The sequence below is a fragment of the Chaetodon trifascialis genome, chromosome 2 (assembly GCF_039877785.1).
Source record: "Chaetodon trifascialis isolate fChaTrf1 chromosome 2, fChaTrf1.hap1, whole genome shotgun sequence".
Lineage (NCBI taxonomy): Eukaryota > Metazoa > Chordata > Actinopteri > Chaetodontiformes > Chaetodontidae > Chaetodon > Chaetodon trifascialis.
The window spans coordinates 7,551,955-7,692,730 of NC_092057.1; the positions used below are offsets into that span (position 1 = coordinate 7,551,955).

The window sequence follows — 140,776 nt, forward strand, 5'->3', positions numbered from 1 at the left end:
CGGCGAACACAGCACAGGGAATATGGCTGAACGCACAGTCTAATGCCAACAATCATTGCAGCTGGTGTCATTAAATTTCTCAGCTTTTTTATTTTCACCACGACTGGTGGAGGGTAATAGCGTCACTCTGAGTGGAATATATTTCTCCTTCACAGATGTCAAACCGCCGTTGCTACAACAGCCGTGATGTGTGGCAACGATCGCCCCACGGGTACATCACACAAACACGGAAACAGCCACGCATGCCCACACACACGCAAACACACCTGTAAACATATACCGCACGCCGGCGTGTCAGCAACTGTCTCCTCCTCTCATCACATCCATATACACATCTCCTCCTCCTCCTCCTCCTCCTCCTCCTCCTCTCGCAGCCCACCCTCCCATCCTCACGCACAGCCTCCCCGACGCCGTGGCCTGCCCGTGACAGTAATTGAGGGAAGCTGGCCGGAACAGTGTGAAGATGGAGGTAGGAAAAAGGGAAGGAAGGGAGGAGAGAGAGATGAGAAGAGGAAGGGAGGGGGAAAGCATTCATCTGAGACCCATGGATGTGGAATGGCATATTACAGGTCTAATGTGTAATTAGATAGATAGGGAATAAGGTCAGTGTGCTCTGAGGGGGAGATGGCTGTCAGCACAGTGCCATCTAGTGGCTCTCAGGTGTATCTGGAGGCCTCGTCAGCAGGTGGACAGTTGTGGAACGAGCAGGGATCAAATTAGACGTTAACAGTGATTTATGACATATTCTTCACCGTCTGCGAGTGGAATTCATCACGTGTGACTGTTTGCCTCTCGCACCGTCACGTGCACGGCCAGACAATGTGGCGTTTGTTCGGTTTGGTCATGTGACTGCCGCGCTGTGGGCTTACAGTAAATGACCGCAGAAGGCTGAAAGTTTTAATTTGAACTAAAAGAAAGAAAGAAAGTGGCGCACGCTCATTTTTCGGACAGTTTCTGAGGCAGACACATACAGACAGCAGACAGACAGGTGGACGGTGTCTCTGTACCGTCTGCCTGCCTGCGCTCGTGCTTGTGTTCACATGTTCGCTGTGTAATGCTCCAGTCCCTAATGAGAGATCCAGGCCTCCCCTTCATGCTTCCTGACAACAGGTGTTTGGTCCAGACCTCTTGGAGTCAGTCACATCACATGACAGGAAGCTGCTAAAGCCTCTGGGCCAGAAGTAAACAAGAGAAATTACCATCCTGAGGGCAGAGAAATACTCTGTGCCTGCGTTTACAAGCACCACGTAATAAATGTCTGTGCAGCTTTAATCAGGCTGTCTGCAGAACTACAGATGTGCGTTCATGGAAGTTATTATTTCAGCGAAGATCGTGAGAGAAATTACACCAGTCAGCTTTTCTCAGGCGTCCCGACGGCCATGATCTTCGCACTGAGAGGGTGAATTCATTCATTAGCTACAACCCTGACTCAAAAACAGGTGTGACGCTGTGAAAAATATACAGAATCAGTCGTTTCCTCACAGCAGCTTCATGTGTTCATCTTCTTCATCCATCATGTGTTCACAAATTGGGGAACCTCGCTCCATCTCTATGAACGACTGAGCCTTTCCAGGATGTCCCTTTCATACCCAATCATGATCCTCTCAGCTGTTACCAATGAGCCTGTTCACCTGTGGAATGATCCAAACAGGTGTTTTTGGAGCGTTCCACATCTTTCCCAGTCTGTGAAATGTGTCGCTGCATCAGATTCACAATAAGCAGATATTTACAGAAATCAAAGAAGCTGATGAGGAAAAACACAAAATAAATTTCTGTCAGACAAAAACTGTACATTTTACTTCTGCCATAATGTACTCGTCCAACTTGCTCTAGTTCCTATAATATTATTCTGTCCAAAGACTATTGGCTGGAGAATGTGTGAGTCGTGTTGATGAGTCAAATCAACAGTTTCGATAAGATTCATCAAACATTTCCTGCTTCCAGCTTCTTAGATGTGAGGATTTGCTCATTTTTGTCTTTTTTAAAGTTAGAAATTGTGTATCTTTGGGTTTTGGACTGTTGGTTGACGGATCAACATGATGATGTCACCTTAGGCTCCGGGAAATTATGATTTTTTACAATTATTTCAAGACTAAACCGGTAATTGAAAAAACTGAGGCGATTAGCTGCAGTCACAGCCGCGTGAGCGTCCGCACTGTTTTAAGCTCTACTTTTATTATTTTTGTTTCATCTGTATTTGTTGGGAAGCACTTTATACTCTTATTTTGTTTCTATTACTATTTTAACTAAACTGGACCTAAAAATTAATCATGTGTGGCAAAAACACACAAAGAACTTAAAGACTTAAAGGAAAGAAAACAATTACTGGCAGAATTAATGCTGGACTGCTGGTTCCTCTGCTATCTAAACACACCACATCAAACCGCTCAGCATATTCACATGTAACTTCCAAATCTGCGTGTGTGTGTGTGCGTGCGTGTGCGTGCGCGTGCATGTCCACGCCGGCACACTCCTCTATCGTTCTATTACATGGGCCAGTGACTGCGCCATCTCTCCAGTTTCACCCCTCTGCTCTCCCAGACGTCTCATATTGCCCGGAGGGATGGTGTTGATGTGGAAGGCGGGGGGGGGGGGGGCGGAGGGTGGAGGGCGGAGGGTGGTGACTACACACATTATCTGTCTGAGAGCAGCTCAAACCGCGCGGCCGCAGCCTCCGTCTCCTCTCTGCTGACTTCAACATCGAACATTTGGTCCCAATAATCTCTGATTTCCTTTGTTGGCTGGATGAATTGTTCGTTTTGATGGGCAATAACTGCATTATTCACTGAGGCTCAGCGAAGGAGGCGGCAGCGCTCAGACACACAGAAAAGAGCTTCAGCAGCTTGCAGTCAGATATCTTGTTCGATTATAGTAAAAAGCTCTCTGCATTCATTGTGCTATGTGGAAAACTTTATTCTCAACTCCAAGTGCTATTCATCAGTTTTACTTGTATTTAACTGCAGATTATTTTAGGATTCAGATCTCTTCTCCTTCTATTTAGCACCTCAGAATCAGTCCACAGCCAAGCTTATATGTACAATAAAACTGTGAATATACCTGCACAGGTAGAAAAAAAACACTACAATTCAATCAGAAGGGCTCAATGTAGAATGAATTCTGCCCCCTAGTGGCGACATGACACACAAGCACCAACAGTCACCGTGCTGCAGTTTACAGAAGGAGCTGAGCTGATAGCAGAATAATCACAAAGATAATTGCCATTTAAAATGTTATATGAGCATTTAATACTAATTAAGCCACGTGCTGACAGTCAAAGGCCTCTCATTAAGCATGAGCTGTCACCACTATGGCACCAAACTCAGGAGCCAAAGTGCGTTTATGGGTAATTAGGACCAGCGTCAGTTTGTCTGTGAGTTTAATGTCGGTGGTTTCTCTTTCTGTTCATCTTTCAGGTTAAAATATTTACAGGAACCAGAGCAGGAGTGCTATCAGCTATCCCTCATCATCCCTGCTCGTTAACAGGAAGGAAATATTATTATGTTTAGATAAAACTGGGGTGACAGTTTGGAATATTTGATTAAAAAAAAAGTGTCAACTCCAAAACTTTTCTTCCTCTTCTTTCTCTTTTTGTAGATGTAGTTTGCTAAATAACACATTTAAACGTGTTTTTCTTCATTCAAATGTTCCAAATGTTTGGGTGAATGTAAAATATTTATTTATGGCATCAGGCTTTAATAAATCTCTTATCCACACATCTCCGCTGACTAATCGCCTCAAATCCATTCAGTGAACGCCCCCGCGCCCCCTCAGCCAATGACAAACACACAGGAAGTCAGCATACAGCAGCGTTAGCAAAACTGGAACCCTGAGACAGAAAGATTTGAGGAAACGATTTTTATCGGTTTAAAAGCAGCAGGGCAGCGACTGACCGCACCCTCAGCACAGAGCTGAAGCTCACCTTTAATCAGAGCAGATATCGTCTCTCTGCTCTGTGAACACAAAAACACAGAGTGCTCCTTCATGTCTCTAATGAGAGGTGTGAATGCTGCCAAAAAAGACAGCAAAGACAGAATCCTCAAGCATTTTCCTCCTTTTCTTACTTCTCTTCCTGTGATGTTGATATGAAATTTAATGGCGGAGCATTTTGGTTCCCCATGGGCGCATAATTTTGGCCTCCCACGCAGCTCAGAGAGCAGCTCAGGCCGGAACTCATCGAAGGGAAGAGCTGATCTGATGTAACAGTGTGCTGAAAAACCTCAAGGCAGTTTTACATCCACGGGCTGTGGAACAAAACGCTCATCCGAGCAGATTCCAGTGACGTCAGAGTGGGTAAAACTGTAACCCGTGAGTAAAAGCAGTGACGTGGGAAACGGTGATACGAGGATCTCGACGTGTTGAGCCACACGTTTCTTTCCTCGCCACCCTCTGAGGTCCCTTGGCACATCACCTGTGCGTCCTAACATGGACTTCAAGCGAGGCCACAGCCAGACGCCTCACGTCAGTCCTGTTCTATCGTCAAACCACAGAAGAAGAGCAGGTTTCTCTTTTGAACACAAAAAAAGCTGGATGTTTTTACGCATGTGTGACAATTAATAAAACAGGCTGGAACACGGCGCTCCCACCTCCATGAAGCCACTGCTCGTATTGACGTAAGCATATCTGAAGGTGCTGCGAGTAATCGCTGTCATAATAAGGAATGATGTCACCTCCTTGTTAATCATTATCCAACCACTGGATGCACTCAAACACTGCCTTTATTAGCCTGGCTGCCGGAGTGTTTTCATCCTGTCCACTTCCTGGAAAAACAAACAGCTGCAAACTGACTGTACAGCACGCTTTAATATCTCCAAACAGGCTGGAGGAGCTGAAAGTGAAATATTAGCATGTGGTCTAAATCTGATCTCAGGCTGAACCTTTCGTGTCAGAGCTCAACAGAGAGCAAAGTCTACTAACTGACCTCTTCATAACCAATCCCCCCCCACCCCCACCCCCCGTGCTGTGTCACTCTTTCCATTCCTTTATCTATTACGGCACTACTATGGAGGTGGCCCAGCGGCTCGAGACAGTCACACGTATGTGGGCGGCGGCTGCTCTGCTCTGTGTGCATGTGACTGGCACAACTAGTAAACAGCAACGGAAGCAAAGCCCCTCAGCCATCTGCAGCCCGAGTCCAAGAAAACCTGCGGCCTCGTCCGCCTCTGACACGCCAACAAACAGCTTATTGATGTCATGTGTGTGTGGAGAAATGGGCGGTGGACATTACACTCAGCAGACACCGTCCACGCGTCAGGCCAACACAACATGTTAAGTTGAAGATGTTCACAGAAACGTGAAACCACTTCAGCTACAGCGAAGTGTGATTCAGCATTCACGGAGAGGCCAGAGGACCTCTCCGTCCTGCTCCGGGGCCTGAACGAACACCTGGACAGGAGGAGGAAGACCTGTATTAAAACAACAACGGCACACACCTGCAGCGTTATTAAATGTGTCACTGATCGGCCGTAAAGCCTGCAGACTAGGGTTGGGTGGTAATCAGGTAATAAGGTATCGGCCATGTCTAAAAATAGCAACCATATCAGTTTCATTACCATCATAAAAAATGCTGCGCATAGGTGCCTAACATAATTGTAGCATCGTCATAACACAAACATAGTCCACTCCGTTCAATGTATCTGGTTGAATTTTACTTTTTCCAAAAGTACATGCTAAAAAATGAACCTTAGCAGTTTTACATGTTTTAACACAGGCAGAGTACCGTTACCTCGTCCAAGCAAACGGAGAAACTGCTCTGTTGAAAACACTTTTTCAGCCTTTTTTTGGCTTGCTATTGTTCTTACCTCTCATAAAAGGACGAAATGCAAATAAAACAGTAAAATGACACTTCGGGCTGCTCAGCAGAGTCCTCTGTGGGCGCTCTGCTCATTCATGAGACGGAGCGACGAAACTAACTGCGTAGTTACGCTGGTCAATAGCTCAGAGACCCGCCCACATTCACCATAGAAACACCAATGACGATCCAGCAGGAAGTAACACCAGAGATAGATTATTGCATGAAGAGCGCTCTCTCCACTCTAGAAACCCCCTCCTCTTTATGTACACGACCAGGACCTTCGTGATTGATCTCAAACTCAGAGTCAGAGGAGCAGACGTTAGCAGCGTTTTTTCGAGCTGGAATATAACTTTTGACCACAAAACAGCAAAGGTAAGACATTTAGCAAAGTTTTTTCTGCTACTCTTTGGCTGCTAGCTCGCCGAGTTTTCGTCTCACAGTGTGGAGGCAGACATCTTCGTGATCATCAGACTCTCTGTTTTCATATGATACCAGGCTTTTGTGGTTTGCGTTAAGGGGTGAAATCAGCGGATGCCGTACCTCGGGCGTGCGCTGTTTTCGTGTTTTCGTTACATGCGCATATAATTTCTTGGGGTATGAATTATGTTTCGTTTGGGTGGCAATGCTTGGTAGAGGCTTTTAGATGAGTTTCTCCCCGTCATTCTGGTATGTTACAAGTTAGGACTGGTGCTTCTTAGCGTGAGCATTGACCGCCTGAACTGCGCTCATGTCACGCTGCCCTGTAAAGTGATTTTTAATTAGTCACGGTAATACCGTATACCCTGGGAAAATGTGGGGAAGGTTTGACGGTATCAAAATTTGGATACCGCCCAACTCTACTGCAGACCATGGGCGAGGCTAGCCCTTTTTTAGGGGTGCTTCAGCACCCCTAAATTGAAATTCAGCACCCCAAAAACCTGGAGTAAGAAATGTTTAAATTTAGTTCACATTTGACAGGCTTAGATAATGTCCAAAACTCAATCCATAGTTTGTGGTTTAAATCTATATTTTAAGAGTGAAAATGAAAACACCCCCGCCTAATGGTATCATCCTCTTTTCACTAACGTTACTTCTCTTCAAAGTTACCTGCAGTTACCGCTCTGCAGGACCACAGCCCGTCGTCCAGCACAATACAGACACTCTGAGAATCCGCTTAGTTGTTGTGAATGAAGTAAGTTGTTCCAAAGCTGTCACTCTTGTTTCCTTTTAGAGTTGTTCAGATTCCGATACCAAATCGGCGAGTAACGTTACTAGAGTTCAGGCACCATTTGCCAGTTAGCGTTAGCTCAGTTAGCACCGTTATCTGCTTTAGCTCTGCTGGTGCTTTTAGCACGGCTACAGTCGAACTGCAGCGATCAGAAACAAAAAGAGCCGCTACAAATAACCAAATAACTGAACTTCCGGTCAGTCGTCATGGAGACACGAAGCTTTGCCAGTGCTGCGGCGTTTGGACCAGAGTGAAAACAAACGTGTGTAAAGTAGAGTGCATTACCTGCATACATGGTAGAGCCAAATGAGAATTCAGGGGAAGTACTTTCAAAGATTTCTTTTTATATCTATAATTTCTAAATATTTTCAAGATCTGGGTAAATAATCTGGATTTGGGGGACATTTTGGTTTGACCTTTTTTGCTCTTGATGTGAAGCTTGTTTTATTATTAATTATTGATGACTTACATTGGTGTATAAAAGTTCAGACAGATGTGAAAGTAGGTTAGAGATGGCCATTTGTAAATAATCTACAGAAAATGTAACAAACACATATATTGTGTTGTGCATACATACAGTATGTGATGGCTTTGTGGCATTAAAGTTTTCATTGAAATTTTCAAAGACTTGCACATCTTTCCAGTCAGTTTTTTTTTTCCCAAAAGATGATGCTCTTCTCTCATAAATGTCATAATGATTATCCAAAATTATTTTTCAATAAACATTTTTTGGTTTTGTGTGAAAAAACAGTGGGGTTGTGGGTTGTGGTGGGGCTCATTGGGTGCTCAGCACCCCTAAAGCTCTGACCCTAGAATCGCCCCTGCTGCAGACGTTCATCTAAATCTTAATTAAATTAAAAGGTAATGCATCACAAACAAACAAATGAGCACAATGCATAGATATAACCGGATTTTCTATATTTTCACAGAGTGAGCCCAGCACACTCTGTGCTGTGACTGTTAATACGAGGTCGCTCCGGCTTGTCTTGGACGTGAAATTGCATTTGAGTCTTCTGTGATCAGCGTCGAGCAGAAAAGTCTCACTTCAGCCAAACAATAAAGAATCAAACAGACACTGGTCGAGTGTTGGAGAGCCGTGTCGAGGTCAAGAAGAAGGGATAAAAGCAGTCACTGATCTCCATGTTTGAGGCCTCTTCCTCTCAGATGAACTGTTCTCATTCTTGTCTCTCATCTATCAGATGACTGAGAGGTGAAGCTCAGCTTTGCAAATACAAACTGCTGAGGGAAATGTTTCATAAATTGCTGTTCAGCTCGGTTATTAGCTCCACTGTGTTTTGGCAAACGAGCGAGATGAGCAAAGAAGAAGGAGCTGAAGACAAACTGCATATGAGGGCTGAATGAATAGGTCAGTTATGTGGGTATTAAAACGTAACCTCGAGTCTAAAGCAGAGCCCTCCCTCCGCCTGCTGTTATCCAACAGGACGACTTCAAAGCAGAAACACCGTCATAACAAAGGCTTTATCAGCAATACAGTCGAGCGAATCGTGTGTGTTTAACCTTAGTCACCGTTTGTGATGTGCCTTTGATGTAATGAGCGGTCGGCAAACAGCGGAGGAAGAGCTCGATCGGTCTGAGGGTCAAACCGGGACACATGACACGACTGAAACGGCAGCATGACAGAGAAGTTCGCTGAGCTGTTACACAACCTCAGCTCGAATTAAGCTTTTTAAGTCTGTGGGAGGCAATGGAGAAGTTAAGACAAATAACATCAGGCAGACGCGCTGATGAAGGAACCACGTGGAGGGCCGGAGCCTCCTCTCCTCACAGCTCGGTCAAACACCACACGGTGTGTAGAGGAGCTGAGCTGCAGGGAGAGCTAACCCCACAGCGTCTGCTCGCACCACTGGGTGGAGGCAAACCCACGGTGAAGCCTGGCAGCCGTCGGCTTCTTTCAGATGCATCTGCTGCTCTGAAGGAGCCGAAGTATAACATTTCATCTCATATTGATGTGATGTTAAACGTGCTTTGAAAAACGGCCTCTTGTCTGTGTGCACAGGTCGACTCTTTGATGTGGAACAGACACACGAGGAGTAAACAAAAGGAAAAAAGTGCACGTTTCAGCGTCCTGTTGCTGCAGATCAGCTGTTTTAAACTTAAACCACATTCAAATGTAAGAGAATATATTTTTGTTCGTGTGTGATGTGCCAAGTGTTAGATCCATTTCCACAGTCAGCCTTCAGCAATCAAAAGGGCAGACAATAAAACCATTTAAAGGAGCAATAAAAGGGGTTTTCAAATGAACAGTCAGCAGGAGGTGATTTCATCCTCCTGGAATCAGAGCGAGGTATTCCCCTCCTCGGCTGTCGGGCGCAGACGTTTGGAGTGCGTGTGGTTCAGTCCAGAGTGAAGTGTGAACAATAAGAAGTTTAAAAACACGGAGCTGAACGGCCAATCCGGGGGAAAAGTTTCATCCATTCGTCCTCAGAAGCCACATGCTAGGCCGCCGCTGAGCTGAGGTGGAGAACTCAAGAGGAGGTTCTGTGAGAACTGCGACAGATCACAATGATGCCCACATCACTATTGACCACTTTCCTTCAAACTGAGCGGCTAAATTTAGCCGTGAAGAGGAGGACTTTCTTCCTCAGGCATTTTCCTGACCAGAAGAGCGTTCCAAACGCACTGATGTCATGAAGTCAAGCCCTACAAAGACAAACCGCCGTGTCAGACATGTTTGATGACGGCCTCGGTTGTTATTAAAAGCCAGCTTTAATTGTCCCCTACAAAGTCCCATTTTTCACGATGTAAAACTGCGATCTGTTTACTCTTCCATACTTTAAACAGAACATAAAAGGCATAAGCCATAGCGTCTGTAATCATTCACAGTGCCCTTTTTCTCACAACACACACACACACACACACACACACACACACACACACACACACTCACTTGCGTGCGCACCCAGGGGACTTCCAGACCAACACACCTCCACCCACACTCGACCTCCATCGCTACAGGCTGCGAACCCCGAGACGAACACACATTCCACACAGGTCTGCTCACATTTACACAGATAAACTGAGAATTAAGACTATTGACACACACACACACACACACACACACACACACACACACACACACACACACACACACACACACACACACACACACACACACACTTTATGACCACACACTCCTCCAGCTGCAGCTAATGTGACATCAAGTGTTCAGCAGCTGATGAGCTGAGAAGTCCTGGTGATCAACAATCATTTGCATCATTTCAATGCTCTCACACGCTGACACACGAGTATTTCTATTTTATACTACAGCTGATTAAAGTAGTACACCTTTCACTCCTTTAGGATTTGCTCAGTATAATTACGTGCATCAGCGATAATAATCCAGCAAAACAACACGCAGCAGTTTGAGTGTGACAGAGGCCGTTCTGCTGCAGAAAGAGGACGAAAATCTATTTTCTGGTATTATTTTGGAGAGCTCTGACTTGTCATGGAGAGCCTGCACTCTGTGGTGTGACTGCTTTTATGTAAAGATCATGATTTCTGCTTCGATCACTGGTTAAAAACAAAATGAAGTTGAGCGTTTCACAGTTTAACCTCTGCTGTGAAACAAGGTTGTTACTCCTCCTTCACTGTTTTTCTGAGAAATGTTCCTTTCAGATTAAGATTCCGTTTTTTTTGACCCAGTTATGAGGGGTATTTATGGCTTCAAACGATGGAAAATGACCCGTTTATACGACGACTTAAACTTGGAAATATACTTTTAAACTTTCTGTTTTAATTTGGGCGGTTACGTGTGACCCTGAACGCAGCATCGCTCAACATTATTCATACACAGAACGAAATCAGGAACTGCTGAGCTGCCCTCAACCACACTGAATAATCAGCATCTGATTTTGGCTTCGTGGGTGTGTGTGCGTGTGTGTGTGTGTGTCTTGGCCGATTCCTGAGAAACTGTAGGCTGAGCAGTGTGTCAGCCTGCTGTGCACTTTGTCTCAGTGTACTTCACAGTGACAGAAATAAGGTGATTAATGGTCTGACAGCAGTAGCTGCAGCACACACAGGCCAGCCGGCGCAGGTCTGAACAACACAAGGGCCGACACACTCGTCTCGAACTGAACCCTGAATCTTTTAATCCTGTTTAATTAAAAAAACAAGATGCTGCCATGAATCACATTCCAAGGCTAAACTTCCTCCGTCTAAGCCCGGTGTCACCGCCCGTTCTGATGGCGAACGTGATGCATTTTATTTTGATAACAGAGGCGGCCATTATGCCGTCTGCGACCAACAATCGGTCCATCCACGCTCACCTCACACGGCACACATTCCATCTCACTGATCAATTATAGGTCACATTCCTGACAGAGGCTGTGCACACAGCGTTTGTCCATCAGGGCCGTGTGTAATCCCTGGAGACCACGATCATTTAAGGCAGCACGAGATGAGCGTTTCACTACGACTTTGGAGACAAACAGGCAGCCCAGTCATTTGGTGAACGGCCTGTTTGAGATGATGCGTTTGGCTCATGACTGTTAGCAGTTAGCTGTTAGCTGTCATTAACAGCACCCCAAGGAATACTGAACCACTCTGCATTGTCTTTGTGACCTAAAACTGTTGTCTTCAGGATTTTGTTGCTGTTTTGTGTATTTTAGCACAGACACAGAGTCTGGATTACCAACCAAGACGAAGTCCCAGAACTCCAGGGGCCACGTGTCCACCAACCCGGGACCATTTAGCTTCTTTAGCCAGCTAAGACTTCCTCCTCCATGTGCTTACAGCACGATTAGCCACATGTGACTTGAAGGCATTTTAGCTAATCTCTGTAATCACAAACTGCATGTAAAAGCAGATACTGTTTTAAAAAGCTCATGAAAAGCTGAGGCGCCATCAAAACAGAGCTGACAGGCCAATGCGCTCCGTCCTCTTTGCTCTCCACGCAGACTGTTTACCTGCATGCAAACAAAGCCCGCTCAAACGTGATTGGTCACTGTACTCGGACTACAAATGGAAACCAGAACGCTTTCAGACAGATTGAGTTCACATGCAAATATTTGTTGACAGACGGAATGAGTCCACAAACAAACTATACCTGACACGATCAGGGCCTTGAGAGCGAGGCCCGCACCATCACCTGAGACACTGTCCTCACAGTCTGCTTTCCAGACTTTCACTGTTTCAGGATTTGTTGTTAATGAGACGGTGTGCGACACCCCAGCACCCTGTCGTACCGTGAACAGTGTGTGTGTCTGATCACTCCTCACACTCATCCACGTGTCACTAAAACTGGCCTTCAGGTCATTTTTCACCTGAAATAAAAAACTCTCCATGTTTGTTTTTGTTTGGCTTGTTTCTATCGAGTCCTTGGACGCCCGGCAAATTAATCCAGCTGGGGGAAAGGCTTCAGGGACACTCGTCCTGTTTGGGGTCTTCACCCCTGTTGCCCCCACCATAACATTTCCGCTGTCACATCAGGCCGAACTGGTCATTTTGCAATGAAAGTAAATAATTGATAGAATTACACTTCATGGACTTTACAAAGAAATCAATCACAGGTGGCGAAACGAGCTCACCCCAAGGTCCAGGTTAGCAGCTGCTCCTTTTGATCATGTCACGTGACCCTCATCAGCTGATGGGAGGACGCCCGGGGACACTTCCGGGGCTTCTTGTTCATTTTGGATTAAAATGAAGTGGGGGGAAAAAATAATAATAAAAAAGGAAACCATGACGCCTGCGCAAACTCTTGAAGACCCTGCATGAGGACGGAAAGCTCCAGAGCTGCTGTTAGATGGACTTCAAGAAACTCTTTCAGAGTCCACATCAGCCGCCGTGTCCGTTTCAAACACGCGCAGCTGCATTTTCCATTAAAATCGAGCAGTCTGCTTCACGTGCGGCGGGAGGAGCCGCTTTCCATCTCCTCGCAGCTGCGCGCGGAGGGGCAGGAGGAGGCCGGAACGCTGCTGTCAAACCAGCTTCGAGCAGCGCATGCGCACGACCGCGCCACTGCAGCACATGACGTCACCCATTCAAAACACAGACAGGCAAGTCCAGACACACACCGACCGAGCGCCGGACAGGCGATGTATGCTCCGGTTTACCCCTGATACCCGCACGACATCCGGCCCGGACGAACCGACGAGCTCGGGACGGGCGACGAGCAGCCGCCGCACGGCGACACCGAGCCGGGATCAGTCGACACGCGCTCCCCGGCGTCCTTTCCGAGCTGTTGTTGTTCCTCATCATCAGCCTACCTGTCAAAGCAGCCCGTCACGGAGGTTATCGCTGCATGACAATGACTCTGGAGGATGATCTGACAGCGGCTGCAGCGAAGGGGAACACTGCAGATGTGGAGTTTCTCCTGCGGGCCGGAGCTGAAGTTAACGGCGTGAACTGTTTTGGACGAACCGCTCTGCAGGTCAGTGTCATCGGCCACTTTTCGCACTTCAGCGTGTTTCCTGAACAGAATTAACTTCAGTAAGCTCTTGAAATGACAACTAGTATTAGCCAGTGTTTAGACGGTTCCGGTCGTGCAGCGCAAGAGGCCCGTGTTTTATTTTATAATTGACAAAAACAACGCGTCTGAAATGACGCACAGCGCGGTGAGTCTGATCACTGAGGAGGTCAAACTTAGTGTCATCCAGCAGAAACACCGAGCAGCTTTCCTCTCCAGGTGATATCATTTCATTTCCCTTCAGGATAAATGAAAGTAGAAGTTTGTTGGAGCCTTTCGAGGCTGCAGAGAGGCTGAAGGTTCGTCCGGACGCTTCATCTTCAGCCCGCGCGGACTGAGAGCGGCACGTTTTGTAAATGAGCATCAGCTTTAAAATTAAATAGTCATATCAACACCTGCAGGCTCACAACTGGCAACCCTCTCCCCACAAAATGCGTCTTCCTCCATTTTTAACTGTTTTTATCTGTAAAACAAACCGTCACTGCAACAAATGAGCAGAATTAACATCACAGCAGTTTATGACAACCAGCACAGGGCAACACCTGAACATACATTATATTATATTATATTATATTATATTATATTATATTATATTATATTATATTATATTATATTATATTATATTAAGGATTTTACTGACCTTATTTTATGGAAGAGGATGCGGACTTTGCATCATAGCTTGCAGTGATCGATGCACCGTAGTGAGGAAGAGCACAGCTTTATTTCCTCTCAGCCTGTTTAAGAGCAGATAATTTCTCTTTGAGTCTAAAGGAAACGAAACTAAATTTGTCCGGAGCGTCTGAAAGTCAACACACGGTGTTTCTCTGCTTTGTTTGGTGCATTAAATGTGGGACAGTAATATTTCCAGAGGCCCATAATTAATGCTTATTTCCACCAAAATATAAAGTGTAGTTCATGTGGGTGAACACGTTTTTGAGCTTCGTGCAGCCTTTAATCTTTTATCCAGAGCGTCAGTTCAGTCCCTGATGTGGTTTCACTCATATTTGATAAATCAGGCTGAAAATCAAAATTAAGCCTCGCGCACTCCTGAGCTCCCGTCTCAGCTGACCGTAAGTGATGTTTCTGTAGGCAGGTGATCAGGTTTAATTGGCTGACCTGCCGGTTTGTCCTGTAAAGGTGATGATGATGGGGAGCGCGCCGGTGGCTCACGTGCTCCTGAAGCACGGAGCGGACCCCAACGTGGCTGACAGATGCACCGGGACCACCCCGCTGCACGACGCGGCCAGGACGGGCTTTCTGGACACTGTGCGGCTGCTGGTGCACTTCAAGGCTGACCCGCAGGCCCGGGACAATACGAACTGTCGGCCCGTCGATCTGGCACGAGGCGGGGGCCACGCGGACGTGGTCGCCTTCCTGGAGTCTCTGTGAAAGACGCTGCTGGGCTCCTGCTGAAGGCCCGAGGAGGCCCGCGGCCTGAGGGGTGCACAGCGGCAGATCTGCTGTAAAATGTCTTGTATTTATTTTCTGGGTTTTTTTTTTGTTTTTTTTTGCTGAATAAGCCTCATTATTTTATTTCTAACGAAATCAGGGTTATTTATGGGCGAGGATGAGGATGAAATGAGGAGCAGGAGCGACGCTCGTCGGGGTTTTCAATCCTCTAATTTACAGCCACATTCACACAATTCGTTTTAATTTCGGCTGAAAAACTGAAATATTCCGATCAGCCCACGAAGAAAACCTCGTCTTTAAGTGCAGTTTTACTATTTGTACATTATAGCGCATTTTAAAAACAGGATCACTGTCGGTGTTCGTCTTTAACCTGAACTGATGAGCACTTTGTTGTCTTTCCATATCAGATATTTAACCAAATAACAACAAAAGCCATGAGAATATTTTTGCACCTGTTCTTTAAGCATCATGTTTTTCTGCAGATTTCCTGTTTGTACAAACGATGTTCGGATTTTATGCAATTTATTAAGATTTATTTTAAATGTTTTAAGGCGAGAAGAAAGAAGTAATGTTGCTGTATTTTACATATTGTGTGATGGATGGATTTGTGGTACCAGAGAATAATAATAAAAAAAGAAGAAGGAAAAAAGAATAGATGATGGTTTGAATTTACTGCGCGTGATCATGACCGACCTCAGGTGACTTCACAGGTAAACGCCAATAAGATCGAGGCGTTTTTTCTTTTCTTTTCTTTTCTTTTCTTTTCGGTGTGTGTGTGTGTGTGTGTGTGTGTGTGTGTGTGTGTGTGTGTGTGTGTGTGTGTGTGTGTGTGTGTGTGTGTGTGTATAGGGTTTGAGGCTGACTCTCCACCTCTGATGGGACTGAAATGCTTGTACTTATTTTAAACATTATAATCTGGAGGCTGTTCGTCGACATTAGCTTTAGTTGAATAATTCTAAAATGACTCATCGGTGTAAAAGCAGCTCCGGTTTTATCTGCAGCCTGTGTGAGGGGTTAACTTCCCCGCAGAGGCCGGAGAACGAGAAGCAGGATACGGAGAAAAAAAAATCATGATTACCGAGAGGAAATGCATCTACGCTGTTAAAGATTAGCCGACTTCAGTTTAGGCCTCGCAGTTTTTACGGCTTAATGAAAGCAAAGTGAGGTTTGACAGCAGAGAAAAGACCCCAAAACCACTACCAAAATAAATATCACTGTTCTGTCTTTTTTGAGCTGGAGTTTGACTGCACAGCCTTCAAACAGGAGGCTGCTTTTATTTTGAAACCCGAGAAATATTAATGAATTAAAATGTGAGCTCAGTTCAGAGGGACACAAACGCACCACGACGTCATCCTTTACATTCCTTTTATTTGTGTAATTCTTCTTCTTTAGAGCAGACTGGAGAGCATGTGATTAATAATAAGCTCTGGATCGGAAATACAAATGATCAGATTCGTTTTAATCAGTTCAAGTTTTTTACAAATCACTTCAGAAGATGACCTCAAATTTCCACATTTTTTATTGTGGAGTGCATTTGTATTGTCGGGACAAGAACAGACAGGAAATACAAATAGAAAAAAAATACTGTGTGGATCCGGTGCAGCGTGGTCAGCGTGGTGGGGGGGGGGGGGGGGGGGGGGGGGGGGGCTCCGACAGAAAAGCTCATTTCAGTCATTGTGTCTGAGAATTAAACATTTTTAAATGTGCAAAACGTTTTCACCTCCGTCAGGCAGCACATTTCTCAACCGTGCTCCAAAACACTGTTGGGTTTTGATTCAGGACAGTCATGGATGTAAACAAAAGCAAAGCAGGCCCTGCAGACGCTGCAGACCCTGCAGACCCTGCAGGCGCTGTAGACCCGCCAGCATCCATACCAAGACTAAACTTCAAGAACGTTAAGTGTGTTCACTGTAACTACGGCAGAACCACAGATTCATGCGCTCAACCTGCAAAGTATTTTATCAGAATCCTGTATAACAGCGAGAAAGATGTCAAAGCTTCACAGGAGACGCGTTGTAAATCAGAACGGATCACAAAAATCTAAACCCACCATCGCTGACATCATCTGATTCTCTTGAAATGTCTCGTACCTAAACAGGAAAACTGCTGCAGCAGCGACGATCCTGGTCTGAGTTCCAGAGAAAAAGAGCAACCTGTGAATCAGTGTGAGTAGGGTGGGGGTGCGGGTGGGGGTAGGGGTGGGTGTGGGTGGGTGGGGGGGGTTGGTGTGTTTTTAGAGTCCAGAAAAAACAATGAATCTCCAGCTGCAGACGGAGCACATGCATTATTTATGTGAGGCACTTTCTTGTGATTCACTGATGACGAATCCACAGGCAGGGCTGAGTCTGTGGTCCGAGCCGGTGCGGGTGGTGGTCCAGGTCCTGGTCCGAGTCCGTGTTCTGCGTCTTTGTTTTTCAGTGTTTTGGTAACATGACTGAAGATTGTGCCATCGACTGAAACACAAGGAGCAAAACAGCTCATTTCCACGAATGTCTCTCAGATATGAAGCAACAATAACAGAAGATGTTTCAGCGCAGTCTGACGCCAAACGCTTCCAGGAAGAGAGTGTGTTTACAGAACAACAACAACAACAACAACAACAATCTGTTTTTAACCTTTATTAAAACTGGTGAGTTTGTCATCATTAAAAAAATGTAAATAAAGAAAACAAATTAAATATATGGGAGCTTTGATGCAGCTCTTTCTCCAAACTTTCATTATTTCCAATGAGGTTTTGAACAGAAATTTAGCTGCTCGCCTTCCTGCAGCCTCAAAGTGCTTCGAGCACGTTCAAAACTCTCTTTACAAACGGACGCAGAGGACGTACCCGGGGTAAAAACACGGTAAGTCTTGTGGTTTTCTGAAGTGTAATTCTCGTAACGCACGTTTATCAAACACGTGCGCTGTTGTTTGCACGTGTGAGGTCTGTATTAGCACATATGTTGGGTTAAGAGTCTTTTGTGTGTTTTCGTGCTTTGAGCAGATTTAAATTCAAAGTTAAACCTGCGGAGTTGAACTTTTTCACGACACTTTGAAGGTGCGAGTGTCTGAGTCAGCCCGCAGGCCATCAGCTCAGTTATTCAGCCTCGTGGTAATAATCACCTTCATAAACAGTTTGCAGAGCCGTCACGCTCCGGACGTTTGATTACTCTTTTAAAGCAGTTTAAGGAGGTGGTTAAGGGAGATGGAAGGCATTATAAATCTGATCTGACTTGGAGAAAAAGTAAACAGAGCTTCTGTCAGCACTTCTTCGAACTCGCTGAATGGAAATGAATCATCACACAGTCGACAACTTACCTTCAAGGTCTTCATTGTCTGGGCCCAGTCCATCTGACTAATCTGGGGTATTGCGGTGAGCAGGATGCTGCTGGCTTTGTTGGCGTTCTCTTTCATCGTCTTCAGCACGTTGTCCACGCAGACCTGCGGTAGCACGAGGGAACATAAGAATCCGTTACAGCGATGCAAATTTCACTTCCTATCAGTGTCACGGTAACTGTATTTCCCGAAACGTACTTTCACATGCATCTTAACTGAAGATAAAAGAACGTGCTGCCAATCAGCAAAGCCCTCGACTGTTCCACCTGCAGGTCAAACGAGCTCTGACACACGCGCATCCATCTGTGCCCTGCACTCCAGCGGCTCATCACGTGGTGTCAGCGATGCTCTCAGTCTTGAGTAGACTCCATTGAGTCACCCGTCAACATCTACTGTGCCAGCTACACCTTGACTCATGTGACCCCAATGACTCACATGATGCTGGGCGGAGCTACAATCCTGCAAGTTAGAGCTGAAGAGGCCTTCTGGATGAGAGGCGAAACGTCTTCTAGAAGCACAAGCAGGTCCAGGAAGCACTTAGAAGAACTCAGTGTAGAGCCGTTTCACCTGCCACGTGTACGACATTATTCATGACACACACTCGTACAAAGAGAGGGGGAGTAAACCTCCAAACAGGCCGTGAGCGTGCTTATTTACCTGCTGAGAGACTGAGGCCTCAGTCACAAGTCGAGATAAAATGAAGTATATCTGCATGAAATTATGTGATCGTGTCAACATTACTCAGCCAGACGTGGAGCGTACAGTGCAGCCAGTTACATTATTTCCGCCCCACGCTTGTGTTTACCTCCTGTAACCTTCATTAACCCCTCCCTTGAGTGCTTTGTTTTCATGTCACACTCAATGACTAGGTTCATGTTTTTGTCGTGTTTGCCAGGATGAAGACAGTGAAGCTGATGACTCAGTGTGACTCAACCTCCTCTGGCAGGGCTTCCACCGGAGGCTGGCAGGCAAGCCGACTGGGGGGGGGGCGGTAAGGAGGGGGAGGCCAGGAGGTAGCATGAGGCTGGAAGGGAATGGAGACAGAGGAGGAGGGGGGGGGCGGAAGGATGTGGCGAGCGTTCTGCAACAGGAGGGGGAAGAGGTCAGCTGCAGGAACTCGGAAGTGGAGTTGTGAGTTGGGCTGGATCAGTGACAAATCAGCCAAAAGTCGCCCACACGCAGTATATCAAGTGCATTATCCACAGTGTTTGAGGGAGGAGGTCACTGAAAGCCACAGATCCTCCAGTCTGCTCGCACAAAGGGCCAGAAGCTCTGCTGAGAGGCCGTCATACACAGAAAGTTTTAGTGTCTGGTCTGGCAGCGTTCCTCTTTTCTCAATGTTTTAGTCATGAACTAACTCGAAAAATACCAAACTGGTATTTAAGTAATTGAAACCCACCAGTAGGTAATGAACTTAAGATGTTTTTGTGTTGAGATTCTCTTTCTATCCTGACAGCAATCAATCAGTCAAATGTGCTGACAATAATAAATAACTACAAAAACACAGCGTCTGTGTCTGTAATAAGCCCATCCAATCAATTTATTTTGGCCTGGATGAAATAATCGGAAGGTCGACCTGCACGCGCTCACTGTGCAGCAGGTAAACTGCTAAAGCTACAGCAAGCTAGTCGCACAGTAACAGCAGAGAAAGTGCAGCCAAAACTTCCCAATGCTAACACGCTAGCTTGACAGCTGTGAGCAGCATCGTTTACATTCATTAATGATAATTAGGTGTTTTCACGTGTACATGAGACATGATGTGGTTGGCGATGACCCTGAAGGAGGAGCTGATGCTAACGCAGCAGCAGCTAACGAGCAGACTCCCCAGCGCTCTCTCGTGGACTCGTCCTCCAGGAGTTTTGGGGGAGTGGGATTTTTCAGATGTATACTTTCAAACTCTAGTCGACTCTTGCTGGTTTGTCCAACGTGACCGACTCACTCCACCTTCAACCCAAATCAGCTCCAGGACAAAGGAAAAGCTAACCTTCATACAGCTCGGCTTTAAAAGTGACCATCTGTTTTTATTGTCCTGGACACAAACGTTATTCTTGCTACTTATGCTTTTTTTGTTTAATATCCTGAAAAAAATGTTTTGTTTTTTCATGAAAACAGTAAAAAAAAACAAAAAAAACACTGAACCCAAACATGCAGCTCGATCGACTAAAAGTGATGAAAAACAGCACAAAGTGATCAGGACCTGATCTCATGCACCCAAACGTGTTTCCTGCCTCAATGCGACACCGATGGCTGCGGTTACAGTAAACAAGGTCCTTCTGTTCCAAACACAGCTAAGAAAACCTTCCGGTCAAAGAAAGTGAGGAGAAAAACAAGCTACTGCATCGAAGCACCAGAGTGCTTCCATGAGAGTAAAATAAATAAGAGCAAAGAGAAACGACTCATGTTCAAAATCACAAGAAATTACAGGACTGGCTGTTTTGTTTGTCTTAATAAAACCTGACATGAGTCTGCTTCATCAGCGAACATCCTCATGACGTGCTGTTAACGCGGGAGGATCAATGGTATTGTGTCATAATTGTTTTATTGCACACTTTGGCACAAGCCGTCCACACCTGCACGTACTGCAGAGCCAATGGTTGCGCGCCACAGACCCTCAGGGGGTCCTGAACCCCGCTTTGGGACTCACTGGTCTGAAGTGGCCAACGCTGTTCAAACAGGTTAGAAAATCAGCTGTTTGATTAGGAGAAATGCAGTAAACAAAGAGGGAAATCTGTAAAGAGTACAGGAACTAATGATGAAACAAAGTGAGGACAGCCGGTCACACCGAGTGAATACCAACACGAAGCCGAGACAGAACGAGCAGAGATGCTGCTAATTTCAGGACGCTACAACGTCGACATGAGAAGGCCGAGAGAATACAAGGGTGTGTTCATCAATTAGAGTCACGGATCATCAGATTCAATGAACTCTCGACAGGCTCGCAACCAAGATGTGGTTTTGCTGGACAAGATAAGAAGTGACAGCCAGTTGTTCTGAGTTGTGATAGACAGGCTAACGTGGCTAACATGGCTAACATGGCTAACGTGGCTAACGAGCTTGAAGACGGATCTGAGTCAGGTGTCAAAGTAGAGTTCAGTGAAGAATACGAGGTTTAAACGCTTAGCTAACAGCTGTTATCGAGCTCAGCTGTTAGCTTAGCAGAGTTAGCAAAGGAAACACGAGCCTGTGACCCCTCCGTCATCAGCACAGTCTGAACAGCGTGAGGCTACGTTCACACTGCAGGAACAAAAGGACCACAAAAATCAGGGTCAGGGTTAAAGATGGCTGCTCAGACCTCCAGCCCGCCACTCACCGCCTCTTCGTGCTCCTTCCAACAGTCGTAGTCTGTCGCCATGGCGATGCTGGCATAGCACAAGCCGGCCTCCTTGGCGAGCACCACCTCTGGCACCGTGGTCATGTTGATGACGTCGGCGCCCCACTGGCGGAACATCAGGCTCTCCGCCCGTGAGGAGAAGCGGGGCCCCTCGATGGTCAGCATGGTCCCTCGCACATGGCACTTTATCCCCAGGCCCCGCGCCACCTCCACCAACACCTGCACCGGCACAGAGAGTCAGCACCGCCTCCACGCAGCCAGCGGAGGAGGCCATTCATGCCATGCTCTAAAATGTAGCGTTGAAGGAATAAAACTCAGCTTTCACGGATCTGCCATCATTTTTAGCGACTAAATAAACAGTTTTCAATATAAACAAACTGGAAATGTAAAGAATCTGATGCCCAGCTGGAACCTTGTTGGTTTGTTTTTCCCGTTAACGCTGATCGAACGAGTGTTTGTCGTGTTGCTGTTACTTTAAATCTATCACCATAAATTTAAAACAACAGCTAACTTTACAACATTTCCACCGTTAGCCGCCTCCTCCTGACGCAGACGTTAACAAGAGATTTTTTTGTGTTTTTTGGTCGGTTTCTTGCATTTTCTCCCCCATGAACATAAACATTTGGTACTCAGCTCCTCTTGGTTTCTTGTTTGATCGATCTCAGCAACCATAAGCGACACAAAACATCTGCAGTGAGTGTGTTATAGTGCTTCTGATGCAGAAAATCACGTCCTGCCCTCCATCTGCAAACAACCTGCTGCTGCTGCTGCTTCTCTGACGTCCGCCTTCTGTTAGGTCGTCTCCTGACTCGGTGACTCGAGGGTTTACTTTGACCAAAACAGAGCAGGCGGTGACTGGTGAAACAGTGTGAGGATGAGTTTTATTTTTTTTCTGTCAAGTTTGAAATTAGTGTGTTTTACAGTGTTAAAATGAGCGTTTCTATAAATGGAGTCTGGTGTCTGATTTTAACGGCTGTTAAACAAAAAGGTCCATCTCTGCACGAATCTTTTCCATAATGTTGCCACAACACTTTGACCTGTTGACCAAAAACAAACACACTGAGCAAACACGTAACACCCAACAGCCTGTTTTGCAGCTGCTGGCTGCAGCAGTGTTGCACATTACTGGACCATTTTCAGAAACTGCTGTTGTCAGTGTCCGTAAACAAAGACCATACTGGACCAAAATTTCTCCCAAATGTCCAGGACAACAAAATCTTTCAGGACACGACTGATTGAGATGAAGTCCAGCATGTGTACAAATGCAAACTTATGTATAATTAAAATAAGTGCAAGAGTGCAGCCATGACAGCAGATCTAGTGACAACTTGCAGTAATACAAAATGATTTTGATTTTGTAAAATAATTGTACAAAAGCCCAGGAAGTGACAGGTGTGACCTGGGACTGTAAGCACAGGTGTCTGAGGACTCACCTCTCTGGTTCTGTTGCAGAAAGGCTCGGCCATGGGGACGTGACACACTCCTGGAGGACTGGTGGGCTGCCCATCGAACAGCGTCTGAGCTCTCTTGGTGGTCCTGGCAAAAGGAAGCAAACAGGAAGTACTCAAGGTTGTTGTCAAGGCGACACAGGCAGATCGCACGTTGTTGGGTTAAATTGTTTCAGGTTAATCAGATCCGTATAAAACGATGACTTGGTTTGATTTGTTTTGTAAATCTCAAACATTATGTCAGATTGGGGAATAAATGAAAGTAGAATAAACAGATACCTAAACAGGAGTAAAAATGATTTGTGCCTCAGTTTCAGTGATAAAGCTGATGAGAGCGGCTGAATAGTTTCCATCACGAAACCATCCAGCGTGTTATGAGCCGTCCTCTCACGGCTCTCCAGCACAGAGAGGCATGAACAGAGAACAGCAGCAGCCTGCTCGCTCGCACCACAACAATGGCGGCCCACTTCACGGCTCTGCTGAGTCAGTGGAGCTCCACCGGGCGCAGCGCCAGCCCGACTCCCTTCAGCCTGCACGGAGACGTCCGGGAGACCACAGGAGACGACATCAATCAGCCCAGTGACCCGAGAGCGTGCAGGACTTTGTGTCTCCTGCGTCCTCTCAGCTTGTTTGGTCAACACTAAAGTCTGTTCAGTGTTACATTAAAGGTACAAAGCGCATTATTTAACGAGGTTATCAAAAAGACTTCTCATGGCATAACTCTGGCCTGCTTGCATTTTCCCCGAAGATTACCGAGTCACAACTCAATTATCCCAGACATCCAAAATATGAATGTCTCTGTTGACGGTAATCTTTTAAGTTGATGCCCAGCCCTGTGTCTTACTCATCGCCCGGCGCTGCGAGGCTGAAGCAAACACTGAAATAGTTGGAGGCAGCTGCAGCTCCACCCTGCTGAAAAATCAATAACAGTAGTGTGCGGGACGAACCACGAGCGAGGACAATGCCGTGTTATGCTATAGAAATCGAGTTATCTTGGGCTGGCAGCTCATTAGCTGTGTCATTTCACAATCCCGGTGGCACAGAATGGCTCCCACAGCCCATAATTAGCAAATATTCAGTTTATCCCTAAAATGCACAAAGCATGAGGTTCACACTGCAAACCCACCAGCATCTGTTCCCAACACTAAGAATAATACCCACATTCATGTTGGAATAAAAACACTGTTTTTTAATCTGCTTTTCTTGATTATCAAATAAAAATTACTACAGTATTTAAAGCAGATACGCAGTGTCTTTTTTTAAATGAGTAGTGTTTTACTAGGTCATTTTGTCTTATCATGCAGTAAGATACTTAAAAGGATTAATATCAAACTTTTCCACATTAAAATGACTTAAAGCTGCTCGAGCTGCATGAAGGGTTTGTGCAGAAGGAAGTGGTGAACTAGCGAGCAGCCACTCTATTATTTATCAATGCCTGTATTGATCAATGATGGAGCAGAATGATTCATTTGTCATCACCAAATGTGAATGTTTAACAATGAAGTCAACATCTCCCATGATCCCACACTGCTTCACCACGTCGTCAAACCTTTGTCATTGTTTTGATTGTGAGATCACACTCTGTGAGAGTTCTTAATCTACATTATATCTGCTTCAGTCGTCTGTCATTGCTACGTTTTTTAAATAGAGATGTTGACATGAAAAACACAATCAGCTTAAGGTCAATGCCCCTCGGTCAGTGTGAGGGTACTCAGCGTTTGTATTAAATGTCAAAGAGGAAAGAAGGAGCATGCAGAGGTGACACAGTTACGGCATCAAAAAAGAAAACATGCTGTCACATGCTGCTGGACAAGTCTGAACAAGTCCCAACAAGCAACTTCCTCATTTCTGATAAATAGATGTTGTCTGTGCTTGATGCTGGTAGTCGAGCTATTCATCGGCTCACCCAAAACACAGGCAAGCAAAGCCACAGGCAACGTGACGCAGGCCAGCACAAGTGCACGACTGTGGGGAGGCAGCTCAGCACTGAGCTCAGCCCGCGACGAGCCAAGCCACCGAGCCCGAGCCGTCCTGCTCGCGCAGCGCCTCTGCTGCACAGAACCAGCCACTTAATGGAAACTGTGCAATCGGCCGACAGAGAGCGCAGCGCTCCCGCAGGGTCACATACAGCCTGCATGCATGCATGAGCCTGGAGGTCAGACGCTGCTGAGAAAGAACGTTGTCACATGTCAGCGAATGAGAAAGACGTTCTCAGGTTTAACTGCAAGCGTGTTTAACTCTGAGTGTCGAGTTCTGCAGATCAAAATCCGCAAATACAGGATTAGTTTGAGGGTTCTGCTGAAGACTTGAACAAATAACAATAACGAGAATATTTATGACATACGTAAATAAAAGCAGGATTTAGTCGACCTCGCTTATTTGTGGTCGAACCTCATCAACATCAGCAACACAAACCACGACAGCACAGCCGCTCGATGTCAACGTAAACTCTAAATCTGACAGGAATTAAAAATAAACTCCACAATGAGGAAGGGAGAGTCCGCCGTTCTGCGAACAACAGCTGTCTGTGAGCGCCGCTGACAGACCATTGTGGGTATTTGCTCGGTAAATTGAATGAATGACAACTGGAGGCTGGAATCCAGACACGTCAGAGAAACACGAGACGGACAGGAAGCGTGTTTGCTAAAATATCACACGGATGAAATGTCATCACACTGGTGTGAACTGTCTCCAAAAGGTGGAGCATCGCAGCGACGTTTTTTTAATTCTCACTGAGCAAAATGACACTTGACAGCCCGACAAAACGGCACAAGTTAATGATTCTTCCCTCTCAGCTTGATAGTAAACAAATATTGGCTTTGGCAGACGTGCCAAACGCAGTGAGTCAAGCCTCCTCTCAGCTATCCGGACACTCATCACACAGCAACTCGAACCATGTAAATGAGACGTGTGGGACGATGCTTGAATGGTGGCACGCTCATAACAGGATAACAAGCGACGACAACAACCGCTAGCAGAAGGGCAGGCTATTTAAAGGAGCACATTATGACCACTAATAAAACCAAGCTGAATTTGCAAGGTTTTATTCATAAAACATCAGAACAATGCAGCCACTTTACTCACAGAAAGCTCACACTGCTGCTTTCAAGGCTGCAAAAGATCAACCCGTTTAAAGGAGCAGTCAGCAGCTGCAACGGCACAGATTATGACATTAATGTCGTGTTTTAACAGTCGTCTTCATAAGAATAAGGTTCTTGAATGAGAATGTCAGTCATGTGATTTAAGAAGTGTGATGAAAAGTGGTGAAAAACTACTCTGGACACACACATTTGGACTTTGGGTGCGGTGTATTGCTTGGTTTCTGTATGTTTTCATTGCAATTGGTAAGTGCGCCGCAAATTCATTTCTCCACATTGTCCACATAAACTTTTCTGACGCGCACTGTTGTCCTGGCGGCGACGGGGGAGTCGTGTGCTCACAGAGAGCAAACAGGAGGAGCGGGAATTAAACTGGGATCAGGCTCTGGAAAACAGCCGGGAAAGACTCTCCGTGCTGTTTCTGTAGCCTTTAATTATCTGTTTATACCACTTTACAATAACTTCCCCTGACGATGATGACCAGCTGTTCCCCTCACCAACAAAAGCCAAGATCAACTTACTAAGCAACACATATTTTCCACATTTTGAAGACGAAGGAGGAGAACACATATTAAGAACAGACTTTAGCTGCTCACCGATCAATGAACTGATCGATGATGACGATGTCTCCCGGCTGAATCTCCTCCCGCAGCGAGCCGCAGGCCGTCGTAACCAGCAGATGTGTGCAGCCCTCTTCTCTGAGCGCCCAGATGTTGGCCTGGTAGTTCACATTGGACGGCATTATAGTGTGTTGTCTCCCATGCCTGAGGACGGGGACAGGCAGCATTCAAGTCATACACTGTTGACTTTCAGGTCAATGTCAGAAACATGAAAATACACACTTGTATTTAAGCTGCACCTCTTTACTACTGTTGTTGTTGCTGTTGTTGTTGTTGAATGCACAGTGGCCAGTACATTTGACATGTGCAAAGTTTCTCCACTAGATGGGGCTAATAGAGAAGACATTTTAATAATTCAACGTTTTTCAAACTAAAACACCCTTTTTTACCTTGCAAGAAGCACACACTCCACATTTTTGATCTTCCCCAGAATCAGAGCATCGGACGGCTGAAAGAAGAGCAGAACAATCCATCAGACCTAAAAACACTCCTGGAAACAATCACCTGGGAGCAGAATGGGAGCAGAGCGGCCACAGCTTATCGTTTCTGCTGCTCTGTTTGACAAGAAACATAGAAGAATTTTATTTGTCCGTCTTGGGGAAATTACATGTTTGCACTCTGTTGTTTTTCCATTGCACACACATAAGCCTGGAATACACACAGGTGCACACACAGGACCTGCAGACATGCATTAATTGTGGAGGTACCTCACCAGCCACCAGCCCACACTCTGTACCATCGTCCATGCTGGACTCCCTCAGGTTCCCAAGCCAAGTCACTACAGACCGAGCTACCACCCGCCCCACCCCATTCTGACCCCACAAAACACAACTAACCTTTCCATACGGTGTGTCGACATAACGCTCAGTCCTTCCCTCCAAGATGTCTGGATCATCAAGGCCCGAACCGCCAATTATTCCAATCTAAACAAAGAATTTGAGAAAGTCGTCAGCAGACAATTAAAACCCTGATTCCAAACAAGCTGTAACAAAAAACATAAATACAACAATGATATGATTTCCTCATCAGCTTCATTGATTTCTGTAAATATCTGCTTATTGTGAATCTGATGCAGTAACACGTTTCACAGACTGGGAAAGATGTGGAACACTCCAAAAACACCTGTTTGGATCATTCCACAGGTAAACAGGCTCATTGGTAACAGGTGAGAGGATCATGATTGGGTATGAAAGGGGCATGAGTGGATGAAGGAGATGTGTGCTGACACACTTAATGCAGTACTAGTAATTATACTCCAATAATGCAACACATACAATTGTAAAACTACCTTATGTTACTCATGTGAACCTGTCAGGATGCCCTAAACTGAAGGTGATCTGATTTTTAACTGCAGATTGTAACCTAAGCACCAAGGATCAGGAAATGACTGTCAGTGACTCGGTGACACGTGGGTTTGAGAAAAGATGAGAAAAGGACCAAACGGTGTACAATAACTCCCAGCTACTACTACTCATAATACTTATAGTTGTGTCAAGTTCTCACGGTGATACCGACACTTCCTCCACCGGTTAAACTACCTGCTGACAGGTCAAAGCTGCAGGCTGCACGCTACCTGGCCACGTGCCCAATCAGCTACACCTGAGATGCTTCACCTTTAGCTTATTTTAACAGCACCGCGCTTATAGAGCAAGCTTGCAGTTAGCGTGCAAGTGTTAGCTTGTGTGATTTAGCCACGGCGGTTCACTTTAAAGACTGTAAGCTGGGAGTACCGCTTTGCTAGTGAGATGCTAACAGCTAACAGCTCTTCCCACACTTCCAGGTCTGTCATTAGCTTCATGAAATCACGTTACCAGGCTATCTATGCTTCCTGTTGATTTCAGGTTTCAGGTCATTACCTTAATAGGCACCGCGGAAGCCATGACGACAATGTTCTTGGACGAAAATTGGAAGATTTAACGAAGTTGAGACGGAAACGCTTCAGTGCCACAACATCCGTCCGCTCGCGGGCACCATCTTCCTTCCTGTTTCATTTGTCCGCTTTCATAATAAAAGCATGACCCTACACCTAGTTTTGGTTTTATCAACGTCTCTGTTTCACTGCTGACTGTTTTTCAAAGCAAACTACTTCTTTACCTTTTCATTTACCTAACAGGAAGCTGCTGGGTTGCTCTCATTGACTACAATACACAAACCCATGTATATTATACATTTATTACCACAGTATATTTATTTATTTTTCTATCATTTATAAGCTGACATACAGGTGTATATTAGGTGGGGGCCTGAGAACCAGAAATAATACCATTGCTAACAACTGCTTCACTGTAATTGTTGTGCATAAAACAATAAAGAACTTTAAACACATGTGCACATGTGCCAGATGACTATTGATCCTGCATGAAATAAACAGAAAACCAACATTAACAAAAACACAGTTGCTCATTCGCATTTATTTTAAATATAATCCAATACAAAAGAGCCCATTCTGAAAATCATAATAAGCACTACTCCACGAGCAGCAGGTAGAAAGTGTTTAGTCTCAAGAATATAGCTGACATACAGTATAATAACAAAAAAAAACACTATGATCAACATTATCCCTGAGAGTACCTTAGAAATAAAATACATCCATTGAAAAAAATGAATTTCCAGACTAAGAATTCACACTTAAAAAGGATGTGTGACTCCCATTATTGGTCCATGCTGTCTTGCTCATAGTGGCACTTTGCACTGTTTTAAGTGTTAGTTAACACAGTCAAGAAACTAGACCTCGATGGTCTAGAACGGTCATGTCCCCGATGATGACCGCTGTCCGGTTCAGTCTGGATATTTGAGTCTGTCATGTAAACCAGCATCCTGTGAACTGGCACAGTTGAAATTCCTTGCAGTGGCATTAAAAGGGATACATGTATTCAGCACATCCTTCAAGGTCTGCTGACCAACATACTGATCATGGTGTTGATTAAAAATACTGCTGGCAGGCGTTAGCAGCTGAGGGTCAATCCATCAGTCCCCCCCACACACAGCGGGAGTCTGAACTTTACATAACTACACATTAGAGCAGGGAGGGGCGGGGTCTACTTGGTCAACTGGGTCGGCTGGGTTTACTTGGTCTACTGGGTCATCTGTGGTACTGTCGATGGGCGTGTCCTTGTTAGTGCTGGTGTGGGTGATGCTGTCATTAGCCAAAGAGTCGCTGTCACTGTCGATGGTTATGACAGCGGGCGAGCCCTTCTCTCTGCGCTCTCTGCTCTTGTGCCTTTTGCTCTTCTTCTTGTGTTTCTTCTTCTTCTTATGGTGACGTTTGCTCCTCTCAGTGGGGTCTTCCTCGTTGACGATCTCCACGCTGAGGCTCCTGCTCGTCTTTCTCGACCTCTCTCTAGATTTTTTCTGATGCTTCTCTTTGCTCCTTTTCTTGTGCTTCGTTGACGACGTGGGAGAGTCGCCCTCAGCGTGCGAGTTGGGAAGTGTCTTTTCCGACGGCTCCTCCAAATGTCTCGTTTTGTATTTCCTCTTTCCACCGGGCTTGTCGTGGTGAGACCTCCTTTTGGTGGAAGGGGAGCGGCTGCTGGAATAAGTTCTGGATCGAGAATGCCTCCTGTCCCGTCTCCGCGAGTCCCTGCTGCGGCTCCTGGAGCGAGAGTACGAGCGCTGATCTGAATACTTACGGCTGCTGTAATAATAGGAGCACCTCTCTGTGTAATGCGCCCCACTTTCGTTTCTCTCCTGGCTGTAATGCCTGTACGACTGATAGCTGTGATCAGCATCCTTGCTTTTATGCTTACGCTCATACTCTGAGTACAAGTCTCTCCCACTGGAGTAAGAATGGCCTCTTTCTCTGGACACAGTGCTGACGCTGCTGTGGGAGACCACCGGGCTCTTGCTCGAGTACCTGCGCTCTCCACTCCTTGACCTCCTCCTTCTTCTACGTTCTTCGTCCTTTGACAAGTGTCTCTCTCTAGATCTATTTTTACCGTCAAACCTTCTATCTGTGTCTTTTCTGTCTGACTTTCTGGACATATTGTGTCCGCTAGACCATCTTTCCATCATCCATCTTTCTTTCATATCCAGCGGATAATGGTCTGTTTCTACATTTTCTGACCTTCCCGCAGCACCTGAATCGCTACTCTGTGAAGCTATAGGACTAAGACTGGAGAAGCGGATGTGTTGAGGTCGAACAGGCACTTCTTTAGTATCTTCACTGGCAGACTCGTCAGAGTCAGAGGAGAGCTTCACCAGCTCAGGAGTCCTCTCTGCTGTTGGCTTTACATAACCTACAATGACACAGTCATCGCTGTCAGAAGACAAACACTCTTCTTTGTTAACGTCACCCTGAGTCGTGTCTGTTTGGTTAAGAGGACTCATTGGCTGAGCAGGAGCCCCAAACTCTTGTGTCTCCTCGTCTAAACTGCTGTCTGAGTCTGAGTCGAGGAGGGACAGACACTCCGCCCTGCTCTGTTCTGCTGTCGTAGAGTACGACGGTCCGGGCGTCTCATCATCCCACACAGAGTGGCTCAGAGCAGACGTGGAATCTCCTGGAGGGTCCAACTCCACTGAGTGTTCCTCATCCTCTGAGATGGCTATGACAGACGAGTTGGAGCTGCTGTCTTCATTTGAGGACGGGGCTGGGCAGTCGTAGACAGCATGCTCGTCATAGGCCTCCATATTGAAGGGGGACTTAGCAAAGCTGATGAACTCGTGCAGAAAGTGTTCGGTGCGCCCCTGGAGGAACGGCCTGAGCTCTTCCTGAATAGCTCCATCCTCCATGTCATAACGTGTAATGCGTGACATGATGATGTGTTGGACTATGTTGACCAAAGAGCCGTGGGCCCCGTACAGCACGATGAGCTCTCGTTTTAGCCAGGGGACCAGTCTATGCAGGCAGGCAGGATTTCTTTGGAAGAACTCAGCCGTAGTGTCTCGGGAGCGGCCGCCGTCGCGAACGCCTCTCACCCTCACGCCCTGTCTATACAGTTCCCTCCTGAAGTTGATCATTTCCTGCTCTCTGACACGGTTCACTGCCCTCCCTTCACTAGCAGCTCTCCTTTTGGCAGCCAACCTCATCATCATGCGCCGGATGTAACGGTCCTGTGGCTGCTGGGGAGCATGTGTTGAAGCTTCAAATATTACTCCGTTGTCTGGCGGTGGAGACGTCCTTCTCTGCATCTGTCGATGGACTCCGGTAAGAGTTGTGCGGTATCTGAACCGCACTCCCCTAAAAGTCCCAAAAGAGCCATTATCCAGCGGCTGCAGGTCATACTTCTTAAAATCTTGCTCTGATTTTATGCTGTGGTAGATGGAGTTAAACGACTGTTTGCATAGAGGGCACTCGGCCTTGTTCTTCGACCACTCGTGAATACAGCGGAAACAGAACTTGTGCAGGCAGAGGTCCAGGTAAGAAATGTTGTTAAACGCGTCCAGGCAGATGGGACACTTGGAGTCTGGCGACACCTCTGCAGACATTGCTTTCGAGGTTTTCCTTCTGCCACTCTTCTGGCTCTGCTGCATGGCAAGCTTGATTGCTGACATGATCTGACACAATAAGAGAAGTTATGTTAGGAAGCTGAAATCTGTCTGGAGACAGGAACAGTAAGGCGGGCACAGAGGAACCTGCAACGTTCTACTGAGGTGCTGCAGTGAAACCTAAAATCAGGTAAGTAAACTTAAGTAGCTTCCTTTTATAATTAACCCTAAGACTGCACAAATACTTTCCTGTTGACTTAAAAAAGCAATTAAAACAAATCTAATGCACCAGATTCAGAGGGGAAACGGAAAGGTCTGCACATTGACGTGTACAGAATGTTATTTTCTGTCACATTAAATTGCCGAGGTTCTGCACATGAAAAGACAGAGTTACGCATGTTTCTTCACATATAAAGTATGCACCAGTTTCCACCATAAATCCTTGTGGTGGATCATGACCTGCTGCTGTTGACAGTTATTCTTCATCTTTCTTGTTACACTTAACAATTTCTCATCTTAATGAAAACAGTGAAATAGGTCAGTCTATGATATGTCGACCATGACGGCTCAAACCTTACATGTAAATATTAACCTGGACTCTGGGGAAGCCTCGCTCATCGTATGTTAGTGTTAGCCTTGAAAGACATGTCACCACAGAAAAGAACACGTCGGAATAAACCTGCTTTGAATCTGATTCTTGTTTTGTCCTTTCCCACCTTTGATTGCAATCTTGTTGACGGTTAGTTAGCTTAGCAGGGCTGGCTATTACAGTGCCTAGCGCCTACTGTTTGTAGCGTTAGCCACCTCCTAGAAGTGAGTAATGTTTGGGTCGGTAAACGTTGAATTTAAACACTGGTTTTGTTTCAACAATCCTGACATTTTCACAAACTATTTTGTCATCAGTAAACTGACGCTAAAGCTGAGCGAAACGGCGAACTCTAGCTTTATTAACAGTTCACGAAGTGCTGAACTTGACTAGCTAAAGTTAGCAAGGCAGCTGGCTAAGCAGACTGGGACGTTATAGATATCTAGCTAGGTAGGCTAGCATAGGTAGGCTAGGACCTCTACGGCTAGTTAGAGCGTTCGAGAAAAGTTGTGCAATATTTACCTCCGACCTCCTCAAACACGTATGCGGCCAATTAGCTCTCTCCGATTAGCACAAATTCATTCATTTCTACGTAAATGTCATTTCAGAGGAATTGTTTACAAGACCAACTGCCCGGCCTCTTTAACGCTCCTTCCATAACCAACCCTTCATTCTTATTTTTTACACTCATCAAGCTACAAGCCACATCCGCCCTTCAGAATAAAAGCGCATTCTTCACATTTCGAAAAAAAAAAACACCTAAAAACGACTATTTCACAAAAGAAATCATCAGAATAAAAGTTTTTTTTTTTTATCTTTTCCTGTTTCCACTTTTAGCTTTAACTGCTCCTCTACAATGTACCTGCTGTACTATGACCCGCACGAAGCGCACTTCCGGCCGTTACCAGAATAAGAGCCGTTGAGGCCTTGTTTTTAATGTTACCTGAAACCACATACTGCACATTTACAGTGTTATTTGTAAAATTACGGAACTCAGTACGGTTAATACTAGTATGAAACGTGTTTGAAACATCATTTGAATCTTATCAGAAGAAAAGTAACATATTTCCCTGCATTTTGCTTGACAAACAAATTTGAACAGGTGCAGTCTCCCTGGAAATCCAGTGGATCTTCAGTGGTCATGCTGTACTGGAGTTGGTATAAACCCAAAATTTAAGCACTCCCTGAAAAACTGCAAGTTGATTTTGTTTTCTTTTGACTGACATTTATTCACCTAAAGCATTTCAATGCTTTTTCCTCATCCCAGCACTGTTTCAAAAGGAAATGCTTCAAACAAGTGAAGAAACATGTTATCAACATCTCATTTACACCTAACTGCTACACTACTAAGACTGAGAATACAAACATCATTTTCTTTAAACTGATGTGATCTAGAAAATATGTTTCAAAGACTTGTGACGGCCTGTCATCAAAAACATTCATTAATAATCTCCACTGTAATATTTCACTATTTGGACTCATTTGATAATCACTCGTACTCATAAATGACTTTGTAATATTTTATTGGCATATACACAGTTTTTACAACAGAAATTCAGGAAAATGACTGCATTATTTCAGCTTCAGTGGTGACCATGGCTCTCAGGGAGATCTGGAACAACTTCACCTGTCTCCAGAATGGTGTCACCCTAAAACACAAAAACAAGGACAAACAAACTTTATTAATACTTATTTCCTCTATTAGACATCTGAGAGCAGCTCCTCTCAGGATGAGGGCCTGTTTGCATGGAAGTAGACTTTTAGTTCATCACACGTGTGTGATATGCTGTTACCAGCCATGGTAAAGCCAGATAACAGACAGCTGTACATACAAAAAGTAAAGACAACAATTACAGTGATTATGAGGAAATTTAGAAATTAGTCATACTTACTGGAAACAGCTTGGGTTTCAATTCCACAATTCCATATGGCTTTGCCTGTGGGCGACAGTGACGTTGGTATTTAGTGTGCCGACTGATCAACACTTTGTCACATGACTGAATTTTCCATTTATACACTGAGCTGAGACCTGCATGAGCTGAGTAACATGTGGTACACATGCAACACACTTGTCAATGCTGCATATCTGTCATTCTAAAGCGCTTCCTCACTTCCTTCACAAACAAACCACCTGTGTTTCTACCTAAACGATGAAACGACACTTCAGAAACTGAGACACGTGCTGAACTCTGCATTTAGCCTCTCTGTCCATTTCCTGTTTTATTCAGGGACTCACATGTGCAAGTGCCTCAAAGAAAAGCCTGTATCAGGCATACACAACAGTCAGAGAACATCAGCCAATCAGAGGCTGTTCACCTTTCTGGGGTCCTGCTTATCAAGTCAGAAAATTCTGTTCACCAGATAAGATCCACATTTGTAACATGTTGTGTTTACTCCTCATTTGTTTTACTAATAACATAAATAATGTTAAACATTTCTGTGGACTTACGGCAACGTGGTACTTCACATAGTAATGAACAAGCCAAGCAGGTATCAACACCCGTTTTAACGCGAAAACTCCACCTCTGTATGCTTTGTGGGTCTGCAGGGAGATACACATCAGAGTCAGGTTAGTATTCATAGAGGAGAAGAACATCATGAATGACTGAGTGAGTCCTCACAGAGATAACTCATTCTTCAGCTGAGGCTGGAGCTTGTTCTCTCAGTCTGAGCGGGTAAGAAGTCTATGCATGCAAGACATTCAGCTGTAAAATGCTTACAAGTGTTTATTAAAAAGAGGAAATTGAATTGAAATAGGTGCTTTGTGTCCCATTACAAAGTCACCAATTATCATGATTGATCTGCGGAACATTTTGATTTAACAGACTCATCTTTCTCAGTAAGAAAACGGTGAGAAGTGCTAAAAGGAACTCAGCCATAATTACTATTACTATTATTTACACCTGTTGTTTTTCTGACACTGACATGTGGACATAATGCCCTCAGTGAAAAAAGGCCTGTTGGTCGTTTTGAGCCAACAGACCTGAAGTCAACAAGAATTCATTTACAATGACATAAGAATAGAAAAAAACAGAAAATCCACACATTTAAAAACATCAAATCGCAGAGTGTTTAGCGTTTTTTGGATTATAAATCATTTAAATTTATTATGAAAGGTGTCATTGTTGAGGCAAATGTGTTATTTATATTTGTTATCCATAAATTCAGTCAAATTTAAAGGTTTCTAAAACTGGATTTAATGTGAATCTATTACAAAAGAGGAGCTAAAGAAAATCATTTTTCTAAAATAAGCATGAGCTAAACTAACAGACAGGCTGAAGTCTTCTGCTGACTGCTGTTCGCTCTGCAGATGTGCTAAACAGCTCTAATGGCAGCAGGTTTATTTTGATTTATTTAACCATATGTTCCCGCACTGCAGAATATGGCACAATAGACGGTCGAAGGACAAATAGTACAATACGCAGTTGTTATTTTGACAGAAGAAGGACATTTCTCAGTCTTTGTACTAGCTAGCTAGCGTTAGCTGTGTATCAGGACTCACGTAAAGTCTCCACAGGCTCTTTGGCTCCAGAAAACGAGTCCAGAACCTATCGATGACGCTGCCAGGTTTGGCCGGTAACACGGGCTCCCTCGGGCTCAGCTCCTGGTCCTTCAGCCACTGCCTCCGGAGCTTTGTAATCTGCTGGAAGCGGAGCTTCTCGTCCGCCGTGTACCCAGACATTTCTTACTTCCGAATATTCAACCTCGAGAAATGTACAATGACACTATGGAGGACACCTTCCGGCGCAGGCAAGTGCGTCGACGAAGAAGAAGAAGAAGAAGCGGAAGTGTGACGTGAATTTCGGTAAACTCTGGTGCGACCCCTGCTGGACCGGAAGAGGACGTGAGGCAATTCACTTTATTTCTCCTCCTGTTTGTACTACATGTACAAACTCACTGAATCACTCCAGGATTGACAGAAAATGGCTGTGTGTCAGAAGCAGAGATTGATTGACTGGTAGTTTGGTAAACTGTTTTTTTCACGGAAGTTTGAAAGCAGCTGGCTCAATCAGAGATATTAGACATTTTCATGACATATTTGGCAGATTGCGAGTCTCTCTTTACTCTTAATCCGCATTATGCTAAATTGCATGAATAATCTTCTGTCAGCAGGTTAATATGTTTGGTGTTTGTGCACACTTTTATCCACTAGATGGTGAAAATCAAAAGGATGATGAGGTACATTTTCATGAGCAACAGGTGAGGCACTGGTGTTCACCTGGCCGACAGTGCCTAATGATTGACAGACACCACTGAGTCCCCCCCCCCCCCCCCCCCCCACACACACACACACACACTTTATGGAAGTGTAGTAGAAAGTTGCAGTGCTCATTTAAAGCAAGGATATTTTGTCTTTTGAATGTCATGTCTCCTGTTTATAATCCCAACAGGACAAGTTCAACACTTTCATGCTCATGATCAACCCTTTTGATACCAAGCCCTTTATGCTGACACCACTCTCTTTTACACTGACCGGTAATGATCAAGGTTCAGACCTCAGCATTTATCCATCTTTGGTCACATTCGACTTTCTTTTCATTCGTTCATTTAACAAGAGATTTTTATTGCAGTGATAGGAGTCTTTGAGAATGAAGTGATGCTTGTAAAACTACTCAGATAAAAAATTAACCAGAGATGATAATAAAGGCAGAAGAAAGTCACCTGGTTTGAGTTATTATCACAGACTTGTCTAAATAAAGTTTGTAAAGGAGTTAACAATGTCTGGTAGATTATTATAGGGTTTTTGCAATTAGAGGATAAACAGTTGGGGCATGGAGAGTTTTATTTCATGATATTCACGATCCATCATCCAGATTACTAACTCCCGAGGAAGTCACGATGCCTTCACTCCGGTACAGTAGGCGGCGGTATTCATCTGTCGCGTTGATTTGTAGCCCTTGATCGCACAAGAAGAAGAAGAAGAAGAAGAAGAAGAAGAAGAAGAAGAAGTCGTCAATACGCAATAGCTAATTGTTGTACAGCCCGTCGGTCACACATGTAGCATGATGGATGTAATTAACCTCAGCTAACGTGAGTTAACTTAAGGGATAACTCGGGCGCATGAAGCAGGCTCCATGCGGATATGTGTTAGCTTAGCATTTCATTAGCAGTGACTTCAGGTAAGACTTCTCTCGTTATAGCCAAGAGAGTTTGAAACTTCAGTTAACTTACTCTCTTACCCAGCGTTCAGCTAACGGCAGTTAGCTAACGTACTTAGCATTGGTTGGCTTGTTGCTATGGAGAGCTAGCTGTAGAGTAAGTAATGCGCTGGTTGTGGCTCAGTTTCACAGTCGCTGTTACGTGACAAACTGTTAAGTGTAGCTAGTTAGCTAACTGTTGGCTGCTTTAGGAACTAACGTTAACACATTGTTAGCAGCGGAGGCAAAAGCCACCGAAGAAGAAGCCTTAACTTCAGCTCTAGCGAAAGGTAAAGCCATAAGTCAAGGTGACATGTGTCCTGACTGCGTGAGTAACGTAACCCAACGTAACGTAACGTAAATTATAATCGGATAACAGGACAAGACATTCGTTGATGTGTCTTATAGGATTTGCTGTAGAAGGATATTTTAACGCTTTTACACTATATATATATATACTCCCATATGTCAGTCATTACTGTAATCTGTGTGTACAGGCTGGTTTTATTACTGTATATACTTTAAGTAATGTCATAAGACTGCACAGCGGTGTAGAAAATACTGGATTACTCTTGCATTAATGATGTAACCAGTTCATCTATTCATGCATTTATTGAGAGCTGCAAGGATTCATTGACTTGTTGTCAAGAATTTAATTAATCAGCAACGATCATCAAGTCAGTTAATTGGTTTGTGCACTGTACCCTCAAAATTGTCTGAATCCATCTCCAGTCCTCCTCAGTGAACTGAATATCTTTTGGGTTTTGAGTAAAACAACACGTGAGGACATCATCTGATCACCGATTTACAGACCAAACAATCAGTTAATCAAGAACATAATCAACAGATTAATCGACAGTGGAGATAATTGTTAGTTGGGCGATGTGAATTTTTCAGGGTGCAAATCATTTTAGACAGTGATATCCTGAAAGAAAATATTCTAGAAAATCAGTTTACAAGCTTGTAGTGGCTAAAATAACCAGACAGAAAGGGCAGATTAAATACACACATTGTCTTTGCTTCTTCCTGATGGTTTATCGCTTTAGTAAAACTCTTTGTCTTCACCTTTGTAGGACTGTGGATGGAGTCAGCGCCCGAGCTTTCATTGCCTGGTGTCATCGCAGCAAAGCGCCTCAGGGTTCAGGACTCAGGCTGTCCCGGACGTCAGCGAGAGAAGAATGGTCAAATATTTCTGTAGTAACACGGACATCCGGAGTGCGTGGGACCATGTTGTCTCTGCTTTTTGGCAGAGGTACCCGAATCCTTTCAGGTACTGTGATATGACCATCGCCAGTGTTTTCTCATCGAAGGTCATTGTACATGCGGTGGGCGTCGAAAGGCGACACGGCCGTTAAGACGTTCTAGCGTTTAGTGAAATTACAGCAGGAACCCACAATCACACCTGCTCAGCTGTATCTACGTATGAGTGGCCACAGAAACAGGCAAAATAAGACAGATTTTTTATTTTTTAGCAGCTGCTTCAATCTGATATTTCAGCCGCTGCAGCGATTTTCAGACATCATCAATATGAAGGGAAGTGTTTCCATTTTCAGCTCAGTATTGATGAACTGGCCGTGGGATTCAGTGACAAATCACATCACTGTAATTTAAATATTATTAAACCTTTTGCATTTTCAAAATCAGCTAAATAAAGGACGTTCGTGACAGAGGGAGGTTACTCAAGTGTTAAGCACAGATAGAGCATGTTGTTGAGTTCTTCTGTATTATGTAGTTGAAGCTTAAGTACCTCGATTTGTTTTTGTGAACCTATGACTAAAAAGAGCCCCCAGTCATGATTAAGACAGAGAACTGAGAACACACATCAGAGGAGTAAAACTGATTTGTTTCTTTCAGTATTTGTGTTATTTTTGAGATATTTGCTCTGTAGTGTCTCCCAAACCTAGAAGTGGCTTTTTATGTACAAAAATTACTGCAGGGGCCAAATGTATGAAACTCTGTGTATGTTTAGTTGTAGAAATCTGTGAACACACAAACAGGAAACACGCATACAGCACCTTTTTGTCAGATTATATAATCTCACATACGTCTGTTCCCACGTGTGGTTTTTTTCATACACCTCAATCATCTGACCTGTCTGCTGTGTGTCTCTGTACCCATCAGCACCCACGTCCTCACAGAGGACGTCGTGTACCGCGAGGTGACGGCGGACCACCGGCTCTTCTCCAGACGCCTCCTAATGAAGACCAATCGGCTGCCTCGCTGGGCAGAGCCATTCTTCCCCGCCGGCATGTCTCGCTCCGTGTACATCGTGGAGGACTCCATCGTGGACCCCGTCAACAGGAGCCTGACCACCTACACCTGGAACCTCAACCACACCACTCTGATGGTGAGGCGACGAGCTGCTGCAACTCTGCTCGGTCTCATGCAGCTTCAGACGGAGTTTCAGCTCATGGTTCAGCCGTTCAGCGGGAAACTGTTCAGCAAACAAGCATTAAAACCCAAACAGCAGACAGACACAGTTGGCGAGTGGCTGTTGAGCACAGTGGAGCGTTTAGCGGCTAAAGAGGAAGTGGTCAAGAGCAGAAACAGACCTAAGCAGAGTGAATATTCGCCTCATGCGCATCAGTCAGGTGATCAGAAACGTGACTCCAGGTGAAGTTTAATGTCGTCCTGCAGCTGCTGGATGTGTTGTTTGGCAGCTGTTTGCTAACACGTCAGTTTCTGCTGCCCCCACATTGTTTTTGCTCATCTTCAGGGGTTAAAGTCATTACCTTGTTTCAGTGACACAGGGGGCCTGACATCATAATTACAGGTCAGGTATTTCTCACATCTTTCTTCCACGTCAGTTCACAAATTAAAACTCAGCTCTCGTTGGTTAGCGATGCGGTTTCTCTGCTCGATGCTGAACTCAGTCCAGTCACGTGTAGCCGCTGACATCAGAGAGGAGGAGGAAATATTCCTTCATCCGGCCTGATCTTCAAAGGACGCGAGCGTTCACACGGAATAATCTCTCAGGGAAGAAGGACCTCGACATGACTGCGTGCTACCTTCACACTGCCGCTGCACAGCGTGCACTAAGGCAGGATGGATTCATGATACTCAGGTTTTTAATCTGCTGCACCACCAAACAAAGGTGGAAGTTAAGATAACATACTGGTGATGATCAAAGAAAATGTCTGATCAAAGCGTTGACAAATGAAGCCATGAAGAAGAGTCTGACAGAGTTCTGTTTCCTGTTTGAAAACGTGTCCTGAAGAGACAAACGGAGACACGTCGTAAGACAACTTCAATCCAAATCAAACCCGTCATTGATTTAATCCAGAATATTATTAGTTAAAATGTCAAACTGAACAAAGACACTATAAGAATATTCTGTCCTGGCTCATAAGAGAGCGTGAGAGAAACACCTGTAAGAAAAAAAAAAAATGTCCTCCAGGTTCGTCTCTGATCTTCACCTGCTGTCTCTTCTGTCTCCTCAGTCGGTCGAGGAACGTTGCGTTTTCCAAGACTCGCCGGAGCAGCCCGCCACCACCCGGCTGAGACGGGAAGCGTGGATTTCCTCAGGTGTTTACGGCTTCTCCAGACCCATTCAGGTACTTTTACCTTTTCCTCTAATCTGCAGTGTGGATGACATTCAGACTGTGTGTGATTCAGCCAGAAGACGGCGTCGTGTTCTCTGCGTGTCAGACAGAAACTCAGCATGAAGGTTCAGTAAAGTCAGAGTCACTGAGATTTACTATTAATCAGCAGCGTGGAGCCTGTGTGCCAACGCCAGAATAAAGAAGTTATGAGGGGAGAAGTGAAAACAGCCCAAAAATATGCCAAGTCAAAGCAGTTATTATTAGATGTGGAAGATGCCGGGCCGGCCTTGACGTCCTCAGAGGACAGGACGTCAGCTGAGGCTGCCTCAGACGTCCCCCCCTCTAAAGTCGTGTCCTGCCTGTCTTTTCCCAGGAGTTCGGATTGGCCCGCTTCAAGAGCAACCAGGTGAAGGCCATGAAGGGGCTGGAATACGCTCTGTCCAACCTGCAGGGTACGTACGCCTCCGCAGCACAAACCAGAGAAAGTGTAAAGGAAAGAGAGAGAGAAAAGGGAAACGGGTTATTTTTAACTGCTGCCATTTGTGGAAAAGAGGAAACTGGTACGAGGAGCAGACGGTCACACGCTCTGCACAGTTTACTGATTCATGCATTCATTTATTCGCCCACGTTGAATCCAGCGGCAGTGAAAACAGAAGCTCTGTCTCCACTTTACCCTGAGATCCTGAAGAGGCAGCAGAAATGATCATTAGAGCAGAGTGGAGCAGCGTTAGCGGTGATCAGTGAGGAGCCTGCAGTCAGTGGAGAGACAGAGAGACAGGGACGTAGGTCAGAGAGGACTGTCCTCAGCGTGTCCTCAGTCCGTCAGTTATTTTCATTATTGATTCATATTTTGATAATTTTCTTGATTTAATTGAAGAAATATTTGGTCCATTAAATGTCAGAAAGCAGCAAAAAACATAATCATTGTCTCCTAACGGCCAAAAACACAAAGATATTAAATTTAATATGAAAGAAAACATTTCAAATATTCACATTTGAAGCTGGCAGAAGCTTTTTTTCTTTAAATTCAGCTCTTCAGACTTCAGTTTCGTTGGCTTTGTCCTGAGGACAGATCAAACGTTTTAGGTTGAAAGGTCACTTTCACTCGTCGGGGACGTGGACTGACACCGCGGTCGGCCGGCTGATGAACAGGAGCGGCGCCGTGTTTGGCGGCGAGGTTTGTGTTGTGCTGACGCAGCGTGCTGTCGTTCTCCACTGTTGTGCTTCCGTCCTGCTGCCCCTTTGTCGCCGCCGCCGCAGGGATCGGCATCAGGCTGAGCGTCGGGGTAAGTCCATCAGCAGCCGGGCGTCATGTGACCTCCCAGGCCCTGCCCGGGAGGTCACATGACGCCACGTTTGAGCATAGACTGTGTGCAGTGACGTCCTACCTCTGTGTGTCCGAAGGCTTCACGTAGCGTTGGCGTAGACGTGCTGTAGGTAGAGCGTAGTTTAGTTTAGTCCACCCTGATGTTACTGTGACATCTGATCTCTGATCAGAGGAAGTGTTTTTCTTTTTCAGCATGATGAAACACGTTTTAATCGACAAGCACGTCAAGAATTAATGCTGCGACGTCCATCTTTGTAGTTCAGTCTACATGTCCCTTCAAACAGTCAGTACTTTAATATTAATGTATATTTCACATGCAGCAGCCGGTGTACTACACAAACATCAGAGAGCAGCTCGTAGTGCTCTGGTCAAATCAGAGGATGTTCAGTGCAGACAAACGTTTGACTGAAAATCAGTTTCTGCATGTCACCATCGTGTACCTGCGTGTACCTGCGTGTACCATCGTGTACCATCGTGTACCATCGTGTACCTGCGTGTACCTGCGTGTACCTGTGTGTACTTGTATTTGAGCAGGAAAGGCTGCTGGGAGCAAACTCTCCTTTGAAATGATAACACGTAAATATTTCAATGCATCTAAAACAATGAAAACTAAATTAGACATATTCACCTAAAACAGCAGAGGACACAGACAGCGAGCTGTTAGCAGGTACAGTGCATGTAACGTGCACTGTCTGCTAGATCAGAATGAAATCAATCAGTCAATGACGAGCAACATCAGCAGCTTAAAGCCACGAGCAATTTGGCTGTTTTGTGTTTGAACTCCGTCTGATTGGACGGACGGTCGTGTGGATGATTGGATTTATGTCTTCTTCTTCTGTCAGCTGATCAGCTGTGGAGCTGAAGTCTGTATTGATTGACTGACGGTCACACACATGCTGTGTTTTTACCGTTTAGCTCGGCTGCCTTCCTCTGATTTGCTGCTGTGAATCAGCTGTTAGTTAACGCCACTGCTCTCGCGGCGTGCTGGAATGGCCTCGAGTGGAAACTGATGCAAAACGAAGAAAGTTTTCAGAGAAGCTCACGATGTTGAAACAGTTACTGAACTGAGAGTGATGCTGCGTCCCAAATTGAACTGGACAGCACAGACGGACACACCGACACCAACTGACAGCTGATGATGGAAGTATTTTGATTATTTAAAGTTTGTGTCCGGACTTGAGTTTCTGTGTCCAGATGAACGTTGTCCTTCGTGCTGAATCTGATGTACCTGCACAGAATAAAGCAGCTTCGCTTTGTAGCTTTGAGCTGTGAGAGGAACAGAAACAGGCTTCGCTCTGAACCAGCATTGCTATTTTAAACAACATGTGAACATATAGAAACGTCTTTATCACCACATAAGATCAACTTTTCATGCTCTAAAGTGTGAAAGTAAGATGCGTAGTGTTGAAGAAATCAGCTGATAAACGCCTGGAAAAACCCTGAAGGCCGTCGCTGAACAGCAGCCGCAGACTTCAGCAGAGTTTACTGACTTTGTGAAAGTACTCAGAGGAAGATTTGGACCGTTTTTTTTACGGCTTTCATACAAGCAGTGAATTCAGCTTTCGCTTTGAGCTAATGGGAAGCAACCATCGGTTCAGCTGGAGAGGAAGAGGAAACACGTTGAAACTAGTTTGAACGTCACACCTGAAGCCTACAGAGTTTCACTTCAGGCAGCGCTGGTCCAAAGCTGGACGGAGAGTTTTTGATTTTAAAGATCACGTGAGGTAGACTTCAGATCCCAGATCCTCCCCCTGCAGTTCACTCTGCAGACACGAGCAGTTTAAGCCCAAACGTCTCTGCTGCGTCGTCCGACAGCGCCTGAATGTGGAGGAGACGTCTCGTCTCTGCTCGCTCGTGTTGCGTCTCTGGTTGTTGTTGTTCGGCTCTGAGGGTTCACAGCGAGGTCAGACTGCAGTCTGCAGCCCTCAGCGCTGAGTCCCGTGTTCCTCGTCTCCTTCCAGCTTGTGTGATGTGTTTATAAAAAGCCTCTTTCAGACATGAACCTCCGAGCAGAGGCGTGATGGCATGTCTGTCTCAGGTATGAAGGGGAGGTCAGAGACGAGCAGAGCGGCCATCTCCGTCCTCGGCTTCATCCGCGTCAGCAGCGTCGCTGAGTACATTCACGTCAGGAGCTTTGAGATCAGAAACCGAAGGCAGGCGGTCATCAATGAAACCTTTAACAGCAGAGTCAGTTAGAGTTCAACACCGACGCCGTGTGAGAGGACACAGACAGCGTCTTTCCGTCCTCCTCTCCCTGCAGACGTCCACTCACGTCCTGCTGGACGCAGTCAGTTTGCACTCATTCAGCTGAAAACACACTGTGGTCCTCACTGTTGTTGTCCTCTTTGTGTCCATCTGTCTGTCTGTGTGGACGCTCCGGACTGGCAGGACAGACGCCCCAGCGGCTGCTCAGGGACACCGTGAAGGAGGCGGCCAGAAGTCTGGCTTCAGCCACCGCCCCCCCGAAGCCCCGGCAGTACGTCTGACAGGTGGCCCCTGTTCCATCACCTGGAGCGGACGGAGGGTCTCTGGACTGTTTGTCTCGGCCCGTCCAGGCTTTCTGTCCTCAGATTTGTGTCTTCTGCTGTAGCTTTCGTTAAACCTCAGACAGACGCTGCCTTTGTGGAAACCGTTTCCCTTTAATGCTGAAACTACGTCAGGTCTGATGCACATTTCTGTGTCTTTGCCATTTATTTAATAGATCTATTTTAATAGAATCACTGTTTTCACGCAGACAGCTGAAACTCTTCGGTGGCAGTTTCACTTCTATTTATGAGCCGTTCAGTTCAGATGGTTTTTATGCCTGAAGTCCACATTAGACCAAATCATAATACTGTGACTGTGCTTTTAGTGTCACTTATGCAAGGCCGCCGAGCAGCCGTGAAGGCTTTTCTGTCCACAGCGGACGTTTAGACACTGAACCTTATTGTGCGACGGCTCGTCACTGCCAGCGCGGCCTCGGCTGAAGCATTAATGATCATCACAAGGTACCAAAGTGACTTAATCATGAAGGTGCTCTTTAGCCTTTAACAGTCAGACTGACTGAAGCCGAAGCTCTGATCAGTCGGAGGTCACCTCAGTGATTGCATTCCCTTCAGATTGTTTTTCTGCTGCAAGACTTGAATTGTACTTAAACGTGTTTTGAAGAATGATTTAGCATGAAGCATTTGTAATATGAGCTGTTTATAGATCAGTTTTAACCAGATAGTATTGAGATGTAAAGTGTAAATCAGACTTGACTGGACTCTAAATGAAACTGAACACAAACGTTTTGTACCTGGAAGGTGAAGTCCAGCGTTTGCTGTGTTTGATTTGTCCTCCAGCTTTAATAAAACCTGTTAACTTACTGATTCTTTGTTGATTCACCAGCCGGCTGTCAAAGATGAACCCTGACCTTTAAAAGCTAGTTAATATTCCAGACTGCAGATCAGAGTTTCACAGCTGCACAAACCAAACAGGAAGCCGAAAACATCCTCATCTGCATATTCCTGCTGCTCTGTTTGTCTGCGAGCTCGTCTCCCCGCAGAGAGCAGCGCGAGACGTCCTCCGTCACCTCCTCTGCAATGATCAGGCTGCAGCCGCTTTATGTAGAAAACATTTTAATTATATTACAATGAGAGAATACACAATACCTTCAAGTGTTTGCTCAAACGTAGGCAGCACCGGGTACTCGTGTACACACGCTCACACACACAAAACAAAAAAAAAGGAACTTATATAACATCTTCTGAATACATATTACACATCCGCTAAAAAGGAACATATTCACAGGTCTCTGGCACAGAACTCTCCCTACTCTGCACAGCACGTCAGCCCAAACACACCTCCTCCTCCTCCTCCTCCTCCTCTAACCTCCAGCCAGCTCGCCCTCCGCTGCAGCCTCCAGAACGCCGCCGCTGATACACTAAGATGCAAACTAAGGAGAAAAGACACAAAGGCCGAGGTCCGGAAAGCGGGAAGCTGACCTAAAGCCTACGAGAAGTTAAAGCTATTCATGTGGAATTACACAAAGGAAGGTTAAAAGTGACTATTTATTTGGCAGGAATAATATTTCGTGGAAGTTCTTGTGTTGATTTTAGAAGCAACGTTACTCAGCAGGTTTCTGGTTTCGTCTGTGAGCGCAGACTGACCTGGGGTCTGCGCTTCAGCCCTCCCCGTCTCTGCACACTGTGCTTTTGTGCTCTTAGAAACCCAACACGCTTCAGGAAATCTCTGTGCAACAGTGACACGGAAGCAGAGATCAAACCTCGTTTCTACTCGCTCGCTCGCTCGGTCCTCCATCGATTGAATGACGCGGAGGAGCCGCTTCAGCTTCGACAGACGTTAACCTTCCTGCATGAAGAAGGACGCAGGGCTACGGACAGATCTAACGGCCAATCGCACTGCAGGAAAAACAGCCAGTCAGTGTTTTGATGGCTTTCACGCCGAAGTACACGACCGCGTTTGAGCCGTCTGCAAAGAGGAAACTGACGACAGAACGTCAGCCGTGTGGAAGCGGTTTGGATCTCAAAAGGCGGGAAACTAATCAAATCTGTAGCATCACCTGAAAAGGTCAAAGGTCAAATCCCAGCGACCACAGGAGAGCTAATAAACCCTAAATTCAACTTGTGGAGCCTCCATCCTCCTCAAGATAGATAGATAGATACTTTATTCATCCCCAAGGGAAATTCACAATTCAAGCTTCAGGACGCAGGCTGATCATGTGATCGCGTTTCTGTGACATCGCCGCCGCCGAGCTGAAGCGTCTTCAAACAGCTGACTGACTGAACAGTCTTCATTAATCGGTACAATCTCTGCTTCTTTTTTTAAGAAAATAACTTTTTCCAAGGCACATCATTAGAAGATTTTACATAAACACGTCCATCCAGCATCAAACTAAGCGTCGCCAGTCACCCGCTCACGAACCGCCCAATCAGAGCGTGCGCTGCGTTCATTCCTCAACGACGCCGCTGAAAAACTCACGTCCCGCCCTCGGCTCGTCCAATGGGAGGTTCTGTGCGAGAGAAGAACTCGATTGCCATTAAAGGCCGACTGAGTTGTTCGTTTGACCGACAAACTGAAAAAGGACATTTTGCTACAAACATGGTGTACGAAATCCTTTGACATGAATGTAAACTGACAAAGAATAAAAACAGCTTTTCCAAAAAAGTTCTTTTTTTTTAATCTCGACTTAATTTTGTTTTTTTGCCCTCCTGCAGTGTGGAGAGAGTGCAGATAGGAGGTAAAATTCATCAAAACAAAATAGAGTTGGTCACCAAATAAAAATAAAAATAATGCACCACAGAGTCAAAAGCAAAACCACCTGCTTGTCGTGAACCCCGGCCCGCCCCCCCGCCCCCCAGCACACTGTGGTCATATTGCTGCGTCTCAGGGGTCCCCTGATCGATGGGTAACACTGTGGGACCACCGGGAGCGCGGAGGATAACACCTTAAGCTGCCATTGATTGGATTATTTCTTATCGCTCCTCTCCCGGTGACGCCCGCTCAACGAACACAAAGTCGACAAACAACGACAGTAAAATGACAAAAAAAACAAACTCGCTTCAAGCCCAGAAGTTCTGAACCCCGCCGGTGACCATCGGGGCGACTGGAAGCTGCCATGGGAGTTTACCAGTGTGGGTGACGGAGGCGGTGCTAGCAGGCGGCGGCACAGAGGGGGTGGAATGACACGGCGGCGTCTTCTCAGTAGAGACCACACGAGGTCTTCGCTCAGAGGGGCCCCCGCTCATGGAAGCGTTTTGGCATGGGAGGGGTCAAAATGAAAGCTTTCAGCCCTGCCGGAGGACGAGAGGAGGGAGGATGAGGGGGAGATCAGGAGGGGAGGGGAGGGGGGAGAGTGTGACCTGAGTAGGGACCGAGGATGAGGAGGAGGAGGGAGGTCGAAGGCTCACCAAGGCACAGAATGACAGCAGGAGAGTCATCCAAGGGAGAGGGGCCAGTGTCTGAGCCCCCCCGCCCCCACTCTCCCCTCACCGAGCCTGGCCTCGTCCGTCCGTCTGTCCTCCACACACGGAGACGTGCAGACAGACAGCACACTCGCTCTTTTTTTGTCTTTTCGTTACAAGAGAACATTTAGGAAAATATAATACAAACTTTACTAGAAGAAATATAGACTACACGCTAACATCACGTTTAGCGACACGTAGCTTTTTTTTTTCTATCCAAGTTTTTTTTGAGTCTTTTGTAGTTTTTGATTTTTTTGGTCAGACCTGCCGTGAAGGACTGGCCCTGGTTTTTCAGAAGCGTCGGGACGCCAAAGCTGTAAAGACCGCCGCAGGCCGAAGCCTGGCGGGCATCAAAGGTCAGAGAGCGCCTGAAGCGACTCCTCCGTCGATAGTGACTACTGTGCATAAATTACAGAAACGTTTCGAGAGTTCAGCAGCGCCAGAAGCCCCAGACAAGAACAGCAGAGAGAGATAGGATTATTAGTCTGTTACAGAAACGAAAAGCTCCGCTGAGCGTGATTAGTTCGATAAGCTGGCTAACATGAAGCACGTCTACAGAGAGGAAGTCGTCAGAGCTGGCCTTCCTCTTGCTTTCTTCTCCACGTTTACAGCTTTGACTTGTTAATCGGACAAAAAAAACAACACCCACGCACGCGTGAACGCCGCCTGGAAAAGTCACAGAGCTGCAGAGAAATACGAATTCTGGCGTAAATGGCGCCGTGAGCGAAGAGAAGGAGCCGTTAGTGAGGAGGAAAGAGGAGGCGTGCTCCTCTTCCTCTGCAGGTCGCCGGCGGCGGGTCAAAAGGCGGACCTCTCCCGGACACCTCGCGCTCCATCAGGATCATCGAAACACTCAGAGGAAGCACCCTTCTCTCAGATTACTGCTACATCAACTCGCTACTGAGGAAACATGATGTGAATCTTTAAGAGTTTTAGTTGTGAGGACACTCCTTCTGTTAGTCGACGCGGTTGTCCATCCACACCATCGGCTGTACAGTGTAGTGGTCAGTAGTGTGGAGTAGTGGTTGGGAGACTCGAGGGTTTGGACAGAAGCTGTACATCTATATACATTCTTTCTCCTCCGCTGCAGCTCTCTGACTCTTCCAGTTTGGCCTGCAGAAGCAGCTGTTTCAGCTCAGGAAGACGGAAGCTGACACGATCCTACAGAGCAGACAAAGATAAAGAGCAGCTTCACGTTTTGGGAGGTCAGATCAGAGGACTGATGCCACTCTGCTCGCTAAGTGTGAGGCTACAGCCAGCAGTGGGTTAGCTTAGCTTAGCATAAAGACTGGAAACAGGGAGAATCAGGCAGCCTGAGTGTGCAAAAATGAGATAAATCAGCAACTCAGAGGCTCCGTATGAACGAGTTACACCCTCATTCTTTCTGCACATCAAACAAACGAGCAAGAACGTTAATTAGTGAGCTCTGTCGATCCCGGCGAGCACAACGAGCTGCTCCCCGTTTCCACTCTTGATGCTAAGCTAAACTACCCCGCCGCTCGCTCCATCAGTGGTATGAAGCGGCGTTGATCTCTCCATCTTTTCCCAAAGTGTCGATCTTCGACGCTGCCTCACAGGGACGACGTGAAGCCGACATTTTGTTTTGACCTAAAACTCCCCCCGAAAGCGCACGCACACACGCACGCACACACATGCACTCTGCACTCTGCAGATCCTGAATAACAAGTCAAAGCTGTCCACCACGACACAGAAGTCCCGTTAAAACCACCAATCCTGCTCCGCTCTCTCTGAGCCTGCGGCGACACTAGTGGGGGGTTATGAGGGCAGTGGGGGGGGGGGGCGGGGCGCAGGGCGTGTCAGGTGGGGCGGGTTCAGGCAGGATACAGTAGGGTGAGGTAGGGTCAGTGGTCAGGGGGTTCAGGAAGGCTTGAGTGGCATTTCAGCCCCGCGTGCTTCCTGGAGAGCCGGGGCCGGGAAAGGAAGAACAGATCGGGGGCGTACCGCCGCGGTGGACCGGTCTGATGTAGGCAGCGGGCGGCGTTGGCAATCGCAGATAGTCGGGGAGGGAAGCATGGGGGAGGACGCCGGCTGGGAGACGGACAGCCGCGTGGTGTCTTAACAGTGGTGCGGCTGCAGTCTGTGGGAATGTGTGGCTGTGTAGCTGGTGTCGCTGGAGCTGCTCTGGAGGCTGTAGTGGTCCTCCTCCTCTTCCTCCTCCTCCTCCTCACCATCGCTGATGCTGTCCACGCTGTCTCCCTCCACGGGGGTGAACTCCATGCCCTCGATGTCCACCTCTGCACGCAAACAGAAAACACACCACGTTATTTCCTGCACTGCTCGAAACAGAACGAGAGAGAGGAAACTGTTTATTTCCACTGACTGTGGGCACGTTTATCAGGGAGCCCGCTGCGCCGGCGGATTAAACCCGGATTTAGGCAGCCATTAACTCCAGCAAACAGGCAGATCTTTGTGCTCCCACAGCTAATCCCCGTCCATTGATAAACAACTGCATGTGTGTTTACCTCATCCAGGATTAGCAAACATACTGTAACAGTCCCAGCTGAGGGTTTGGGGGAATCCGTGACACCGGCGAGCAGCACATGGCGGCGCCTCAGCTCGGGTTACGCTCAGAAAGAAACAGGTCGTACGACCGCGTCAAAAGGTAAAAGTGTTCTGATATCAAAAAGAGAGGTGAGACGACGAATCGTTTAAATTTAAGTTTTCAGTCTCATGACGTGACAAAAACACGTTCAAACCCTGCTAACGTCCTTATCTGTGCACACCAGCGGCAGAAAGTCGGTCGAACGACAGTCTGATTATCGGAGAAGGACGTCTGATGAAGAACACTGACGCTGTCAGCCTCTCACTGGGGTTTCAGGATAGTGACATTCAGACCAGCAGCAGTGGACAGAAGTCCTGTACTGTTAGTATTTATGCCAACCTGCAGGCCACATGGCTGAATTCCCTCAGCAGCTGCAGAGGAGAGCGACATCTGCAATCTGTGGCATTAACCTTTGACCACGAGGCAAACAAGGCCGGGCTGATCATCGCGTGGCCTTTCACCTGGATCGCAGTTTATCTGGGGCGGCAGAGGAACGCAAACACCCGAACAGCTCTGAGTTCACAGTGTGGAGGAGAGCACCAGTCGTGTTGCGCAGTTATTTAACAGGTGCAGCGTCAAGGTGCTCAGTGTAGGCGTCAACCTCAGCCGGAGCTTCGTCTCCGTCGTTATGAGCAAACACATGGAGGTGATCTGCGATTGATTTGCGTGCCATAAAGCTCTGACCACAGCAGAGCCCAGAGCGGACGCATCATTCTCGCGAGTGAATCTCCACGTACGCTTTCAGCTGAGGCATTGCACCCTCATCTAAACCCCGGAGCCAGCCTACCTTGCTCGGAGTCGGTGGAGATGGTGGAGCCCATGCTGTCGGTGCGGATGCGCTCCACGGACCCGGACACCGAAAGCTGCTCCAGGCGGCGTTTGAGGTAGCGATGCTCTCTCTGCAGCTGCTCCTTCACGTTCAGAGCCTTCCTGTCCTGCTCCTCCAGCTTCTGCAGGGACGCACAGAAGAAGAAGAAGAGTCAGTGACGCTGTTTGATGGACCAGAACATCATTTAACACATTTAAAGGAGAGACAACGGCACACACTCTGCATCAGCAAACGGAACAAAGTAAAACATGTCTGAACTCATGTAGTGAAAGTACACGCTGGGTTTTCGTCCAGTTGATTATTTTTAGAATTATTTTTCATGTTTAAATCTGGATTCGATCACACAGATGCTGTTTGTGTTGATCTGTCATCCTCTGCTGATCACACATCTGCCAGAGATTGAAAATAGAGCAATTAATAACACCAGATTTCAACAGGAAATAAGCAAAAATGACTGCGAGAGGTTAGAAAGTAAAAATAAACGTGAGCTCCTCTGAAGGCTTTGACTCAACGCGCGATTCCATTTTGTTCTTATTTGCATGTGAGAGCTTTCGGTGGTGAATCAAAGTGAGTCGAACACACGTGGCTTCTTGTGATGCGAGAAGAAGCATCGCAATGACGAGAATTAGCGTCTGAGCGGAGGGGACGTGCACGATAAACAGGAAGTGAAGGGTTAAAACTGCTACGTCTGGATTTTCCACCAACCACACTGTTGCTGCTTGTAAACATCAGAACAAACTGTACTCACAGTACGTTACAGCTCGTGTGTGTGTGTGTGTGTGTGTGTGTGTGTGTGTGTGTGTGTGTGCGTGCGTGTGTGCGTGTGCTGCAGCAGTTAATGAGTCGTAGAAGGAGTTAAACAAACCTAACATCCAGTTATCTCCGCTCACGTATCTAACAATCAGCTACCAAATGTCCCGCAGATTCCACTGTGTGGACTCATTTGTTGGGTTTTTTGGGTTTGTTTAGTTTCTTCCTTTCAGTCTGAGGAGCTGTTTTTTCTGGCAGGCTCTGAGCCGCTCTGATTGAAAGATTAGAAAACAATATAACACTTAAAGAGGGCAAGGGAGGAAAGCAAACAGCTGAGCGGAGCGGGAGAATTCGAGCGTGAGCGTGGCGCTCGCAGAGCTCCAGAGGAAGAAAAAAGGACTTTCATGGAGTTTTTCTCCACACGGGAGTTACTTTCCTCTTTCTGCTTCTAAAAATGCCCTTCATAACATTCATTTGCAAACACAGTATCTTTAAATTGCTGGTTTTGTTTGACCAAAAGTCCAGAAAGCAAAGACAGAAGGAACATTTGACGCCAGCGAATGAATTCTTCAGTTTGTGTCAAGCTAATAAACGAGGGCTCTGAAAAGATGCAAAGAGAAACAGTCAGGCATGTTACAACAGGTCAAGCATCAGATTTTTAGGTTTTTGAGTACCTTGATGTGCATCTTGGCCCTTTTCAGCAGGCTGAGTGTGGTGTGTCTCGTGCTGTCTGGACCTAAAGGCACCAGCTTCTTCAGCTGCTCCAGGTACAGCCGTAGTTTGGCACGTCTGCAAACACAAGCACAGGGTGAGTCAGCAGACATCCACCGGCAGGGAGGCGAGGAGACACCTACACAAACAGACTGTGGAGAGCTTATCCTGAAGGGCACAAACAAACACCGATCCTCCCTCTCATGTTCTTTTCTTGTGCTGGAAATGTGAGAAGAGCAGCAAGAAAGGCGGAGTATGACATGATGCTCTGCAGGTTCGGAGTCAGCTGATTGACCGTGAGACGCTGCACACTCAGAGGGTGGAGTGGGTGCAGAGTCTCGCCGGTTTCACCCGTTCAAAGCCTGCAGAGACTCCAGCAAACCACTTTCAAATCGCCGTGAGGAGCTGTAACCTTGTCCACCGGCAACGCAAACGACCTCGAACGCAACACAAAGCAGAAAAAAGGATTCCAAAGAAGTTAAAAAAAATTAACCTAGATGAAATCATTCAATGTGCTCATCTCCTTCATCCAGTCATGTGTTCACAAAGTGGTGACCCTCGCTCCATCCTCTATGAACGGCTGAGCCTTTCCAGGATGCCCCTTTCATACCCAGTCATGATCCTCTCACCTGTTACCAATGAGCCTGTTTACCTGTGGAACGATCCAAACAGGTGTTTTTGGAGCGTTCCACATCTTTCCCAGTCTGTGAAACGTGTCGCTGCATCAGATCCACAATAAGAAGATATTTATAGTTCATGTGCTGTGAAATAAATAAATCCTCTGGTTCCATGTGATGAAACTGAGAATAGCTTCACCAACCAGACGTTCAACCAACCAAAGTCCAGCCCAGTGGGCTGTAATAATTGTGATTAATGCGGACAAACTACAAAGCCAGCATGAAAAAGGAAATGTCATATTGATAAACAGAGCAGCTTTTACTTTCCTCCGTCAACATCAGCTGTTTTCACTGTCCGGTCCGACGTGACACGACAGCGTCCCCGAGGAGACTCCTGACGGCCACAACGACCGCGTGCAAAAATCGTCATTGAACAAAATGACGGCCATGAGAAGTTTCTCATCGGCTCTGGTCGCTCGAGAACTGTGGCCCCGGAAAACCCTGCATCCCTGCCAAAGCCCCGCAGGCCAACAACCCCGGACCCCCGAGCAAACAGCTCGCTGGATGGATCCTCGCAGAGCTCCCCTCGCTGCAGACGCTGAGTGACTCTGCGAGGACACTGTACGTTATTTCAAAGGACTGCTTTTATTCCCTGCAGCTTTATCAGCAGATTACCTCCCCGTCTGTCCTTGGTCCATTCAGACGTGTTCATAAAGGACTTTCAATCGTCCATTAGTCAAGCTTGTCCATGAAGCGTTTCTTTGTTCTGAGCTCGCCTTCCCCCTTTCCTCCCGTTCCTTTGGCTAACTCCGTCTGAACGGTAAACAAACTCCCACAATGCAACGTCTCTGCTGGCCGTCGCCGCAACCACAATAAACCTAAGCAGAGAAACGAAGCTGCCGCAGGGCCGAGGACGCCGGAGGACGCACTCTGTCCACGCACGCACACACTCTCTTTTCCCTGTTTCTGTTTCAGGAAGGGCGTCTCCTGTGTTTTCCACATGAAGTAAGACCCTCTCACTGCCCCGTCTGTTTGGTTTAGAGGTGGACCAGAGACGGCCTGCGGACAACAAGAATCTCAGTGACTAAACATAATAACCCAAAGCTCTGAGTGACAGTTGCATCTTTCATTTCCTGGGATTTGACCGTGGCTCTATAAAAGCACTGGATCTTTAAATATTTAGAAAAAGAATGAAGAGAAGTGCATCTCTACCTCTGCAGGTGCACACAGGCGTTCCCAAAAAAAAGAAAAAGGCCGTGTGAAAGTGCTCTCGCTCTTTTATTTCCTCCTCTCCCAGGGGGCAATTCCACCTCCCCCCATCAGCTGAACCCCTCTGCTCCACCCTGCCAACACCAACACACCCTCATCCCTCAGGAAAACAAGTGTCTTCTGAGGACAGGGGCGGGGGCCCACCTCCAACCTGCCCCAGCCGAGCCACATGAAGCACTTGGACCGCGGCCAGGGGAAGCGGGGCAGGAAGGAGCTGGGGGTCTGCAGCAGAGGGGGGAGAGGAGTGTTTTTTTGGAAGGGAGCGGGGTCCGAGCTCGTTGATGACTTTCTCTGGGGTTGAAAAAAGGCCTCTTTGAGCATAGTGTGCTCAGCTGCACGAGGCAGAGCTCCACACACATCATCCAAACGGTAACTGGAGCCAATGGGCCGCCATCTTGCAGCCCCACTTGTAATGAAAAACAAAAACAAGGCGTTCCCCAAATACTCTGACTACCCATCGCCCACCCCACCCCCCAGGAAAACTGCCATTTTTACCCACTTCTTCACCAGCGGCCCCACCTGTGTGCTCACCACATGTTTTACCTGGCGTGCAGAGGCTTCACACACGCACAGATGCACTTTCACCGTCGCTTTGACCACACTGAAATAAAAATCAATGTCTGCACTGTTTGGCATTCAAGCCTGCAGAAATACCCCTTCTTTTCAAGACACCCTCCATCAAAAGCAGCACAAACCTGCCACTCAACAACTGAGCCGGAGGCGAGCACACCCGATTTCTGGACTTCCTTTCTAGGAAAAATGAAAATGCAGCCGTAAAGGATATTGTGGAATAAGACCTTCCTAACAGCTGCTCAGAAATGTGTAACGCTGAGGAGATTAGATGGGAGAGGGCAAACACCAGACTGACATTTAGCTTATGTGAAAACCTCTAAAATAAGAGAAACTAAAACATGTTTCTGATGCAAAAGTCTATCTTTCATAGAAAGTTTGAAAGAAAATGCATTTGCCTCCTTGCTGTCATATCTGGTAAATATGAAGCTACAGCCAGCAGCTAGTTAGCTTAGCTTACCTTAGCTTAGCACAAAGACTGGACAGTTAGCCTCTCCTGGGGCCAGATGCATAAAACTTTCTGAAGACACTTGTTGGCCTGATTCTGTTTTAGAAATCTCAGCGGTTGTGGAAGAGCGTGCACGTGCACAAGCTTCGTTTTCACTCCCACAATTATCCATGAATGAATGTAGAAACGCCTCAAACCATTTGCACATCCACACTTGTACCCGCTCAACTCAATAGACCTGTCCTACGCAATGTTGCATCAGCGAGGTTTTTAGCGTACCCATAATTCATCGTGTGTACCTGCAAACCATTGCAGTCATCACTATTAAATGTCAGAATGAATCAATGATTAATGGACAGAGCTCAGTGAAACACTCTTTACAAAGTGCTGCGCAGCTCAGGATCCAGTTTAAAGATCGCGAACAGAGACGACGGCTGAAATATAAAGAAGAATGATGAAATCCATCACTCATAAATCATTTAAAATGACATTTAGAAATGCACCTCTGAGAAACGTTTGACAGAACAGTGTGGAATGAAAAATAATATCACCATCAGTGCAGATGGCAAAAAGAAACCTAAACGAATGTTTTACTGTAACTCTCCTGACGTTTCACGTCCACATCATTAAAAGCCACGTCTCCCTTCTGTCCGTCTTTATTATGCCTCGAGTCCAAGAACAGCTTCACTTTTCTGATGCATACCCCCCCCAGCATGTTTTCCTTCGAGAGCGCACAGCCGATTTGGAGCGGGGGTTAGGGACCCTCCCTCACTCCAGTTTGTTATTCCTAAGCCAAGTCCTGGTCACGCAATGTTTATCAGATTGCCTCGAACAGCCGAGCGAAGTGTGGCACCAGATGAGTGTGAGCGCTGTGTGCATGAGGGGGGGGCGGCCAGCCCGGCCCACACGGTCCTCAATCACATCAAGTTTCCCAGTTTGTCAGGCTTGAAAACAGGACGCTCTCTTCATATTCTGCCACAAACACGGTGAAAACTTGTGCAGTTTTGGTGCAACAGCAGCCTTTTAGCAGAGAAAAGTTTCCATGACTTTGCTAAAAATGAAAACTGCCAAAGCTGTGCAGCAACAAAGCAGCTTGTAATTTCCCTGCAGCTGAGGATTTAATAGTAAATCTGCAATTTGATTTGCTCTGAAGTCGTGTCTGCAGGGAAACGACCACCTGACTGGTCTCACGTGCACTGCACCACGGGATGATTTGTGTCTGATCTCTGGCCTTCCCTCCCCCTCTTCCTCCCTCCCCATCAATGGGGGGGGGGGGGGGGGGGCGGGTTAAAGGAACTTTTGCTCACTTTGGCTCACGCTGCTGAAACTGGAACGAGCCATTTAAACTGCTGACTTATGCTGCAAGGTTACTGGGTGCAGACCGGCCTCTCTCACAGATGTGCTCACACTTTGGGCCTTGAAGGAGAACAACTGTGAAATATCGTGTTTTGCTGCTCGAGTCAAAGGCGAGCAGTGTCTCTGCAGCAGCCTGCTTCTGTCTGAAGGATAGTGATGTGTGCTGCACCCAAGAACAGAGTGACCGTGATCAGTTTTCAGTGTTCACACACACACAATGGCTGACACACACTGTCCTGGTGAAAGCAGAGTCCCAGGACCGTCCAGGGCTCTGGGGTTGGACATCTATCAGTACACAAAGAGCTGCAGGGCCTGAGAAGGCAAGCCAGTGCAAACAACAGGCCCTCACCCCTCACTCACTGCACTGTTTAATGAGCTCGCTGCAGCCCTGCGCATTCCTCCACCCATACGCCGGGACCGAGCGGCCGGCCGTGGCAGGGAGCCAAATCCGCTAAACTAAGGTCAAAGGTCATCAGAGACACCACGGCAGTGTTTCCTCTCGCTGCCAGAGCGGACTTGCTCCCCAGCAGTCCTGGTGCAGTTTCCACTTGATCCCACGAGACATCAGCGTGAGAGGTCTGCTCAGATTCATGTGGTCACAATCATGATTTCACCTCAAAATGCAGAGTATCGCAGTCATTCGACGTCTCCAAAATAAAGAGGATCTGAAGTGTTTTTAAGGGCTTACAGGATGATTCCAGCTCATTACAACTTGGATCTTATTTTGATGGTTTTGGCTGTCTTTCTTATCAGTAATAATAACAGTAATAATAACACTGCACTCACCGGGGTGACTGCAGAGATCTGGAAACACAACCACATCGCTAAAGAGGAGCTAAAGAGAAGCTAAAAGGAAGCTAAAGAGAGGCTAACGAAAAGCTAAAAAGAAGCTAAAAAAGCTAAAGAGAAGCTAAAAAAGCTAAAATGAAACTAAAGAGAAGCTAAAAAGAAGCTAAAGAGAAGCTAAAAGAAGCTAAAAAAAAAAAAAAAGAAGAAGCTAAAGAGAAGCTAAAGAGAAGTCTGACCTGCTGCATTTTCCACTGCAATGAGGGACTGGTACCATTTCAGATGACCTCCAAATTTAAAGTTTTAGTCAAACCAGGAAGTCAGCTCAAGTAATAATTTAACCGTTTTCCTCTGTTTTGCAGCCTAACCTGTTGTTTGTTTAAAGCCTGTATGAATGTCTGAATGTTTTTTAATGACATTAGAGTTTGAATCAGTGTCTTTTCTTAAATCGGACACAAGAAAAGAAAAACTTTATGCATCTGGCCCCTGTTTACAGCGCGTCGCTGTTCTGTGAAGTGAAAGCGGGGGCTGCGTTGCGTGAGTGTGGGTCACTATGTTGAGGTGGTGGAATTTGGGGTTGCCAGTGAAGTGGCTCCACATCTGGCTGGCAGGTTCCCGGGAGAGAACCAGGCAGATGGAGGGGTTCTTAAGGTGGTGAGGGACCCTGCCCAGGGTTAGGCCAGCCAACACACACACACACACACTGGGCCTTTCAGCGGCCCTTCATCAGTCTCCCTGTCGCCGTCCCGCCCCGCCCTCAGCATGTTTACATTGAACAGAGATCTGATGTGCTGTCAGAGGGCACAAAAATAAGACGGCTCTGAAGCAGCTCATGTGAAACCGGCAGAGCGGTTCGCCGGGTCGCCCTGTCAGCAAGACCAGGGTCGCACAGGAGGCGCGAGAAGCTTTTATCACGCTGATAGCAAATGTCAGTCGTCTGGCTTGAGCCCTATTTGTTTTCTGTCGTGACTTAGACGCCACGCCCACCCGCTGTGTGCAGTGACAACTGTGAGGCGAGACGGACGAATTCAAGTCCCCCATAAACACATTCTCCTGATGGCTGGGACAAGGCGCTCCGTCTCACATGACTACGCTCTCACACGCAAGCAGCAAAACAACCACAACAGCAGCTCAGACGGAGGGAGGGGCCTGCTGACTTCACCACTCGCAGAGTCACACTGAGGAATGAGCTGTGCGTGCTCTGCCGGTGATTAAAGAACAGGAAACTGCAGAATTAGACAGCTTGTTGTTCACTCGTCGTAGTAGTATTTCCACAAAACAAACTGGATTTTCCGCTGGGCGTGCTCGGGAATGCCTGGTGATTAGGTTCATCTGATTTTTTTCATGTAGTGAAACAATCCCCTGTGTGAGCGCGGATCATCACAAAATCCCTTCCTCAGCACAACCAGTTTACACTGGTGTTAACAGAAAAACAGATGTCAGACGCAGTGTAAAGAGGAGAGCGTGCGAGCAAACAGGGGGGGTCGGGCTGAGGAAAGGTCTCCCTGTGCATCTCTGAATCATTTCAACACAATGCCAAATGACAGACCTGGACATTAATCGCCTTCCGCTGCGTGCAGTGAAAAGTACATCTGCAAATGTCTGACGGACTAGCAGAGACAAGTTCAGCGAGCTCAATAAACACATTCCCCCGACGCGTGGAGCTCCGCTTTTACAACCAATCCCTGTCAATGATTAACAAACAGGAATCCAGCGGTACGGGGGGCGATCCCAGCCTCCGGGTTTACTGTAAAACTTTGCCTGTTTACTCCTGAGAGGAGGTTGCAGAGCGGTGGGGTGGGGTCGATTCTGAGGGTCCGAAGCCTCCTCGAAGGCAGCGAGATAAATCTGAGGGACTGTGAGATAACGAACAGAGGAGACGTCTCTGCTGCACAAAGTCACGCTTATTTCCTGTGACTCGTTACAAACTGCTGCTGTGGACGATGAGTCCAACACAGGAGAGACGAGGCAGACTGACGAGTGACAGGCTGGCTGCAGCTGTGATCCACTCCATCTATGCATAATCAAACAAATATTCGCTTGTGACTCCCTGCCAGCCAAAAAAACAAGCGAGCGGCAAACGTGTGAGCTGCCGCAGAGCGTTCAGCTCGGCCTGCGAGCTCCGTGACCCCCGTCGACCCACAGACTCGCCCCCCGAACCGCCTCTCTTACTTAACTCTGCATTCCAGCGTATGTGTGCATACTCTGCTGACCTGAATTTCAGGCTGCCTGCTCGACACACAAAGCAGCCACGTCCTACGCTGCCTCGCGTCCCTCCCTTCAGCAACTCTCAAGAATGTCTCCACGTCCTCCTCTTCCTCAGGCTCGCACAAGGCCCGAGGGACCAAACCATGAGCGGCTCTCTCGGCTCTGCTCTCCTCCCTTTTCACCTCTTTAATTGTCTTTCCTCGCCCTTGACACCCAACCCAGAGCTACGCACGCACCTGGTTAAAGTGCTTTCTGCACTCTTGTTTTTAGGAGCATCATCTGCTTTGGGGTGTGAACAGAGTTTACCGGCACAGAAAAGTGGTGTGCCCTGCAGCAGCGACACCTGAGAGGGAGCAGGAATGTTCTCACCTAAATGTAGGTCTACGGCGGTCACCTGCTCAAATATCCCTGTGTGAGCATACAGAAAGATCACATACAGGCCGTCTGCAAACACGCCATCGTCTGCAGACGCATACGTGCGGCTCCGCTCTGCGATTGTGGCCGAGCTTGACCTGAGCGACCACGGAGCTCCTCAGCGCCCGGTGACCTCAGGGTGGAGAAATTCCACATGTGACCTCCGCTGCCGACCTCCAGCTGCAGCCCGTTTGATTCAAGTTACTGCCCAGACTGAGGCTACGTCCACTGACCGCAGCCAACGCAACTCAGTGTGGACAAACCCAGTCTGTCGTAAGGTTAAGCAACATGACTAAATATATCACAAGAGGACAGAAAAGTGTGAACTGTGTGAGATTTACTGCACTGCTTATATTGACAAAGACATCCCTTTAGTGCTGCTCGTATTGCTGCAGAGCATGTCCTGAATTAGCAGAATTTCCTCATCAAATTGCTTAAATACCTCGATTTTTCTGTAAGTATTCAATTTTTGATAATGGATTAATGGTATAAGTCATTTTTCAAGCAAACATTGCCAAACACTAAGAGGATTTTCTGCACTTTTCTGGCTGGTTTTGATGGACATTTTTTACCACTTTACAGACAAAACATTTAAGCAAACACTGGGCAGACGAATAGATAATGAAAATAATTGTTAGCTGCACTCTCACATATATCAGGATGCTGTATGTCACTACATATACCTCGATAGATGATCTTATCCATGCATACACGTTGCTTCTGCACGTGCCTTAATGACTAGAGCGAGTACAGAACATCGGTCCTCACTGTGCTTATTAGCTACCCAAGCAGGCCTAATGACTCCAGGTCAGCACACACACATGAGGAATGTAACTGACAGTGTGACATTTGAGGAAGTTCAGTACAAATCCCACATGTGGTCATGTGAGCGCCACACCAAACCCCGAACTGGAGGGAAAGAAGAAACTTTCCGTTTTGTTTATGTAGCTGCCTGAAAGAGACAAACATGACATTTAACTCTTTGTTCATCGTTTGTAAAAGCAGGATGTGGACATAACGTGACCTTATCTTCAACTGGCTGTGCAGTTTATAATCCACATTAAAATGCAGATGAACAGGATTAACAGGTCCATCAAAGCCTGGCCTGTCGCAAGATTTATGTCTCAAAAGCAGAGAAACAGGCACAGATGAGCGTTGGCAGGAGGACCAGTAAAGGGTGATAAAGGCGCTCTGTGAGAGGGGAGCGCTGCCTTTCTCCTCCTCACCGCCTCAGGTTTCTGCTGACTCAGGCGCTTTCAGGGCCGAAAAACAGCGAGCCAGAAGGAGGAGAAGGAGGAAAAAAACTGAGAAAACAGATGTGGTCTCCAGAGACCGAAGGAGACAAAGAGTAGGAGGCAAGGAGGTGAAGTGAGAGCGCTCTGAAGGGTCCCCCCTCCCACCGACACGCCGCCATAACTCAAACGGCTCAGCGAGGTGCCCGGCCTGGCCTACACACACACACACACCCACACAGGAGCTTCACTCAAGGGGAAAGAGTTCCTCAAAGCCAAATAAGTCATTCATCACAGCTGGGAGTACAAGACACTGGGAGAGTAAATTTAATTAGAGAGCAGATTAGACCGTGACAGACGCCTGCTCCTGTGGCCGTATGTAGGCTTAAAGTTAAGTTCAATAGGTGTCGCACAGTTGCTGCACATCTTCTGCACTATGACACACGTTGTAAGACAATACGGTTTGTTGAAAGCCATCTGCAAACTTAAAACATCAATCTGAGTGAGTCAGAAATGAAACCGAGAGCACCTGACAGCCATGGGTGGCGCCTGCGTCAGGAGAGGTAAAAATAGAGCTGTAAAGCCTTTCTTCATTCGAGGGAAGCACCACAGATTCAACAGATACCCGGCATGACTGGACTCAGATTTCCTGTAAACAGGTGACATGTGGGAAAACAAAACCTCTGCAGCTTCACAATCTCTTGGTGTTTCTCGAAGAGGAAACTTGTGGCGTGGACAAGCCGTCACAGGCGTGATCGAAGGCGGTTGAAGTCAGAAATGGGAAGGAAGCAATGCCAGCGGAGACCGACCACACGGCAGCGTTTGGTTGCACAGCAGCGTCGAGCTGATGCTCTGCAGCCCCGGCCTGTGCCAACGCAGCGAGGAGAGGCGAGAGTCGCCCTCGAGACGGTCTGCACAGAGCTGCCACAGATGCACTCGGGCCGCAGCAGATAAGCAGGTTACGTCAGGACGGGCGACCCGGTGGGACGCTGCTGGCACCCGCCCTGACGTCTCACTCTGATAACAGGGCACAAATTTATGCAGGGCGCCTCCTGAACGGCTGCCAAAGCAGCAGTCAGCTTCATGAGACACCTAGCATGCATGACACACTGAGCCGCAGCCGGAGAGCCTGATGTCCACAGGAAATGGACAAATTTAGGCAAAACCAATACCTGAAAGATATGTCAGGCACTGACAGCTGGTACTGAGTTTTTTACTTATTACTGGATCAGATATTTGTGCAGGCAAAGTTCTTTTTTAAAAAGGGGTTTGTAGAAAACATTTCATATTTCTATTAGACTTTTGGGACTCCGACAGGGCCTCAGCTTCAGTGACAGCTTTCGGTGCCTTCTGGCGTCCAAACCAGACGTCCGTCAGTCACCTTGTTACCACGTGAGCGTACAGCACAGCGACGGCTCTGTGCCGCACCGGCGTGAACCAAACACGCAGACATATGACCAAACAAAGGCCGTGAGTCAGGGCTCAAACAACAGCACCTCCCCGGAGTGGCGTTCCAGGGTGTGAAGGAGGTCGAGCTATCGGCAGCGATACTGGGACTGCAGATGATCAGACAGGGTGAAGCTCCGAGCGGATGCTCATTAAACTGGTTGAACAGGACCGCTGAACGCCACTTTTGGTTTTCTTATGAATCAGCAGCAGCAGACACACAAGTCAACTGAGGACACAGAAAATTCCTTTGAGCAGCGCACCAGTCGGTTTAGGACTGATCAAATGTTTGCTTTGAGTCACTCTCTTGGTTATTTGTTCAGATATTAATTAATTTGGTCTCTAAAGTGAAAGAAAACGTTGAAAAAAGGCCCACCGCGTGTTGTGAGAGCACACAGCGATTCTTTGTTGCCCCAAAACCAAGACACATTCAATACGCTTCATACAAAACTGAGAAAATACGCAAAAATCCTCACATCTGAGTGCCTGAAAGCAGCCAATGTTGGTCACTTTTGCTTGACAAAATTACTGTGATTAATTTCCTCTTGGCCAACAAGTTACACAATCGCAGTATAAGTCTAATACAAGATGTACACGAGCACTGCAGAGGATTGTTCTCAGGCCTGAACTCAACCTGTGTGTCGCAGTAATGACCGTGTAATTTGAGGCCACGGGCCCAGACGGGGGCTGAATCGGGACGCGTTATGTTGCAAGGATGACAATGCAGCCTCGTCACTGCGGGCCTGTCATTACAAATGAGTGCAGCAGGCTGCACCAAAGAAGAATAAAAAGTATTTTTACGTATTGACTAATGCAAACAGAGCCACGCGACCTGCAGAGGATTCGAACACAGTTCAAAGTTTACATCACGGCGGTGGGTGAGAGAGGTCACATGATTTACCGTTACAGTCGTGACACTGCATGTGAAAAAAAAAATAAATAAAAAAAAACGGCTTTTCTAGAAACCTGTGGCCGTCGTGACGACAAGGGAAGTGAGTAAACTGATTATGGAAGTCTTTACTGGCACTTGTCAGTTTCACTGGACGTCACCCGGCTGCTAACCGACCACGCCCGCCATTGGACGTGAGGTAACTGTGTGTCAACACCTGCGGTGTGATCACCAGCGGGGCCTTCTCAGCCTCTCAGGTCAGGAGGAATATGTCCACACATGTTTCTCTGCGCTGCACACATCCATTACTCACTGCCAGACATGTGACTGGCAAACCCCAATCCCTCGATGTGGCTGACAGTGTGTCACGCACACGCAGCCTAACACGCCCATCTCAGCCTTTACTCACATGCTGAGAGTCACATCAGCTGTTTCCTGAATCCTCTGAGGCAGGCACTTTGTTTTTGGTGACCCTCATGCAGAAAAAGCACTGAAAAAAAAAAACTGTTTTTCCTTAAAGCAGCTTGGCTTTGCTCATTCAGAGAAGGGGCTTTTGCTTCCTGACATGAACCCGTTTGGATCTGTGAAGTAACTTCTCGTGTTGGTGAAGTCAAACAGAGGAAAAACAGACGGCTGCGCCTTTAATGAGCAAAGATATCACATCAGCATGAGCTGAGCGCTGTACCCCGAAAGGAGGGGAGAATAAAAACAATGTGAGCATGCTGGGGGGTGGAGCAGGATCAACGTGAGTGTGTGTGTGTGTGTGTGTGTGTGTGTGTGTGTGTGTGTGTGTGTGTGTGTGTGTGTGTGTATGCCTCAACGGGCGAGGGGCAGGTTCACCCCGCCTCCGTCCACAGTGTCCGTCTTTGCAGGATTATCACATTACTGACAGGATTCCCTTCCATACAAGGTAACGAGCCTCATCCGTGAAATGGAGACAGATCTAATCAACGAGAGGCGCTCTTTGAAATCAGCTTATTATCCATTTTCACACACCGGGAATGAATTGATTAAATCTCTTTGAAGATGACCTCTGATCCAATCTGGCGTTTTTGACCAAGAGGACAAAAATCTGACATTTACCTGCAGCCTGCGTCCCCTCACCCTGTGACAGGAAGTGAAGGGCGCCGGGCAGAGCATGCAAATCAGAACAAGAGTGAGAGAGCAGCAGGTCGACGGCCTCGGACGTCACCTTACCTGTGTTTCTCCAGCTCGTTGTGTGACGATCTGAAAGGACAAACAGACAAAAGACGGGGATGAGTGTCATGGCGGCGGGCGCTAGAACGCTGTCAAAATATTACACAAGAAAAATCACATGACGTGAGAGTCGGGATGCGGCGCAGAGGGGCCCGGTTTGTAAGAGTTTTGATCTGAACAGAAGACAGATGAAAGCAAGACGTTTGGAAGAAACAGCAGATCTGAGAAACACTCTGGAAAAATGTGTCGAGACTTCAAAGAAGTCCTCCACGTTCTTTCCTTTCTGTCTGCCTCCAGGTGGCTTCAGGCATTTCAGTGCCAGAGCTGCTGTATGATGAACTTTTACCTAAGACATAAAATATTATAATACTCCAACACAGGCCTCATCCGCTGCGCGCCCTCTCTGACTTACAGAGCACAAACAAGCGTTGATTTTTTAAACGTTTTAATAAAGTTTTTCAAAATCTTCTTCCATGTCTGTGTGACATCTGTCAGTGTCTGACCCTGAGAAAGAGAGATCAGTATCTGTGACGCTGCACGACGCCCCCCCCACCCTGCCCACCCTCACATCCAAACAGCACACACTGCCGTCGCTGCTGCTGCTGCTGCTGCTGCTGCTGCAGGGATAAAAACACACTCAGACGTCTGGAGGCCGAGACGCTGCAGAATTCCTCGGCGTGTGGGCTATTCCGAGGAGACCCCCTGTTCTGACGTGTGGCCGGGAGCAGCGAGGGCACTGCAGTCCATCTGAAACAGGCCCTCTGTTCATGAGACCGCCATGGATACCACGGCAATAAAAACAAAAACAGCACCAACAAAAGGCCAGACAGACAACAAGCCTTTTCACATTTTCCGCTGTTTGAGAGCCCTTGTGCTTGTGGAGCAGTGGTTCCCACAGCTGCGCTGAGGAGGCTCAGGCCTCTGCACGGCGACGCCGCGACAAAAAAAAAAAAAAAAGGGTTGCAGTTGACCGTGCAACTGGGATAATGTGGCGTCTGCAAAAACATCGCAGAAGGAGCGCAGGATGTTACGCTGGTGCTAATAACCTGATCCAAAAGGACAACAGACAGCTTGATTCAGCCATGGAGGAAGCTGCTATTCAAACCTGCACAAACTGGGGAAACAGCCCAGTCAAAGCACCAGGAAATCATACGGCCGATAGCAGAGGACGAGAATGCATGCAGACCTGTATTAACAGCAGATTAGCACACACCTTTACATGTTATGTAAAAGAATGGTGCGGCATGCAAAGGGCTGCTGGCCTGATGATCACAGGCCTGTAAACGAGCCTTTTATGGAGTATGAAACTGACGGGAGCTCATCCTCAGAGGACCATGTGTACGTTTCCCTACAATCACAAGAGGGATTTCAAGGATGCAAAAGAAGCCAAGCTGTTTTTTCCTGTCATCTGCGCTATTTATATTTTTAATTTTACATCTAGTGTGACGGGGAGGTGAAGCAGGAGGAGTCTCAGCTATAAAACTCCAGGTCTTCATCTTTTTTTTTTTTTTTTTAGAAGCATTTTGATTTAACAACAGCCTGCAAGTAAAAAAGGAAACTCCACCAGGGTTTCTTCTCTCTTTGCACACAAATAGACTGCCGACTGTTTTGTTTTCTTCCCATGCGCCCTGAATGTTGCACCGCAGCAAAGCATGTTATCTGTTTTAATTTGCAGATTTGATCATCACACCGAACGCTTTGACACCACTTCTACAAAGCAGAGCATTGTGCTTTTTAACCAACAGTCAGCTTCTGTTCAACTGAAAATACGCTTTAAGTTCAAACATGAAACGTGTTTTTACTTCACCCCCCACCCCCACCCCCCAGCATCCTGTTGATGCTTGAAAAAACTGTAGGAGAGTATAAAGGGAATTAAGGTATTGCCCTCAGTGCAGTCATAAGAAAAAGGAGGGAAAAGCAGGTCTGGTGCATGAAGTCTGGTGTGTGTCAGTGTGTGGGTGTCTGTTTTAGCCACCACACCCACGTGCCACATCGCCACACACACCCTCACCCACACACACATAAACACACATACTTAAAAATACTTGTGTGACTCCGTCAGGGCCTGGATCAAAGGAATGTGGAAGAGACTGTATTCTCATTTGAGGCAAACAGACACAAATATCACTTTCACATTCGGTGTAATGACAGTAGTGATACCACAGGTTAGCATGTGGTACATGCCGTGACTGAACTCACTACTGAGGAAATCAGGCTCGCTGTGCTTCCCAAAGTCAATATTAGCCAACAGGAAGCCTTATTTTCCTCATCAGATCTCGATGTGGCGGCGCTCTTGGGAATGAAACTGGACTGACAGCTGACACACCATGCAAATGTTTCTGTGGAAGTTTGATCGGAAACTAATTTATTACACAGCGCAGCTTTGTTTAACAGATGAAAGAGGTCACTCCTGCACACCTGATCAAATAATCCTATAAAAGCACATTTACATGGAGCCTAGCATGTCAAAATCCTGTGTTGCGGCCAAAATCAAAAGCATTCGTGATGAGGGTGTGTCCCACATTGATCCAATCAATTTGAGAGAGCTACACTGTGATGGACCACCTGGTGTGTCAGCAGCCAGCTGTTGACACACCAGAACACCACATCAGAAGTTAATCGATTAAATTATGTAAGACATTAAGATGAGTATCTTTGGGTTTTGGATTGATGGCTGGATAAAGGAAGGGTTTAAAAGATGGCGCCTTAGGAAATTGGATTGGGCATTTTAAACATTTTACAGGCAAAACAATTGATTAATCGACTAAATCAGGTTAATCAGTGATGGCATAAGTGCCTTATCAGCGGCCCGCTGGCCTTTAAATTTCAGCAATGAGAATTAAATGTTAACCTGCTGACGTTTAAATGATCTTTAACCTGTTGTTCAACGAGCCAGTGAATAAGTCAGAACCGAAACTGAAACTCAGGGCGTGCAGCGTTTTCTACGTTTTCTACGTTATCTACGTTTTCTACGTTAGTCGCAGACAGCGCTTGAACGGGGCCAAGGTCAGGATGAACGAGTGTTAACCGCACTTTAATGAGCAGAGGATGACAAGCGGTCGATAATCTGATCAGAAGCTTCGATCTGCGTTCTCTCCTGACGGGGGGGGGGGGGGGGTACTTTCATTTAACATCACACATATTTAGAAAATAAAAAGCATGTGAAGCTTTGGTGACAGCAGGCTGGGACTGAAACCAAAGGTGCTGCATGAGGGGTGTGTTTTCTCTCTGCATGGGGAGGGGTGTTTTTTTTAGGTGTGTGTGTGTGTGTGTGTGTGTGTGTGTGTGTGTGTGTGTGTGTGTGTGTGTGTGAGAGAGAGAGAGAGAGAGAGAGAGAAGCAGAGAGAGGGAGCAGCAGAGTTGACAGTGTACGCGTGGCAGTGTTTATTGGAGGGACCAAAACAGAGAGCCCAGCCCAGGCAGCAGAAAGACGGCAGTATGCATGAAAACAGCCCTCCTCTCTCTGCGTGTTTCAATAAGATGACACAGAGAAATTAAATAATAAAAAAAGAATTATATTTACCTGTTGTTCTGAGTTTTTCTGGAAATTGGCGAGGCTTTCGTTTTCTTTCGGGAAAAGTCGTTACTGTACGGTAAAACGGACGCATAGCCGTGTTCTGCCTCTATGGAGAAAAACAACAAACAAAACAAACGTTCATTTAGTGAGTCTGAAATGCAGGAATTTAAAAATGGTAACCTGTCAGTGAGTCGTTTAGGGAAACAGTGAAAGATGAAATAGAAACGATCGTTTCAACGCGAACAAAACGTGATCGATCACCAATGCAGCCGCTTCCAATACATCCATAAATCACTGTGCACCCTAATCAAAGTCTCTATTTTAAACAGGTTATTCTTAATGAGCATTTACGAGCATCTGTCATCGTCATACTGGCTCAAATTTTCAATGTCACTCTTGTTTACTCGCGTCCGAAGAGCTCGAACAAAAACGCGGTACACCCTGAGGATAAACTACAAGTCCTGCTTTAGAAATACTGCAAACATACTTCATACAGACGTGACACACTTTAAGTAATGAAACAAAGCTCTTATTTCCCAGCGCACAGGCTACCAGGTCCAGTTTGCTCCCATCGCCTGGTCTCTGTCCCATTGTCTGTGAAGTGACATCATACCTGCACTGAGGCAGGACACGTTCAAACTTTACATTTGACAGAATGTTAAGCTAGCTGTCGTCCTGACGCTAACGCTAAGCTAACCATTAGCCCAGAAATCCTGTCAACTTGTCAGTTTAGCTTGAAATACCTCTGTCTCTTCTTTCCAAGTATTCTGCAGCCTCCAGCAGAATTAAAAGGGAATTAAGTTCCATCTTGCTGTTGTCTTGTTATAAAAATAGAAGTAATCTATTTACATAAATGTACAAGTCATGAAGTAATGGAATGGAAATTTAAAAACTGTGTCAGAGCGATGGACGTGCGCTGCTATATTCAGTTCTGAGTCTTGGTGACTCCAAACTACAGTCAGTATCAACAGCACCTAACTAAAACTCAGGAAGTGAGTGATCGCACCTCTGTCCAATAAGAAAAGCCTGCTGGCGGGCTCTCTGGGTGTGCCTTAGCCTATGAGCAGGCTGAATGCTGCGAGATGCGATGTGATTGGCTTGACAGAGTAAAAGTCATCGGGGACATGCCCTAGCAACAGCATGAGCTGCCCGCCCCCTCCGTAGTGGATTGGTTTGACACCAATACAAGCGGCGTCTGATTGGTTGGAAGGAGTTCTGGGCGTGTGTCATAGTTGAACTTCGGGTATTGTTTTGGTTGCCAAGCTTGATAACTTCTGAAAAGTATGTTTTTGGATTTGGACCGTAAAGTTAATGACATTCAGCGGCCTTTTAGACAACAAGGCGGTTTCATATGAGTAGAATATGTCCCATAAGAGCGTGTGACACAGCAGAATCACCCACAGCGTTTGTGTTTGTGTTCATTTCCTGTCCAAGTCATTATGAAAGTGTTGTATGACCCTGCAGAAACTGAACTGGTTTATGAGTTCTGAAGGTATAAAATGAGTGACAGTGTTATTTTGCATGCTGTTTGCATGGAAAATACAGTGAAAATGTAAAACCTGCAACAGATTTTTTCTTGAAAAGTCTAAATATCGTTTGAACGGATTCTCAATGCAACCACAAGCAGAACTGGGTCAAAGTCAGTGTTCTGCAGGTCACACATGAGTCTCAGGTTTACAGAGGAAGTTTCAAGTAAGTTCAAGTCTTACACTTTGTGTAAACTGTTAAGCACACTTCAAAAAATATTTAAATAGATTTGTACATTAGATGATGATGATGTACATTGCTTCTGAAGCAATGGCTGCTTTTTGACAATTCTATGTGTTGTGCATAAATTAACTTTAACAATGACAAAAGTTTAGCTGAGTCTTTATCCCTGCCACTCAATTTTAGATGAAACAATCAGTTGATTAATGGAAAAATGAATCTACAGTAATTTTACGAATGGATTAATAGTCATTTTCAGAGTAGAAATGTCAAACTACTTCCAGCTTCTCTGATGTGAATATGTGCTGTATGTCCGACAGAACAGTTTGAATAAGTCAAAATTGTGATGACCTTTTTTCACTGTTTTCTTTTCCACTTTTTGCACGTTGCAGCCCGTTTGTTCTGTTCACCACAGCACCACAGAGTCTTTACATCTGAATATGATAATCTGAGGTTTTATCTGTCTGCTTGTGTGCTTGTGTGTCAAAAATGACAATTTCATCTGCTATTGAACGGATGCAACAATCATATTTAAGGAAATGACAACAGACGAAATATAACAAAATATAATACTTTTAGTTTACTGGTTGCGGAGAATAAAAGACATCCCATGTTGAAAGGCTGAAGCCCACAGGAGGTCACAGGTCATTGGTGCTACAGTCAAAGTCAGAGTCCAGTTGCAAGTCTTGACACTGGACTTGTTTGAACAAGTCCAGTGTCATCAGATTCATGACTCAAGTCTGACTGAGGACTAGTTCATGTGACTCCAGTCCACACCTCTGATAGCAACTGCTTCTGGCTCCAGATTCTGTACAAGTGCTTCATTCAGACTGCAAATCCCCCAGAATCAAACCTAATGCTGCATCATTTTCATACCCTTTTATGCTTGAATCGTGGCCATGGGCGAAGTGTCACTTTGCAAGAGCAATGGCAGACATCTGAGTATCTCAGCAGGAGTTCACGCAGTTAAGCTGTGGGCTGATCTGCATGGGAGGCCGTTTGCGATGCTAGCAACCAGATGTTTGTGCCTCAGATTGTTGGAGTGCACTCTGAAGAAATCACGAAGGCGTCACAGTGAGGAAAGTGACTTTTAGTGTGAATGATGAGGAAAAGGCCCCTGAGGACCAGAGCCACAAACATTGTTTTTGTTGTAGTTTCTTGGTAATGAGTGTCATGCAGGATCCTCACGGGGCCTGTACTGCAGACAGTTTATCAGCGATTGCATGATTTTCAGACAGTGCAAATTGCCGGTGAAGTCTGTTGCTGTCAGCTTTTGTACATGTGAACAAGTTTGCAAGAAGGATGTGTGAAAAGAAAAAAATGTGTAAAGCTGTGTATGATTGCCACGAGCAGCCACACAAACACAAATGGGAATATATCAGGAGCTAAAACTGTACTGTAGCCATGTGTGTATCCTGGTAAGACTGAATGCTGTGCTTTGGCAGTCTATTTGCATCATTCTAAAATATAACATATTCAGAGGTGTTCCTAATATTTAGTCTATCCTGATCTATATAATTTGCGGCCTTCAAAATGAGCATAAAGTTATTAAACACCTCTAAAACAGTTTGAATGTAAGAGCTATTTATCTTATATTGCATTCATCTTGACAAGGTGTACCTAATAAACTGGCATCCAAGTGCAAATGTTCATTGCGTGTCAAGTAAAGTGAAAATTCAGACATTCAGGATGCAGGTGATTGTGGATGGTTTGACATTTACAAAAATTGTGATTATATTTGGCCCACCCAGCTGAAGCCATGCAGAAACCACATTCAGCTGCAGATGAAGCTGTGTATGAATTTATGTATATCAACAGCTTTTATTTCCTGTTTTTTTTGGCCTGCCTTCGTTTTGCCTGACTTAATTTCAGCGTCGTCTGAATGGTGTGGAAACTTCTGTCGCTCCTTTTGTAATCGACAAATTCATTGTGATGCAGACCAGGATCGTGTGGATGCTTTCGATGTCTTTTGTTTGTCCTTTTAATACCCACTTATGAGGACAGGCTGCTTTTCACAGAGATGATTAGTGTTCTCTCCTCACATGCAGTTTTAATTCACTATGCAGACCAGAACAGGAGAGATATTTTTTTTTGCTTTTTTTATGTCCCTCTTTAAACTCAATAGGATGTGATGATTTATTTATGAGGAGGTTTGATAGCTTTTCACAGCATACCGTTTGCTGTCATGCCTGCATGTGCGTTCTTCATGGTAATATGAAGATGCAGTAAACACGAGACCAAATTAGCCTCAGTACATCCCTGTTTGAAGCAGCGCAGCCGGTGTACAGTCATAGTGAAAAATATGACCCAGACACGCGTACAGTGCAAGTATTTCATGAGAACTGAGCTGCTGCGTTTCTATTCAGGCCTGGTGCTGCGTTTGAGCTTCACCTCATGGCTGTTCCTGGGCTAATTATGGAGAAGTTATGCCACTTTTACACTTTGAATGCAGTGACGTCGACTCACTGTGCCATGAACTTTGTACATCTGCAGCTCATTTCAGATTGCAGGAGGCCACAGGTTTATGGAGTCACACAGTGTGCTCTGCTCTTCAGGTTTTGTTGTGTGAGCATTTGTTTGACCTCACAAGAGGTCAGTGCATTTGTGCAAACGCCCGTGTGAAAGTCGACCTTGACCCCGTGACGATCTTTTACATAAGCAGCCATTCATCATCTTGTGCGTGTTCTCATTTTTTGCATTTATTCGCCCTGCACTGTTTAAGTAGACCTGTTTCCTCTCTTGCTGAGGTGGACTTCAGTTGAAAGATGTGTCTATTTGCTGCAGCAGTTCCTGTAATTATGTGACATGGTTTGACAGTCATCTCAGCGGCGGGGATAGCTTGTGCCAAGAGTCTTTATAAAAAGGGGTTAGTGTGGCGAATGAATGCTGATCAAGCAGACACGATGGAAAAACTCATTCAGGGTGTAAAAGACCTGCAAAATAACATCTGGTTTTGTAAAATGTATGTTAATCTGCTTGAACCTTTCGGATTTTAGCCTGTATCTCATTTATAATCTATTTTAAAATGGAAACTGAACCGCTGGCATGCAGACATCTGCAAATGTTTGGCTGCAAACCCAGAAAACAATGACAAAATGCTTTTGATCAGCAGGAGCATTTTCATAAAGAAGCTCCATCACTGCATGAATGTAGTACTAGTTGTCTGTTATCGGTATTCACAGCTGACTTTTCCCCATAGTTTTTGCAGGTTGCATGGATTATTGTCTTTTATTGATGTGAACTGTGTCCTGTTACTTCATCAACCGAACTGCTGATATGCGTTAAGCAATCTAATCCTGTGACATTTCATTTAAATCGGTCTGTTTGATGTCACTGAGGCAAAATCAGGGGAAAAAATGCAATAACAGCTTTTAAGTGCTCATTACTGGGCAGAAATTCAGCCATGCTTCTGAATCGTATGAAAGGAAATAGCCTTTGTCCCTCCCGCTGCATGCGTCTATTTATAGACTTATCATCTGCATGCTCTCTGATCACGGTGGCTCAGGCCTTGCATTGCTCGTTGCCTCGGGCCCGTCAGCCGAATGACTGCTCTCTCCACTATTTCTTTGTTTTCTTCCATCCATCGCTCCATCTCGGCCAAACACCTCAGTCCTGTCGGTCCCGCCGGTAACCAGCCTGCCGATCACCAGCAACCAAATCTGCACAGTAAATAGGAGCGTTTTGACTCATTTTTCAGGGGAAAATTTAGGGCAGAGAAAAGCTTTTGACAAAGATTTTTAATTTCTCTGATGTGCTGTATTTTCTAGTTTTAAGAAACTCTAAATCAAGCATGCCGCCCTCCACCACACTCCACTATTATAGATGCATATTTGCCCATTGTAAGCATAAAATATTTGTCATTTTCGAGAACTGTCTCTTTCATTGACTGTAGGTACAGATATTTCACAGTCATGTGAAACTACAGGCCTCATTGTGGTCTCTCTTAGGCCGCTCTGTCCACCTCAAAGCCTTTTCACTTCCCTCCCCCTTGTTTACTTGTATATTATTGGGAAAACTTAGTCACATTTAATACATACCACGCGAGGCCTGTGCTATATCACCGTAGAAGACTTCCATCTGTAGTCACAGGGAGCTGAGGTTGGCCTGAAGGTCCTTATTTTTAAAAATTAAAACATAATAAGACACAAATTCTTAAAATTTACAGTTCAGCCATACACAACAGACCTCCAAAATAAAGGAAATCAACTTGAGGAAATAAAAATGTCATGTTTCGTTCTCCTGCTTTGGTCATTTTCCATTTTTAGGCATGACTGGGGAGCAAAATATCAGCAACATGTGTTTTCTGCTTCCTGAGCCGCAGCAGGCAGTCTCGAAGTGATAATCCCCCAATCAAAGTGATGTTCTCAGGAAATAACCCAAATGCTTTCAATGTGTGAGCGGAGGCTGGTTCCTTTTTACACGAGACTCCTCTGTCAGGCTCATAAAACCTGGAGGTTATGAAGTCTTTTATCCTAAAGGACAACGCTGAACAGTCTGGAGCCAAGTTTGTGTCATTTATTTATTTAATTTAGCTGCTTCACCACCGTCTCAGCAAAGAGCTTATGTGTCTTTGTTGTGCGTGCTGTGAGATAAAGAGACGCTCACCTAAACAAACCTGCAGTTTTTCTCTTCTTATTAAAGCGTGGCATTGTTTGGCTCCGCGCTGGTGGAAAACCACGGCATGCTAATGTGACAGCAGAGTGAATGTTAATTGAGGAACATGAGATGAGACGAGAGGCTGCAGAGTTCAGTCCACCTGCTCACGGGGATTTTTTAAAGCGCTGCATTTTCTTTCTTCCATATCCGGAAGCTCCGTTTGCAGTGTTGACACGAGGACGAGGAATTTCTTTTCTTGTTTATATGAGGAGATTTTATGCGAAGTCAGACGTGGCCAAAACAGTGCTAGTTTTCCAACAGGGCTTTTTCGACATGTTTACACATACATGCAGTTCAGAGCTCACTGCTACATACTGACTCTCCTTTGACACAGACCCTGACGCCAACATCGCTGGTTTATGACGAAACCCGGTCACAACTTCATGAATTCAAGGGTTCATAATTCAGAGGTCAGACCTCTAGTTGTAGGTTGTCTGCTGGTAACAGCTTTTCAGGCTTCTGATTGGCCAGCATGGCTTTGGGGTTAGGGTGAAATCACCACCTGATGGTTTGGCAGACTCTTCATAACGCTTCAGTTGGGGTTTTTTTTTTTTTTTTTGCTTGGAGATTTTTTTTGTGTGTGGATGGTATTTCAGGGAAAACCCAGCTTTAAGAAACACTCATGCAGGTGTGATACAGGCATGAGCGCTTACTGACTACCTTACGCCCACATGCCATCCTTCAAACCAAATGTCAGCTGTAGTCTGCGTTCCACCATTTTGGTTCCACACATCATCAGGATGAGGCCTTTTAGTGTTGATGACAGAAGTCTGTGGACACATTTTGTATTTTCTGTCAACAGGCCCAGTATCAGATTATTGTTAAAGGGGAAAACCCTTTTTTTTCAATACAAATCAAGCCCATAGGTCCTGCGCACATTGGCACAGATGCTGAACCCTGAGCTGATGGAGTTAAAGCCTATCTCAAGGCTGAGATCAGAATCCAGCATTCACGCCTCCACTGAACACGTCGTATTAGCGTGAGCACGCTCCTGTTGGTCTGCAGCAGCGTCTCATGGTCATGTCATCGTCACGTGACAAAAAGGTGCTCCTGCCTGTGTGACTTCAAACCTGCAATTCACAGTTTTCCATTCAGCTTCAGCTTGATGGCACTCAGCACATGGCCTGCGTAGTAGACACCAACACAAAGTGCATTAGTCACTGAAGCTACACGTCCCTTCATCGTCCCTCCCCCACTGCATTTTCAGGAGCATCCTGTGTGTCATAGATGGTGACGTACAGAGAAATACTGACAAGTTAACTGTCTGGAAATGTTCCTGAAGGGCGTGGTGGGGTGTGTACACCTACTGCACAACAACCCAAACATTGAACTGCGTGATCCACTGTGTGCTGCTCACATACTGACAGTGTTCAGTTACAAACAAATGCTACAGCACAGAGCGAGTTCCTCACACTGATTCATCTGTTTTAACATTTTTCTGCCACAGAGAACAAATGTTTCTGCCCTGAAAAGCACAAAGAGGGACTGTGCATTGTGTTGCATCATGTTATTCTGATTTGAAGGCAGTTTGCATCACATAACGAAACCTCTGTGCGACTCATCTCAGCCCTGACTCCAGTGCTTTGATGTTTAGATTTCAAACCTCAGTCCGTGGGCTTCTTTCTCTTTCTTTCAGTCAAAATATCTCAGGGCTGCCCCCCCACGCACACACATAACACACATTCGTGCACCCAGTCTTGACATTTTCCCTCCACAATCTCTGCGCTCCATCTTTGTGTTTATGTTTTCCTCTAACGTGTCCCCGTCTTGTGACTTCAGAGGGCCATTTTCTCGCCTGGACTGGGACGACTCACCCTGTCAGCTCTCGTAGGCCAGCTTCAACATGCTGACTGTCCCGTCTGTTTGAGTCATTCGATCACAGCCGTGCTTATCTCAGCATGTGTGACGAGCATATGATGTAGATATTTTTAGGTCACAGTTTGGTTGTTTTCGAGGCCATGCGAGGATAGACAATGTGAATTCTAATGTGAATAGATGGCAAAGTGTCTCAGAAGTTACAAGCTATTTTAAGCAGATTTGAGGTAGTTAAATCCCCTCTGTGCATAGGTTGCATGAATATTAAAGTAGTGTGCAGTAGTCTGTCTTTTTGATATTGTGATTTTGGAGACTACTTGACATTTTTCTCTATTTTTGCTCCTGTAATTTGCATGTTTGGCATCTTTGGAGGTCTTTGTTAAAAATGTATTTGTCTGGGGTCTGTACATGTGCATAAAGACACCTAAAAGACTATTTCCTCCCCTCCACCCATGTGTTCTCCCGTCTGTCCTGCCCTCTCGGCTCCTGCCCGCAGCGCTGACGGCTGTTCACACAGCAAGAGGCTGAAAGGTGGCAAACTATTTGTCCATCCTTCGTTTCAGTCTTGCGGAACTCTTTTCTGTGGTGCTAGCCTGTAGCAGCTGTCCTGTTTTCTGCATCTGGCGCCGGTCATCTGGACGCTCCCCACGCTCCTCAGCTCCCCTGCCTTCCTGGCATGGATGCTGTGGTGGAACGACTCTCATCAACTTCCTCCCCGCTCCGACTCAACATGCCACATGCCAAAACCATGTTGCTGTGGCATATGTCCTCCTCCATGGGACCAGGAAGTCAAGTGACGTTAAAGCACGAGTGTACGGGGCATTCAGATATTTCAGTGACATGAATGAAAACACACCACGTGTTTTTGCCTCGCTCAGATTTTAAATGTTAGCATCACTGCTGGTGAACTATCGAGGAAACATCCCACCAGGCTGAAGCACAGACAGCAAACCATGTAAAAATGCAGCCACTGAGACTCAAGGAAGTGTGGGGGGGTGGCAGGGGTGTGTGTGAGGGGTGTGTGTATGTGAGGCTGAATGGCCTCAAATAAAACAACCATATCCGTGACCATGGCAACTGGTGAACTTAAGCTAATTCATACACTCGAACAGCGGGTCTCTAACAACAAACATCCTCCCTATAAATATGCAAACCAGGCCTATCTTCTCTAGTGGGTGGGCAGCGAGAAGGATGGTGACAGACCACCCACTAATGAACGTGATTCTCCTCTGATAATGGATGAATTTTGGAAAATGAAAGCGCTCTCTAGATGAAACGGGAGGCAGAACTGAAGGCCCAGTCCTGGTTTTTAGAGTCTGATATCCCACTGAGTGTCCTTGTCAGGATGTCTGGATTTACAAATCCCTGGTGAGCCTTTGCTTCTAACCTTTGTTGCTTGTTTACTGTGCATTTCCGTGCATTCAGTTGAAGTGATCCCCCACCCAAAAGCTCTTTCGAGTATCACCCCCTGGAGGCTTCAACGGTGGCTTTAAAGGTTTGCAGTTTTTCTGATAGAAAACAGTAGCAGTCATAAGCATGAATGTTGATTTTTACAGCCCAAAAAAACACATTCATAAATAAATACTTTGAGATTTTTGTATTTGCTTTCTTGGCATTCAAGGAATCGATACCACTTTCATATCTGTCTGTTACGTATGGAGCGGAGGCTAGGCTAGGGGATTAGCCTAGCCTAGAGGGAAAAGGTTTGCATGACTCAAAAAATCTATAGCTCACACTGCACATCTGTTTTGTTTAATCTACACACAAACCAAAATGTAAAAAAACAACAATTTATGTTTTTTTATGGTTTTATTGGGAACTACGCACTACAATGCTGCTTCCAGTCTTTATGCTAATGGCAGCTAATCGCCTCCTGGTTCAGTTCCATACTTAGCGCACAAACATGAGAGTGCTATTGATCTTCTCATCTAATTCTCAGCATGAAAGGAACAAAAGTTAAGCTGTTAAACGATAACAGAAGCTACTTCAACCCCTTCTGCAGCATAGGCTAATCCACATTTAACCAATCAGTCTGTATGTTTACTATGTTCTTGCTAAAATATGGCCAAAATATGCTGCAAGAGAGACCTGAGAACAAATTCCATATATAAAACATTCCAACGTAACCATTCAGTCACGCAAAGCAGTCATCACTCACTCACACACACAGTAATTAAAACAGTCACAACACGTCGTCATGTTTTGAAGAAACTGCTTGGAGTACCGCTCAGTTTTCTTAGCTAGCAGTGGGCAACTGTTAGCATCCATAAGCTCCGGAAAGAAATCCATGCACACGTGCCCCGGCTGTGTGAGCATACCTGCATCGCTGGGATGTCGAGCTTAAGCTTTTCATCAGCTCGCTCACAAGTGGTAGAAGGGCGTGGCAAGGACAAATGTCAGAGGCAGCACGCCGCTGTAATTACTACCATCCAACACGGTCACACAGGGCAGCGTGTTTCTGTGAATGATTGCATGTCAACCTTTGTTTGTGCTCTGCCAGCACGCACTCTTGCATCGTGAGTGTGCTATATGTAGGATGTGTGTTTGGATGTCTGCGTGCATTATTTTGCCCATCTGGCATTTTAGGCCCACAGCTGCAAGGTACAGGGTTTGGCTCATATCCGGTGCTGAGCTGGCACTGGAGGGAGGGGTGTTAAAGGGTCCGGCCTGAGAGAGTCATCGCGGCCCTCTTCCTGCTGTACTCTTCCACTGCTTCACTTTCCTCGCACGCCACTTCAGCGGGGTGTTTTCTTGCTTGTGTGGTTTTGTCTCTGGATTTGGGGAGGGGTCTCTGTGTGTACTTGTGTAATGATGAGTGTGAAGATTGACATGCAAGGCTCCCCACTCTTGAAAATAAGCCATCTTTCTTTTCTCTATACACATGGTGAGGCCCATGACAGGTGGCGTCCCCGTGGGCCCTGCAGGTAATTAACCCCAGGTGCCGTGTGTGCTTGTGTGTGTGTGTGCTAGCACTGATGTCACCTTCAGAACTGCCACAGCTTCGACTGAGCTCAGACACTCACTGGTTAATTCATGTTACACATCAGCTATTGTCCGGAGTAGGAGGAGGGAAACACATTCTGCAGTTGAGCAATGTTTTCATCTGAAAACAATAGGCAGAACCACAGATATGCCCAGCTGTTTTAAGGGCTCAGAGAAAAGGAGGGCAATGAACCTCCAGGGGTGTTTTTATGAAAGAGCCCAAAGAGCCACAACAGAGGAAACGTGCATGCTGGGAAAGGCAAAAACATGCTAACGCATTTCTATTTTTCTGCATGCACAGAGATCAGTGATGAGCAGGATTCACGAGATTTGTTTGCATTTGAAACCAGGAGCATGTTTCATAAGAGCTGACCGAAACCGAAGAGTGCTCATGCAATCCCCTTATTCATCATTTTCAGGGGAGGAAAGTGGAGCAAAGCGCTGGAGTTTCAGAGCGGGGGGGCGTTCGAACAGCGAAGTTATAGCTCAGTACAGCTCTGCGATGGCTGCTGGCCTCAGCAGACAGAGAGAATGGCCCACAAACGCACAGCTGTTTCTAATCGGTAACTCAGCACCGATGGCTGACCTACATTCTGGTGCTCGCACGTCTTTGAACCCGTGGCCCTGCCAGACTCAGCCATGGGGGAAGGTAGAGGGAATGAGGGAGAAAAACAAGAGGGAGGAGAGCCTGGAGTCAAGAGGGGTAAAGGAAACAACGGGGGACAAAAAGATGAGAACACAAAGAAAGACGAGCAGAGAGAAGGAAGAGGGATGTTTTTACTTTTGTCTTTGGTTTTTCTCTCGCTGTGGCTTGTGCAGGTTTAGGTCTGACACAGGTTGCACGGCGTGCATGCATGTTTAATGACAGAGTACGTGAAAGAGCCAGAGCCCTGTGTGTGCCTGCAAATGTTTCCACAGCCCCGAAGTGCAGCTGTGCACACCTAAAAAAGAAAAAAAAAGGGGGAAAAACGAACTCATAAAACTTCCTGACCGTCAATTTTCTGGTCCTCTGGATGGACTTGTTACGCTTGGAAAATCCTCATTTTTCAAAATTGCTTTTCTTTGTCAACACCCTGCTGTCTATCAAAGTTTCATAAAGTTCTGCTGTCTGCATCTGAATGAGTGCCCCCTTTCATTAAGGCTGGAGTGCATCTAGCTAGCATTCCTTGCATGCAGAGGAGGGGTACACCCGAGTGCCAGGGGTCCCCTGGTAATGACTCATGGCAAAGATCCCTATCCACTCCCACTTGCAAACAGGACGCTTCCCTGGGTCACGCAGAGCGAGTGGGGGTGGGTGTGTGGTATGGGAGAAAGAAAAAGGAGGGGGGCCTCTGGAGCAAAAATGCTGCAAAAACAAAAACCGTTAGCTTGAACATTTACACACACACACACACACACACACTGCTACGGAGAGAGGAAGGAACTGGAAGTGGGTCACTGTGTCTCAGGACTGTAGAAAAAAAAGAAAGAAAACAGAGAGAACCAGAACGGGGGAGAAGGAAAACTGAGAGAGAGTCAGGAGTGGACTCAGGCCAGCCAACAATTCACTGGATTGAAATGTGCAGCAACAAATCTGCAAGGAAAGGAGGAGGAGGAGGAGGAGGAGGAGGAGGAGGAGGAGGAGGAGGAGGAGGGCGAACCAGATTAGTTGAGAAATGTTTTACTACGAGTCAGAATAAGATAAAATTAGTGTTTGCAAGAGCGTTGCTCCTCAGGCGGAGTTTCATCTGTCACCAAAAGCAGGTGTGACACAGAAAAGTGCAAGCCTCAAAATCTGTTTGCAAAGCTGCACAAAGCAGCATGTTTGAGCGTCAGTCAGTGCCTTTTTACAGATGCCACATTAACAGTTTCATGTCAACGGACGCCACAGTAACACAACAGGCTCTGGAAGAACAAAAAAAAGCATGTTTTTCTCCTGGTGCATGTTTCTGTGGCTGCAGCATTTCCACTTGAATCAGTCAGTTGTCTCTGACAAGTGTCACTGAACTCTAATAAGACAGACAGACAGACTGACAGACAGACAGACAGACAGACAGACAGACAGACAGACAGACAGACAGACAGACAGACAGACAGACAGACAGACAGACAGACAGACAGACAGACAGACGCAGACACGTTGCAGACTCGCACTGGAAACCAGCTTTTCGGCTTGTGCTCCAGTTTCCTCTGCTCACAGCAGTCAGCGGCGCAGCTCAGCTCGTGCTCCTCTGCTCCTCTCTGGGCTCTGCTGGACCTCTGGGCTCCTCTTGTTTTTCTGCAGGGCCGAAACAAAAGCCTCATGTCAGCAGCAGCACCGCACACTGAAGAAAGTCATCAGGGTCCTGTGGAGGGAGTGGAACCAGCAGTGGGATAAAGGGAGGAACTGTGCTGATATGGAGGCCTTTTTTTGGACTTATTCATCATTTTCCTTCTCTGTTTTTCACATGTGCCTCATTCAGCGCCTCATTCCTCAGTGCTGTCCAACACTTTAGTGATTCTAGCCACCCTCTTGTCTCAGTTATGGCCCTAAGACTGACCCCTCCGTGGATAATTCATTTGTAAGGGTTAGAAGCTCTGAATGTGATCCCAATTATTCTGTTTTTCCAGCGCTCAGCAGGATAAACCGCTGTTGTTTTTGTCACTGCTGTGCACACATTTAATCAGAAATAGACTGAAGAGGTGGCTTCCAAAAGCAGCACATATCCCATGAGACCATTTTAACTCCCGTTTATTACATTAAAGAGTCACAAACATTATTACTCCCCATTCGTCCACATGCATGTGCTGACTTCTGTGTCCATTATAAGAAAAAATATGTGAGTTTACTGAAGGATGCACGAGGCTCAGTGCTTAGTCCTTCTGTAACCTGCAAGCAAACAAACCTATGAAAAGCGAAGCCTGTGGATTAAAACACGCTTCATTCTGTTCGTGTGCTCTGCTTCTGACACTGATGATACTCTGACGTGAAGCTTTGGGTTTCAGGCGGCGGCTTGAGGTAACCTGATGCGAGCCTTCTCATATGATGTTTTGGTTGTTTCACTCAATGGCATGATAATCATGTTTGATAGCATGTGCTTGTGTGTGTGTGTGTGTGTGCATAGAGGTCTCTACTACCCTCATTAAGTTAACTACGGATGACTTGCCAGGACTTGTCATGAACCTCTGTTTGTCCTGTGGTTCCAGACTCTGTGTGTGTGTGTGTGTGTGTGTGTGTGTGTGTGTGTGTGTGTGTGTGTGTGTGTGTGTGTGTGTGTGTGTGTGTGAGAGTTTAATCCGCTGTCAAAGAGAGGAACAGGAGTGTAGGGGTTCAAAACAGCCTGTCAGTCACGTGTGCTTTCTCTCTGAGTGGGAACCAGTGTTTGGCTCCTTGTGAGCGATGCATTACGTGTGCTTCAACCACTTCCACGTGGAAACAATTCTTTCATTTACAAAAAAAAGTGCAGAGGAGTAAAATGAAATGCCCGAACGGGACGTTTTGTTTGTGTCGGTGAGAGCTGCGAGCTGAAGTTTGAGCCCCAACAGCAGATCTTTACTGCCAGCTCGGTGTGTGCTGTTTCAGGAAGGGATAGTGGACAAATACCACACACTGATTGGGCGGACACACATCAGCAAAAAAAGAAAAGGTTCCCACTGAGTATCGCATGACGTCTGTTCACATGAGGATGCATCATGAAGCGGCAGAGCAGACGGCGTGGACGCAGTGAGGCCTGTCGTGTCGTGTGTTGACATACTATATGCTGTGTTTTTCACTTTGGTTTGCATGTGGTTAGTCCAGGGCTGTACCACATAATGTCAAATGTTTGCACCCGGATTAGTCCTGTGATCCTTTGACAAACATCAGAGGAAAAGCTTTGTCTCTGTCTCTCTCTGTAGTTCTGTTTGACAGCTGTAGTATATTAGCACGAGGACGGCTAATTTTCAGTGCTGATGATAACGCGCTGCAGTCCTACTTCAAACAAAGAGGCCAAAGACGCTGATCCGGTGACGGGGTCTGTCTTAAGCAGATACAGCTGCTGGAGGATCTTCCAGGGGACATGTGAAGGCGTCGGGCTGGACGTCAGGTATCTCTGGTGATGAGGAGGTGTCTAAGTGCTGATCGCAGTTGGCAAGGTTTAAAGGTCCAGTGTGTAAAACCTCTAGTGCTGAGGTTGGAACAGCAATTGAAATTTTAGAGCCAACCGTCTTTGGAGCCAGTCTTTGGTTTGTCCATTCTGGGCTACTGTAGAAACATGGTCGACTCCGTGGACGAGGACCTGCTCGCTTGTTAAAATAAGGAATCTTACAATATGACAAAGGGATGACCAGCCCTACTCAGCCGCCTCAGACTGGCTCACACTCGTCGCCTTCGTTGCTTGTGCTGGTTGGGTTCAGGCATGGGGTTCAGGTGCTGATTGGTTAGGGTTAGGGTAACAGGGCCAGGCTAAGCCAATCAGAGGGGGCGGATCCTTCCTTTGCTGTGATAGGATTTGTAAATTCACAAGTCGTTCACTCTGTAGATATAAAGAGCTCATTCTAAGGTCGCCGAAGCATGATGACTCTTAGGTTGAGGTGATGAAACACTAATGAAATCAGAATTATGAACATTATCTTCTATTTCTCCTCTAATCCCTTCATACCTGACCTCTGAAAGTACCTGGAAACTTCTCACATGTTGAGTATTCCTTTAGAATATTAGATATTTAAAGCAATGATAAAAGATAACGTTAGGTAAACCATCCTTTAGTTATACAGGAATAAGACGTCAAAACGTCTGATCTGCTTCATCAGGGCTGTGTGGGCGTGGCTGTTGACGGTGGTATCACCCTGACAACAAAGGCAACAAATCGACTGATTCATACACGTCATGAGGTCACTCCCGTTTACTCTGTAGAGAGCTTAAATTACTCCTCAATACTCTATTTGACAGGGTGAAGTCTAGTCACAACGTAATGACCTGAAACGAATCAAAAATGGAATAAAAAAAAGTATTTTTTATAACAATCCAATGTCACGTTTATATAACATTACAGTCAGGCAGCCCTCTGCATTTCAGTGAAGACTTAAAATGATGATTCATAAATGTCTGAAATGTCAGTTTACTGTGCTCATGAGCAGTGAAACATCTCAGAGTTTAATATGAAGGATTTTCAGTGGCCTGAAGAAGTAAAAGTACACAGCATTTCAAAAGAAAAAGTGAGAAAAATGGAATATAATTTTCTTTCTTTCTTATCCTTTTATTCTTCTGGCGACACCTGAGGTTTATTTATTTTGGGTCCTCACCCCTCATGCATGTTATATCTACTATAAAATATAGATTATTCCTATATTGTAAATTTCTGACTTGTGCTTAAAAATATGTGACAGCACCCATTTTTACAGTCCTGACAACCTGACTGCATTTCTCACAGTAAGAAGCTGATTAAGGGCCTTTTCATGGCCTTTACGTTAATTTCACTGTGGAAAAACAAGAGCAGAAGAAGAAGATGTTTGGCTTTAAAAGTTGATCTGAGAGCTCTGGTTTGGCCTGGCAGTAAATAAAGAACCTGTTGCTTTTAGCAAGTCAAATACTTTGCAAATCAGGGCCTTCACAGGGGCCCGTGAAGAAGCAACACGAAGAGCTTATGTGCTTTCAGAAAATTACAATATGAAGGTTTCTGGCACACTCAGACAAAGAGACAACATAAGTGGCTGTAATTTAACATGCAGATGCACAGTCCTGCTCACTGCTTTGGAAAATGGCTGGTAATAATGCAAAGTATATGGAATTTTTCTCCCCCTTCAGGGACCCAACGTGCACTGCGCTGTCATTTACAGTGGCATTTTTAAATGTCACATGTCCACGAGGCACAGGATGTGACTTGACAGTGTGGTGAGTGCAGACAGATGCATGTTGTTTTTGCAGCACCAGACCACTTTGCATTTCGCAGCAATAGCAAATCATTAAGCTTCGGTGGTTGATTTGTGGACCTTCTGCTGGGCCTTTAGAGAGAAAACAGAAGTTTGAAGTTGCATGACTTGTGCCTTTTCCTCACCGGCTTTCCAGAGTGATGTCATTGTGAGGGCTTGCGACAATCGTTTGATGGACAGGTTTCAAAATAACACAGCAGCCACGTAGCCACAGGAAACATTCTTCGCTGTCTTATAAGGGCTTTATTTCTGACAACTGTGTCAAAGTCGCAAGTATGAACTCTTGAGTTTGGGCCCCCGGCTGCAGCTAATCTCTCACAAAACAACCTGTGTTCTGTCATCCGGCATGCTGTCATCCAGCATCCATTGCTGTTTAAGGTGGTTTGCTTTAGACGTGACACTGGACATTTCTGTACGAGCGCTTACAGCAGGTCAGTTGTGCAAGTGAGATTTTATCAGAAGGTGGTATGAAGAAATACAAATTCACATCTACAAATGAATAAAAAATAAACATGAATATACCATAAGTCGCATTATTATAATGGACTTAAAAATCCTGCAACTTCATCAGCAGTTTACAGGATGCAGTAACTTTTAAATGTCTGTCATAATGTAATGACAGCTCTCAACATGTCTGCTCACTGGAAAGCAGAAACTCCATCCGCCTGTGCCAATACACAGCTTAGTGGTTGTAATCATGCCTTTTGAACCTCACATGTGCCTGCTGGCTCAGGAGGATTCATTGCCAAACAAACTTTGATCAAAGTCTCCCCTGATACTGTCGCTTAGAACCGGTCCCCAAAAAGTTTATGTGAGTGAAAACCTTGGAGTGTCAGTGCAAGTGTCCACTGTCACCTCAAGACACGTGAGCTGAGAGGAACATCCTTTATTTTCATGTATCTGTGGACAGAAAGACGGGTGATGACTGTGATGTGAGATAAGAGGGAAGCAGATACGTGCTTCAGCGCCACATCTCCCACACTGAATGCCAGCTTGAGATGTAACCTACATATTCCATGTGCTACGCCGAGGGTATAAAGTAATTAGGAGTAATTACTGCATGAATCACATGTCTGGCCTCAGCATGGAAAGAAAAACAAAGTGCAGAACGAGTTTCATTTTGCGTTTCCTCTAAATCATTCTGCAGAATGTGTGTGCTGCCAAGTGTTCCTGTTTCCAATAAGTGTCCTTTACCCACATATTAGCTGTTGACAAACCTTGTCACATACAGGTTTGATAAAGCTCCAGCTGCTCTCAATGGAAATGTGCTTAATTCAGAGGGTTTTAAGCTGCAAACGTATATTTCTGTATATGCCACGGCACGGCACATCCATGTTAATTAATTTAAACTAAATCTAAAAGTATAACCTCGCTCACCGATTTCTACAACGCTAACTGAGTCGGTTGTTTTTGTGTGAGTCTACGTGTGGGTGTGCACATGCATGTGTGTGTGCTAAGACGGGTCAGAGGAAGTGTGTTTTGTCACATTGTGTCAGTATGTGGGTGAGCAAACGCGTTGACCACACGTCCTCTCTTTTATGCAAAGGAAAATTACAGTGGTGTTACGGTGGATACGCTGATATGAAGAGTTTTTATGAAATATAAGAGGGCAGAGAGCTGAGAGAATTCCTTATTTGACCTATTTGTTTTTTTGCTTGGTTATTATCTTGCTGCCATCTGAATTATTAATTCCTTCAGCCTGAAATTTCAGCTAAAATCTACCAACAGCTGCAAAATAACAGAATTCAAGACGTTCTTTATAACTTCTGTCCTCATGTGGCTCATTGACATGGTATGAACACGGCGTGGCCACCATCCAAATAACACCCGTTGCTGTTTTAACACAATACCTCTTTGGGGCCAACACGCCCTTTTTATCAGTAAGCCAGAGGTTTAATGGGCTTACTCTGAAATGCACAAACAAAACTGATGAGCAAGAGCTCCGACATGTATTTCTACCACAGGTATGAAATATGGGGAAAACAATAGGTGGGGTGGGGGAAATATTTCAGAGTTCCCTTGTTCCCCTTTCGTGTAAAGGGGCTCACACACACACACACACACACACACACACACACACACACACACACACACACACACACACACACACACACACTGAATAAATGAATAAATATAAATAAGTTTCAAATAAAGTGCACTTTCATTAGCTTTTCTTTTTAACAGTTCATCAGTAACTGTATGACCAGGTCTGACTGAGCTGGAGTCTTTATTTTTCTACTGCTGGTTCTTCATCCTACCTCAGAGCCGAAGTGCAGAAAAATGAGTGTAAATGCAAAAGTCTGTAGCCTGCTGCCCTCTTGTGAGAGCAGACACAAACTGTCACTGATGCAAGGTGTTGGATCGGTATCTACCCTGGTAGGTTTTACCGTGATGTGGATCAGGAGACACAGACAGGTAACCACTTCCTCTAGATGCCATCAAAAGAAAAAGAAAGTATAGGACTTCCATTTCTCAATATTCCCAATTTAATTTTTATTTTGCCAGGGGAATTTCCACTGAAATTCAAGAGTAGTTTCCAAGGGGTTCCTGGTCAAAATAGTGACATGATTAATAAAATCAAATCTGAATTTCTGAACGTGAATATCTGAATTTTAAAAAATCAAATCTGAATTTCAGAATTTCTGATTGCAAATTTCTGAACACGGCGAGCTTAGGATCGACAAATCAACCCATAGGTACATGCATTCAGTAACAGGACACGGGAACATTCTTTGTTCAGGAATTGTTTTGAAATCTTCACTGAGATGTTTTAGCTGACTGTTATCATGACACAAAGGCACATAAACATTTTTAAAAAAGTGTCACACGAAACAGAAGGCCTTTGTTTTAAAGTGTACAGTACGGCTGACAGCATTTTAGGGAATATACTGCATGTTATCAACAACATTTTAAAAATGCTGTCTGCCAAAATAAAAAAAAGAGGGAAGAAAGAAAAGGCCAATTTTACAGACAGGGCAGGCAGTCAACATCTTGACGCTCACAGCAAAGGGCCCCAAGAGGCCCACCAAGGACTGAGGGGCCAAGCATTGACCTGACTCAGCATCAGAGGAAACCTCCATAAAACTGCCTACAAGCATCATGTTTTTAATATATACACTGATGAGGGGTTTACTTCATATTATTAAAATCTGAGGGAAAAAGCACGATCATAAAAGTATAAAGGATTAGCTGACTGACTTTTCAGGTAAATGATGATGACAGTGTCATGATAAACAGGCGCTCTTCAAACATGTGACTTATTAGCGCTCATTAGCTTAATTAGCACCGTATTAGCTAGCTGTGTACACAGAGCAGTCTGGTAAGCCATTGCTAATTTTGTTTGCCTAATGAGATTGTAAGAATGTTTTTAAAGCAGTCACTATCATTTTTAAACAATTACATTTTTTAATATATGCTAACTTGGTCCTTCAGTCTGTAATGCTAAAGTTGTTTGACTGTTAATGGCTAAAGAAATCATGGCTAACACCTAGCCAGCAAAACATAAAAGTACAAAATTGACCCTCTCACTGTTAGATATAACTGGCTTTATTCATTCATTTATTTATTTTGGAAATACAGGCCAGAAGAAGTTTCTTTCAGAGTCATCAACATGTTAATATACTAGCACACAGGAAATAGCTAAAGTTAGTTAACGCTGTTCTTAGCTAGCAGCTGCTTAGCTAACTAGCTGCCCAGTTTTAAGGTAGCTAGCGCTACCTGTGTGTATTTCCGAAGGAAATGTTGTACTTTTATAAAAAATAAATGTACATCCAAGGCTGATTTAAGCTGTTTATTTCAGACCAGCTGGTAAAATGTGAGGAAGTGCTTCAGCTTATAAATTCAGACTTATTGTCACGTAACGTTAGGCTAATGTTAACATGTTTTCAACAACAAATATGGTTAGCATATATAACACAATTCAACCGTAAAGACAATAAAATAATATATGTACTTGTACTGCTTTATTGTGCATTTTCACTAAAAGTGCTTCTTTTGATTGTGGACATACATCTAGATTGATTTTTTATATTTGACTTTAGTTACCCGATGTATTCAGCCATGCTGTACAGTGTCATGGTTGTGTCTGCTGAGCAGCCAGGTGTTCACAGAGACAGAGAGCCCAGCTGAGGCAGCCTCTGAGCGGCTGTTGCTGGGAGCTCCGGCCAATCAAAGCCGCGGCGCTCTCTGCTGCTGCGGCTGCTGGAGGAGCATGACATCACGCTCAGCTGCGACCCGCTCCATCAAAACAAACACCGAAACATCTCCGTGCCACTTCAGCCAACAGCTGTCGACGCCGCTGCCGTCTGCGCTGTGATATTCCGCGGTCCGATCCAGAAATCAGCGGCAGCGGTACCCCGGTGTGAGCAGCGGAGGCTGGGAGGGGCATCCGTCTGTCCGTCCGGGCAATGGCGGATGGGGAGGCCACCGTGTCTGTGGAGCGGGACAGCGGTGATGGGGGCTTAGCGGCGTAACATCCCACCTCTGCGTTCGTATTTTCTCTGCATAGCTTGGTCTTCAGCTCTCGCCATGGATCCAGAGAAAACGTTGACGTTCTGCCTCGGGCTGAAGGCTGAGGAGGTAATGCGCCGCACGGCTCCCTTTGCTTCAGACACCGCTGGCAGCAGCTGGGCTTCAGTCTGCAGAGCAACATGCTTCTTTCGGCCTGAGCTGCTGTTGACAAACAACTTGTTCTGCAGCCGTCTGTCTTTCCGTGTCTGCATCGTTACACGTTGCTTTTGTTGACATGTTTCTGGAGACAATGGCTGCAGTTTTGCAGCACTGCAGCAAATGTTTTGTGTCCTGGAAAGTCAGTCAGGTATGGCTTCTGTTTGCACAGTTTGTGTCCGTGGGGAGATTGTCTGTGATGCTGCAGTCAATGCAGAACAACTGACAGGAAGTTTTTAGACTCATGGACCTTAATGCAGATCACAGTGTCCAGAACATTGTGAGAATATATTGCAAATACTTTACATTTGTCAGCTTCAGACATACAGTCAACTTTCTGTGGGAATCCTAAAGTTATATATCATTTCTTGAGTGGTTTGTGACTTGTTGATTTTTGCTGCTGAAACTGCATTTAGATTTCAAGTTGCTTGAGGAGACGGTGGCAGAGGGAGCCTGTTGTAATGCACCAAGGATTTAACTTTCATTTATGCAGGCGTGAGTAAAAGAGCTTTTACTGCCGGATCGTCATCGCCTCATAAATCTCTTGTGCAGTTGCTTGCCCAGCAGAAGAACACCGTTCTGCTGATTCAGGACAGTGCCAACACCGGCTGCCAACAGTGAGGATGAGGTTTCCTTGTTTCAGGTCTGTTGTTGTCTGAAAGTGCGTATATAGTCTCCAACAACTGTATTTATAACAAAACAGTGAAAACCACCTCGACTATGTCTGGAAATTGTGTTCGCATGTAAAATAACACTGACCACAAACAGTCCTGAGGGGAGAGAAAAGGACGTTATTCAAATCAAATGTGTGTTTCAGTGGCCTAACCGTAGTTAGGCGCAGTACCAGGTTTGCAATCCAACTGTTACATTTAACCATGAAAGGAAAAAAGGCCAGTTTGAGGATATAACTGCTTTTTTTTTACCCCTTAGTAAATTTGTTTTTGGTGTAAGAGTCCTTGAATTTGATGTGTATTCTGGTCAGTCACTTGGTTCTTGCAGTGTCTGCATGTGACATTTTTACAAGCTTCAGTGGAGAGGAAGTCGAAGGAGTCTTCACCTCACCTTCATCACGTCTTAACCAACAGTCCTGCTCGTTTCATGGTGTAACATCCTCTGTCGTAACCTTGACTGCGTCACGTTATGTGCGTGTTGTCACTTCATGGTGTTGTTTTGGCGGTTTTCGAACAGCGTCTTACATCCTGCAGCTGTTCAGTCGCCCTCTGCTCCATTTTCCCTCCACTCGTAGTTTCTGGGTGTTCAGGTGGTGCAGAGAGGCTCAGACTCAGACATCCACAGTCAGACACACACGGCAGCTTGTTCTCCACAGTTTTCATGTCATGTCGGGTGGAGGCAGTGAAGGTAAGCGTGTGTGTGTGGCGATGCCACGGAGAACGCTGGGAAATCATTTGCGGTTTGTCTGTGGTCTCTGGGGAAGTCTGAACGATCACTTCACAGCCCGGTGGGTGCACTCAGGGCCGTGTGGTGGGCTTACCACAGGAACTCAGCTCGACATCACTGATGCTGGAGTGTTTCCCCTCTGACTCTGACGTTTAGCCACCTGAGGGCGTTGGTGACAGTTGGATCGGCAGCACGATGCGTCTGCTGGGTTTTGTTGCTGCACAGTGTTAAGTGGTCAGAAACAGGATGTCTTATTTATCTTCATTTAGTGGTGGTGAAGCAGATAAAAAATCATTTTTGCTGGTTTTACTGTTGAATGAAGGCAAAGTTCTTGTCCAGCTTGGCTTGAATAAAAAAAGCATGTTTATGTCTCAAAGTCTTTTCTTTAAGTATTATATTAGCGCTGGTGTGCACGGCCTGTGACGGTCATGTCCACACACATCAGCCTGCAGTCACATGCATCTTTAGCAGGAAGCTCATCTGCCCCGTGCTCTGCCTTCATGTCTTCGGTCAGACGTTGCTCTTCCAACAAAGTGTCATGTAATGTTAATAAACCTGTGGATGCATCAGCTGTTGAGTCAGTGTGTACCGAGCCCAGTTGTATATGATGCACTGCAGTAAATATGAGCGTCTAAGCTATCTAACAGATAGTGCTGTCATTTGGCAGCGTGTGGAGTTTGCTGCTTGTTGAGTTTTGGCTCGTTCTCATAGGCAGTAGTTGAACCTGTTAATAGCTGTGTGTGCATTGGTTTACATGCGCACACAGACACACGCGCGCACACACACACACACGCTGCAGTCACAGGGCCAGCATTGTTCCCCATGCTGAGTACATAACCGGCAGCCAGTTGTTAACAAAGAGGTCTCATTTACATGACTGCAGGCCTGTTGTGCAACCAGGCAGTGAGCCCCCAGTGTCTCCACATTGTTTTTGACACTGGCCCCACATCCAGCAGCACACACACACACACACACACACACACACAGAGGCAGTTGGCCTGAATGACATTTACAGAGGCGTGAGTGACACACTGAATTTTTAACTCTGCGCAGTGACAGAAGAGCATTTGGAAAGGAAAAAGGCACATGTAGCATTCATTTCCACTGCAGACCATATCTGGATACTAATGGTGCTGATGTGCCAGCCGTCGTTCGTCCACACGGGTCGGCCTGCCTGATGGGATGTCAGAATAATCCCACGAGGAAAACTGTTGATGTTTCATAGGTATGTGACTGCTTTGAGCTTCGGGAGTGCATGCTGGGTGATGGTTGATTGGTCATCCAGACAGATAATCAGCAGAGACACCCGTTGTGAAAACACGCTTGAATGAAGTCATCTCGGTTTTAGAGGTGGTTCCTCTGCAGACGTGTGTGAAAGGCAGAGAGTACACGAGGTTCTCTGAGCGAGCCTCCGGTCTGCCGTCCGGACCCACAGAGCAGAAACAGGTTTGTTAAAAAGCCTTTGACCTTCCCATCTCCTTGAGGAGGAGCAGTGCAGAGCGCCCTGGAAAACAGGCCTTCAGTGGCCTTTTTAGTCACGCCTGGTTAACATGTGTGTGTCATGTGAGGCGTGTGTCAGGTCAAACACGCAGCGCTGATGGTTTTGTTCCTCCGTCTTCATCGTGGCTCCTCTCTGTCTTCTCCAGATGACCATGTCCCTGCAGGGCCTGGACGGGACCGAAGCCGCCACGGTAGGGAGCTCGACCTTCAACCACAACCAATCATTTCACAGCACTGGATGATAGAAAGCATGGCTAGAAAAAGCCTCCCAGCGTAACTGGAGTGGTTGCCATGGCAGTGCATAATTATTTGTTAGCACTTCTCTGTCTCGTGTGTGGTGACGGTGTACGAAACAGACTCAGCAGCCTCTTCCTGCTGCATTATTATTGTAGCTCATGCACTGAAATGTGCGTCAAACATCTTCAGAGTTAACGTCTGCCTTTAGTTCTTCACTTGCTCCTCTTCCTCACACAGACCTGCTGATGATTAAGATGTCGCCGTAACATTCTCAGAGGTCCTTTCACTTCTCGTTTCAGGTGTCTGTTTCTCAGAAGGAGGCCGACATGCACTCAGTCAATAAGGTGGGAGATTCTTTGGCTGTGACCTAAAACGTATGTCACGTCACTAAACGATCTTAAAGCTGCGCTCATCGATGTTAATGTGTGATGTCAGAGAGAGTTATCACCCGCTGCAAAGCATTTTAGCATCTTTCAGCTCACTTTTTTGGTTTTATGGCCCCCAACAACCCTTTTTTTCCACCCTCTTTAATTTCTATATTTATTCTGTTCTTATTTTAGTTTTATCTCCCTCTTCTTATTTATTTCCTCCCGTTTCTCTATTTGCTGTACTTACTGCTGGCCTTGTGCCACTGGGGATCAATAAAGGTTTATTTTATCTTCATGGACATGAATCTCAGTTGAAATAAGTGCTAATTTTATTCCAAAAAGGAGGAAAGTCAGGTTTAAGATCCGGCTTTCTGTGGAGCTTTAATCCACCTCTCATGGTCTTCATCAGCGGTTTTCTCAGCTGTGAGGGAGACGAGTCATTTGTCATCATGTGACTTCTGTATGGAAATTCAGTCAGGTGGCAACAGGTGGTGGTGTAAAGGGGAGATTGTAAGCCTGGTGTTGGTTCAAAGACGGCCTGCTGCTGTGCTTCTTCTGCTTAAAAGCTGTAAAAAAGACCTTGTCAGTAGTATTCAGTCAGCCGTCAGTCAGAGGAAACAGCATGGCCTCACCGAGCTTTCCAGCCTCATCTCTGCAGCCTCTTCATTGTCTCTGTGGTGATGTGCGATGCTGTGTTTCGTCCACCAGGTGGTGAAGCATCACGGGGGTTCTGCTAGCCGACCTGTGGTCAGTCCCAAGTACTGTCCTGGCGTCAACAACAATCCAGGTTACCTGTGTGAGACGGGGCACTGCTGCGGAGAGACGGGCTGCTGTACCTACTACTATGAACTGTGGTGTGAGTCACCTGACTGAACTCTGCAGCCGAGCTCCTGAGGCTCCGGCCGCACTTCACCTGAAAACACAAGAACATCAGCTTTCTCTTACATAGAGTCCCTCCCAGCCCACCAGACTGTCCTGAAGTCTCCATCTTCCAAACATCTCAGGAGCAGAGATTTTAATGAGATGGTTTGAAGAAAACTGATGCAACTTTGTCTCATTTGGTTAAATTAGCACCGTCATCAAAGTTTTAAAGAATGTATTTCAAACAGACTTAACCTGCATTTAGAAGTATGTAACGGACGCATTGTTTTTCCCTGCACATTAGCTTTCATTGTCATTATGTGTTTAATTTGAGCTCAAACTAACCTCAAACTAAAATACTTGCATGGTCAAATATTTAAAATCAACACCAAACAGCTGTTTTAGGCTTCATGTTGCAAAGCTGTCCAGTTAAATCTGCTCATTTGATCTTAAAAATCATATAACAGCAGACGTTTACATATAAAGTTAAGGCTTACGTTCGTGCTTACATTGTCTGTATATAGCATCCATAGTATTTATTTATATTATAACTGGGGCATTCTGAAATTCTGTCCTTGAACAGAAGATTTTGCAAATTATACATATGATAAAAAACAAAAGCAGCAAATTTGTTCTTGAAATTAATGAAGTGCCTCCTAAATGTTCTCTAAAGGCTGATATGGAGGTCAGATGATGCAGCCAAAGCTCAGAAATAAATCTAAAATTCAAGTATGTGCTTTTGGAGGATGAACAGCAGTAACATAAAACATAAATGATTTATATATAATGCAGTAAAATATCCAAAACCGCCATTAGAGTCATTTTAAAACAGTCTGTGCCTCTCTGTGCTCTGAGCTTGAATTCAGGACAAACTTTATTTTTGTAATAAAGGCTCACGCTGGCTCATTTCCTGTCTCTGCAGGGTTCTGGCTGCTGTGGACGGTGCTTATCCTCTTCAGCTGTTTCTGTGCTTACCGTCACCGCCGGGCCAAGCAGAGGATCCAGCAGCAGCAGAGGCAGCGGGAGATCAACCTGATCGCCTACAACGGAGCCTGCAACTACCCGTCCTCCATGCTGGACCTCAGTATGTTGTTCATCTTACTCAGTATCACATATTTCTTTTTAAGATAAAAATGAAAAAACATCAATTTTTAACCATTAAATGAAAGATTTCGACATCCATGCTGCAAAGACAAATTAAGATGCATTTTATTTTTATTTATTTTACTCTCTTTGCTCCACCTGTTTGTTCCTGGTTGGATGATAATGTTTCACTCTGAAGGACAAATTTCAGGCAAAATAACCTCATTTATTCCAAAGTAATTTCAGCCAATAATGTCAGCACTTCTCCAGCCCGTCTCGTACGTATTGTCCCATTTTCAGAAAGTAATTTCATAAAAACAGTAAATGTGACTCAAATATACAACAAACAGTATTGAGAGCATTTATTGGGGACTATGCTCAAGTGTTGTTGTTTTTACACACACTTTGTGGGCTGGTTGGTCGAGTGTTTGTGTGGTTGAATGGACATAAACTGCAGTGACATGTTAACTGTGATGAGGACATGTGATGCAGTTCACTGATGTGGTTTTGACATGTCCTTTAGGACAGAGGACAGACAGCAGTGTTGAGAGAAGTAACACCACTGCTTTTGGTGATATCTTCTTCAAAGTAAACAACGCACTCACAGTGACTGAGATTAAAATGGGCTCGTTGCGTTTGTCTTATGTGAAAATCGTGGACAGCTGATAGAGACAAACTCAGCAGCCTGTTCACCAGATCGTCCATTTTCTGATGTAATATCGCCGTCTGTACGGACAATTCAGGCGATGTGAGCTCGCGTTTCACCACAGTGAGTTCATGTTTGTAATATAAAGTGGAGAGACTTGGTTCATCATGTATAATTATCTATTAATTACTGTAGCAAAGCTCAGTTAAGGTGTACATAAGGCGTTCTGGGGCCTGTTGGTCTGAGCGCTGGTCATCGCTGCCCTCTGCTGGTCAGAGTGTGAATTACTTCCATCACACAGTTGATGTGTAGAATGATAGGTGAGTTGTTTTGTTCCACATTGTGCCAAAGCAACACTAAAATAATATGTGTCAATATGTGCGTTAATACAAGAATTGACATTTAAAAGTTAGAATTACTTTCTGTGGTAACTGATTACTTTTGTCTGCAGCGTTTTTTAAGAAGCTGACCCCTCCTCTTTCTTTTGTCTCAGGTTTTCTGGCTTCCTTCAAGCTGCCTTCCTACGAGGAGGTGGCGGCGCAGCCCAGCACCCCTCCTCCACCTTACAGCTCTGTCTTCGCCCTGCAGGGAGGTGCCATGGGGGGTCCTAGCTCCTCTTACCCCCATCACCACCACCACCGTCACCCCTGCCCCCCCTACCTGGGCCCTGGTCCCGGCCCCAGCGGCCTGACTTCCTCCCAGAGTTCTGACAACTACACCAGCTGCTCCTGCGAGTCGTGCTCCCTCACCTCCCCCTCCAGCACCTCCTTCTCTGTCCAGGTGACGGACGAGACATATGACAGCAGCCGCATGTCCACGCCCAGTGAGGCAGGGGGCGACTGCGCTGTCATACCAAGGGTTGTGGCCAACTTCGCACCGACTCCTTCGCCACCTCCTTCATCGCAAGTTCCACCCGATGTGATACCTGCGGTCACTCCAGATGTCATACCTGTCCAAAGACGGTCCTCCAATGGCAGCGAAGCAGTCTCACCTTTGGCGCCTCCTCTCTCTCTCCCTTTACACTCTCGTCCCTCACATCCTTCTCGCCTCCCGCTGTCTCCCCTCATCTTGCTATCTTCCCTCCCTCCCGGTCAAGTCCACCCTCTCGTCCTCTCAGACCCACTCGGAGCCGCGGCCGTTCAGAAGGAGAAAGAAGAAGAGTCCTCGCCTTGTGGTCCACCCCCCCGGCCCGCTCTGTCTCCCCCCAAACAGCCGCTCTTCTCCTCAAACGTGGCTGTTTTCACGCACTGCGTCAGCAAAGAGGAGCAAAAACGAGAAAAGGAAGAGGAGGAAGAGGAAGAAGAAGATGACGAGGAGGATCATTTCCGGCATCGACGGCTAACGGGCGACTCGGGCATCGAGGTGTGCCGCTGCCACGTGAAGAGAGAGGAGGAAGAGGAGCTGCAGAAGGGGCCTGTTGGTAAGGGGGGGAGGGAGGCCGCGAAAGAGGCGCAGAGGCCGGATGTGCTGCACGACAGCGTGGACTGTTCCCTCCGAGCGAAGGCCTCTGTTCAGTCGCCGCTCCTGGACGACTGCGCCGAGCAGCGCGGCCTCGCCCCCTCATCCTCCAGCATCATCATCCAGAAGACGGGCGAGGCCATCATCACCGTGGAGACCTCGTAAGCCAACGGGCGGCGAACAAGTGAGAAGTTTATGGTCGTCGTAGGTCGACACGAGGGACTCGTTGAAGAAAAGACTCGCAGGTCTTATTGTAAAGGAGGAGCGGAGGAGTTTCTCCTACTTTACAGGAGAAACTCCTCAAGAAGCCGACGCCTGAAAGTCCTGTTTTGTATTTGATTTATTTGTGTTTCAGGAGGAGGCATATCTGTTCCTCTGAAGTGATGACATGCTGATGAATTTCTCTTTCTCGTTTACCCACATGAACGAATCCATCGTACCGACGGCTCTGCGCGTCTGCTCCTCTGCTCTCTCCTCTTCATCTCTCTTCTCTCTGCATGACACAACGTTTCGGCTCTTTGAAGTGAAATCCCTAACAGTCAGTGGTTTCCAGCCTGGGGGTCAGGACCCCACATCTGAGGGATCACCAGAGGGTCATGTGATGATTAACAGGATGAGACGGGAGAAAAGCGTCTGTTGTACAAAATGTTTCTCCAGTCTTTGCTTTTTTTTGATGTGAAGTTGCAGATAGTTTTCCCTCTTTGGGCTTTCAGACGAAACAACCTTTGACATATGCAATGTGTGGAGGGGTCACAGCTAAACGCTCTCTCATTTTAAGGGGTCAGCCTGCAGAAAGGCTGGAAACCACTGCCTGAGCTTATTCTCCATCAGCATCAGTAAACACGACCCAGACTGTTTATCATGAAACATCTCCTCTGAGAGAACATGAAGGAAGAAGAATTCACTTTCAGACGAGCAGCTCTAACAAACCGATCACGTCACGTGATCTTCATTTTCTTTCTGACTTCTGAAAAGGTCGGAGGTCACACGACCGACTCGTGACCTTTGTTGTTGTGGGGTGAATTTTTGCTTTCACCAGCCGACTTCCCTCTGCGTGTCAGAGGACGTAAAGAGAGGAGGCAGCTTAGACTGAGTGAAGGAGTGTGTTTTCTACTCGTGTCTTACGTCGCTCTCTGACGGAGGAGGGTGCGAACGTAGATTAAAAGGTGTGGGTGGCAAAGCTTTACACAGGTTTTCTGATTATACGTTGTTGTTTCAGACTGTTAACATGGTTCTACTGTTTCATTAACTGACTGTTTGATTTGGATTTAATGCGTTTGAACTTGTTCCCGGTTGCTCGTTGCCATTTTTTTGCACGGCAGCGTGAATCTGATTCCTCCGTGGACGGACTGTTGAGTTTTTACAGGCAGAAACTTTAAGCCTAATCTCGTCACTGATGATGAATGTAAACGGTTATGCATCGCAACAACAACAGCAACAACAAAAAAAAAAATACTTAATCTGTTTACGGAGAATTTTTATAGCATGACGCTCGACTGAAAACCTCTGGAAAAGTGCCCAAAACTGCAGCTGAGCGCGGGCTTTGAGAGGACGCTCTGGACTGAAGTGCCCGTCGTGTCTGTGTGAGTCCGGTGCATCAGAGGTGGAGGTGAAGCCTCTTTTCTTACTGCTGTGGCTCAACGCGTGGTCGCCGCTGAGCGCCGGACTGCTTCTGTGGTTGATCCTGTTTCTGCGTGTGAAACGACTCGTCGGTCGATGTCCAGTCGTGCAGCGTGTCTCTGCCTCACACTCAGGCGGAGCGTGAGGTCGATGCCATTGGTTGACGCTCTGCACTTCCTGGTTTTGAGCACATGTACTCTCCTGCAGTCGACTCTGAAGCATAAAAGAGATTCAGAGAGAAAGAATGTCTCAAATCGCATTGTTGTACATGTGCTTCCTGCTGTAGCTGTTGTGAGACTAATGTCTCTGTGGTCCATCGTCTAGAGGACACCTCACTGTGCCCTCGCTGTCCCCCTGTGGACTGAAACCTCGGTTCAGCTCAGCAGCACCTTTATTGGTGTGTGCTGCAGCGAGTCCAGGTGTGTCTCACAGGTGGACGCCGTCTGTCCTCTGAACATCAGCGAAAAAAGAACGGACGGTTGTTATTTTCTCATCACTTCTAGCTCATGTGTGTTTATCAAAGTATATGGTGCCGAAAATAGACCGTCTGTTAGGCATTGTATGGTTTACTGCTGCTATGTGTGCGTGTGTTTTCTGTAAACTGTGCACAGTCGTACATCAGATGGGCAGACGTTTTCTAGCAGCGCTTCGCAGTCTCTTTCTGAAGTATACACTGTATGTAGTACACGCAAAAATAGTATTTAGCAATAGTGTTCACACTTTTTTCCTGACTCTGGTTCAAACTGGCTGGTGGGAAACTGACTGTTGTGAAAAGACATTTACCTCTTTCTAACTGATCCGAGAGCTGTGCCGGCCAGAGGCCCTGATTGTACATAACTCTGCATTTTAAAAGCTTTCGGCTTAAAGTTTCTCCCGAGTGCAAACTCAGATCACCCGGTTTGGACCGGAGCCTCTCGGTTTGTGCCTCTGCTGTTCAGTCGCTGGGTTTAATCTGTGCGTTAACGCCTGACGATCTTTAACGAAGGTTTCTCCTCTGGAGAGGAATAAAGGTGCTGCCTGGACATGAAACACGTCCCTGCTTCGTCTGAGCAACCACGTGACGCTCCTCTGAGTTTTTAGATGTTCATCCAGAACGATGCTTTTCAGTTACATCCAGTTTATGCACATTAAAAGAGTTCAGGAGGAAAATGACGCAAGTCGTGTGATTTAAGGGAAGTTTTCTTTTACATCGTTCACACTGCGATGATCTCTGTCAGTTTAACATCAACAAAACCAGGAAATTATGTTAAATTATGACCAGCTGAAGTGAATTTAAGGAATTTAAGGGGAAGTAAGCAAACAGTGACCTTTGACTGACCTTTAATTCACTAAAAATCACCTTGAATCCTTTTTTACTGGTTGCCTCTCTGGTCATTGTTAACGATTGATCAGATGATTGATTGATTGTGGGAGTGAAGAAGTTGGAGAACCACTGATTTGTGCAGGTGATTAAAAATGTTGAGTTTGGATGTGTTTACATTTGCTCATTGTTTATTAATATTATTGAATTTTATTGAAGACGTGATCAGAGACGCTTACTTTTAGGCTCATTCTGAACCTGGTCTTTGTGAACTTTCACAAAAACTAGTTGTATTCATGAAATTTGATGCTGAGTAACAGCAAACGTCACAAACAGGAAACAGAGAACCTCAGAGATGTTTTTTGCTGCAGCAGATTGAAGGTTTGTTCAGATCGAGTCTCTGAGGACTCTGAAAATTTTCTCAGAGGTCACCCAGAGCTGGTAAAACACAAGAGGCACAAACGGGGGCTAGTTTTACCCCAACTCTGCTGTGACATTGAAGCCAAACTGATCTGAGTTCAGTGTACATAGGACTTTTCTTTGGCCTTGTCAGCAGCTCGTATGTACAGACAAAAGGCCCAGACTGTCCTCTTAATGCCGCCGAAGGCCGAGGCCTGAAATAAGACTGTTACCTCGCTGAGTTTTGACTGCAAAGGACTGTTTACTTCTCCTTACAACATAGTATTTACTCTATATTTGTACTGACTTTATTTTGTAAAAAGTTGAAGAATTAACCCCCCCGCAGAGCCCACATTGGTACGGCTCAACAAAAGATCAAATCCAGACTGACTCCCGGGAAAGCGCCCGATCTCCTTTTCCTCCTGCAGGATTTCTAGAAGTATCTATACGTGATCGTTTGTGGACTAGTTCGGATTAATATTACTACAACTGTGGTGTTCTTTGAGGGTATCCTTGTGCAACTCTACCTGCAGCTCTTCAGCGTGTCGTACGCGTGTGTGAGAGAGTTATCGTCAGCCGTGTTAGCCGTCGTGGTGTGAACTCATTGTCGCTTGTTATGAGGCCAAAGTTGACTGTCGCTGGTATTCGTTAACATGATATTTGTCAATAGAAATATCCAATCATTTTTATGTCACCATGAATATGGAGTTGATTTTGTATCTTGGTGTATAGCGTAGAGATTTCTGACGTAGAATCCAGACGATGAGATGCTCTCACCTCTTTCAGTATCTGTTTGGTTGCACATTTCCAGGTGCTTTTTCCAGAAGGAGTTTAGGTTTCTTCCATTCGAGGGTTTTTCATTGATGCTCGATGGGGTTCAGACATTTGCGCTACTTTATTCGACAGAAACTGTGGATTTTGTGTCAAAATAAAAGCTAACGAGTGCTACAAAACACATGTCTGTGCTTTTTTAGACACACACTTGCTGGGGAACAAACAGCGTTCTGCTCTGAAGCTCAAACTTCTTTAAGCTAAAAAAAAACACCCACTCATGAGGAGCTGTCGCCGTGACTCAGGATGAGTCACCAGGCTGCAGGAAGCTTCGTCTATTCAGGAGAAAAAGGAGCCTGAAATGTGACTGACAGCACGCTGCGACGACAATAACAGCGTGTGGAATGAGAGCAGACGGACTTCTGGTCATACCTGTTTGTAATATATCACCTGCTGTCGTGCGCTTCAACAACACCGCTCTGTTGGTGTTTGGTCCTTACACGCAGAAAGCAGAGAAAGTCCAAGAATTGACTTTCCAGCTAGAAACGTCACTGATGATCACCCGTCAGGCAGAGCAGGAGACTGTCCAGGGTCTCACAAAACCCCCAGGATGACAAATGTCTTCAGATCAGCTCACCTCATGAGGGACCTGAAGGTTGGCCCTGCTTTCGTCCTCCAAAGCTTGAGGCCTGTTATCGTCCAGGCCTTCAGGATTTCAGCCTTCAGTCAAGTGTTGTTTAAGTCAGCTCACAGGAAACCAGGTAGCCTCGAACACCTGCGTGGACCTCACAGAGCGGGAGAAAAAAGGGCTTTATATGACTGAAGGCATTTCAGTCAAAAGATATGAGGCTGCTGTGGGCTCCTGAGCAAGGATTGGTCATCATCTAACAGCGTTTTCAGCGCCATCTGGTGGTGAGCGCTTGGATGACAAAAACACTCCAATTTATTATCAACGTTTTCTCATCAAGCAACATTTATGGGCCATGTTTGCCTTCGTTAGATAAGAGACGTCGCTGAGCTGAAAGTGGCAAGTAAAAAAAGCAAGGCAGTGAAGCAAGCAGCCAACAGGTCTGAACGGGCTGAGGATGAGGTGGAAACCAGCAGGAAAGCTCATGAAGATGGAGAAACAGCACCGACAGTTCCCCATTCATCCAGCAGCACTGACATCACTACAGCTTTAAAGCCTTGACTGCCATCAAAAGTCGTGTTTGGCGTCATAAACTAGATTAGACTGAGTTTGATGCGATGAATATTTATTAGGATTATATTTAAGAACCAGTGTGCGGCTCCCACATCACAGCAGAGTAATTAACTATGACTGACATGAACATGAGAAAGGCGGAATAGTGAGGAATCTTAGATATCAGATGAGTAAATCAATAAAAAGCTTCAAACACTTGATGTTGATGTGATTTCTATGCCACATCTGATGTTTATTTCGGGTTACAGCATCTTCATAGTGACTTCATTCACTCATTTTAAGGTTTAACTATTTTTCATGCAGCGCAGCGATGGCTCGTACAGCCATGCTGCTCTGTGATTGGTCAGGGTGGACCAGCCCCCACCCCCTCTGCTGACCACTCCCCATCCGTGTTTCGCCCCACGTGACTCCGCCCGGATCGCTTCTGCAAAGTTAAAAACAGACTTTGTTTATCTTGCAGCCTGTTTGTCTGCACGCGCTCGGACTAGTTTACCTGTGTCTCTCACCTTCACTTTTTTTCTGCTCAGCCGGAAACGCTGAGCAGCGCGTGAAGCTTCCGCACCGACCTGCGCCGCTTCTTCAGCGTTTCTGCTCTTTCTGATTCACTTTGATCGTTTTTTGGTGTGTTTTCTGCAGCTGATATCGTGCACCGCGTTAAAAAAGGCTCCGGGCTCCGCTTTTCTCTCTCCGCCAGGTGCCATCTGCCAGAAGTCTGTTCTGCTCCAAACGGCTCGGCCTGCGGACGTTTGCTTGCAGTTTTTTTGGGGGGGTTGTTGCTCGGCAGGAGGAGCGCACCGTGAGGATTTTTAATCGAGCATTTGGAGAGCGCCATGGCGACCGAAGTGGATACGTGGTCCTCCGCTCCGCAAGCCGACGGTGAGTGAATGAACTCGGCTTCGCTTCACGCAGCGTCCGTCGGTGCAGACCCACCGCGGGGCCTGCTGGCGTGCTCCCCCGTGTCCATTGTCCCTGCATGGGATGGGCTGCCGCGTTAGCCATGCTCCACCATGTGCTCCGTTAACACCACACGCACGCACATACGCATGCACGTCGACACACTGGTGCAACAAGCAGCTGAAACGCACACACACAGGCCCAGCTTCAGGGCGCTGCAGCCAGAACCGAAGTCCATTAACATTTTGTAGGTTTTTTCTTTGGGGCTTTGGCATTGTTGTTGTGCTGCTCTCACATTTAACCCTTTCACGTTTCTGATTGGACCAGGCCGTAACGCTCACTTCCGCTTTGGCAAGCGCGTGCACGCGACATCAGCGCTGCAGCTGAGTGCGTTTACACTCACACGCACGCACGCACTCACACGAATCTCTGTTGCTCGTTTTCGTCGTCAAACGAGTAGTCATGAGTGAGCTCGAGGTGTTTTGGTTCCTGCTTCTTTTTCCTGGTCGACAGGATGTTATGGTTGCGGTTCCTCAATCAGCTCCGCGTGCGTCGGGACGTTTTTCGTCCGCGTGGAGCGTTTTAACCGTTTTTTGGGCCAGACGCGGTGCTGGTGGGCTCACAGACCCCGTTCTTGTGGGGAGTTATGAGTTTTTAAATGAGTACGACACTGCAGCTGTCAGGTTAACCACAGAGGATCCAAATCGATCGATCCGGATCACCGACGCGTCACTCATCGATTCTCTGATATGTGTCTGTGATGCGTTCAGTGTGTGCTGGATGTGTTTAATCTGCACTCTGTGGCGTTTCTTGGCTGCTACCTGAGCTCGTGGCACACACAGTTCCGTGCTCGGGTCAGCCTGGCGGTGACGTCGACACGTATAGCCTACTGTACCAGCCAATAGGAACGCTTACATAATCCCTGCGTTGTTGTGCATTTAAAGCTTACGTAAGAGAAGCGCGTGTGTTTGAGTCCGAGTGAGTGAGTGAGAGAGTGAGAGAGTGAGAGAGAGAGAGAGAGAGAGAGAGAGAGAGAGAGAGAGAGAGAGAGAGAGAGTGTGTGTGTGTGTCCGTGTCCAGCCGAGAATCCACGTTTGAGACGAGCGTCGAAGCTCGAGCTGTGTTTGGCCACTGACTCACCTGAGGGTGCACACAGGTGGACCAGTGCAGGGCAGACCCACATGGCATGTCATTGTAGTGTGTGTGTGTGTGTGTGTGTGTGTGTGTGTGTGTGTGTGTGTGTGTGTGTGTGTGTGTGTGTGTGTGTGTGTATGTGTGTAAAGATGCTTCAGTGCACTGATGGGGTGTTCTGCGTGAATCTGACGAGCCTTTTTGTCTCAAGGAAGGTCAGCCATGCTTGATTGAGCAGCCTCTGTTGATGAGGTGGACACACACACACACACACACACACACACACACACTGTCAAAGAATCTATTGTCTGCTGGGATAAAGAGGGGAAACAGCTTGTGGTGGAGGCTCAGCAGTCGATCAGACGTGGAGTCTGACCTTCAACGCTTCTGATTCCAGTTTATCATCCAACAATCTGACAAGTTACTCTCAAATCACCAGATCCTAAAGCCTCGCCTCAGAGTTTCCAGTACGAACAGCGAAAGCACCTTTTAGACAAAACCACCACACTTGTTGTGTGAACGTTCTTGACCTCGAAAACGGAAGTTTGACAGAAATAATCTCAAATCGAAGTCCTTCATTTCAGAGCTTTTACTGCACATTTTAAGGCGTCTGCCAGATTTTTCTCTATGAACTTCAACTCAACACACAAGCCACCTGACAGGTGGTTCCACCCTTCTTTTGCCACCAGAAGCAAAATCCTGCAAAAATCCAGAAACTCAACCTGTGGCCTGACGTCAATTTAAAGATTTTTAATTTTTAACTGGCAAAAAAAAGGAGAAATCAGCTCTGAAATGTGGGCACGGCTCGCTTCATGTGAATGAATTAAGTGGCTTAAGGATGTTTCTCCATAAATAATCTGTCTGATCAGAGCAGGTCTGTGCCTGGCGGATGGCTCGTAGGTGCAGGTCTGAGCTGCTGCTGTGGGAACACCTCCAGCACTCCTGGGTGCGTTAAGAGCTGCCATAAACGTCAAGGCCGATCTGCTGGTGGCCTGCTGAGTTCACATCATGTCCTCCTTTTGTTCACGCTCCTCCTCCCGCGCACGCTCGTGAAAACATGTCCGCACACAGAAACTGAATGAAGCTCTTTGTGCAAAGCGCTGTTTGACACGCGTCCGTGGATGCGACCGGCTGATTGTTCAATAAAGACGCGATGGGGTGGACTTCCTGTCCGGTTATCTGAGTCCCTCTAATCTCTGCTGTGCTCTTTATCTGTGTTGTTGCTCTCAGCTGTAACTCAAAGCTGCACGGTCAGCAAAACTGCACAAGTTTCCATCAGTGAGGTTCATTTTCCTCCACTGATCGTTTCACACGTGGAAACCCTCGTACTCTTATTCATTGAGTGTGTGTGCGTGTGTGTGTGGTCACTTCCTCAGCTTCTGATGTGTATTTAAACACACACACACACACACACGCGTCTGAAGCGTGTTTTTAAGTTAACTCCCGAGTCTCCTTTCATTAAACAGGATGACAGTTAAACCCCCGGGACGTCCACGCCCGTCTCTCCTTTGATAGATAATCACCAGAGGACGGAGGGCAGAGGACGGTTTGCTTTTTGTCCCCATTATCACTGCGCAGACACTCGTTGGACCAAAGAGGACATCACACATGTTCTCACTTAGGTCTTTTTTCTGAGCGTGGGCTGGCAGAGAAATCGTCTTCTCTGCCGCGCTGACCTTTGTTTTAAGCAGGAGTTTGTCCTTTTTTAGAGACTCGAGGACACAGTGGTCCCACTGTTGAGTCTCAAACTGACGCAGATGTGAGAAGAGAAAAGGGAAGTTTATGAACACGCAGAAAGTTTTAAAACAGCAGAGCGTCTCTCGTGTCAAGTCTGTTCCTCTGCAGGCAGATCGGAGTTTTTCTTCAGACTATCAACAGTTTGCGCCTCTCACGTGTAAAACATGAATAAAACATGTGGAATCAGTCGGATCAGATGTTTTAACACATCTGATGTCTTTTTCCACATGAAGTTAGATTACTGAGTTAAAGGTTATTATTAGAATAAAATCTCTCCTTCACTGAGGATCCTGCAGATTTTGTTCGTTCTTCTGTGACAGTTTTGGATTTCAGCACAGAGACGTAAAAACAGGCCTCAAGCTGCATCTGACAGATTCCCAGAATCCGTCTCCAGTGGACATATTTAGATTTACAGTCCTGCAAACTGCGTCTGTCTTCAGAGTAACACGAGCTCGCTCTCATTCACGAACGCCGCCGCTGTCCTGAAACCAAACGCCCGGCCCGCGGACGCTCCCACGCGCCGTGTAGGCCAGAGGTCCTCTGCTGGTCCGCATCTGGCTTTCGGACGGGGGCGGCTGTGGAAACCATCATGACACTGGTGTGGTTTGCTGGGAGGCGTTCAGGGTCGGACAGAGTGAGTGTGATGCTGCAGCTCTGTGGCCCTCAGACCTTAAAGAGGCTCTTCGTCGCTCAGCCTCTGCTGGCTCGGCTGCGTTTTGTCCTGCGTGTGTTGCAACCTTTTTTCTTGGCAAACATCTCCGACTTTTTCTGCCTTCCTATTTTTTTTTGCTCTTTTCCGATTGGCCGGCCCATTTATTTGGCACGCTGCCATTGGTTGGATCCTAATTTACTGTGCTGGCAGGCCGTGTGGCCTAAGTGAGGGGAGGAGGAGGAGGAGGAGGAGGAGGTGCCACATGTTGGATGTTTACAGGTTTTGAGAGCTGAGGGTGTGGTGCTGCTCCGACCACAACAGGTTAATTCAGGGAGGCGTCCCGCTTCGCTGGAAGGAGCCTGCTTTCTTCTGTTTCTCTCACTCCTCGGCTGAACTCCTCTTTTAGAGGAGGTTTCAGTTCGTTTCTCCCTGCTGCAGAACTATGATAATGACATGATTTGTAAGCATTTTCTGCTGCTGCTTTTCCAGATTGTTGGTTTAATCTGCGGCTTGGCCCTCCTCCCTCCCCTCCCCTCTCCTCCCCCTCCTCCCCATCCCTTCCCTCTCCTCCCCTCCCTCGGTGTGTTTTCTACATGTCCTGTAATCTATAGGGCCGTAACTCCTCAAACTGCCATTTGGGGCAAGTATTCATTACACCCTCAGACATTCCTGCTCCCTCTGCTCCCCCCTCGCTCCTGCAGCCCGGACCAGCCATGGAGCGACCATGCCATATGTAGTCAGGCACGCTGGAGCTGCGGCGTACAGATTGCAAGAAGACGGAGGAATAAAAAAAGGGGGGGGGGGACTTCTGTCAGCGTTTCTCCAGCATGCGCTCCCCCCCCCCCCACCCACTCCTGCAGGAGTCCAGTCCTGCTCGTTTTGTTGTCTCCCCTGAACGTCTTTCCTCCACATGCACAGACGCGTCGCGTGGTCAGTAGTTTTTTGACACCTCCCTCCTGCTGATGGAGGGCCAGTGTCACGTCAGTGCTGTGGTGTCATGTGACCTTTGGCTCAACGTGCAAAACATGGCTGTGACATATGGAGGTGACCGCGGCGCGAGCAGCCTGGAGCGTTGTGTTCACGCCTTGAGCCGCTGCCGCCGCCGCCGCACACCTGTAAAGGTGCAGGTTGATGATAAACCACGTCACTGAAGGCATCCAATTTTCTGCCCGCAGGGATGTTCTCTTTTGACGACAGCAGGGCAGAGGCCGACCGTCCCTACAGTGGCGACGAGGACGCACTGAACGAGGCGGAGGTGAACGGGAACTGGACACCCCAGGAGAAGGCGCTCCACGAGGCGCGGCTCAAGGCCAAAGCCAAGCGCCGCCTGCGCAAGTCCTCCTCCCGCAACTCCACCAGCGAGTCCTTCTCCGAGTCTGGAGATGTGGCGGTAGGCGACCCGAACAGTCCGAAGGGCAAAGGCAACACCAACGACCGCAAATCCAGGACGGGCAAAGGCCGAGGGCTGCCCAAAAAAGGTACGTCTGAGCTCCGCCGGCGTGTGCGTGGCGTTCTGCTTTTTGGCTTTTTAGATATGGGATCACGACGATGTGACGACCTCTGATCTGTGCTGGTCTGCTGACTGTCTGGTTCGTCCAGGTGGGGCAGGTGGTAAAGGAGTTTGGGGGGCTGCCGGGATGGTTTATGAAGACGAGGAGCCGGATGTACGGGACCCCAACTATGACGAATCTGCTCAGGTGAGTGCGTGCAGCCGACTGTGGACGCGTGCATGTTCATCTGAAAGAGTTTGGACTGTGTCCTGATTGGAGAGATGACAGGAAATGAGGGATGAGAGCGGGAAATGAGGCCCGGCAGGTGGTGGCTGTGGCTCCCAGTGGCGCCTTCACCCCTCAGCCGCCATGACCACCTGTTATTTTTGTCAGTTATCGGGATAGTTTGCGCTGGAAATTAAAACTAGTCGTAGCAACCAGACTGCTTTGCTCACAGTAGAGTCGGTAAAGTGAAGCTGCAACCAAGTTCTTTTCAAATCTTGGTTAATCTGTCATTTTCTAGATTGAGCTGATTAATTATGGGTCTAATGTGAGGTCTTCAGATGGCTCGTTTTGTGCAGCCGACTGTTCAAAGCCTGAAGAAATTTGACATTTCTGCCTGAAAAATGACTTAAAGATTAACGTTTTGTCAAAGGGATCTTCTTCTGTCTCTTGCACGGTGGAAGCCGATCCTTCATTTTTAAAACGTTTGCATCACCTGAGCGTCACGCAGAGCTCTGCGTCACCAGCAGAGGTTCGTTCATCTCGCCTGTTGTTGCTCTGACCCGTCGTGTGGAGCTCTTTGTTCAAAGAGGCCACCGCTCAGTGCCGCGGCGCGCTGGACGACGGCTTTTATGTCTTGTGTCAAACAAACGCGCTGATGTCGACGCTCGGCCTGTGAATGAGTCACACGGTGTGTTTCTCTGCTGTGATGAGCTGCAACATCCTGCATGGCCAAAGATCAAAGAGGATGCTTTCTAATTGATACTCGATTATTGATCCATCTGTATAAAAGCTGGTTTTATTTAAAAAGTCCTCAGACTTTGGCCGAGCTGGCAGGAAACTCACCTGATTCGTCCAGGTGGCTCCGTCACATCACAATCATCAGCGTGTTTAATCTTTAACCTGTTATCAGGCGGCACTCTGCGTGATGCTTGACGTTTCATTGGCTGAATGTCAGAGTGAGAACAGAGCTTCTGTCTGCGATGAGCTGATAACGTTTTGGGCTCGGCGAAGCCGCCGGGAGCCGACCTTGAACGCTGCAGGAGCGCAGCAGAAAGGTGTCAGTGTGTTAACGGGGAACTGGGTCAGACCGGCTCAGACGGCCTGCAGGTCACCCCGTCCTCGGGAGAATGACAAAGTGTATAGTTTTGCTTGAGAAATGTCCTCCTGTCCAGATAAAAAAGAAGAAAAGTTTCAGAAATGCAGCGTCATTCTTCTGCCCACGCAGGAAACAGGGAAGTGAATCAGAGTTTTGGACTTTTGGCTACAGTCCCTCTTTAAACTCCTGTTTTTCCCCTCTTACATGAACTCATTAGAAGAGGTCGATTCGTGTTTTATGCTCTAAATTTCACAGGACATTAAAAACCATCTTTTCTCTTAAAAAGCCAAAGCAGTTGTTCCCCTTTTCTAGTTTGTGGGTTTCTAATCGATTCCATCTGTGCTGACTGTTTCGCCTGTCGGGTCGAGCAGAAGCTCACCTCAGAGGTGAGTTGGACCGGACAAAGACGTCTCAGTGATGATCTTAAATGATGACGCACGTGAATTCAATAAGCCGGACAGTGTGACAGAGGAGCGACGCTTCAGTTTACTTCAGTTTGTTCTTGTTTTATTCTGTTTTCAGCTGCTGTTATAAATAAAACTCACGGTGTGACATGTTCTGAAAGGTGCAACACAAATATGAGTATTATTAAAGTAAATTGTCGTAACTGTCAGTGGTTCATGTGCATCCGCTTCGTTGCACATATTTGTGTAAACTGATGGATGTCAGTGGCTGATCGTGTGTGTGTTCTTGCTCAGGGGGACACAGTTTATGCTAAAGTTGTTCCCGAGGTGGACGAGAAGGAGCTGGAGAAGATGGTCAACCCGATCGTTCAGGAGTACTTTGAACACGGAGACACCAAAGAGGTGCAGGTACGCACGCTGACCGGGAGGAGTGTTTAGATAAAGTGATGGAGCGAAGGATTGTGGGTTGACATGTCCTCCCTCCCGTCAGATGTTGCTGAAGGAGCTCAACCTGGGCCCTCATAAGTACGAGTTCTCCTCCCTGGCCGTGTCGCTGTCCCTGGAGGGCAAAGCCAGCCACAGAGAGCTGACCTCCCGCCTGCTGTCCGACCTGTCGGGGAAGCTGCTGTCACAAAGCGACATGGCGCGCGCCTTCGACAAGATGCTCAAAGAGCTGCCAGACCTCATACTGGACACGCCGGAGGCTCCGCAGGTGCGCACGCAGAGGATGAACTGACCCGCGCCTGTCGTGTTTCTGCACGCCGCAGGAAGCGTGTGAGGTGCATCCTGGTGTAAAAGGTGCTTTTGCTCTTTCAGATGTTGGGCCAGTTCATAGCCAGAGCCATCGCGGACCACATCCTCCCCATGTCTTTCCTGGACTGTTACAAGGGCAAAGTGGACTGTGACCATGCCAGGTGAGCCAGGATGAGCAAACAGTGCCGATACCAGCAGAACAGCCGCTGCTTCAACACGACCAGCCTCAAACGCAGCAGCTGTGAGAGTCCAGAAGAATGTGTGAAGTTCATTTTTACTGTCAAAAAGACGATAAGAAGCAGAACGCGACGTTCCTCCTCTGGGTGGAAAAAGACTTCTGCTCTCTGTCTCTGTCTGTTTCTGTCTGCGTAGATTTAAATGAGCATTTTGTGGTGTGTGGGTATTTTATTTCAGAGTGGCGTTGGACCGTGCCGCCGTGCTGCTCAGCATGACGAGGGAGATGGTTCGCCTGGATAACGTGTGGGGCGTCGGCGGAGGCCAGAGGCCCGTCAAACATCTCGTCAAAGAGGTGAGCTCGCGCCAAACGGGGAGAACGCTGCTCGCTTTAAAAAGAGGTCAGTGTGTTTCACGTTGACAGTGTGCCACGCATGTAAACAGAAGGCAGGGGTGCATGCTGGGAAGAGAGCCACGGGCCAAGCCTGTGCTGTGTCAGCAGAGAGCTTTTCTCCTCCGAGAAACTGGAACCGCAAGAAGGAGGCCATGGAAGAGGCTGACACACACACACACACACACACACACACACACACACACACACACCCTGCACTGTGTGTGCGGTGTCCACACACACACACGCATTGTTCGTGATCTTGATTTTCTGGATTTTTTGCTGCTAATGCAGGCGTGGGCGGCGTGGGAGTTTCGAGTGCACACGTTGTCAATCGTACGTTATGCAACGTTTTCGGGGTCCGCCGGCGCCGTCAGTCATGCGGCGTTGTGTAACCGTCGGCGGCTCTCAGACCTGCTGCCCAGCTTTGATTTCCTGCCTGCTTGTGTGCAGCCTGAGGGCGACTGGCTGCAGCAGGAGGCCTCCTCTCGCCCTCTGGGTGTCTTCGCCCTGTCGCCGCCCTCCCCGTCCGCATCACGTCCCCCCAGCTCGGTGAATGAGACCCACGGCTGACTCACGAGTGCTGGTCCAGCTTTGAGGCTTTTCATCTTGCATCAATCACACGCCTCTCTAATCTCAGCGCGATGAGTAACTGTGCCATAAATAAATTTGGGTGAAACGGTTGATGTATGCAGCTCCTCGCTGAGCGACACGACTGAGCAACGCTGACAAATAAGAGACGAAAAGATTCAGTGCAGCTTCAAACAGAAAGCCCTTTCTTTGTTTGTTTTCTAACGGGGCTCGAGTTGCCAGGTACGACAGGCAGGTGTGCCAAGTTTGATTTCCCAAGGAAGTCTGGTTATTGCCAGAGTCAATCCCTCACATTCAGCGGCTTGATGTAAGAGACGGATCCTTTCAGGTGTTATTGTTCAGCTCGGCCAACACAAACTCATTGTTAATCCAGCAAACAAAGGTTTGCCCCAGACATCCAAGGCTGTGCTGCTAAAACGAACTGTGGATCAGCGGTCGTGCTTTAATCATCATTTCTCTTTTTAACAGAAAGACAAAGACTCGACGTCTGTGTGTCCCTCTCTTCTCACAGAAAAGTTTATTTTTGATGTTTGCCGGGCGTCGGCAGGCAGATCCGCCCGTCCAGTGACGACACTTACAGGTCGTTCTTCATTCCAGGTGTGTTTGATGCACGTATAAATCTCAGCGGCGTGAACAAATGTTGTCTGTGTGTGCGTCCTGTTCCAGATGAACCTCCTCCTCAAGGAGTACCTGGTGTCAGGAGACGTGTCGGAGGCGGAGCGCTGCCTGCGGGACCTGGAGGTCCCACACTTCCACCACGAGCTGGTCTATGAGGTATGAAAGACGGGATGTTACTGTGTCACAAATCCACCAAGAAAACAAGCAGAAGCAGATTAAAACCAGTGGAAGAGACTGACAGCAGAAAAATAACTGAAGCAGGATGAAAAGAGATGTCTGACGTGTCGTATGTCAGATGGTGCTGTTTCACGTGTGCAGCACCTTCAGAGAGAAACGCCAGGCTCGTCACTTTTTTATTATCTAACAGATAGACACACATTAAAATACTAAACATTACATGTTTGGATTTATCAAACTGCTGCATCTCGTCCTCTCATGTGTAAGCACAGTGGCAGAGGGCAAACACTGCCACCCAGTGGTGAAATGTGCAGCCTACACGTCCCTGAAAGGACCTTTTTTCATCAGCTCTTCCTGATTCTGCTGATCCTGGACTTGATTATTGGATGATGGCAGCACACTGCTCTTGTCCACACACATCATATGTCACTGTCCTTATTGTCCCTCAGGCGGTAGTGATGGTGCTGGAGTCAAAAGGAGACACCGCCAGTCACATGATGATGAAGCTGCTGCAGTCCTTCTGGAAAACAGGCCTCGTCACTGTGGACCAGATGAACAGGGTCAGTGCCTTTTCAGCCAAACTGACGTGAAAAATGTCTCCAAGAAAGACACGATTGGAGCAAAATTAACGTCGTCAAACTGTCTTTTTTTTTTTTGTCCTCCCTTTTCCCTGTAGGGCTTCCAGCGCGTCTATAACGAGCTCCCTGAAATCAACCTCGATGTGCCGCATGCTCACTCCATCATGGAGACCTTTGTGGACCTCTGCTACCAGGAGTCTGTCATCACCAAACAGCTGAGGGACGCCTGTCCCTCCAGGTTAGTCAGACGTTAATCAGCATTTGAAAACACTGTTCTCATTTCTCATGAATAAATATTTTTGTTATTGCCAGAAAATCCCATGAAAAGCCCAAAACCAACAGTTTGTTAATGTCTCTCAGGACTTTCTGACGTCCCCACCATGTCCACTTGTTCTGGGGCATGAGCAGATGTTAATGGTAGCAGGATGTTTCCAGAGCATAAATCTGTGAAGGATTCATTCCTCTGTGATATCCAGATCTTCAAGCACAGCCGCTGCACAGCTATCAGTATTCTGCTGAAGCGCGGTTGTGCCTCCTGAAGCCTCGTCACCTCAGCTGTGCATTTAGATGATCTTCTGAACTCAAACACATACTTAACATACATAAGACTGGTTTTACTACCATCTACTGGATGTTAAGATGTATGCCATTTATTCTTCCAGGGCCAAACGCCCATTTTGCATCGCGAAGGAAAGTGAAAAATCACTTGTGTATCCGCCTTGTGATTCGGATCCTCTCCAAAATTTGTTTGGGGCTTCCTTGGACACCCCTGCACCGAGTTTACTGAAAATCAGGCCTGTGGTTTGTCAGTAATTCTGTTGACAATCAGACAAACCGAAGCCAAGACTTAACCTCCTTGGTGGGGTCCATGTTCTTAAACAATGAAGTGCAGCACTGATGTGCTTTCATGAGTTTTGGACAACAATGGAGCTCCATGGCACAAAGGAATAAGCTGGGTTAGGCTTTGAGGACACTGGGAACATTTGTCATCAGGGTTAATTCATTTTTTTTTCATGGGATTTGTTCAAAATAAGAGAACATAAAGAAATCAGCTTTAACATTTAATATTCAGGCACTCGCCAAATGACACTAACACTGTCAAACTCTGTTTCCTCCACTAGAGGGCGGAAGCGCTTTGTAAGCGAAGGAGATGGAGGCATGATCAAAAACTAATACAGGAGAGGAAGAGGAAGACGAGGAGGAGGAGGAGGGGTGTCTCCAGGTTCTGCTCCAGCATGTTTCCCCTGAAACCGGACGTGTTGGCAGTCTTAGGTTTCCTTGTTCCTCTCTCGTAACGCCGTCATTACTCAAACCAGCGTTGACGTTCGGTGAACGTGGGCTGAAGAGCGGCCCGGCCTTCAGCTCCCTTCATCCTGTTAATCACTGTTTTTGACATTTTTTTGTAAGAATATTCTTCATTTCTGGGCTTGACGTGCCCCTCTTGCCTCAGTCTTTGTACCTGTTTCTAAAGAATAACACAAAGTCAGAGCGGCAGGAAGGCGGGGGGGCGGGCTGGGGAGTGTGGGAGGTTCATTTGGGTAGTTTTGTCTCTTGCTTTGCTTCACCTGTTGCCACACCTGTATTTTATTTTATTATTTTTCTTTCAATGATACAAAAATGAAAACAGCACTTAAAAGACAGAAGACGCTGCACAGCGAGGAGCACTTGGTCATTTAGCTCAACAAAAGGATCCAAATCTTTATTTTCTGTCTCCGAGCGAGGACGACGTCCGCTGCAGCTTCTGGTTCAATTATTCTGATCCTTTATGAACAGTGGATTTTTTTTTTTCTTTGGTTTTTGGTCTCTGAGGCCAAATGTTCACTTTGTAAAGCACAGCAGTCAAAGCATTTTGGCTATGTTTGGGTGTTTATTGGAAACATTGGGGCAAATGTACTTTGGAAGTCCTTTTTGGAAAAAAGAATAAAGAAATTGGGGATGTGTTGGAAAAAAAATTTAACTGCAATATTTAGAGGACTGTGACTGCTTATAATGAATGAATCTCCAGCTCTGGACGCTTAACCTTTACAGCAGAAAGCAGAGCTCATGTGGAAGTTGTCCTGAAACCTGGAATCTGTTTAAAGTCTGTGAAACGGTGACTTCGACTTTTCTTGGAAGACGATTTGTTAAACACATTCAGACCTTTTTGCCACCGTCTGTAACAGTTTGACATGTTGACCAAAGTTAATGTGGCTCAGAAATATATTTCATTCATGAAAAAGAAACAAAATGCTGTTTTTTGGTTTGTTTTCATTCACATCAGCAGCGACGATGAAGGAGGAGGAAGTGATGGACGAGCGTAGCAGAGACCTGTGTCCATCAGTCGTGGTCTTTAATGAATATTTCAACCTTGTCTTAATTTCTACCGTCTTGGACCACTTTGTGTCATGTCCATCTTTCTTTGTGACTGATGGTCAGAGCAGCTGTAAGCATGTTAAACCTGTAACTCAGAAGAAGCTTGAGGTCAAAGGTTAGGTTTCTCTCCTTGAATGGGACATCTAAGGCACTTGGCTTTGTGTCTTCATAGCAAAGCCGAATTATACCTTCAGTGTAAATGACTGCTTGAGGGGAATTTGTTCCATGGTTCATATTTGGACTCCCTCTTCATGCATGCAGATGTCCGGTGTTTTGTTTCCTGCAGTCCTCTTTGTACAGTTGATTGATTTGGGATCATCAAACTGTTGCAGCACACTCCCCCACAGAAGACGTTCGTATTATATATTGCAATAAAACCACACATTTCCCTCTGCGGTGTCATATTCACATGTTTTTCTTCATGCGCGCGTCGGTATACAATCTGAACTGATCATGAGCAAGCGGCGGGGGGACTGGTGACGTCACGCACGTGCATTACGGAGCGGAGTACACGTCAGTGGAAACGTCGCAACCAGGAAGTGGCTAGTCAGCTAGCAACGGATAATGAGCAGCTGAGACTCTGACATTTGACAGGCCGGTAAGCATTTGTTGAATGAACATGAACCTAGAACTGTAAACCGGCTCCGTATTTCATGACGTGCTCGCTGATTAAAGCCGCATTATGTCTCCACAGCTGCTCGGTCTCACTAAAAACTAGCGTTAGCATTGCGACGCTAACTAGCGAGTAGCGCGCAGCCGACATGCGACGCTGCCCGCGGTGTAACGTTAGACTCACCGGCTCAGTGTGTTCTGGGCGAAACAGGTGTCGGTGGTCGCTGCTTAATTTGGAGGCATTTTACGTAGAAACTGCGTTTAATTTATAAGATAGTCGCCTTTTCTACCGTCATACAACACGCAGGGTTAACGTTAGCCAGGCTAGCAAAGAGGCGCTGTAGCTTCATGGTGACGTGACCTAACGTCGGTGACAGGAGGCTGCAGACGTTAGGAGGCTCGAAACGACTGTTTTCTCAGATGTTGTGACAATGAAGGCCAGATTCTGTGTTGTTTATAATGTGACATCAGTAATAATAGTACTCTCAACTGCGTTGGTTATTGAAACCTACTCTCCTTTAACAGTTCATGTTCTCAACTGCAGCCTGAACTACTGCTGTGTAATACAACAGCACTGCGATAAATCCTCCCCTCATGCCAGTGAAATGTTCAGGTTTTGTGTGTTCTGGAAGGTTTTTCTTATATTTTAACGGCATCGTGTTTATCAGTGATGCGGCAAACAATCTGCAGCTTCCAAAGTGACCACACAGCTTAACCAACACCTCCCTAAAACCTCATTATTATGACCTGAATGAAAGTGGGATTTACTGCAGGGCTGTTGTATTAGACCTCATTAGTTTTAGCCTGGTGTACCTAATAAACTGTCCTAATAACTGAGTGTTATTATAGATCACAGCAGGAGACAGAAGGTGTAATACATGTTTGCCTAATGGTGCTTTTCTTAGATCTTTGCCTTTTTATTAGAACTGCACATCCTACACAGCTGGCCCACCTTATCTGTCATTGTTTAACTGTTTCTGATATCTGGTCTGCCTGATAGATAGATAGATAGATAGATAGATAGATAGATAGATAGATAGATAGATAGATAGATAGATAGATTAAATATGAGCCTTCAAAATGACCAAAAAGATGAATCAACACTTGTCTAAACAGTGTCAACAAAAGCTGAATGTACACTTTAACGGGGTAGTTTTGCAATCAGTAATCCAGTGACAAATAGGTATATTAAGGTCACAAGAGTCATTAAAGTATCAGCTGATCAAGCTTTAAACTTTCTATTCTATCAAAGAATTGAGCTGTTTGCAGCTCATTCAGGTCAGAGGGTGAGATGTATCTGAGCTGAACTGAGCCAGGGTTACTGTGTACCTATGGGATATCTAAGATTGATAATCAGTGGATCCTGTCCTGTACCTACCCACAGCATTTATTTCTTATAAATGCATTTATTTCTTATAAATGCAGCATTTATTTCTTATAAATGCTGTGTGATTTTACACTGTAAGACGTTGTACAGTGCGGCGATAGATTCACAGATCAGGTGCAGATTTATGAAAGCGCTGTTTGAAACAGACCTTCAGTTACCTTCCAGTTTCCTTGACACTGCTACACAGATTTAGACTATTAAATAAAAATATCTTCCACCCTCTTCTCCTCTTCTCCAGCTTCAGAAGGGCAGGATGGGCAGGCAGAGGAAGAGGGTGGTGACCGGAGAAGCTGCTCCCCCTCCAAGGAAAGATGAGAAGCCCGCTGCATTTCACCGCAAAGAGAAGAAAAAGAAAGTGGACATCGGCAAAGTCTTCATCAACATCTCCATTGGCCTCTGCATCTTCAGCCTGATCTGGTTCTTCTACGCCCTCTACATGCGCTCCAGTCTTGCCAAACGGGTGGTGACCCTCCACCCGTCGCCTCCTGTCCTGGATGCCAATAGCAGCAGTGCCAAGGTTTCCCCGGAGAGGTTCTGGGGTTCGTACAGGCCTCAGGTCTACTTTGGGATGAAGACCAGGAGTCCCAATTCGATTGTGACGGGTAGGCTGACACCTTCAGAGTCCAGCTGAAAAACATTTGAATAGTTAAAGAGGAAATCCAAAGAAAAGTGAAATACTGTACAGATCAGATTTAGTTTGTGAATCATATGAACCCCAAGATGAGTGACGATGTCATGTGGAGACACAGGAAGTAAATAATGGAGGGAGACACTCCCCCTGGGCCGCTGTCAGTCACACTGTGAGTCAAATGTCACTGTATACTGTATATGACAGACTACTTTGATATACGGTACATAATGTGATCATGTGTTCACATTTTGGATCTGGTGGCTTTGTTGAAGCAGGTTAAGGAGCGTTGTTCACTCCGATTAACACTAATGAGTTTAAAAGATTAAAACCATGAAGAGACATTTGTTTCTCAGCTCAGAGCTTTACTTCAAACTCTGGCAAAGATCCCAAAGTTTCTAAAGATAAGTATGTCTATAAAATGAAGCTGAATAAATGTGAAACATTTTCATTTTATGGCATGGTGCAGCCATAAAAACATAACATGGCGTCTTGGTTTGAATATTTCACTCGGTGTAAACATCACATTGCCTCAATGAACTGGAATAAACTGATAGACATATACAGTGCTGTCAGACACTTTGGAGTAAGATGATTTTTCCAACCATGATGCTGCTGGAGTGTACAAATATACACAGTTTTCAGTTTTTTTGTTACTGTCTTTACTGTCAAAGTCACACTAATATCATGTAAAATGGTAATTGGACTTCATTTCTGTTGCACTTCTCCAGTCTTACCAACCACTCAAAGTGTTTTACAACACAAGTCAGCATTTACCCATTCACACACACTCATTCACACACAGACATTCACACTGGTGGCAGCGGCTGCCATGCATTGGGAGTCCACAGTCCAGATTCTGTTTTAGGGTGGATTTTCCTTTTGATATTTAATCGTTTGCTTTTACAAAATGTTTGCTTTGTTGCTTTAATCAAATCCTCAGTGTTGAATTGCACTGGATCGGGGACAGGGTGGGAAACAAGCCTAGACACTTGTCAAATTCAAGCAAATTTTGGCCACAGTTTCTAGGACTGTTTACCCTCTCATCCAATTTGGATGACCAATATTGTTAATTAGTTGACAGCACAAAGTGCACTACATTTTCAAATAGTGAGTAACGACAGATAATTAAGCACTGCTTTTCTCAAAGCCCAGTTGGCTGGTAACATGCTGCATGTAGCCAGTGAGTTTTGGGACTTACCTTTTCTGTGAAACTGTTGACTAATTATTTTCCAAACGATGTCCTTGTGCATCCTGTGTGCTGTGCACCCAAATGCATTTACCTTGATTGTTCTATCTCCCCAGGCATGATGTGGATGCGTCAGTTTTCTGACATGGATGTAAACCTGAGGCACACTTGTGAGCAAGGGGATCGTTTGCAAAGCTATGGGTGGCTGATGCATGATGGGATCACCTTTGGCGTCCAGGAAATCCGAGACAACGATTTCACGCTAACCACAGAGTTTGTCAAGCGGATGGGAGGGGATCACGGAGGAGACTGGACCTGGAGGATCACTGCCAAACAGCATGTGAGTGCGGACGGTTTTTTCAGCCTAATGAGCAGATCCTCCATCTTCCATTTATTTGAATTATATCTTGCAGTTGCAGTTATTGCCCATGTTTAATGATTTCTGTTTTTACCCACCAGAGCTCTGCTCCTCAAGCGCCAGTCATCTCGCTGATGTTCTACGCAGCGGCAGACACACAGGGATCACTGGAGGCTCACATTGAGGAGAGAAACCGCCTGGCATCCATCACTGGTTTCTCAGAGGAGCTTGGAAACTTTAAAATCTCCTTCAGAAAGCCAGTAACTGGCGAATTATCCAGTTCCAAATATGCCAGGTAAGTGCATGAATACAGGAGTGACGGTAAAGTGGCAGCAGTTTCAAAAGAAAGACATCATGGATGAGGAATCTGGAGGGAACTGTAGAGTGACTGCCAGGGCTCAGTTTTATCAGGTTTAACGATGCTATGCAGCACAGAAAGGTGACCATTTAAACCGCCAATGAGCTAACCCTAACCCATCCATGTACAAAGGCCTGTGTGTGGCGATTTAAAGCTGCAGTGCAGGAGTTTACATCTAAATAAACATCCGCTGCGTTCAAGCGGTTGAGCCAGTGAGCTCACAATGCTGATCAAGCCTATCGCCGCCAGGTGAAACTGTGTATTGTGCAGGATAGCAGTGTTTAAATAGGCTACAGCAACTCGGAGGACTGCGAGGCCTCGAAAGCGTGTCAAGTGTTTTTGTAATTACTCTCACTGCCAGAAGGGGGAGACATGTTCCTCTGTGCTGGTTTAAAATGTGATAAATCACCAAATCTTTTCCAAGAGAAAAGCTCTTTTTGAATGACCCTGAGGTTTCAAGTCTGTTGTCTTGACTGGATGAGACTCAGTAGTAATGTCATGTTGTGCTGTACTTACATTATTACAGGGCTAAAAAGAAAATCCAGCCACTAGATGGCAGCAAAAGCAGGCTTTCCAGTGTGTTTCATCAGTCCAAAAACACATTGAATGAATTAGGTTTCCTTAAGTCTGAAAGTTGTGGTATGCACTGATGTCCTGCACATGCTCTGTATATTGATTGAAAAGCCAAAGGAAAGCAGACTCTGTCCATAAGGGCTCTTTTCTCAAACGGCACAGCTGTCGTTTCAGCAGCGAAGGTGTTTATCCGCCTTCAGACAGTCCTGTCGCTGCAGTATTTTTTTGTGTTGAGTGGATCAGGACTCTCTGCTAGCAACACTAACAGGGAGCACCAATATTTCACACTTTGACGAGGGCCAGAGACAACCAGCGTAGCAAAATAGAGAGGTACAGTATGCACTGCTAGAAATGATGTTTGATTTCTTATGATTTACTGTAGGAAGATGGATGATGAAGAATTAGTGGGAGCTTAAAGTTTGATTTTACTCTTAAACTCTGAGTCACCAGTGTAATATGCACAGCACAATATGAGACTGCAAAGGCTTCCACCGTGCTCAGCTTTCAGGCTATGACACAGCGTGCTAACGCTTTACAAACATAGCTAGTGCAGATGAGATCACTTATGTGTCAGGGAATGACTGAGCTACTTTCAAGGTTTGCGTTAACAATAGATCCTTGTCTTTCCAGTTACAACTATCTTCAGACTGTCTCTCCTGGCTTGGAGAAGCTGACTGACATTGTGAAGCACAGTCTGAACCGCAGGTTTGTCTACAGTCCGCCCTCCGCCGAGAAGAGGCATTACATAGCTGTAGACACCTACAAGCCCCCCCACCACCAAAACCAACAGAAAACCTCTGACACGAGGAAGGAGAGCGACTTTGTGGTTTACCAGGTGACCGTCCAGACGCCGTTCCAGATCGAAGTTCTGTTTGAGTCCGGGAGCTTCCACAACCGTCCCAACCAGCTTGTGGGCTCCATCATGACTCAGGAGCTGGAGAAGAGGAAAGCTGAGTTCAACGCAAAGTTCGAGAAGACTTTTGGGCTTGAGAGCAAAGGTTTTAGCCAGGCACATATTAAGTTTGGGAAGGCGGCGCTCAGCAACATGTTGGGTGGAATGGGCTACTTCTACGGCCAGTCCGTGGTACAGTCGGCCTACAACGAATACCCGCTCCTGTACCCTGAAGGCGCTTTATTCACTGCTGTACCATCACGCTCTTTCTTTCCCAGAGGTTTCCTTTGGGATGAGGGCTTTCACCAGCTGCTGCTGAGTAAATGGGATCCCCAGGTGACAAGGGAGGCTATCGCTCACTGGATAGACCTGATCAATATCGAGGGCTGGATCCCCCGTGAGCAGATCCTGGGAGACGAGGCTCGCAGTAAAGTCCCAGCTGAGTTTGTAGTGCAGCGTAACGAGAATGCCAACCCACCCACTCTTTTCTTAGCTCTTCAGGAACTGATTGAACAACTCTCTTCAAATTCAGAGAAGGTAGAATCTCAACCAACCTTGCCTTTCCTCCGACGGCTCTTCCCCAGACTGAAAACCTGGTTTGAATGGTACAACACCACACAGACGGGGCCCCTACCGAACTCGTACCGCTGGCGCGGACGCGACAAGGACACTAATCTTTTCCTCAATCCCAAGACCTTGACTTCTGGGCTGGACGACTACCCTCGGGCCTCACACCCATCAGCAGATGAGCGCCACGTGGACTTGCACTGCTGGATGGTCTTATCCTCGGGCATCATGGCAAGTATAGCCCGGCTCCTGGGTGAGCCTCACCAGGACTATGAACGCTCCCACCGAGTCCTCAGTGATAACAACCTGCTGAACGAGCTCCACTGGTCAGAACAACACCGTGCTTTCAGTGACTTCGGCAACCACACCCAGGCTGTGTCCTTGCAGCAGGAGAAGGTGTACGTGCCCCCTGGACAACCCCGCCATCAGTTCCCTGTGGCACGCCTTGTGCGCTCAGTCCGCCGGGCCCCCAAGCAGCAGTATGTCAACGCTTTGGGTTATGTCAGCTTGTTCCCTTTCTTACTGCACATTCTTACGCCGGACTCTCCCAAACTAGAACATATCTTCCGTGACATGAGAGACTCCAGTAAGCTGTGGACCCCCTATGGCCTGCGTTCGCTCTCCAAGGCCGATCCACTGTACATGAAGCGAAACACAGAACACGATGCCCCATATTGGAGGGGACCCATATGGATTAACATCAACTACTTGGCAGTCAGAGCCCTGCACCACTACAGCAACACAGACGGGCCATACCGAGAGCAGGCAGCTACTCTTTATGAGGAACTCAGGACTAACATGATCAATAATGTTTATAGACAGTATGTTGAAACAGGGTATATCTGGGAACAGTACAATGACAGCACTGGCAGGGGCCAAGGAAGCCACCCGTTCACTGGCTGGTCAGCCCTCACAGTATTAATTATGGCTGAACAGTACTGAAGCCGTAGATTTCATCTCATGTTCTCTAAGATTTTGGCCTTCATTCATCAAGACGCAGCTGAAACAACAACATGATCAGACGCTGAGATGCAATAAAATGTCTGGTTGATGAAACTCTACCAGCCATTGAAAACCTGAAAAAATAGGCATATATGATCAGTTTCTCATCCAACCTTTCAGTAAAATAACAGGTTTCACACAGGCACCTCTAAAGGGTCATTTCATACAAGTGCAAGTGCAGCTACCCTGTCTTTGCTGTATGAGGAGCCAAGCTCGGTCTAGTGCTTCAGGTACATACTTAAGCTGCAAACCCTCAACTTCAGACACACACGACTTCATCGCTGCCAACTGCAGTGTTTTAACATGGAAAGTCAAGATGGATGATTACAGTATTTTTCTTTAAGATGCAGGAGACTGTTGGTCCCTAACCCCCTCTGAGCAGGTACATGCTCTTACTGTACGCGATGTTGTTTATGAACAACCCTTATCACATTTCTGAGTGTCTGTCTGGGAAAATAAGTGCATAAATGAACGAGCTGTGCATTCACTCGACAAGTGAGGGCCATTATTCTTTACTGTGCCATTTCTCTTAAATCATATGTCCCCAGTTCTCTGCTGAAAATGATTAGTCAGTTTGATATTTTATTGTTTGATCACATAGAAGCAAGAATCTATTCGGTCTTGTTCAACATTTCTGAAATTGCTGCTTCTGAAAGCAGCTGTATTTTGTACACAGGGCCTTTGACTGGCAGGAATACAACATCCTCAGACTGGTTTTGTTTTGTTAAGAACAAATAAACGGTTGAAATATTTGTTTTTGTCATACTGTACTCTTTTTTTTGGTGATGTTTGTATGTTACCTTCATTGATTTAAACAAGTTATTTATTAAAAACTACAGTCTCTGATCGCACTTCAACAGACGACAATGTCCTCTCAGTCCATGCGGGATGTTTGAATTCGACTGTAATTGGTGATTATTTTATGACTGCTTGTGAGTTGCTGTAAGAGTCAGCGGCGTCTCGCAAATAAGCTCTAATTTGCAACAGCTGCCGACACGTGTGTGCATGAATCCACGAGTTAATGCATTGACGTACAAACACGACCTCACAGCACTTGTCCGTGGAACAGGGAGTTCACGACTTTGTGAGCGAGTGATAGAAAGATTTCTTTGGACCAATGACGCCTCCTGCAAGGCTGTACAACATGAAGCGGTGAGGCTGACACCACAACAGCCGTTCACGAGTTCAGAAAGGGGATGTGTCAAACTGGCACATGTCTGTGTGCATGTGTGTCTTTAAAGTTTGGTCATGTCATGTGATCCATTTAGAAACTGCACCTTTTTATGGCCGGCCACTCCCACTACCACACCCCCTTTTTGCCACCTGGCATAAACGGTTAATCAGCTGCCTGTGAATCCGTGTGGAGACACTGACATGCCCACTTTTATCCAACTGGCATGAACACACACACACACACACACGGCCTCCATGCCATGCAACAAACTGGCCGCCAAAAGGTGGGAACATTTTGGTGGACATCCGTCTGACTGATGGACGAGCTGACGGCGAGCTGCAGAGCTGCTGGTCACAGCTTAGGAAATCTCTCTTTGTAATGTAATATTTAAGGAGCTTTAGCCAGTGCAGCGTGTTTTAACCTTGTAGTCAGCGTACAGCCTTCACAGGATGCATTTGCAATATTACCAAGTGGCCAGATTTGTTACCTGCCTCCACTTATTGACATAAACTGCCGTTTGCATGCAAAGAATTTCAATTACAATATATATGCATATTTTAAACTCTTCTGATGTTAAGTACAAATGTCAGCAAACCTCTGTCAGTCAAAGCAGACTGTGCCTTCAACACACTGTGACCTTAAGTACAGCAGCCGTGTCCTCTGTCTTTTGTCAGATGGCACATTTGAAGGCCTCTAGCTGACGTCAATCTGCTTTTTTTTTTTTGCATGGTTTCCATGGAGCGCAGTTGCTGTGAGGGCTAGGTGCTTAATTAGCTAAAATCAAACAGCATGGAGATTATATACAGTAGATGGCAAACTCTTTTCACTCCTTGCATCCGCGCTGGCGTGCATTCACACACCATTTACTGTGGCAGTGTTCTTATTAGTCCTTTGACATCAAATATAAAACGTGCACACCGAGAGCGCTGATACAGGCTCTCAGTCTGTGTGCCTGACCGCTGGGTTCCAACCTGCAGACTTTTATGAATCCTTTGAATGGGCTCGATGTGCAGTTGTATAGCTGAAGGCTTAGCATGGTGCATTAAGGTTGCACAGCTAAAAATAGTGCCTCTATCAGTTAGCAGAACAGCAGATAGGCTGTGAAGCCACAGATTGGTAGTTTCACCACATTTATTAGAAGCTGCAGCGCGTTCCCTCTGTTTTTCTGCTCATGAATGCAGTACATGCTGTAAATTAACAGCAACACCAATAAACACTGTGAGCTAGTGCCCGTGTGCATCTTCAAAAAGAAGATTCAGATGAATCTTTCCTCATTTTTTCAACATTGTGAAACATTCAGCTGGCTGAATGGTATGTTGTACATTAGGGCATGGTGCATCAATGTGCAATGATTGCCTTCAGGCTGTTTCGTGGGTGACACAAGCTCGTCATTTGACCCTTTGACCTGCTAACGCAAAACATGCTATCAGGGGATTTGGACACAGATGAGCCATATCCTCTACCTTTCGCTGCTTCTCTCAGAGGAAATGGATTCCACATCCCCTCAATGCAACTACAGTTGAAAATGCATTTATTTCTTTGAAGAGTGCGGACAATCTGAGTGACTAAAGCACTCACTGCGCAATCCATCCCCCTCACCCAAGACCCTTTTTTCACAGCGAGATGGGATAATAGCCAAACAGCATCAGAGCTAACTAATGTGACTGCATAATAAACAGATGAGTCAGGGAGTATTCATTTGCATATCATCCCAACCTTATCAGAGCTTCTATATAGTGAATATTTTGTGATTGCCTGCTACCCATGAATCGGCGAGTGTGAGTCCTAACGTCTGCTGTCCAGTGTTAAAATAGAATATGTTTTATGATGGAAATCATTGTACATGTGCAGAGTAATTAAAAAGAGACAGGGAAAAAAAGTTGTCTAATAGTTGCTGGAAATACCCCCCTTGTAGCTCTGACTCCTGCATTGAATGTAATTACTGGGAACTCATGCTAGAGGGAGCTAATTAATAAGGCATTTGTGAGTGGAAAAGAGGCTTTTTGAATACAGCTTAGCTATCATTTTACTTACAATGGAGAGCTACTTAGAATTAAAGCAGTATAAGTGGATAATTATGCTAATGGCTCAATTTGGATTTAAGATATGGTGGCAGGCTGTATTTCTAGATGATCACTGCTCCTGCTTTACAGCGGCTGTCACACAGGTTTTCAGTGCGTATGTGGGCTTCTATGTTCATAACATCTCACTGGAGATGTCAGATGTTTTGTCCTGAGGCCACATGATAATATCTACGTGTGCGTGTGTGTATGTGTGTGTGTGCAACTTTTTGTGCCCATCATACAAATAAACGCAGCTTTTGGGCGATCTGGTGCTGAACTTGCGCTCCTCGTGACGTATGCACTTTTTGTCTGTCTTTGTGTGATTGTGGGGCCTCCTGGCTATCAACCGTTTCATGTGTCAATTTTCATTAGCTCACTGCATGTTCACGTTGTTCGTGGAAGTCCGGCGTTGACATCACTGCCCTCCCAGGACAGCCGATCAGTGTTTGTTCTCCCTCGCATCAAAACAGCAAGCCTTCCGCCCTCTATTTAATTCAGTTGCCATCAGCATCATCATCCACACTGGCCTAATTGCTGTTTATACTTCACGTCTTTCTGTAAAATACCCTCCAGGATCCAGCATCTCCAGCTCTCTGCACCCTGCCTTTGCCCCCCATACGCTTGCTGTAGAGCGCCAAACTTGCCTCAGCCAACATAGGTCTATGTATGTTATGTAAGGCCCACTATAAATAGGTTCACCCGGGATCTTTTGTCTTTACCTGATTCGCTCTTAGCCCAACAGTTTTTATTTCTGGAGAGAGCTGTGGAAGCTAGTGCAATGTAGAGCTGGCCGTTTCCATAGTTACTTTTGTTAGCTGCAAGCTCTTAACATTCTTCATCTGTTTCCTCACATGTCTGCTGTTAGCTATTTGTTTGAATCTGTTTGCATCGCACGTCCCCTTAATGACTGTACGTGCATCGATGAGGCACTGATGGAAACAATGCTTTCTGATTATTAACATTCATATCTTTTCATGCACGCTGTGGTGGCAATGGATTGGGGGAAAGAGCAGCAAATAGAAATCAGTGTGGGTGCAGATGAGTCAGAGACTAGAATATGTAGACGTATTAACTTCTGCTGGTCAAAACTACATGCAATTAGTCCCATGTTGCATGATATTGATTTAGTGTGGTGGATGTTAGTGAGCTTCAGTCGTAGTGGATTATTGTTCTATCCGGTAAAGCAAACAACCTCGATACTTGTACTACAGATACTGCCATCGGTTATCTGGGGATGAAGGCATTCTTCAGTTTGAATCCTAGCATTTTTTAATCATCCGTGGAGACGTTGTAACGGAGAGAAAACAGGAAAAATCCTCTCTTCTCTTGCATGTATTTCTCTTGAAAATGTCCAAGCAGTTAGGTAACAGCAGGTACAGTAGCTGGATCAGACCCAAGAGTTGGACTGTCAGAGTGCTGCAAGCATGAATCCAGCACAGAAGAGGGCAAGGTGGGAGCCATGCGAGTGCAATATGTGTGGAGGAGTCTGGGGGCATGGTTAAAGAAACACTGGGGCATTCCGCAATCACGATTGGAGAGCTGAATATGATTCTCACCCATCCCTGTTGTAGAACCAAAGAGTACAGGCGGCTGGGGACCAAAGTGGGCGAGTGCGAAAGTATTTTTGGATCGCACGGGAAACCTGCCACACCAACAGCAGCAGCAGCATCGGGGCCTGGTACCGGGCTTCCCTAACCCACTCCCACTCTCAGAGGAAGAGCAGGAGAGAGATGTTCCTTCAAAAGAAGAACCACGCTTCCGCTCCTTTTATTTTTCTTATTTGTGCTATTTTTCTTTCAATTGCCCAGTGTTTGAATGATGATGTAGTATATATAACTATTCAGAGCCCGACATGACAGAGAGAGAGAGAGGGAGAGAAAATAACGAACTTGGCAGCTGAGGCGAGTACCTTGTATTTATAGAAAGTCGTGTTTCCGGCAGAGGTTTCTGTGGTTTTAACACTCCCAATCCATTTTTGCGGTGTCTTACAGGCCCTATTGTATCCAGGTTTAGATTGACGATGTTCCCTCATCTAGCGCCTCGGGGGGAGATTTGACTGTGAGACATGTCAGAATGTGATTTGGGGGAGGCAGATGGATTTCTCCAGCTCTTTTGCAACCCTGGCTTTCGTAGGATTGCTCCAAAAAAATCTGCTTTGCGTCCAGAAACTTAAAAAGGCATTAGTCAAAAGTACAGCGCAGCACTTGAGGCTGAATGTAAATGTGTGTACTGTATAATATGCATTTCATTACTATATGGATGCAGGCAAAGCTGGAGCCTACCTTATATTTGAAAATCTCTTTTTTGCATTTGCCTTGTGGATCCAGTACAGTATTTCCTACATAACCTCTCCAGATCATGGTAGGTTTTAAGTGCTTTTTTGTTTCAAATAGCGATGGCAGCCTCTGCATCTCAGTGGATTTCCTGGTATGGATCAGGTTCGTCTATTATTTACTCTCAAACAGTGTGGGCTGCATAGTTGGTTGACAGAATGCCAAGGCATTGAGACTTTGTGGAGCTACTGTGCATCAAGTGAGATATATTTCATTTTTGAAGTCAGAATTAGAGGTGCTAAATCACACTAACTAACACTTCAGTTCGTACAGAGACAAAAGTTTGTCTGGGTTATGAAATTGTTAAGGTCTGAGAAAACAGAAAAAAACCCCGGAGCTGTGCCGTCCACTAAACTTAGAATTCCCTTTGAAAATCCATAGACGAGCACAAACTGGCTACTGATTTTCAATAACGGCTGAAAGTCATCCACTTATCTGATTTGGCTTACATCAGTGCTTTCAGTGATGATGTGAATGAGAATAATGAATGATAACGAGTGATTTGCCTCGTTACTGCTGGGCGGCCTCTGGTCACCTCTGGTCCTCGGCTCAGACTCGAGGTATGCTCACGGGGAAGATCTGAAGTCTAAAACCAGCACGGACAGAGGCCAAATTAGATGTAGTACGATCCATTGACGTGCCTTCTGTTTGTCAATAGCTGGAGTGCGCAGTTTGCTGCAGCTTGTAGATTTCATCCTCAGACATGTCAGCTCTGTCTGAAGCAGAACGCAGTGTCTCCTTAAGTGATGCTTTTATTTTTGTGTGTTTGTGATTATGTTTCATTAAATTCAATACAGAAAGAGACAGCTGGGTTTGCCTGTGTTACTGCTTAGACGGGCTAAGTGCTGTCAGCATAGCAGCTCTGTCTTATTACAGCACGGCTGAACACTGATGAGTGATACAGAGAGTCAAAATAAGAAAACACAGAACAGACATGACTGTCCACCCTGTGCTTCATCCTGCAGGCAGCGATCTCAGAGGGCAGTCACTCCTCACTGCCTCTTCAACTCTATCAGGCACCCACCTGCAAGCCAAACTCCCACAGCCTGTCCAGGAGAGAACCTGAAAATAACACGGGCTGGGGGGGTTACATGGAACACAGCATCAAGAACAGTGTTTACCTTTCCCCGGGCCACAAAGCTTCGCTTCAGTTATGAAAATAATAGGCATCACACACACAGTCAGGGACTGAAAGTCATTCTGTTGGACAGTTTTAAACGTCTGCAGTTGTCAGGACGTTGATGTGTTTGAGCATGTGGAGACTAAACTGCTGTAATTTGCATCACATGGAATTTGATGCCAAATTAGCTGCTGTACAGGAGCATTGGAGCCATGCTAGCAACTTAGCTCGTAGGATGGTAATGTTGATCTTTCTGTCGGTCACAGCGGATTCACTTTGGTCCAGATTGAAATATTATAGCAGTATATAAAATATTCAACAACTGTGGGATGAATTACTGTGCAGATGTTCATGGCGCCCAGAGGAGGGAGCACCCTCCAACCAACAGGTTGGCATTTTGGTTTTTTACTGACTGTTGGATGATCGCGATGAGATTTTCTACAGACAGTCACAGCCCTGATGAATCCAAATGACTTGTGATCCTCTGGCTCAGCCTTTAGCGCCACCAACAGTTCATATTTTGTAATTATTCTGCAAAATATCTCAAACACCTTCAGTATAGATCGTTTGTGCACTGTCATGGTTCCCAGATGATGGATCCTAATGACTTTGGTGATCCTCTTTTCTTCTCATCCTCTAGCGCCATCATGAGAATCACGTTTGTGGCTTTGAGGGAAATGTCTCAACGAATGTGGGACGGATTGCCATGAAACATGCTGCACACACTCATGCCCCCATTAGGATAAACTGTCCTCACTTTGATGATCCGCTGACTGTTCCTGCAGCACCATCAGGCCAAACTTCCAGTTCGTCCAAACCTTTGCTTTACGATTGAATCCCTGCAAAACTAACGTCCTGACATCCCCATTAACCTCAGCTGTACTTTGTGTGCATTGCTGATTAGCAATTTTTGTATGCTAGCATGCAAAGCTAAGCTGGTGAACACGGTGTAAACATTATACCTGCTCAGCATGCTGATGTTAGCGCTGTAAGCATGTTAGCATGCTGATGTTAGCATTTAGCTTTAAGCACAGCTTCACAGAGCTGCTAGCATGGCTGTAGACTCTTGATAGATAGATAGATAGATAGATAGATAGATAGATAGATAGATAGATAGATAGATAGATAGATAGATAGATAGATAGATAGATAGAGCGGCTACATTAGAAAGAACGACACGTTGAGTCTATTTTAGGTCAGGACTATATTAAAGCGTCTTCCTTGCTTTACTGAAATGACCTATTCAATAGAAGTGCCAAGATGTCCTTTCATTAAAGCACTGTTTCATCTTCTTTCCGTAGCCAGAACTTTGTAGCTCCTTTGAAGTCAATATCCTTGTTAAAACATGGAGGCATTTTTGTGCTCTATGTTCTTGATCAAGCGAGCACACCGTTCCCTGAGAAACAGGAGCATTTTGTCTCACAGTGCTCAGATGCAAGGGAATAAAACAAAGGCTTTCATTTAACTTTCACAAGTATGGCGTTGCCGCTGCGCTATAATGTCAGTAAGTGCTAACATTACATAAATCCATTACTTAGTCCCTGTGCTGTGGCATTTTATGGAGGAGAGAGGTTAGCCACACTGCAGTTATCATAACAGCATCCCGTGATCTGAACTCTGTGTGATCAGATTGGTTTTAATAGACTCTGGATTACTTGGAGGCAGTTCCTCAAAGCTAAACATCTCTGTGCCTGGAATTAGAGTGCACATCTGAGGTGAAAACCATTTGTTCAGGAGAATGTCACCGCTGCAATGAAAGAGCTTATACGCTATTATCATACACTACCTTAAAAAGATGACAGGGCCGCGACTCAAAGATCCTTTGATACATTTTCCACCGCTCAGTATTGAAGCAGATAACATGAAATTTGAGTAGTAGTCTAGTATAAGCAGCCTGTGTATTATGTCTAATAGTCTTGTTGCATTCGTGTTGCAGTAGACACAATATATTTTATTCCATGTTGCCCACAAGCTTTTTTTATCTTCGGTTGATCTTGTCCACAGCAAAGCGCTCGGATGCTGTTCAAATGGCCGGAGTTCACAGAGGCCTTTCATTAAAGTGAAAAAAGAAAATCCTGAGCTTGTTGATAAAACGCATGTCTGTAGTGATGCGAAGGAATGATTTTCTGCTATCACCATTTATCTTATACAGCTGTGGTTTGAAACACTTGTGTACAGCCACATGCAGCCTCATAATAGGTCTCTGAATAAATAAATAAATAAAGGTCGATACCCTCACAAGGGGTCACAGGGCTGTTGGCGTAAAACATTTTCACAACACAAAATATCTTTATATATGTGTTTTTTTTAATGTCTCACCTCAACTCAAGGAGGAAGCAGCAATCAGGTTTGGAAGCAGCAGTGATGGATGAAGTATTCAGATGATTTACTCAAATAACAGCAGAAATACCACACGAGAAAAACGGTCTTCATTGAAAATGTTACTGAAGTGAAAATACAGAAATATTAGCAACAAAACGGACTTAAAACATCAAAAGTAAAACTACTTATTATGATGCAAAATGGCTCCTGGCAGTGTTTTATTAGGATAATATTTCATGAATATCTAAGCAATACTTTAACGTTTTAGCTTATCAAGGTAGAGCTAATTTTAACATTTCTATTTTTTGTTTTTGTTTTTTCAATCTATAGAAATGCAGCAAATTTTACAATCTGATGTTCTGTGTGTACAAGCTCAATCTGAAAATTAACTAGAGCTGCCAGATACATATGCTGGACTAAAAAGTTCACCAGAAGCCGCAGAAATGCAGTGGAATAGAAATATAAAGTGTTAAATGTCAAAAATGTCAAATATTTAGTTACCATCCCCCACTGAGGACCCACACAGGATGAGCTCAGTGTACAAAATCTAGAGTTTTAGGAGCCATATGTGCCTCACATCTTTAAAATAGATACATAAATAAATAAACATTTCCCTGGAATTTCCCATAATCCTCTGAGGCTTGCTTGGGTTGATATTATGCAAAAAAAGAAAAAAGAAAAAAGGAGGCATTCACGTGAATAGAGAAGCACAGGAACCAATGAGAGTAAAGTTAGAAGTAAAGCGTTGATGCTGCTGCTTCATGTGTGATTACGCGGCTGAATGCCGGACCGTCGCTGTCCGCGGTCCTGAACCTCCAGCCGGTGCCAGAGGTCTGCTGCAGCCTGCCACGTCCTATGAAAGAGTATCGACTTTTTGTAATAGGAAGTGTGACCACAGAGTGCACCCAGCAACAGATGCGAAACAGAAAAAAAAAATGCTTTGGGGGTTGAAATGTCATGTGAACAGTTGGGTTCAACCACTGAACACCTCAGGGGTGTTATCGACTCCCTTCAATGCTTTTAAAGGCCAAGGGTTCGCTCAGGCTGGGCTTTGCTGTTATTCGCCCTGATGGTGTGAGCGACCACAATTTCCAGGGACCACACGAGAGGCGGCGGATTCATGAAAGTAAATCTGAGCTGTGGACGGCCAGGAAGAGTTGTTCAGTTGAACTACTGGAAAACATGTAGGCCACGCAGTCTGGAGTCGAAAATGAGTTCAGCTGGACTGCAGCTCCTTCTTCTATCCGTCCTTAAAATAAAGAAGTCACCTCGTGTTTGTATGCAGAGATGATCTGTCATAGTCTGAGCTTCGCTTCATGTCCTTTGATTAATCGTCCTTCAGTGTTTTGCTCTTTGCTTTAAACTCAAACATTTTTGACTCATTCATTACATCTGTTAGATTTACATTTGCTTCAGCAGCTATCACCTGTCCTTGAATCAGACGGATCAACAATGTCGGCTGTCAGGTCTGCTGAGAACAGGTAGTCTTACCTGCCAGCCGAAAACCTCTTTGAAATGTGTAGTACTGCTCTTACAGCTCTTTATTTATCTGACGTGTGGCTCTCGTCTCTGGATTTTGAACTTGAAGTGGACAAAAAACAAAAAAAATATTAGAGCCTGAAACTTCATACTGACCTTTTCATCATGTTTTATCTCTGCTCCATTGATATTCCCTTTGGAGATGCCGCAAATATAGACTTCAATATCTCTAAAATCTGTCAGAGAATGACTAGAACGCTTTCTTTTCATGATAAATTATATGAAACTATACATTTTCATAGTTTCATAGTGTCTTTGGCTTGTGATGTGCAGTATTAGCTGTTAGCTGAGTGAGTCAGGGCCATTCATGGAAAATCTGTTGTATCAATTATATATAAATCTGAATTGTATATCCTGAAATATTATAATAAGATGATAAAATTGTCTTAATTATTATATTAGAATTTCTGCTCCACTTATTCTTACCTTAGTCTTCCCTGTTCTTAACTTACAACACCGTAGTACTTCAGATTGAGAGTACACATGTCACGTTACTCGTTACCTTCCCATTACACCTGTTTGAAGTGGCGGCTTACCTCCTTCTTACCTCCATGAACTGGAGTATCCCTCCTGCGGGTGATGGAGCTCGTCACACAGCGCTGGTGTCCACTTTCCTACCATGTTTTATCCCTCATGCCATGAGAGGACGCTCAGGTACTCGGCGGATGATGGAGGCAGCCACGCCGCTGTGCTATTTCACCCTCAGTGTTGGCTGAAGGGTGAGCGCCTGAGAGGCGGCTCGTTCAGTGAGGCTGGCTTCACTTTGATGCTCTGTTAATTGAAATGATAAATCGTTATTGTGGAGAGAAATACCATCATTACAACGTTTAACCACCCAACGCTGGTCGCCACTTGTTGCAACGTCAGACTCCATCTCTCCAGCTCGGGAGGAGGGAGGACTGGGGAGGGGGGACTCCGTCACATCCTCTGTCCATATATGGGCATGAAGTTTACACGCAGCGGGGAATCCTCTCACTGGAGCTGATGAATGGGGAGGAGGGCCGAGGGAGCTGCCAAAGTGTATATAAGGAGAGAGAGGGGAAGTCGCTGATGTGAAATCCACAGCAAGCAAATACCAACCGAGGAGCAGAGCCGAACAGGAATACCTTTAATTGCTTTTTACACCTTTTGACACAGACCACTTTGGATCATTTGTTGAAAACCATCAAAAGGGGGGTTGAAAGAAAACAGTCAACTGCATAATTTGTTTTCCATTTTCCCCTTTTACCTTTTTCCCTGGGAGACACGGACTTCTAAGTGCATCATTATGTTGAACAATATGGATTTGAATGCGAAAGATTCCTTTTACCCGCAGTTTGAGAATTGCAACAGTTCTTCCCTGGGAATGGAAAACAGCGCGCGGAAAGATAACCAGGAGGTGTATGTCGATGCAGAGCGGGGGGTACCTGCCCAGTTTGGCCACGGTGAGTTCGCCTCTTTGCACAGTCGATGAAATGTGCATGCATGCGAATTTAAATGTGTTAAATGTGAGCACCGCAGGAAATGGAAACTCTTTTCGTGCAGTCGTGTGAATCGAGGCGTCTCATCGAGGCATCCCTGTGCCAAAATACGCACGAGTGTTTATGTAACGCTGATTTTCTCCCTCGATTCATTTGCACTGATTTCTCAAATATAAAAACACTCGCGATGACAAAGTTTTCTCTCTGTCTAATTCAACAGAAGGAACCCCTGCAACCCTCAAAACCGAAGCTTCCAACTCGGAATTTGCTTTTAACCCATGCGAGTGCCCAAAAGACACCTACACCCCCTCCTCGCTCGCCTACTCTGGCAGTTTCTATGTTGAGGCATCTCAGGGAGCGCCGTGCAGCACCGAAACACTCCTCAATATGATCACTGAGATCGTGGGTATATCTACACTGCCACTTTCAGAAGTGCAACAGAGCGGCAACAGTCGGGGAACTTATCCGTCTCCTGCGCCGATGGACAGCAGCAATGGCAATTTTGGAGACCCCGGCGTCAAGAGGCAATCGTACACCTGCTCCGGACCTTCTCCCCCGGTATACTCTCCAGACCAGACGTGCCCGAGGTATGCTGAAGATCAGGCCGGCAGCCAGGCCCAAGACGCGTCCACTTCCCAGCTGAGCTTCTGCTCCTCCCGAGAGCCGAACCAGAAGAAGGACGAACCAAAGTCGGAGGCCGCTTCTTTCCCCGTCGTGGTCAAGAATGAGTTTGAAAGCAGCTGCTACGAGTGGGGAACATTTAACAAGCCAGACTGTTTGGAGACGAGTTTCCAGACAGAAACCTTCCCGATGTCAAGCGACTTCCCCCCCGAACAGCAAATGGATGTTAAGGAACTTTTAGACACGTTTCCCCCAATTTGTGCCAACCCAGAGATGGAGTTTAAAGTGGAGGGGGGTATCAAACAGGAACCATGCTTCTCTGACACCTGCTCTCAGAGCTACTCCAGCCCCCTGTACAATAATTACCTCCCCCCGCCTCCCATGGGCCTCTCCTCTAACCTGAAACCCTTCCCCGAACCTCCACAGCCATCTAACCAGTGTGATCCCTTATACACATCACCAGCTTTACCGAGCACCATAGACTCCATCCTGTACTCTTCCTTGTTGCCAGATTCTTTTGCCCAAAGTTACACCACCCGTCCGACGAAGCCCCCCAGGGCCAGAAAGACCCCCGCCACCTCTCACGGCCCAGCCAAAGAGAAACCCTTCGTGTGCCCCATGGAGAGCTGCGACCGGCGCTTCTCTCGCTCGGATGAGCTCAACCGGCACATCCGCATCCACACGGGCCACAAACCTTTCCAGTGCCGCATCTGTTTGCGCAGTTTCAGCCGTAGCGATCACCTTACCACCCACACCAGGACTCACACCGGGGAGAAGCCGTTTTCCTGCGACGTCTGCGGCAAACGGTTCGCCCGGAGCGACGAGAGGAAACGGCACGGACGCGTACACCTGAAACAGAAGGAGAAAATGGAAATAAAGCCACAGGTGACCACCGGCGCGTGGCCATTCACTCTTCCCGAGGGAATTTGAAGACAAGGCTATTTGTCCACACGTACAATATTAGGATCTTTCCGTCTTGGAAGATAAGCCAGCTGACTACAAGTTGATGTCTGAGTTGGTTTGACTGGCGAGCCAATGCCTGACAGCAGAGGTTTTGCGAATATTGCGGTGTTTTTAGGAGCAGGGAGGGAGAAAGAGGACTGCTTCGGCCTTATTGCCTGCTGCTGATGCTGCTGACTTTATGCGCACATGCATAAGTTGTAAAAGTCGGTAAACAGATCAACAGTGACTTGTTGCTGTTACTGTCAGTACAGCCAAACCTCTGTGCTGCGGCATTGCATGACTGCTGTTCAGCACCTCTTCATCTGGACAGCTCCAGCCTCCACCGCCTCTGAGCCTGGATGGATTGCACTTACAGATTATTAATATCTCCATTTAAGATTCCTATTTTCTGCTTTTAGCATTCTTAGAGCAATGGTTTGGACTATGTTTCTTAAAATGCATGTTTATGTCAATGTTTTTTTTTTCCTTTAACTGGAATATCAACCACTGTCAAGGCACTCCTTCACTCCACAGTGAGAGTCATTGACATGAATGTAGGCTAACGTATTTATGGCTCTGACCATAAAGCTGTCCATCTTTGATCAGATTTAGTGTTTGTTTAACTTCTTATCATTTGGCTGTCAGTGTTTTTTGTCATTGGTCTTTGTGTTGTGTTACAATTGTTTGGATTATTACAGTTGTGAAAGATATATCATAAATGGGAAATAAATATATTTGTATTACTGTACTTCTTTGTATTTTTATAGCTAACTGTATATTTTACATTTATCACATTTGAGCGTCCTTTATCGAGGTGAAATGTATTCTAAATCATTAATAATGTCTTGGTTTTCGAGGGCTATTGTTTAGTAACACAATATTTTAAATGTTACAATTTGATATCGGAAACATTTTCGCACTTCATCCCGTTGTTGGTATGATACGAGTTATTTCATTGAACTGCTGATCTGGATTTAAAAGGGACCAGTATGTTAACTAGTTGTGGTATGGCTTTTCAACAGAAATGATTTTACAGTGTGTACAGAAGTATGTTTAACCGAGCTAGAAAATGACTAGCAAATCATATAAACATTGCTTTTGAGTAATCAGGTAGCACACATTGCTGCGAGTTTCTGTGGACTTTACCTTGGTGATGAAGGGTTTTCACTCCTGGTATCTTTTGCTGGAGATACTGTATGCTGACATGTTCACTTTAGAAAAAAAACAAAACAAACAAATAAAAAAAAAACAGAACAAAAAACAAACAAATAAACAAAAAACAGTGTTGAGAGTTTGGTGAGATTGTCACCAACATGGTACTGCAAAAAAGTCATTTAACTCGCCTTAAGTTATATTAACTGTTGAAGTAAAGATTTTGTACATACACAGTTTCTACAATACTTTAAATTAATATTGATGTTGTTATTTTTATGAAAAGTTTATGAACAAAATAAACATTTTCTGGAAGCAGCAAGTTTCTTGTGCATGCTTTAGATGATCAACATGACTTTCTTCCCATCCTCACTTCGCCCATCTGTCTCATACAGCATTTGGACCCCCGTCAGAGCATTTAGATGAGTGTGTCTCTTCCCAAAATATACATTTTAACAGTCCACCTGTGGCACCACACTGCAGCCCTCATATTAGACCTCACAGTTCTGCCCTGTGACTCAAGCACATTAAAGTGAATACTCTATTACTCAGTGCTGTGATTCTGAATCCCCTCGACTTCAAAGATCACTTCTCTCGTGTTGTAAATGTGAGACGAGCACCATGGGCGTCATGCTAATTTCTGCAGGGAACCTGTTAAACAAGACATTTTCTTGCCATGTCAATGACATGATCCGACGCTCTCAGTTCATTCAGTCCTTTGTTCATTCACTCATCCATTTTTGCAATAAAAGGATATTAATTTCCACTCAATTGCTGAACGCGATTATGGTCTATTATCATGTATTTTTTCCTCTCAAAGAATCGTCTCCTCCTGTCAAAACCGCCTGTGCATTCTTGTAAATGCAGTTAATGGTCTCTGAGCCTTGAAACCGCTCCACTAGAATAAAAAAGAGAGAAAGAAAGACCCGGTACGAGCCGTTGCTTCTTTTTGTGACAGAGGGCATACACGATTTGTGTGTCACTGCAAAAAACAAACCCAAACGGCGTTGCATTTTTGTGTGGAGTGGTAAAATCCCACCACTCTACAAGTAATGTTTAGGGTAAGCAAATACGACTTGTTTATAGTGCAAAGCCTACATGCAAGGGGTTTTGGGGGGAGGATTTCAAGATGCTATGTGCTCTGTGCATGCTTCCAGGATGCCAAGACCTTACAATCTGTCATTGCAAACCATGCAGCCATGTCTTACCAGGGACTCCGCGGTGGTACGTAGGACATGCATGTGCCCGTGACGCAGTGGCTGGCAGAACAGCACTCTG

The 140,776-nt window shown here is 46.1% G+C and overlaps 10 protein-coding genes across 11 annotated transcripts; 6 read left to right on the plus strand and 4 right to left on the minus strand.

The window, feature by feature from the left end:
* Positions 1–12,967: 12,967 nt before the first annotated feature.
* Positions 12,968–15,537, plus strand: cdkn2a/b (cyclin-dependent kinase inhibitor 2A/B (p15, inhibits CDK4)). Its single transcript, XM_070974071.1, has 2 exons — positions 12,968–13,386; positions 14,560–15,537. Exons 1-2 carry the CDS (start codon positions 13,258–13,260, stop codon positions 14,809–14,811), a joined length of 381 nt encoding a protein of 126 aa, XP_070830172.1. The 5' UTR covers positions 12,968–13,257; the 3' UTR covers positions 14,812–15,537.
* Positions 15,538–16,184: 647 nt separating this feature from the next.
* Positions 16,185–28,652, minus strand: mtap (methylthioadenosine phosphorylase). Its single transcript, XM_070974035.1, has 8 exons — positions 28,501–28,652; positions 27,481–27,567; positions 27,034–27,092; positions 26,621–26,788; positions 22,912–23,014; positions 21,458–21,697; positions 18,130–18,252; positions 16,185–17,285 (listed from the first exon to the last, which is right to left on the minus strand). The coding sequence occupies exons 1-8, from the start codon at positions 28,522–28,524 to the stop codon at positions 17,247–17,249; spliced, it is 843 nt and encodes a 280-aa protein (XP_070830136.1). The 5' UTR covers positions 28,525–28,652; the 3' UTR covers positions 16,185–17,246.
* Positions 28,653–29,026: 374 nt separating this feature from the next.
* On the minus strand, positions 29,027–33,351 carry toporsa (topoisomerase I binding, arginine/serine-rich a). Its single transcript, XM_070973969.1, has 2 exons — positions 33,177–33,351; positions 29,027–32,137 (listed from the first exon to the last, which is right to left on the minus strand). Exon 2 carries the CDS (start codon positions 32,132–32,134, stop codon positions 29,654–29,656), a length of 2,481 nt encoding a protein of 826 aa, XP_070830070.1. The 5' UTR covers positions 32,135–32,137; positions 33,177–33,351; the 3' UTR covers positions 29,027–29,653.
* Positions 33,352–34,160: 809 nt separating this feature from the next.
* ndufb6 (NADH:ubiquinone oxidoreductase subunit B) lies at positions 34,161–36,419 on the minus strand. The gene is made up of 4 exons (XM_070983316.1): positions 36,157–36,419; positions 35,104–35,196; positions 34,547–34,591; positions 34,161–34,303 (listed from the first exon to the last, which is right to left on the minus strand). Exons 1-4 carry the CDS (start codon positions 36,334–36,336, stop codon positions 34,238–34,240), a joined length of 384 nt encoding a protein of 127 aa, XP_070839417.1. The 5' UTR covers positions 36,337–36,419; the 3' UTR covers positions 34,161–34,237.
* A 1,143-nt stretch (positions 36,420–37,562) lies between these two features.
* LOC139341965 (PRELI domain-containing protein 1, mitochondrial-like) lies at positions 37,563–46,009 on the plus strand. 2 transcript variants are annotated; one of them, XM_070978755.1, is made up of 7 exons: positions 37,563–37,774; positions 38,866–39,062; positions 39,914–40,139; positions 41,233–41,346; positions 41,708–41,786; positions 42,595–42,620; positions 45,050–45,200. In XM_070978755.1, the coding sequence occupies exons 2-7, from the start codon at positions 38,971–38,973 to the stop codon at positions 45,083–45,085; spliced, it is 573 nt and encodes a 190-aa protein (XP_070834856.1). In that variant the 5' UTR covers positions 37,563–37,774; positions 38,866–38,970; the 3' UTR covers positions 45,086–45,200. The 2 variants fall into 2 exon arrangements, with proteins under 2 accessions (XP_070834856.1, XP_070834846.1); XM_070978745.1 differs by lacking the exon at positions 42,595–42,620 and having other exon boundaries at positions 45,050–46,009.
* A 237-nt stretch (positions 46,010–46,246) lies between these two features.
* mxd4 (MAX dimerization protein 4) lies at positions 46,247–70,388 on the minus strand. The gene is made up of 6 exons (XM_070978730.1): positions 70,152–70,388; positions 69,415–69,514; positions 65,892–65,921; positions 53,423–53,537; positions 51,957–52,119; positions 46,247–50,861 (listed from the first exon to the last, which is right to left on the minus strand). The coding sequence occupies exons 1-6, from the start codon at positions 70,213–70,215 to the stop codon at positions 50,683–50,685; spliced, it is 651 nt and encodes a 216-aa protein (XP_070834831.1). The 5' UTR covers positions 70,216–70,388; the 3' UTR covers positions 46,247–50,682.
* Positions 70,389–90,549: 20,161 nt separating this feature from the next.
* On the plus strand, positions 90,550–103,111 carry LOC139338745 (ras guanine nucleotide exchange factor K-like). The gene is made up of 6 exons (XM_070974001.1): positions 90,550–91,014; positions 94,146–94,190; positions 94,536–94,580; positions 95,313–95,460; positions 96,388–96,549; positions 97,688–103,111. The coding sequence occupies exons 1-6, from the start codon at positions 90,964–90,966 to the stop codon at positions 98,815–98,817; spliced, it is 1,581 nt and encodes a 526-aa protein (XP_070830102.1). The 5' UTR covers positions 90,550–90,963; the 3' UTR covers positions 98,818–103,111.
* A 1,228-nt stretch (positions 103,112–104,339) lies between these two features.
* On the plus strand, positions 104,340–116,784 carry pdcd4a (programmed cell death 4a). The gene is made up of 11 exons (XM_070974249.1): positions 104,340–104,819; positions 109,533–109,835; positions 109,957–110,054; positions 111,867–111,980; positions 112,063–112,284; positions 112,389–112,486; positions 112,740–112,854; positions 114,148–114,255; positions 114,726–114,836; positions 114,953–115,092; positions 115,976–116,784. Exons 1-11 carry the CDS (start codon positions 104,774–104,776, stop codon positions 116,025–116,027), a joined length of 1,407 nt encoding a protein of 468 aa, XP_070830350.1. The 5' UTR covers positions 104,340–104,773; the 3' UTR covers positions 116,028–116,784.
* Positions 116,785–117,725: 941 nt separating this feature from the next.
* mogs (mannosyl-oligosaccharide glucosidase) lies at positions 117,726–125,524 on the plus strand. The gene is made up of 5 exons (XM_070974262.1): positions 117,726–117,804; positions 119,444–119,807; positions 121,139–121,362; positions 121,482–121,675; positions 122,942–125,524. The coding sequence occupies exons 2-5, from the start codon at positions 119,459–119,461 to the stop codon at positions 124,710–124,712; spliced, it is 2,538 nt and encodes an 845-aa protein (XP_070830363.1). The 5' UTR covers positions 117,726–117,804; positions 119,444–119,458; the 3' UTR covers positions 124,713–125,524.
* Positions 125,525–136,375: 10,851 nt separating this feature from the next.
* On the plus strand, positions 136,376–139,816 carry LOC139336856 (E3 SUMO-protein ligase EGR2). Its single transcript, XM_070971144.1, has 2 exons — positions 136,376–136,747; positions 137,004–139,816. Exons 1-2 carry the CDS (start codon positions 136,591–136,593, stop codon positions 138,332–138,334), a joined length of 1,488 nt encoding a protein of 495 aa, XP_070827245.1. The 5' UTR covers positions 136,376–136,590; the 3' UTR covers positions 138,335–139,816.
* The last annotated feature ends 960 nt before the right edge of the window (positions 139,817–140,776 follow it).

Bases quoted from the DNA above. Each gene is read 5' to 3' on its own strand.
- cdkn2a/b (XM_070974071.1), top strand. From the start codon at position 13,258: ATGACAATGACTCTGGAGGATGATCTGACAGCGGCTGCAGCGAAGGGG. The intron at 13,387-14,559 runs GTCAGTGTCATC...TGTCCTGTAAAG, and splicing joins TTGGACGAACCGCTCTGCAG to GTGATGATGATGGGGAGCGC.
- mtap (XM_070974035.1), bottom strand. From the start codon at position 28,524: ATGGCTTCCGCGGTGCCTATTAAG. The intron at 27,568-28,500 runs GTAATGACCTGA...TTCTTTGTTTAG, and splicing joins CTTCCGCGGTGCCTATTAAG to ATTGGAATAATTGGCGGTTC. The intron at 18,253-21,457 runs GTGAGTGGCGGG...GTGCTACCGCAG, and splicing joins GGAAGGAGCACGAAGAGGCG to GTCTGCGTGGACAACGTGCT.
- toporsa (XM_070973969.1), bottom strand. From the start codon at position 32,134: ATGTCAGCAATCAAGCTTGCCATGCAGCAGAGCCAGAAGAGTGGCAGA.
- ndufb6 (XM_070983316.1), bottom strand. From the start codon at position 36,336: ATGTCTGGGTACACGGCGGACGAGAAGCTCCGCTTCCAGCAGATTACA. The intron at 35,197-36,156 runs GTGAGTCCTGAT...ATCTCCCTGCAG, and splicing joins AGAGCCTGTGGAGACTTTAC to ACCCACAAAGCATACAGAGG. The intron at 34,592-35,103 runs GTAAGTCCACAG...TGTCGCCCACAG, and splicing joins ATGTGAAGTACCACGTTGCC to GCAAAGCCATATGGAATTGT.
- LOC139341965 (XM_070978745.1), top strand. From the start codon at position 38,971: ATGGTCAAATATTTCTGTAGTAACACGGACATCCGGAGTGCGTGGGAC. The intron at 41,347-41,707 runs GTACTTTTACCT...GTCTTTTCCCAG, and splicing joins GCTTCTCCAGACCCATTCAG to GAGTTCGGATTGGCCCGCTT. The intron at 41,787-45,049 runs GTACGTACGCCT...CCGGACTGGCAG, and splicing joins CGCTCTGTCCAACCTGCAGG to GACAGACGCCCCAGCGGCTG.
- mxd4 (XM_070978730.1), bottom strand. From the start codon at position 70,215: ATGGAACTTAATTCCCTTTTAATTCTGCTGGAGGCTGCAGAATACTTG. The intron at 69,515-70,151 runs GTATTTCAAGCT...TTTTCTCCATAG, and splicing joins CTTGGAAAGAAGAGACAGAG to AGGCAGAACACGGCTATGCG. The intron at 65,922-69,414 runs GTAAATATAATT...TTGTCCTTTCAG, and splicing joins AGAAAAACTCAGAACAACAG to ATCGTCACACAACGAGCTGG.
- LOC139338745 (XM_070974001.1), top strand. From the start codon at position 90,964: ATGGATCCAGAGAAAACGTTGACGTTCTGCCTCGGGCTGAAGGCTGAG. The intron at 91,015-94,145 runs GTAATGCGCCGC...TGTCTTCTCCAG, and splicing joins TCGGGCTGAAGGCTGAGGAG to ATGACCATGTCCCTGCAGGG. The intron at 94,581-95,312 runs GTGGGAGATTCT...TTCGTCCACCAG, and splicing joins ACATGCACTCAGTCAATAAG to GTGGTGAAGCATCACGGGGG.
- pdcd4a (XM_070974249.1), top strand. From the start codon at position 104,774: ATGGCGACCGAAGTGGATACGTGGTCCTCCGCTCCGCAAGCCGACG. The intron at 104,820-109,532 runs GTGAGTGAATGA...TTCTGCCCGCAG, and splicing joins CTCCGCTCCGCAAGCCGACG to GGATGTTCTCTTTTGACGAC. The intron at 115,093-115,975 runs GTTAGTCAGACG...TTCCTCCACTAG, and splicing joins AGGGACGCCTGTCCCTCCAG to AGGGCGGAAGCGCTTTGTAA.
- mogs (XM_070974262.1), top strand. From the start codon at position 119,459: ATGGGCAGGCAGAGGAAGAGGGTGGTGACCGGAGAAGCTGCTCCCCCT. The intron at 119,808-121,138 runs GTAGGCTGACAC...CTATCTCCCCAG, and splicing joins TCCCAATTCGATTGTGACGG to GCATGATGTGGATGCGTCAG. The intron at 121,363-121,481 runs GTGAGTGCGGAC...TTTACCCACCAG, and splicing joins GGATCACTGCCAAACAGCAT to AGCTCTGCTCCTCAAGCGCC.
- LOC139336856 (XM_070971144.1), top strand. From the start codon at position 136,591: ATGTTGAACAATATGGATTTGAATGCGAAAGATTCCTTTTACCCGCAG. The intron at 136,748-137,003 runs GTGAGTTCGCCT...CTAATTCAACAG, and splicing joins ACCTGCCCAGTTTGGCCACG to AAGGAACCCCTGCAACCCTC.